Source organism: Lithobates pipiens, unplaced genomic scaffold (assembly GCF_037356315.1).
Source record: "Lithobates pipiens isolate NorthernLeopardFrog02 unplaced genomic scaffold, aLitPip1_a1.2 Scaffold_30, whole genome shotgun sequence".
Taxonomy (NCBI): domain Eukaryota; kingdom Metazoa; phylum Chordata; class Amphibia; order Anura; family Ranidae; genus Lithobates; species Lithobates pipiens.
In genome coordinates this window covers 44,741,297-44,885,475 of record NW_027507791.1, presented here as the reverse complement: position 1 = coordinate 44,885,475, position 144,179 = coordinate 44,741,297, and the positions used below count along the sequence as shown (strand labels likewise).

The 144,179-nt window shown below is 44.8% G+C and overlaps 2 protein-coding genes across 3 annotated transcripts; both read right to left on the bottom strand.

The window, feature by feature from the left end:
• Positions 1 to 20,292: 20,292 nt before the first annotated feature.
• Positions 20,293 to 42,582, bottom strand: CFAP45 (cilia and flagella associated protein 45). 2 transcript variants are annotated; one of them, XM_077464125.1, is made up of 12 exons: positions 42,423 to 42,582; positions 35,993 to 36,112; positions 35,548 to 35,678; positions 33,352 to 33,496; positions 32,661 to 32,831; positions 28,489 to 28,667; positions 25,937 to 26,066; positions 23,473 to 23,619; positions 22,116 to 22,229; positions 21,683 to 21,876; positions 21,375 to 21,599; positions 20,293 to 20,732 (listed from the first exon to the last, which is right to left on the bottom strand). In XM_077464125.1, the coding sequence occupies exons 1-12, from the start codon at positions 42,546 to 42,548 to the stop codon at positions 20,657 to 20,659; spliced, it is 1,758 nt and encodes a 585-aa protein (XP_077320251.1). In that variant the 5' UTR covers positions 42,549 to 42,582; the 3' UTR covers positions 20,293 to 20,656. The 2 variants fall into 2 exon arrangements, with proteins under 2 accessions (XP_077320251.1, XP_077320250.1); XM_077464124.1 differs by having other exon boundaries at positions 35,548 to 35,684; positions 42,423 to 42,580.
• A 17,564-nt stretch (positions 42,583 to 60,146) lies between these two features.
• On the bottom strand, positions 60,147 to 121,082 carry TAGLN2 (transgelin 2). Its single transcript, XM_077464123.1, has 5 exons — positions 120,983 to 121,082; positions 68,173 to 68,381; positions 65,655 to 65,820; positions 62,472 to 62,574; positions 60,147 to 61,005 (listed from the first exon to the last, which is right to left on the bottom strand). The coding sequence occupies exons 2-5, from the start codon at positions 68,353 to 68,355 to the stop codon at positions 60,864 to 60,866; spliced, it is 594 nt and encodes a 197-aa protein (XP_077320249.1). The 5' UTR covers positions 68,356 to 68,381; positions 120,983 to 121,082; the 3' UTR covers positions 60,147 to 60,863.
• Positions 121,083 to 144,179: the final 23,097 nt, after the last annotated feature.

Below are 144,179 nucleotides of genomic sequence, written 5' to 3'. Positions count from 1 at the left end.
CAGTGCCCATCAATGCAGCTCACCAGTGCCCATCAATGGAGCTCACCAGTGCCCATCAATGCAGCCTACCAGTGCCCATCAATGCAGCTCACCAGTGCCCATCAATTTAGCCTACCAGTGCCCATCAATGCAGCTCACCAGTGCCCATCAATGGAGCTCACCAGTGCCCAGCAATGCAGCCTACCAGTGCCCATCAATGCAGCCTACCAGTGCCCATCAATGCAGCCCACCAGTGCCCATCAATAAATGTTTGCTTGCTTCCATTCATTTGGGAGTCGGGACACAAACACAGTCCTCTGTCTCCACTGTGCTTCTGACACTATGTGCGTACAGAGCGGCGGCTGCCCGCTGATGCTGCGACTTAGTTGCTTGCCACAGAGAGAAGAGGGTAGGAACACCAGTTGGCGGGCACCTTAGGCAGCAGTGCACCCTAGGTGGCTTCCTAGTTTTCCTAGTGGTAGCCTGATGGCAGTCTTTCCACAGTTGCATAGGTCCAGCATGAACCCATGTAAGTATGTATGTGCCATACCTGTGGGATCCCCACGTGGGATGAAAATGACTTAAGTAGGCACCATTATTTCTGTGTCATGTGCCAAACAGCTGCCCTGCTGGAGGGCGCTTACTTGGCATAAGCACTATTCAGAGAACGTTTCCCAATGAATACAAAGTGTTCTCTGATTGGACAAGGCAGAGATCACTGCCCCACAGGAGCGGACTGACAACTCATGGGAGATTATGGGGCCACACAGTATACACAAACACACAGTATACACAGACATGTTTCTATTGGCTGAGAAGGTACCGGAGAAGTGGGGCAGTTATAATCTCTGGATTTTTAGACCAAAAGGATGTCGGTAAGGGACATTTCAGAGACAGATGTAAAAAAAAAACACAGATTTTTACATACTGTCCCTGGTTTTACTGAGGCTGGCAACCCTGATGGGGCCCCATAATGGCCCCGGGGCCCTCGGCAGTGCCCGAGTGGCCGAATGGTCAGTCCGCCCCTGCTGCCCCGCCTTTCCACCTCCTCCAATCATAGAAAGTTTTGCATCCATGGAAAAAAATGCAAAGCGTTCTCTGAATGGCGCCCGTGCCGATTGAGCAACCTGCTGTATTCACTATGCAGCAAGGCAGCCGTAGACCCAGAGGCTAGTGGGCGACGACTGTAGTAGCTGTGACTGCTACAGTGTTTTCCAACTTGCATGAGAATCCCACAGGCATGGGGATTCAGCTTTTCATTTTTTATTTTTTTTGCTTATTTTTTTAATCACATTTTTTTTTGGAGTTATGAATACATTTTATTTTAAGGCAATAATGGCCTTGTGTAATTCCTGACTAGGAACAGGCAAAATCGAGAGTTTTGGCTTCAACAAAATTGGACCAAAAAATATGGAGGATCCCAATCTTTTGCCATTTTGGAAAAATGCATTGAAGTCAATGGAAAAGGTAGTTTTTGGTGGTTTTTATGGGTGCAATGGGCAAGTACTACCTTGCCGCAAAAATAATTTTAGCTCATTCTTGCCCGAAGCCCTCTGGCTGGACATGAGTGGGTGTGTTATTGCAAGGAAATCGCTTTCAGTAGAAGACAAATTGTTCAAATTTTTTTTTTTTTTAAGAAAACTGCTTAAAATGAATGATGAAAATGATTTAACTGAGTTATTAGTCATCAGATATTATTCTTAATTATGATAAACATGACACAGGCACAATTCATTTAAACCCGGAGGGGAGACAGTGCATGAAATAATTAATCGGAGATGAGAGATGATCCTTGTTACAATAAATCCTAGTTTTACATCTGGGTTTATAGGATACACATGTGGGTCAATAGAATAAAGCTGCAAAGAGGGGCTAAAGAAATGCAGAAAATGTAATTGCTGTGGACCTTAAAGTGCTTGATCTTCCATTATTGTGTGGAATTTTGATGGGGGTGTCATCAGATAAAAAAAAAAAAAATACCCTATATGGTCAAGTATGTGGACACTCCCCAATAATTATGGCGGCCCCTAAGTCTCCAATATCACCGCTGCCATCAATATGTGATTTTTTTTTTTCAGCCTGCAGGACAACAGTTTAACTTCCAGAAGACTGAGGGTAGCTTGGAGAACTTGGGCGTATGTCGTGACTGCTTCCATGGATGGACTTTGCTATAGTTTCTTGTCTTAATGTGCTAATAACATACACCGGTGATAGGACTGGAGGATGTATGGAATATGCTGTTCACCTGACGTATAGCAGTTTGAAGAAGTGGAAGATATATGACACCCTATGACTTGGATTTGCTCCCAATCCATACTTCTGAGCTCAACACCACTTCACAGCTTACAGTGATATAAGGTATATGAGGTTGAAGGTTATACTGGTGTAAGGCATCTGAGACTGGAGGCTAAATGAAAGGCGGTTTTGGCTGCTTTGTATACCTGGAGTCATTTGACTACTGTCTTTGATACTGCTCTAGGCTTGTTCTCTGGTTGCCATTCCTCTTGCCCCCCCGCCACAATCCAGCAGTCCATGCCGTGGTCTCCAGGCCACCTTTGGATGTTTGTATGAAACTCACCAGTATATGGCATTTTATTCTATAAAGAAATTAGACATGGGCACCGTCAATAAATTCGTTTCGTTCTGTTCCGTTACGATTTGTATTAAAATTAATTCGTACTTTGTATTTCATGTCCGAAATTCCGTTTCGTTTCGTACGAAATACGAATTTCCGTTAGATTTGTTAATTTGTATGAATGACGTTCATTACGATGAATTTAAAGGCAAAAATATACCCTCAATATGACAGTCGATGCTGATGGAAGTTTGGTTTTTATCCGAAATACGAAATTCCGTTGAAGAATTTCCTATCCGAAATACGAAGTTTCATTAGATGAGAAAGAGAGAAGCGGATTGTCTGTCATGCACCGCTGGTCCAGTTTGCGCCTGCTCCTCCTGGGGCTGCTTATTATAAGGGGGTCCCACCATCCCTGTGCTATGCTGACTTCCTCCTGGGGCTGCTTATTATGAGGGGCTCCCACCATCCCTGTGCTATGCTGACATCCTCCTGGGGCTGCTTATTATGAGGGGCTCCCACCATCCCTGTGCTATGCTGACTTCTTTCTGGGGCTGCATATTATGAGGGGCTCCCACCATCCCTGTGCTATGTTGACTTCCTCCTGGGGCTGCTTATTATGAGGGGCTGTACCTCTGCTGTGCTCAGTATGTCAGTACAGCACAGGAATGGTGGAAACCCCTCATAATATGCACAGCAGAGGTACAGCACCCGGAAGAAATCAGCACAGCACAGGGATGGTGGGAGCCCCTCATAATAAGCAGCCCCAGGAGGAAGTCAGCATAGCACAGGGATGGTGGGAGCCCCTCATAATATGCACAGCAGAGGTACAGCCCCAGGAGGAAGTCAGCACAGCACAGGGATGGTGGGAGCCCCTCATAATAAGCAGCCCCAGGAGGAAGCCAGCATAGCACAGGGATGGTGGGAGGCCCTCATAATAAGCAGCCCCAGGAGGAAGTCAGCACAGCACAGGGATGGTGGGAGCCCCTCATAATATGCACAGCAGAAGTACAGCCCCAGGAGAAAGTCAGCACAGCACAGGGATGGTGGGAGCCCCTCATAATAAGCAGCCCCAGGAGGAAGCCAGCATAGCACAGGGATGGTGGGAGCCCCTCATAATAAGCAGCCCCAGGAGTAAGTCAGCACAGCACAGGGATGGTAGGAGCCCCTCATAATGAGCACAGCAGAGGTACAGCCCCAGGAGGAAGTCAGCATAGCACAGGGATGGTGGGAGCCCCTCATAATATGCACAGCAGAGGTACAGCCCCAGGAGGAAGTCAGCACAGCACAGGGATGGTGGGAGCCCCTCATAATAAGCATCCCCAGGAGGAAGCCAGCATAGCACAGGGATGGTGGGAGCCCCTCATAATAAGCAGCCCCAGGAGGAAGTCAGCACAGCTCAGGGATGGTGGGAGCCCCTCATAATATGCACAGCAGAAGTACAGCCCCAGGAGGAAGTCAGCACAGCACAGGGATGGTGGGAGCCCCTCATAATAAGCAGCCCCAGGAGGAAGTCAGCACAGCACAGGGATGGTAGGAGCCCCTCATAATGAGCACAGCAGAGGTACAGCCCCAGGAGGAAGTCAGCATAGCACAGGGATGGTGGGAGCCCCTCATAATAAGCATAATGACTTAATGTCGTTGCGACAACAACTGATCCGAAATTCGTAAACAAAAATTCGTATTGCGTACAGAATTCGGACGCACGGCAATTCGTATTTCGGATCCTCCCGAACGTACGAATTTTGGGAAATTCGTACGAATTTGAGATTCGTACGAAACGAATCGCACATGTCTAAAAGAAATCTGATCTCCTGAAGAAGCAGCATAGGACCCCGAAACGCATTGACATTTTCTAGTGGATTCTTGCCATTATACCTTCTGATTTATATATTGATATGTAATAGTTTAAATTGATGTCATTGTTATTTTTTTTTCATTTAAAGTATTTATTATGGTCTCTAGTATAATACTGTTGGGTCATCCTTAAACACCCCGTTTGTTTATTTATACATTGGTTTTATTCCCTTTTTTGGGGGCGGGTGACCTGCCACTATTTAGGCTGGTATAGCATTAAAGTTATATATATATATATATAGTGGGGAAAGAAAGAAAAAAAAATATTTGATCCCCATACATACATAAATATAAATATATATATATATATATATACAGTATATATATACATACATATATCTACACATATACATATATACATACACACATACATATATACATACACATATATATATATATATATATATATATATATATAGTGGGGAAAGAGGGAAAAAAAATGTTGATCTCCTGCAGATTTTGTAGGTTTGCCCACTTACAAAGAAATGAAGGGTCTATAATTTTTGTAATAGCTATATTTTAAATGATAGAGACGGAATATCAACCAAAAATCAAGAAAAAAAACACATAAAACAAATGCTATAAATTAAGTTCCAGTTCAGTGACTAAAATAAGTACTTGATCCTCAAGCAAAACATGACTTGGTGGTTGGTGGAGAAACCCTTGTTGGAAAGCACAGAGGTCAGACGTTTCTTGTAGGTGGTGACCAGGTTTTCACACATCTCAGGATGGATTTTGGTCCACTCTTCTTTACAGATCTTCTCTAAACCCCTAAAGTTTCTTGGCTGTCTTTTGGCAACTCGGAGTTTCAGCTCCCGCCATAAATTATCTAAAGGGTTACGTTTTGGAGACTGACTAGGCCACTCCATGACCTTATTGTGCTTCTTCTTGAGCCACTCTTTTGTTGCCTTGGCGGTATGTTTTTGGGTCATTGTCATGCTGAAAGACCCATCCATGACCCATATTTAGTGTTCTGGCTGAGGGAAGAAGGTTCTCATCCAAGATTTTACAATACAGTGCCCTTCCCTGGAGACAAGTCAGGTCTTCCCACCCAACATCAGTGCCTGACCTCACAAATGTTCTTTAGGGTCATGAGGGTCTCACCAACTACTACAGCATTTTTTGGCACACTTGTAGGAAAATCAGTACATCTTCATAGTCTAGAACAGCCTTTCTCAACCTTTTCAACACAGAGGAACCCTTGAAATAGTTCTCCGGTCTCGGGGAATCCCCTGCTAAAAATTAGAAATCTACAACTCATGATACATTAGTGTGATGGTCAGTGGGAAGAATGATCCTTACACTTGTGGTCATTGGGAAGAATTACCTCCTTACAGATAGCTAAAAAGATCAATGGTGTCAGTGGGAACCTATCTGAGAGGCAGAAATTGCTCAATGCTGAAGGAACCCCTAGCAACCTTTGAAGGAACCCTAGGGTTCCACGAAACCCTGGTTAAGAATCACTGGTCTAGAATTTATTTCTTGTAAAAAAAATTCTGTTACAGACATTTAAACAATCCATTATATCTGGCCTTCCCAATTTTGTAACATTGCTTTAAAGCAGTGGACTCCAAATGTGGCCCTTTTCTTGCCTTTATCTGACACCAGCAATAGGGCAATAATTCCTGCACTGACATCAACAATGGAGCACTATTCTTCACACTAGACAAACAAGATATTTGGGGGGCACACCCTAAAAAAATGCATAAAGATGGTGCTGCCATAAGACCATACAACAGAACAAAAATATTACAGCGCACACATGCAAAACTAACATTTACCTCCAGCAAGGCTTTTTAAAAACACCTAGACATTTTCAAAAAACATGGGGATTTGGTCACACCATATTGCTATACGGTGCTTAAGCCCACTTACTGCGACAAAGTACCCCATGATTAGTGGGTCCTACACTATCCATAGACTAGGAGATCCTGCTTCTCTGAACCATGGGAGCTATACTCCTCTATATGGGAGAACATGAGGTCTCCACCATGACACAGGTGGTCACTAATGAGAGGTACTTACTGAGGGAGTGGGGTGCTCCACCCAACAGGATTCTTCACACTGACACCAACAATGGGGCTCTATTCCTCCTAGTGACACCAATGATGGAGCACTATTCCTCACACTGACACCAGTGGTGGGATACTATTACTCCCACTGACACCAATGATAGAGCACTATTCCTCCTAGTGACACCAATGATGGGGCACTATTCCTCCTAGTGACACCAATGATGGAGCACTATTCCTCTCACTGATAACAATGATGGGGCACTATTACTCTCACTGACACCAATGATGGAGCACTATTACTCCCACTGACACCAATGATGGGGCACTATTCCTCCTAGTGACACCAATGATGGGGCACTATTCCTCCTAGTGACACCAATGATGGAGCACTATTCCTCTCACTGATAACAATGATGGGGCACTATTACTCCCACTGACACCAATGATGGAGCACTATTACTCCCACTGACACCAATAACGGGGCACCATTCTTCCCACTGAAATCAATGATGGGGCACTATTCCACCCACTGACACCAATGATGGGCCATTATTCCTCCCACTGACACCACTGGTGAGGCACTATTCCTTCCATCGACACCAATGATGCAGCACTAATAATTCCGCTAACATCGAAAGATGGGACATTTTCTATTCCAGCTGGACACCGTCCAGCTCCCCTAAAATCTGAAGGACAGTAAACTGGCCCTTTGTTTAGAAATTTTAGAGACCCCTGCGCTAGAGCAATGTAGAAATTTCTTTTGCTGACATCACAATAAACAGTGGAGACATCAGTTGTTTCCATGCCGTAAATCTCTGACTCTAAAGCAGGAAACTAGCTGAGGCCAGGAGCTCTAGAGCCACCAATTGTAGACAACCGAAGGGCCGGACTTGGCTTTCTATCTGCAGTACATTCACTTTATTGTGTAAGGATTCTTTTCATCAGCCTCACAATAGTTTCCGTAAGATATATAGGTGAAAGTAAAGCCTCCATGGACTTTTGAACCCAGAATCTTTTGTACAGGCTCAAACAGTTTCTCTTTTCTTCAAGCTGCTTAGGAGAGCATGATCCATTGAACGGGGCATGTGAAAAGGTACAGAGTCTCCATTCTGCAGAATGCTCATCACAATACATTGAACTGTTTGTTTAGTTGCATATTGTCTGCTTGAATAGCAGCTATGCATGGTACTTAGAATAGATGGTTTCCTCACCCAGAAAGGTGGCACCTTGCATTTTAAACCCACCATCAATAATCTGTATGAGCATGGGCATAGTGGCTAAAGTACAGTAAGCAATTTGGGCGGCACAGTGGTGTAGTGGTTAGCACTCTCACCTAGCAGTTAGAAGGGTCACTGGTTCAAATCCCAACCATGACACCACCTGCCTGGAGTTTGCATGTTCTCCCTGTGCCTGCGTGGGTTTCCTCTCACACTCCAAAGACATGCAGGTAGGTTAATTGGCTTCTGTCCAAAAATGGCCCTAGTATATGAATGGGGACCTTGGATTGTGGGCTCCTTGAGGGTAGGAATCAATGTGAGTGTACAGGGATAGGGACAATTGTAGACACTCAGGTTGAACTGGATGGACTGGTGTCTTTATTCAACCTTACTAACTATGTAATCAGATTAGGAAAAGCAACACTGATGTATAATGACTATTATGTAGTATAACATCCCTTTCTTTTATACTTACCTACTCTATTGCAACACAGCTCTTAAAGGGCCTTGCTTTCCTGCAGGACATACAGTAAGTCCATTCTGTTCCTGTCTTCATAACAATTTGTTTTTGTCTGTCTTTTGACAACTATTACAACATTTTCATTCCAGGATGGGCTTGTTAGCCGATAAACTCACCAAGCCCATGTCTCCTAAAAGCCAATGTGCTCACCTTTCCAGTGACCCATGTTTGGTAAAAGCCTATACACTCATCTCTCTGGTGGACTTTGTCTCCTTATGCCGCGTACACGCAAGCGGAATGTCCGACAGAAAAAGTCAGACGGGAGCTTTTCATCGTTTATTTCGATCGTGTGTACGGCCCCATCAGACTTTTTACATAGAAAATTCTGACGGACCTAGAAATAGAACATGTTCTAAATATTTCCGAAGGAAACCAATTCCTATCGGGAAAACCGCTCGTCTGTATGCTGTTCCGAAGGACCAAAAACTACGCATGCTCTGAAGCAAGTACTAGACGGAAGCTATTGGCTACTGGCTATTGAACTGCCTTTTTCTAATCCCGTCGTAGGTGTTGTACGTCACCGTGGTCTTGACGGTCGGACTTTGGTGTGATCGTGTGTACGCAAGACAGTTTCAGAGGAATTTCGTCGGAACTCAGTCGGAAAAACCTTCAGAGTTTATTCGATGGGAAAACTGGTCATGTGTACAGGGCATTAGAGTCCATAAATTTACCTCTCCAATGCCTTGTGTCTCCTCAGAGCCAATATTTTCACCTCTTCAGTGGCCCATGTCTGTTAAGAACCAATATGCTCACTTCTCCAGTGGCCCGTGTCTTCTAAGAGCCAATCTACTCACCTCTCTGGTGGTCCATGTCTTCTAAGAGCCAATGTGCTCATCTCTCTGGTGGGCTTTGTCTCCTTAGATCCTATAAACTCACCACTCCAATGGTCCATGTCTCCTAAGAGCCAATGTGCTCATCTCTCCAGTGATCCATGTTTAGTAAGAACCCATATACTACTCATCTCTCTGGTGGGCTTTGTCACCTTAGAGCCTATAAACTCACCTCTCCAGTGGCCCATGTCTTCTAAGAACTAATAGATCACCAGAGAGGTAAGTATATTGGCTCTTGGGAAACATGGACCACTGGAAAGTTGAGTATGTGTCCCTTAAGAGGAATTTTAGGTTGATTCTTTTTATACCTCAGATGCTATAAATACTGTAGCTGTTGACTTTTACAAATCAGGTACTTACCAGTGCCTGGTGTCCAGTGCTGTCTTCCCGCAGCAGGTTTTATTACTGTTTTGGGATGCCAGCACCACCATTTTGGATATGGGAGCCAACTGTGGTTACCCAAGGAGCCACAGCCAGCTTCCTACTGCGCATGTGCGACCTCATGCAGTGCATTTCATTTGGCCCTGTAGCCTCCTGGGACATGTGATGTGTCCCAGGAGGCTGCAGGATTGGGGGAGGCGGAGCAAGGGGCGTCATCTTGGCCTAGGCAAGGATTGCAGAAGTGGGAGCGAGTACAGATAAAAATTGGTACTCAGTTACAGACTGGGTGAAGGGAGCGAACCAGTAGGTCTTCACTTTTTGAGTGAAGTTAAACTTTAAGAGCCAATATAGAGTATTCATTCCTCTGACGAACCCATGTCTCCTAAGAGCCAATATACTCAACTCTCCAGCGGCCCATGTCTTCTAAAGCCCCATACACACTATCAGATTTTCTGCTGATTTTTTCCTTCAGATTTACCAAAACCATATAATATGAGGTCAAACCTTAGGAGTTTCAATGTGTATGCAATCAGGCAGGCCCTTCTACTACATGGTTTTGGTAAATCTGAAGGAAAAAATCAGCAGAGAGTCTGATAGTGTGTATGGGGCTTAAGAAGCTATATACTCACCTCTCCAGTGTCCCATGTCTTCTAACAGCCAATATATCCATCTCTCCAGTGGCCCACATCTTCTAAGAGCCAATATACCCACCTCTCTAGTGGCCCATGTCTTCTAAGAGCCAATATAATCGCCTCCAGTGGCCCATGTCTTCTAAAAGCCAATGTACCCACCTCGCCAGTGGCTCATGTCTTCTAAGAGGCAATATACTCACCTCTCCAGTGACCCATATCTTCTAAGAGCCAATTTTCTCACCTTTCCCATGGCCCATGTCTTCTAAGAGCCAATATACCCACCTTCCCAGTGGCCCATTTCTTCTAAGAGCCAATATACCCACCTCTCCAATGGCTCATGTCTTCTAAGAGCCAATATACTCATCTCGCCAGTGGTCCATGTCTTCCAAGAGACAATATACTCCCCTCTCCAGTGGCCCATCTAATGCCCCGTACACACGATTGAATTTTCCGACAACAAATGTTGGATGTGAGCGTGTGTATACATCATCAAACATTTGTTGTCAGACTTTCTCAAATCTCAGAGGTTCTCAAATTTTCCACCAACAAAACTTTTTTGTCGGAATTTCCGATCATGTGTACACAAGTCCGACACACAAAAGTTCACGGAATCAAGCAGAAGAAGCCACACTGGCTATTGAACTTCCTTTTTCTCGGCTCGTCGTACGTCTTGTACGTCACCACGTTCCCACGTTCGTAATTATTGGCCAACATTTGTGTGACCGCGTGTATGCAAGACAAGTTGAAGCCAACATCCTTCCAACAAAATTCCACGGTTTTGTTGTCGGAGAGTCCGATTGTGTGTACGGGGCATAAGAGTCAATATACAGTAGCCACCTCTCCAGTGGCCCATGTCTGCTAAGAGCAATTATACCCACCTCCCCAGTGGTCCATGCCTTCTAAAAGCCAATGTACCCATCTCTCCAGTGGCCCATGTTTTCTAAGAGCCAATATAACCACCTCTCCAGTGGCCCATGTTTTCTAAGAGCCAATATACCCACCTCTCCAGTGGCCCATGTCTTCTAAGGCCGCGTACACACGGGCGGACTGTATGGCGTACTTAGTCTGCCGAAACACATTTCAGTGGACAGTCCGCTCGAGTGTGGGCTTCAGCGGACTTTTTCAGCGTGCAGTCTGGCGTACTAAGTATTTCGGATTTTTCGAAATTCTGTCCGTCGTACTTTGGTTTCAGCGGACAATCCGCTCATCAGTAGGCTAGTTCAACGGACTAAGAATGGCGCATGCCCAGAAAGGATTTACACGACGGAAGGGTGCTTTGCTGTGTATTGGACTTCCTATTTCTAGTCCAGTCGTACGTGCTGTACACGTCATCGCGCAAGCTATCGACGGACTGTTTGTGCATCCGTGTGTGGTCAAGTCCGTTCAGTCAAAAGTATGACGGACTGTCCGTCGGATTGTATGACGGACTAAGTAGGCCATACAGTCCGCTCGTGTGTACGCGGCATAAGAGCTGATATACTCATCTCTCCAATGGCACATGTTTTCAAGAGCCAATATGACCACCTCTCCAGTAGCCCATGTTTTCTAAGAGTCAATATACCCACCTCTCCAGTGGCCCATGTCTTCTAAGAGCCGATATACTCACCTCTCCAATGGCCCATGTCTTTCAAGAGCCAATACTTACCTCTCTAGTGACCCATGTCTTCTAAGAGTCAATATACTCACCTTTCCATTGGCCCATTTTTCCTAGGAGCCAATATACCCACCTGTCCAGTGGCCGTATCCCCTACTTCTCCTCCGTTCCATAGCTGCTGTGCATTGGCTCCATTCTCCAAGCCCCACATCACTGCTGTATTCTGTATGGACATGGCTTCAGAGGATGGTCACGGGACACTCCAGGAAGTGTCCAACACTAAAGACACAAACAGAGTCTGGATTCAGAGTCAGAGCCAGGTAGGACGTGGGCCATTGAAGAGTTGAGTATACCGTATATACTCGAGTATAGGCCGACCCGAATATAAGCCGAGGCCCCCAATTTACCCCCAAAAAAACTGGCAAACTTATTGACTCGTGTATAAGCCGAGGGTGAGACATGCCTGTCCATCCCTGTGTGTGTGTCCATCCATCCCTGTGTGTCCGTCCATCCCTGTGTGTCCATCCATCCCTGTGTGTCCGTCCATCCCTGTGTGTCCGTCCATCCATCCCTGTGTGTGTGTGTGTCCATCCATCCATCCATCCCTGTGTGTGTGTGTCTCCATCCATCCATCCATCCATCCCTGTGTGTGTGTGTCTCCATCCATCCATCCCTGTGTGTGTGTGTCTCCATCCATCCATCCATCCCTGTGTGTATCCATCCATCCCTGTGTGTGTGTGTGTCTCCATCCGTGTGTGTGTGTGTGTGTGTGTGTGTGTGTGTGTGTGTGTGTGTGTGTGTCCAGCCTACCTGTGTCCCGAGCCTTTGTCCCGAGCCTCCGTCCCGTGCCTTGCCTCCTTGCCTCCGTCCCGTGCCGTGCCTTGCCTCCGTCCCGTGTCGTGCCTTGCCTTGCCTCCGTCCCGTGCCGTGCCTTGCCTTGCCTCCGTCCTGTGCCCTCTTCGTCGGCGCCTCGGCGGCCATTGTAAAATTCAAAAGCCGCGCCTCCGCCTTCGCCTGTGATAGGCGGAACACTGAATTTCCCAGCAGCCTGTGTTCCGCCTATCACGGACATCGTATCATCCTCGTCCGTAGTACGAGGATGAGACGATGTCCGTGATAGGCGGAACACAGGCTGCTGGGAAATTCAGTGTTCCGCCTATCACAGGCGAAGGCGGAGCCGGAGGCGCGGCTTTTGAATTATAGAATGGCCGCTGTCTGTCTGCTCGACACGCTGATCGAGCGGGCAGACAGCGATGACTCGAGTATAAGCCGAGGGGGGCACTTTCAGCCTCAAAAAAGAGGCTGAAAATCTCGGCTTATACTCGAGTATATACGGTAATACCTCTTTTATTGCAGGGAACTTTTTTAGATGGAATTTTAATTAATGTATGTTTTGCTGTATTTTGTAGGATCCAAAAGTGAGAAGTTGAGTAAAGTTACACAACAATGAGGAATTTGTTACAATGAAAACATTATAAAAACTGTTGACAGTGTTATTTTTTTTTTTAATTGTACAAAAATCACCATAAAAGAGTTAGGAGGAAGATTGACTGATATCCTTGTATAGAGGAACGTCAACGCCCATAACTTTGAGACCTGTTTCTGAAGATTAGGCACACCTTGTTTCATGTTCACACCTCAAGTTGTTAAAAAAAGATATAGATTCATATTTATAAATCCACATATGTTTAAACCACCTAATCTAAAACCACGTCTGCCTATTTCTGTATAGGAGTACACCCACATAGATAGGCCCTACCTTGGGATGGGTGGGAAGTCAAAGGAAAAGCCCAGACAAAACAAAAAATATATTCATCTGTACTGCAATTTTTTTACTCTGTAATGATTTTTGTGTTTGGATAGGAAATTGAGCTCCCCTTGGATTCCAGGCAAGAAACACTAGGGAACGATCGTGAGCAATGATCTTCATTGAAAAACAAGCTATAATTCAGACAATGCCCGATTTCGAGTTAAAGGGTCAGTCTACCCAAAAGTGATATTTTAGTTAGAGGAGGAGCCTAGTGGGCCAAGTCAGGCTCTGGCTTCATATATATGTTGGATACTCCAACCAGGGGGTTCTTCCTGACTTTGTTCTTGCCCACCTGAAAGTTTTGGATGTCCCTGTCCACCTTGGTATCTTCCACCTCCTCCTCTTACATTCTACATGATATGAAATACATAAAAAAAATCCAGCAGGGATAATGAGAGCCCCTCATAAAAGGAAAAGCAGGTGTGAAGACCTGAGAACTCCCAGGGATGGTGGGAACCCCTTGTATTGGGCACAGAAGGTGTCCAGACCCAGGAACTCAGTGTTGGTATGGTGGGATCCCCTCAAAATGGGCACAGCAGGTTAGGAGACGCAGGAGCTCAGCACAGGGATGGTGGGACTCTGTTATAATGGGCTCAGCAGGTGTGTAGACCTTGAAACTCAGCACAGGGATGGTGGGACTCCTTAATAATGAGCACAGCAGGTGTACAGACCCAGGAACTCAGCACAGGGATGCCACGAACCCTTCATAATGGGTACAGCAGGTGTCCAGATCCAGGAACTTAGCACAGCTATGGTGGGAACCCGTTATAATGGGCACAGCAGGTGTCCAGACCCAGGAACTCAGCACAGGGATGCCACGAACCCTTCATAATGGGTACAGCAGGTGTCCAGACCCAGGAACTCAGCACAGGGATGATGGGAACCCGTCATAATGGGTACAGCAGGTGTCCAGACCCAGGAACTCAGCACAGGGATGGTGGGAACCCCTCATAATCGGCACAGCAAGGGTGTAGACCTGGGAATTCAGCAAAGAGATGGTGGGAACCCTTTAAAATAGGTACAGCAGGTGTGCAGACTGGGGAACTTAGTGCAGAGACCTCAACATAGGGTCTCCAAAAGATAGAAGGGACAGCCAATATATGACTGAATATATATGACTAGCCAACTATATCCAATTATATATTATATATACAGTAATACATTTTTTTTCAGTTCTCCATTAAGCTATGATGACAACATAGATTTGTATGCAAGATGACAATTCGCCTTGGGGGGGTACATTTAAAAAATAAGAGTTTGATGATCTCCACCCAACATATCATTAGCTCATAACTATGTCAAGAATTGACGGTGCTGGGTCTTTGTTGCAGGGTGGAGAATGCTGGTTATATACACCTAAACTTAGGAGCCAGGACTTTATTCTGCGTTTTCAGTGGGAGAGGAAGGGTAATGCGCCGTACACACGAGCGGACTTTTCAACATCCAAAGTCCGAAGGACCGAGTCCGTCAGACTATCCGATCGTGTGTGGGCTGCAACGGACTTTTGATTCGCCAAAGTCTGACGGACTTTAGAAATGAAGCATGCTTCAAATTTTCCCGAAGGAACTCCGCCGGACCCGGTCCCCTTCGAAAACTCCGCTCGTGTGTATGCTACTCCGACGGACTAAAACCGACACTAGGGCAGCTATTGGCTACTGGCTATGAACTTCCTTATTCGAGTCGGGTCGTACGTCATCACGTTCGAATCCGTCGGAGTTTAGTGTGATCGTGTGTGGCCAAGTCCGTTCGGCCGAAAAGTCTGTCAGAACTCCGTCGGAACTCCGGCGGAACTCCGACGGAACTCCTTTGGAAGTCTGTCGGACATAAGTCCTCTCGTGTGTACGGGGCATTAGAACTCGTGTCAATTTTTTGTTGCTGTCAAAGTCTAGGCTAGTCTTTCCGAACCCTTTCAACACAGAGGAACCCTTGAAATAATTTTCCAGTCTCAGGGAACCCCTGCTAAAAATGACTATATCTACAACTCATGGTACATTAATGTGATGGTCAGTGGATAGAAAGCTCCATATATATATATATATATATATATATATATATATATATATATATATATATATATATATAGGATCAGGTGACTTTGAACGTGGCATGGTTGTTGGTGCCAGACGGATGGTCTGAGCATTTCAAAATCTACTGTGATTTTCATACACAACCATCTCTCGGGTTTACAGAGAATGGTCCGAAAAAGAAAAAATAGCCAGTGAGTGGCAGTTGTGTGGAGGAAAATGCCTTGTTGATGTCAGAGGAGAATGGGCAGACTGGTTTCAGATTATAGAAAGGCAACAGTTGCTCAAATAACCACTCATTACATCCAAGGTATGCAGAATACTATCTCTGAACGTAAAACACATCCAACCTTGAAGCAGAAGACCACACCGGGTGCCACTCCTGTCAGCTAAGAACAAGAAACTGAGGCTACAATTCACACAGGCTCGCCAAAAATTGGACAAGAGAAGATTAGAAAAACGTTGCCAGGTCTGAGAAGTCTCGATTTCAGCTGCGACATTCAGATGGTAGGGTCAGAATTTGGTATAAACAACATGAAAGCATGGATTCAACCAGCCTTGTAGCAACGGTTCAGGCTGGTGGTTGTGATGTAATGGGTTGAGGGATATTTTCTTGGCACACTTTGGGAGCCTTAGTACCAGTTGAGCATCGTTTAGTCACCACGGCCTACCTAAGTATTGTTGCTGACCATGTCAGACATGGTCAGCAACAATACTCAGGTAAGCCGTGGTAACTGAATGATGCTCAATCGGTCACTCCCTTTATGACTACAGTGTACTCATCTTCTGATGGCTCCTTCCAGCAGGATAAAGTTCAAATCATTTCACCACTGGACAATGAGGTCACTGTCCTCCAATGGCCTCCACACTCACCAGATCTCATCCAATGGCCTCCACACTCACCAGATCTTATCCAATGGCCTCCACACTCACCAGATATCATCCAATGGCCTCCACACTCACCAGATATCATCCAATGGCCTCCACACTCACCAGATCTCCATCCAATGGCCTCCACACTCACCAGATCTCCATCCAATAGAGAACCTTTGGGATGTGGTGGAAAGGGAGATCTTCATTATGGATGTTCAGCTGACAAATCTGCAGCAACTGCGTGATGCTTTCATGTCACTATGAACCAAAATCTCTGAGGAATGTTTCCAACACTTTGTTGTATCTGCCATGAAAAGTTAAGGCAGTTCTGAAGGCAAATAAGGGTCCAACCCGGTACTAGCAAGGTGTACCGGTGAGTGTATTAAGGAGGGAAAGCTGCGGTTAAATCAAATTTAAAGAAAGAAATAATAATAATAAAAACATAAATATCACTCTTACTATTCTGTATTACCAACAATGTAATCTATATAATGAATAGGTGCCTCTGCACATATTATAATTATTAGCTGTCCACAACAGTCTGTTCATAAATTATAAATCTAACCAGCAATTATTTTAAGCACATGTATTGCTGCAATGTTTACCCAAGGCATGACTAATAAACTGATCATAGACTCATATTACCATAGTTTTGGTGAATCTAAAGAGATTGTAAAATATTACACAGTGTATGCAGTGCCAGGACAAGGGTGAGGGCACAAGGGTGAGGGCAGGAGGGGCAGCCGCCCTCAAGCAGGGGTGGGATGCAGCTTGTGGGTAGAGTGTAGTGTGGTGTGCCGGCAAAAAAGAATACAATCAGAGGCAGTGGTAGCCCGTGCATTGTGGACGTACGGGCACTGCCCCCCCCCCCCCCCAACACATCCGCTGCCCTCCCTACTCATGTGCCCAGCCCCGTTCTGGACGCCGGACACATGAATTACTATGGCGGGGATAGGTGGGGGGTGTGTATTTTGAAGCACGTGATTAGAGCCAGAGGCTCTAATAGGCTTAAAAATAGGATGGGCTCCAGTTGCAGAGCACTGCGTCCCGATCCCACCCTGTTGTATGGCATAGCAAATTCATTTTCGCTATTTTCACACTAATGTTCCTCTCCGCCAATCAGCAGGCAGGTCAGTGAGACCTGTCTCCCAACTGGCCAAAGCATTAGGCGATTCTATTGGATGCCTAATACTTTGGCGGAAGAGTAGACACGGCGGGGAAAGCCTGAGGAGCCGAGCAGACACAGGAGCCGCAGCTGCTGCTTCCCGCTGAGAAGGAGAGCCGCCAAGGACACTTGTGCCCATCATATGCAGTCACTTGTGCCCATCATATGCAGCCACTTGTGCCCATCATACGCAACGAAATGTCATTCTGTTAGGGTTTACATCAACCAATTAGAGAGGCATTAGGGAGGGTGGGTGTAGTTAGAACCAGCACACACCTACCTATCCAATGTACCAAGAAGATCCTGCGGTATTTTGCTTCCCGGTCACGACTTCGTCTTACGTCAGCCATGTGCAGGAGTGCCGATATAAGTGAAGGACGGCTCATCTTGCGGCAGACCACGCGGCTTAAAGACAGGTTGCAGTCACATGACCTTGTTATAATGGTTGGGTATGTATGTGGTTATTATACCTCCCTTGATCCACCCCTCCTTAGTTCTGTCCTATAAAGCTGGCTTCTACTTTGACCTTTAAAGCTGAGCTCCGGGATAAGAAAATATTTTCGAAATGCATTCTTTATATGTATTCTACTTGAATCTCGGTTTTCTTTGTGTATTTCTTCCATATCTGTGCAGTAATCCAGTCTGAGACTTTTCCTGTAATGAAGACCACTCACTGCTGCTCTCTCTTCTTGTGCAGGGTGACTGGTCTTGTCTCCGCCCCCCTCCTGCAGTTTTCCGTAGTGGGTGGAGCCTGTTGGGCATGTCCTACAGCTCTGCTCATTCTCCATGTGCAAGGTGTCCGGTCCTGTCTCCGCCCCCCCTGTAGTTTACTGTTAAAGGTGGAGCCTGCTAGGCCCCTCCCACCGCTCTTTGCACAGGCTATGTCTAGCACAGTGATGACATCACTGCTCATTTTCACAGCAATAAATGGGGTTTGAAAAGTGCACACAGAGTAGATTTGTATTCATCGTGGTTAGTAAGCATACCTCCCAACAATCCCGGATTTCGAGGGACTGTCCCGGATTTGGAGCAACATCCCTCTGTCCCGCTTTCCTCCTCATTTTGGTCTGAGCTATATACACTTGTATATAAAATGCACTTTTTAACTTTTAAAACGTGTTTCCAGGAGCTAAACCTTTTATATAAATTCTAAATTGCGGCATTTGTCAATTTTAAAAGCCAATATAAAAGGTAAAGTAGTGGTGGTAATAGCACTTTTGGATTTAATTAACCTTTTTTTTTTAAATTATTTCCCCTGTAAGGGGCGTGGCGGGGGGCGTGTCCTATGCCTAGATACGTTTGCTAGTAGGTGTCCCTCATTTTCATCTCAAAATGTTGGGAGGTGTGAGTAAGGAATATACTTATGTCTTTGCCCGAAGTTCAGATCGAATTGCTCTTTTTATAATCAGAGTTCTACTTTAATGCGGGTTTTTTTTTTCCATGACACCTGGTGACAGCGTTGCATATGCCAAGGGGTATTTTTACTGCATTTCTTCACACACTCCAAATCGTGATCTCAGCGGCTCAGACATGCCCTGACCATAATTATGTGTCACGTTGTGATAATGGAAGCTCACGTGTCCAGACCAATAGCAAGGAGGAACATAGCAGGGAGGATTAGAAGCCCTTTAACAGTACATTACAGACACGTGCTATGCTGCCACCTAGTGTCCGAAGTAATTCTAAAGCCTGAACTTTTTTTATTCCCCCCCCATTTTCGGGTTAAAACCCCTAGTTTTTTTTTTCGTGCCATCTATGTCCCATTGGGGAGCTTTCCCTTTACTTTCTATCCTGTAAACACAACAGGAAGAGAGAGAAATCTCTCCGAATTGAGGACAATGACAGTTGTCACAGAACAAGTGTTCCCACTTGAAGATGTCTATTCCTGTTTTGGTGACAATTCAAAACATTTGGGGTTCCCACCATCCCTGTGCTGAGTTCCCGGGTCTGTACACCTGATGTGCTCATTATGAGGGGTTCTCATCATCCTTGTGCTGAATTCCTGGGTCTGTACCCCCTGATGTGCCCATTATGAGGGGTTCCCACCATCCCTATGCTGAGTTCCTGGGTCTGTACACCTGATGTGCCCTTTGTGAGGGGTTCCCACCATCCCTGTGTTGAGTTCCCAGGTCTGTACACCTGCTGTACCCATTATGAAGAGTTCCCACCACCCCTGTGCTGAGTTCCTGGGTCTATACAACTTCTGTGCCCATTATGAGGGGTTTCCACTATCCCTGTGCTGAGTTGCCAGGTGTGTACACCTGATGTACCCATTATGAAGCGTCCCCACCATCTCTGTGCTGAATTCCCAATCTGCATACCTGCTGTGCCCATTATGAGGGGTCCCCACCATCCCTGTGCTGAGTTCCTGGGTCTGTACATCTGCTGTGCCCATTATGAGGGGTCCCCACCATCCCTGTGCTGAGTTCCTGGGTCTGTACATTTGCTGTGCCCATTATGAGGGGTTCTCACCATCCCTGTGTTGAGTTCCCAGGTCTATACAACTTCTGTGCCCATTATGAGGGATTCCCACCATCCCTGTGCTGAGTTCCCGGGTCTGTACACCTGCTGTTCCCATTTAACGGGGCTTCCACTATCCCTGTGCTGAGTTCCCAGGTCTGTACACCTGATGTGCCCATTATGAGGGGTTCCCACCATCCCTGTGCTGAGTTCCCGGGTCTGTACACCTGCTGTGCCCATTATAAGGGGCTTCCACTATCCCTGTGCTGAGTTCCCAGGTCTGTACACCAGCTGTGCCCATTATGAGGACTGACCCTTCAAATTCAGTCACATTAAAGAGAAGAAAAAAGGTACACATAATTTTATACACATTTTTGTTTATTATCCTATTTGTAAGTACAGATAACTTCTAACAAACTCAGACAAATGAAAACAATGGGGGTTATTTACTAAAGGAAAACCCACTTTGCGCTGCACTTCAAAGTATACTAAAAGTGCACTTGGAAGTGCAGTCGCTGTAGATCCGAGGGGGACGTGCAAGAAAAATAAAAAGCAGCATTTTAGCTTGCAGATGATCGGATGATAAAATCAGCAGAGCTTCCCCTCATTTCAGATCTACCCCTTAGATTTAGAGCGACTGCACTTTCAAGTGCACTTGCAGTGCAAAGTGGATTTACCTTTTTGTAAATAACCCCCAATATCTATAATATGGTACATTTTCTTCTTAGGGGACGATGGTTATGGGGACCTCAGCTTTCCGGGCCACCATGGAGCAGTACTTGTCTGGGAGGCCGGCATTTCTGCAAGAGAGAAAATAATTTGATTGGGCATAAAAAAAGGAATTAAAAAATAAAAAATAAAAATAAACACATGCAGCTGAGCTGTGGTTTTACCACCCACCTCACATCCTATAGTAGGGTAGCAATGCTCACTCACTGTACTGTACTGTACTGTACTCTATCTATGGAGGAGCAGCATTGTGACCCCAAGACAAGAAATATGTTAAGACAACAAAAATTTCTCCCCCTCTCATCATCTCCATAACACCCCCTGTTGATTTAGAGCTAGAACTCTCCAATCTGATCGATGCTGTCCCCAGCAAGTAGCAGAGAAGTACCCATTCCCCCTGAGTAGAAGCAGTGGTCTCTCTGCAGAGATCCAACTCGTCGCCTGCTGGGTCGAAGCTAAAACTCTCCAATCTGACCCATGCCAGCTTGCTGCAGAGAAGCATCCCCGGTGCGGACACAGGGGTGTCTCTGCAAAGGTCTAACATGCCCCCCTGAAAAGTCAAGCTAGAACTTTTCATTCTGGTCTGTGCATGCCGCAGAGAAGCAAGGTCCGGCACGTTCACTGCTGAATCAGAGCTAGAACTCCCCAATCAGCAGGGAGCGTGCACTATTTTAACTCTATTTTTTCTGCATGACTCTCGCGGTAGCCCTCACCTTAGTTCTTCAAGCTTCTTCTGTTTCAGGTCATCCAGGCGTGCCCTGCGCTGTCGGGCCTCCTCATCCAGCCTCTTGCCCTCCTCAAAGTGGGAGATGCGGTCCACAACCTGCTTCTGCTCCTGCTCGCGTACCTGTCGCCTCAGTTCGCTGGCATGTCTCCTTAGCTGGTTGGTCTTCTCCTCCTGTTCCTTAAGGTCCTTCTCCACCAGATTCTGTTGGACCCTACGGTGGAAACATGAAGGCGATTATACGACCTGCATCAAATATCTACATTCGACCAGGATGGCGTTCAGTGGTCTCCATACTTTAACACGCGCTCAAATTCCGCTCGGTTTCGTTGAGCCTGCACAGCCAAGAAGTGTTCCTTGTGCGCCACCTGCTCCAGACGCGCTTTCCTCAACATGGCATTCTCCTCCGCCTGCTTTAACGCCTCCTCCTTTTCCTTCTGGCGCCAGGCTCTCTCCATGGCCTCCTGGTTCCTCTTTGCTCGGAGGGCATCCTAAAAAAAAAAAAAAATTGGTAAAAGTTTATGGCAAAGATTCAATTGGCTATTAGACGGCGTAGTTCCACCCTTGTCCTAAAGGTCTGATTAGCTATAGGTTGGTTTTATCTTATGAATCTTCTACAGATTGTTCTAGTGTTCCAAATGCTCTGAGGTTCTGATTGGCCATAGGCCTGGTCTAGCTTTGTGGGTTAACTACTTCTCTATACTTCCGACCTTCTTAAAGATGAACATACCTGCTCTGCTCGGTGGTCATGAGCTCTCTCCTGTAATGCTCGTAGACGAGCAACTTCCATTTCTTTCTCCTTTTTAATCTTTTCCTGTTCTGCTTCGTATTCTGCTTCCCGAGCCTGGCAGCAAAAACAAAGGAAGACCGATCAATGCACATTTCATATATTATTTAAAGTAATTCTGTCATGAGAAGAAGGGGGGGAGTCCAAGCACCTCAGAAGGGGGAGTGGTAGTCCAAGATCCCTGAAGAAGGAAGAGTCCAAGAACCTTAAAGATGGGGAGTCCAAGAATCCAAAAAAAAAAAAAGGGGGGAGTCCAAGAATCCTAAAAACAAAGGGGGAGTTCAAGAGCCCTGAAGAAGGGGGAGTTCAAGAGCCCTGAAGAAGGGGGAGCCCAAGAGCACGGAAGAAGGGGGAGCCCAGGAGCACTGAAGAAGGGGGAGCCCAAGAGCCCTGAAGAAGGGGGAGCCCAAGAGCCCTGAAGAAGGGGGAGCCCAAGAGCACTGAAGAAGGGGGAGCCCAAGAGCACTGAAGAAGGGGGAGCCCAAGAGCACTGAAGAAGGGGGAGCCCAAGAGCACTGAAGAAGGGGGAGCCCAAGAGCACTGAAGAAGGGGGAGCCCAAGAGCACTGAAGAAGGGGGAGCCCAAGAGCACTGAAGAATAACAGCACACACAGCAATCCCTGAGAGATAAGATACTCTATTCTAACAACATAAAGCCCAATTTAATTCACATCTTAGCTTTTTATAGTCCTGTACACCAAATGTTATAAATAGTAAAATTAGTTTTTGCTTGAAAATGCCTTAAAATAAAAAATATAACACTGCTTTTGTCCCCTTCCGGTAATCTATGCAGGCAAAGCTGAATAACAGCCACATTCCTCATCACACGTGTCCTCAAACAGAGTTGTATTGCAGAGAAGCGGAGGGGGTGTGACTGGCCAGGTCTGTTACTTAGTGCTGATTACTGAGAGCACTGGGTCTAACGCTGGTGCCAACTGGACTGCACAGTCATATATAGACACCCTGCACAACTTTTTTTACTCACTGGTTGAAGTCCATTGAGGGACAAAGCTTTATTGACAATAAACAACCAACGGTTATGCCGTAGGTGGCAGTATAACCCATGGTTGCTTATTACCATCAAAGCTGTGTCCCTCACTGGATAATGGGGAAATTTCATCAGAAATTGAGGGGTTTTTTTTACAACTAAAAAGGAACCAGAAAAAGTATGTAAATCCGTGACTTACACATAGACAGAGATATATTCTGCAATTTAATACTTCTAATGTTGAGGATTGTAGAAGGCTCCAATAAAAGGCATATGGCTTGTCCTATTCATTCATCCACAGACACTCGCTTACCATTTTCTGTTTGGTATATTCCAGCACCCGCAGGTCTGCCAGCTTCTCCTGCTCCTTCCGCTCAATCTTCTTCCTCTCGTTCTCAATATTGATATGTTTTATCTCGGCCTGGATTTCCAGCTGTTCCTTTCTTCTCTTCTCCATATCCTGGTGGGAAAAGACCAAACAGGTTTCTAAATTCCAATGTCCTTTTACACCTATACTATATGGCCAACAGTTTAACCATCATGCCTACACTATGGGGGAAGAGTATTGGACACCTCCTCTAAATGGTTGGCTTCAGGCGTTTTCAGTGAAACGTTCTGGCAATTCTACAGAATATAAAATTTTTTAGACAATTGCCCTCTTCCAACCTTGTGGTAGCAGTTTGGTGAAGGCCCTTTTCTCTTCCCCTCATGGCTGCACCCCTGTATACAAAGCCATAAAGACATGGTTTGACCAGTTTGGTGTGGAGAAACTGGAGCGTCCTAAACTCAGCTCTACTGAACACCTTTAGGATGAACTGAGCCCCCAACTGTGAGCCAGCTCTTCTCATCCAACAGTACCCGACCTCATAAATGGTGGCCAACTACATAAAGACATGGTTTGAGCAGTATGATGTGGAGGAACTCAAGTGTCCTGCACAGAGCCCTGACCTCAACCCTACTTAACACCTTTGGGATGAACTGAAACCCCCAACTGTGAGCCAGCTGTTCTCATCCAACAGTACCCGACCTCATAAATGGTGGCCAACTACATAAAGAAATGGTTTGAGCAGTATGATGTGGAGGAACTCAAGTGTCCTGCACAGAGCCCTGAGCTCAATCCTACTTAACACCTTTGGGATGAACTGAAACCCCCAATTGTGAGCCAGGTCTTCTCATCCAACATTGGTACCTGACCTCATAAATGGTGGCATACTACATAAAAGACATGGTTTGATCCGTTTGACATGGAGGAACTGAAACCACAATTTTAAGCCAGATCTTCTCATCCAACAGTACCTGACCTCATAAATAGTGGCCAACTACAAAAAGGCATGGATTGACCAGTTTGGTAGGGAAGACATTGAGTGTCCTGCACAGAGCCCTGACCTCAATCCTGCTGAACGCCTTTGGGATGAACTAGAAAACCAACTGCAAGCCAAGTCTTGTTGTCTACCATCAGAGGAATATCCAACAAGCTCATTAGTTCATGACCATTTTAAGTAACCATATTACGAGAGTAATACAGGGGCTAAAGCTGGCCACACACATTATAGTCTGACTGTATGATCTGTGTACAATTTCCTTTAGATTTAGCTATGATATAAGGTGGAACATGCATACGGTAGGTAGAACATTTATACTATATTGCCAAAAGTATTGGGTCACCTGCCTTTACACGCACATGAACTTAAACGGCATCCCAGTCTTAGTCCGTAGGGTTCAATATTGTGTTGGCCCACCCTTTGCAGTTGTAACAGCTTCAACTCCTCTGGGAAGGCCGTCCACAAGGTTTAGGATTGTGTCTTTGGTAATGTTCTACCATTCCTCCAGAAGCGCATTTGTGAGGTCAGGCACTGATCTGGACAAGAAGGCCTGGCTCGCATTCTCCGCTCTAATTCACCCCGAAAGGTGTTCTATCGGCTTGAGGTCAGGACTCGCTCATCCATGCCTTTATGGACCTTGCTGGGTGCACTGGTGCATAGTCATGTTGCAACAGGAAGGAGCCGTCCCCAAACTGTTCATGAAATTGTCCAAAATGTCTTGGTATGCTGACGCCTTAAGACTTCCCTTCACTGGAACTAAGTGGCCAAGCCCAACCCCTGAAAAACAACCCAACACCATAATCCCTCTCCACCAAATGATTTGGACCAGTGCACAAAGCAAGGTCCATAAAGACATGGATGAGCGAGTTTGGGGTGGAGGAACTTGACAGTCCTGACCTCAACTCTATAGAACACCTTTGGGATGAATTAGAGCAGAGACTGCGAGCCAGGCCTTTTCGTCCACATCAGTGCCTGACCTTACAAATGTGCTTTTGGAAGAATGGTCAAACATTCCCATAGATAAACTCCTAAACTTTGTGGATGGCCTTCCCAGAAGAGTTGAAGCTGTTATAGCGGCAAAGGGTGGGCCAACTCAACATTGAACCCTACGGACTAAGACTGGGATGCCGTTAAGATTCACGTGCGTGTAAAGGCAGGTGTCCCAATACTTTTGGTAATATAGTTTTATAGATGTTCTACCCATCATATACAAGGCAGAACAAACATATATAAGGTAGGAAGAACATATATAAAAGGTAGAACATCTATATGGTAGGTAGAACATCTATAAAAAAGGTAGACCATACAGTATATGGAATCCTGATATTTATACCCCCATTGGGGGAATTTCCCACTACTTCCTTTCCTGGTGACACAACAAGAAGTACAGGGAAATACTGAGGAGACTGGTGTAATAAGTAAGCCTAAAACTGTCTCTCTTCTCCATCCACTCACCTTATAATCTTCCATCTGAAGCTCTTCCAGATACTGAAGCATCTGCTGGGCTTCTTGCTCCCTTTGCTCCTCCTGGAGAAGTCTGGCCTCCTCGTTTTCAGTCATCTGCTCGACGATGTGGAGCTTCCCTCTGTGGAGAAAGAGAAGTCAGCTGTGGTTACTGGACAGAACGGGACAAAATGTTTTGGGCCAATTAAAAGGAAGCCTGCCATAAACTATATACTGTATATATGCTGCCAATGTTGACCTTCTGAAGGCGTAAACTGCCTGACTCTCCCGAAGGTCAGTACTCTCTGATGCAAGCAAAAGAGAAAGAGTGGTCCAAAAATGAGACACACATTCTCACAAAAGCCTGTGTGATAGGTAAGAGCAGCCTCAGCCCAGGCCACGCCCCCCTCAATGCGTTTCAGCAGACCCATGAGACTTAGTTATGGAGCTCCAGAACCCATCATCTTTCTATGGGATTGCATTCAGTACTCTGAGTTACTGACGCAGTGCATTTTTGCTTTTCCCCAGCTCAGACTCTGTTTAGGCCCCACCCCACACCCATGCATTTCGACCCACCCACAAGGCCACCGGCCCAGACTCCATCCAGGACACACACACACCCCCCCGACACGTTTCAACCTGCCCACAAGACTTAGTCAGTCATGGAACTCCATGACCCATGTTGACCTCCATCTGAAGGCGTAGAAATTAACTGACTCTCTCTAACTTCAGTACTCTCTGATGCAAGCGAGGGGGAAAAAAGCGGTCCCAAGTGCCACACATTCTCACAAAAGCCTTTGTGAATGGTATGAGCAGCCTCAGCCCAGACTCTGTCCAGGCCATGCCCCCTCAACGTGTTTCGACTCACACACTAGACTTAGTCATGGAGCTCCACGACCCATCATCTTTAAATGGGTTTGCATTTAGTACGCTCTAAGTTTCGTATGCATTTTGGTGCATTTTTGCTTTTCCACGGCCCAGACTCCGTCCAGGCCACACACACCTCTGTAATTTTTCGACCCATCCATGAGACTTAGTCATGGAGCTCCATGACCCATCATCTTTCTATGGGTTTGCATTTAGTAGTCTCCAAGTTTCGTATGTGGTGCATTTTTGCTTTTCCCCCCCGGTCCAGACTCCATCCAGGCCACACACCTCTGTCATTTTTCGAACCATTCACACGACTTAGTTATGGAACTCCATGACCCATCATCTTTGTATGGGTTTGCATCCAGTACTCTCTGAGTTACTAATGGTCTTAAAATGAGCCAATAACCGGTTTAACCACTTGGTACCCGCGCTATAGCCGAATGACGGCTACAGCGCGGATCTCCTTTTCCGGGACTACGTCTATTGACATAGTCCCGTGCACGGCGGCCTGCGCACCCCCTGAGGGGTGCGCGCGGCGCGCTTTGTGATCGGCGAGTCTATGAGACTCGCCTGATCACCGATCCGTGCAAGGGGTCGATCCCGACCCCTTATCACGTGATCAGCTGTCAGCCAATGACAGCTGATCATGTGATATAACGGAGCCGGTAATCGGCTATTATTCCTGTCAGCGCGAGGAGAAAAAAAAAAAAAGCCGATCACCGGCGGCCGTGATCGGGACATCAGTCCCGATCACGGCCAGCCCTGCCAGTGCCCACCTGCCCCCTGCCAGTGCCATCCTGCCCCCTCATCAATAAAGATGATAAAAAAATAAGTGCCCCCCGTCAGTGCCACCCAGCAGTGCCCACAGTGCCACCCAGCAGAGCCCACAATCTGCCTCAACAAAGGTGCTGCACCCCAGTGCCACATATCCGTGCCCATCAGTGTCATCTACCAGTGCCCAGCAGTGCCGCCCAGCACCCAGCAGTGCCACCTATCAGAGCCACCTACCAGTGCCACCTATCAGTGCCCATCAGTCCCATCTATCAGTGGTACCTATCAGTGCCCCTTAGTGCCACCCATCCGTGCCACCCATCCGTGCCATCTTATCTGTGCCCATCTTTGCCCATCAGTGCCGCTTTATCTGTGCCCATCGGTGCCGCCTTATCTGTGCCTATTAGAGCCGCCTTATCTGTGCCTATCAGTGCCCACCAGTGCAGCCTATCAGTGCCCACCAGTGCAGCCTATCAGTGCCCACCAGTGCAGCCTATCAGTGCCCACCAGTGCAGCCTATCAGTGCCCACCAGTGCAGCCTATCAGTGCCGCCTCATCAGCGCACTTCCATGAAGGAGAAAAATGACCTGTTTGCTAAATTTTATAACAAACTATTAAACATGATTTTTTTTTTTTTGCATCTTTTTTTTGTTTGTTTAGCAAAAAATAAAACTCCCAGCTGTGATTAAATACCACCAAAAGAAAGCTCTATTTGTGGGAAAAAAATGATAAAAATTTCATTTGGGTACAGTGTTGTATGACCGCGCAATTGTCATTCAAAGTGCATCAGCGCTGAAAGCTGAAAATTGGTCTGAGACTGAGGGGGGGTTTAAGTGCCCAGTAAGCAAGTGGTTAATGAAGAGTTCCTCAAAAGCAGAATGGCGGCGTTTAGGATTTAGGGTTCAATAAATGATGTGGCCTACCTGATCCTTTCCTGTTTCCTCAACTCATCGATCTCCTCCTGCATCTTAATTGCCTTCTGGCGTTCCACCTCCATCATCTGGTCCAGACGCTTGGACTCCTCCTCCAGCTCTTTGGTGATCACTTTCCTCTCTACCGTCTGAGCATCGCGGATGGCGTGGCACTTGGCGTTCAGGATCATCTGTTGGAGGTACAAAAGAGGGGGTTGGAGGTATATTTCTGAAGAATTCATGGATGCTCTGGATCCATCCAACAACATCGGGGTGTCAGTGGGAGGAATAGCACCCCCCCACCAAGGGTTAGATATAGGCAAGCAGAGGTCCATGGGCTGAAGTATGGAGAGCACGGTCATAGGGTAAGCCATCATGTCTTTATAATTTAGGGTTTAGATACACTATACACTAGATACAAAGTATATCTTTTCACCTTGGATTCAGTAGGGAAGGGTTAGAACCCCTGTCTGGTTTTTAATTTGCCAAATCCAGAATCAGAGAAAGAACCAGTAGTGCAAGATCGCTGAATGTCAAAAAAAATATTATTCTGAGGCCCAATGGCCCTGGTGAGGCTGCTCTGGTCAGACCCACAGAGTATCTACAGTCAGACTCCAAAAAAATAGAAAGATGGCATGAAGGCCACCAAACCACAAATGAGTCCAGAACAAAATAAAAAACTTTCATCATTCAGCATATATTCAAAACAGTCAACGCGTTTCGGACGTCTGAACACTCCACCTTGCTGAGGCTACAGGGTCATGGAGTGCTCTCTTTAGAATAGGTCAACACGTATGCAATACGGTGTTTAAATAATTACAATAAAAGCAATCTTTCATTTATATGGAATCTTTAAATAAAACAACCGACACGTTTCGGCGGTCTAAAAACTCTATGATTTATATGGAGTCATTTGTGCCTAATAAATAAAGTGCCACCTTTTTGGGGGTCTGAACACTCCTCCTTCATTGGGGTTACAAGGTCAAGGAGGGGTCTCTTTAGACTAAGCCAACACAATTCATATGCAATGCTATGTTTAAATAATTACAATAAAGAAAACATTATATGGAGTCATTAACTAAAACAATATATGCGTTTCGGGTGTCTTAATACTTCCTCATCATTGAGGCTACAGGGTCAAGGAGGGCTCTCTTTAGAATATGTCAGCACAATTTGTATGCAATGCTGTTTAAATAATTACAATAAAGCAATCTTTATTTATATGGAATTTATATGTTCTATTAATTTATATGGAGTCATTCACTAGAACCACTGACGCATTTCAGGGATCTGAAAACTCCCATTTCATTGGGGCTACAAGGTCAAGAAGCTACAAGGTCATTGAATTTTTTTCAATATGTCAACATAATTGGTATGTAATGCTGTTTAAATAATTACAATAAAGCAATCTTTAATTAATGTGGAGTCATTAAATAAAACAACCAACGTGTTTCGGGGTTCTGAAAACTCCCCCCTTCATTGGGGTTATAAAGGTCAAGAAGTGTTCTTTTTTTGAATAGGTCAACATAATTTGTATGCAATGCTATGTTTAAATAATTACAATAAAGCAATCTTTCATTTATATGGAGTCATTAAATAAAACAACGGACGCGCTTCGGCGGTCTGAACACTCTATAATTGATATGGAGCAATTAAATAAAACCACCAACATGTTTCGGGGGTCTGAACACTCCCGTTTCATTGGGGGCGTTGGTCAAACAGCAGTCTCTTTAGAATATGTCAACACAATTCACATGCGATGCTATGTTTAAATAATTACAGCCGTCTTTAATTTATGTGGAGTCATTAAATAAAACAAACCGACTCGTTTCAGGGGGTCTGAAAACTCCCCCTTCACTGGGGCTACAAGATCAAGAAGCTCTCTTTTTTTGAATAGGACAACATAATTTGTATGCAATGCTATGTTTAAATAATTACAATAAAGCAATCTTTAATTAATGTGGAGTCATGAAATAAAAAACAACCGACGTGTTTCGGGCTTCTGAAAACCCCCCCCTTCATTGGGGTCATAAGGTCATGGAGGGCTCTCTTTAGAATATGTCAACACGATTTAAAAAGCATTAGTTACAATTAGACATGTGCAATTATTTTTGTTCCGAATTCATTTTTTAACCAATTTCGGCAAATTCATTAATTTGGAAATATCCAAATTAACGAAAACCCATTTAACGAATATTCGCAAATTCCAATATTTAAAAATTCATAAAATTTGAATATATGAAATTTCAGAAATTCGAAAAAGAGTGAAAATCCAAAAATTCGAAAATCCAAAATAATAATAACTATTAACTTATAGGTATCGGAGTTTCCTTTCAAATTTGGCTGTTAGTGAATGCAAATTTATCGAAACAAATGGAAGGTAACAAATTAATAATAATAAACAATAATAATAATATTTCTTATTTTTATTATTATTATTATTATTATTATTATTAATAATAATAATTAATTTAGTTACATTTGTTTAGATGCGGAATTCGTTATTTCAGATAAATAAAATAACTTTAGATAAATTCATATTTGTTACGTTCACTAACAGTCAAATTTGAAAGGAACTTCCAATACCTAGAATTTAATAGTGAACTAATAATAAGTATTAAATTATAGGTATTGGAATTTCCTTTCAAATTTATGAATTGTGTTGCCTATTCTAAAGACACTACTTTTTTGACTTTGTTGCCTATTCTAAAGACACTACTTTTTTGACTTTGTAACCCCCCCCAATGTAAAAAGAGGAGTGTTCAGACCCCCGAAACTTTTATGTAATGATTCCATCGAAAATAAAGATTGCTTTATTGAAACTAGACATGTGCACTGCTGAAAAATGTGTTTGTTTTTTTTTTTGTTTTTTTTTCGTTTTTTGGGTCAAAATTGGAAAATTAGAAAGAAAATCAAAAAATTTGAAAGAACGAAAAGCCGAAAATTCTAAATAATAATTAATAATAATAACTATTAAATTATAGGTATTGGAATTTCCTTTCAAATTTGGCTGTTAGTGAACATAACGAATACGAATTTATCCGAAATTACGAATTATCCGAAATAACGAATGCTGCATCTAAAACGGATGGAACGTAACAAATTAACAATAATAATAATAAATAAATAACAATAATAATAATTTTAAAATATTTATTATATTATTATTATTATTATTATTATTATTATTAATAATAATAATACATTTCCGTTCCATTTGTTTAGAAGCAGCATTCATTATTTCGGATAATTCGTAACTTCGGATAAATCTGTATTCGTTATGTTCACTAACAGCCAAATTTGAAAGGAAATTCCAATACCTATAATTTAATAGTTAGTTATTATTTAGAATTTTCGGCTTTTCGTTCTTTTGAATTTTTGGATTTTCTTTCTAATTTTCCAATTTTGACCCAAAAAACGAAAAAAAAAAAAAAAGCGAACACATTTTTCGGCAGTGCACATGTCTAGTTTCAATAAAGCAATCTTTATTTTTGATGGAATACATAAAAGTTTCGGGGGTCTGAACACTCCTCTTTTTTCATTGGGGGGGGGGGGGCTACAAAGTAAAAAAAGCAGTGTCTTTAGAATAGGCAACACAATTCATATGCAGACGCTATGTTTAAATAATTACAGCAATCTTTCATTTATGTGGAGTCATTAAAATAAAACAACCGACATGTTTCGGAGGTCTGAAAATTTCCACTTCGTCAGGGTTATAAAAGGTCAAGAAGTGGTCTCTTTAGAATACATCAGTGTTTCTCAACTCCAGTCCTTAAGGCGCCCCAACAGGTCATGTTTTCAGGATTTCCATCAGATGAAACAGCTGTGGTAAGAACGAAGGCAGTGAAACTGATTAAATCGCCTGTGCAAAACAATGGAAAGCCAAAAAACATGACCTGTTGGGGTGCCTTGAGGACTGGAGTTGAAAAACACTGGAATATATCAACCGCAATTTGTATGCAATACTGTGTTTAAACAATTACAAAAAAGCAATCGTTAATTTATATGGAGCCATTAAACAACCAACGCGTTTCGGCGGTCCGGACACTATCATTTATATGTAGAGTCGTATGTGACTAATAAATAAAAGTCAATAACATGAATTTAACTAAATTGCTACAAAATTAAAAATCCACTAAGTCATTGGCAGAATGAGCCTTTCAGTATATTATAGCTCCTCCCACCTCGTTGAGTTTTTTTATCTCGTCTTCTTGCTCCATGCGCATGGCGTTGGCTCTCTGCAGGAGATACTGCGCCCTCTGCTGGGCCTCCTCCTCCAGGTCGCTCAGCTTCTCGTTCTTCCTGCGAAGCATCTCCTTCTGCTTCATATAGTTCTTGCGCTCATTAACGGCCTCCTGCAAAAAGGCAACACATACACCCATCAACACGTTCCAGTGTATCTGCAGCCAGCGATTTTTTTAGGTTGGTGTTGGATTAGATCCCCTGTTGGGTTTTTATTGCCGTTTGTGTCCCCCTGGGGAGAGTCACCCTCTTTATTTGTCCTGGTGTCACTGGCACAAATCCCCAACTACGTTCCATAAAATCCCGGCGGACATCGCATCGCTGATTGGCTCCCCCCTCAGGCCAATCAGTGTGCGCACCTCCAGAGGTGCCCCCCCCCTCCCCGCTGTCTACAGGTACGTCATTTCGCACAATAGAGCCGACCTGCTGCAGTATATCTGCGGTAGGCAGTCGGCAAGTGGCTATGCCATGTAGGTAGATCATGGCTAGTGGGAGGGGCCAGCAGGGGGCAGTACATGGCTTCCTGAACACATTGCAGCCCCCCTAGCCTCAGAGCTCCTCTCAGGGATCCTCGGCCCTGATGCAAGCAGTGGGAGGAGTTATGCAAATATCATACTGAAAAGAGGTCCTTACGATGGCCGCGTCCTTCTCCTCCTTGTAGGCTTGTAGCGCCATCTCTCGTTCCGCCTTGGTGAGGACTCGAGATGAAGACTTGATGCGATGGAAGTCATAAGGGGACATGATGATGGATAACCCAGAGGGGTCCTCAGAGGGAACCCTGCAAACATTAAAGTGGAGACCTGACATCAGATTTTTCACCTTAAGGGCCCGTTCACATCTGCTTGAATCTCAAAAACACTGAAGATCTAAACAAGTTCTGGAGCTTCTTCTGGTCTCTTGTATTGGGCATATTTGGGCGATTTTGGCAAGTTTTCCCATAGAAATTAATGAAAACGCTCCATTTGCATGTTTTTGTGTGATTTTCTGCTCAAATGTTAAAAATAAAATAGTAATATTATATGAATAAATACACAAATAACTAAAAATCATCATAAATAAGTAATATAAATGAATAATATGTAATAATGCATTAATAAATAATAATTAACCTCTAACCTAAAAAAATATTAAATACATTATTATTATTATTAAAAATAATAATAATAATAATAATAACAACACTCAAATGCAAACAAAAAAAATACATTAATAATAGTCTTTTTTTGGGGGGTGTTAGGGTGTTTAGTTAATCATTATTCATTTTAATTTTTAAGGGGTAGTAGTTGAAGTTAAGGGCAATTATTTATTTATTGCTACTTAGTATTAATTTATTGAATTTATTTTTTATTTATTTGTGTATTTATTTATCCATTTATTATTATTTGTATAATAATAATAATAATAACAACGATAAAATATAATAATAAATAACCCTAACCCCAACTCCTAATCCTAACCAAACCTATACTGAATAATATGAATAAATATGTAATAATACCTTTATAAATAATAATAATTAACCTCTAGCTTTTAAAGATATTAAATATTATTATTATTAATAATAATAATAATAATAATAATAATAATAATAATAATAATAATAATAATGTAACAACACCCAAACAGGGAAAAAAAAATACATTATTAATAATATATTTATATTGTGTTAGGGTGTTATTTATTATTATTTTTTAAGGGGTAGTGGTTAAAGTTAAGGGTTAATTATTTATTTAATGCTACTTAGTATTAATTTATTGAATTTATGTTTGATATTTATTTGTGTGTTTGACATTTATGTATATACACATATATATATATATATATATATATATATATATATATATATATATAAATAAAATAATAAGTAACAATAACCCCAACTCCTAATCCTAACCTAAACGGAATAATATGTGAATAATATGTAACACATTAAAACCTTAAAAAAAATATTAAATACATTAATAATAATAATATAACAGCACCCAAACACGAACAAAAAAATACATTATTATAATTATTATTTTTTAAGGGGTAAGGGTTAATTATTTATTTATTGTTACTTAGTATTTATTGAATTTCTTTTTTATTTATGGTTTTTATTTGTGTATTTAATTTGCATGTATTTATTCATTTATTATTCCTATAATATAAATAATAAATAAAATCAAAAATAAAATTACATAATAACAACCCGAACCCCTTACCCTAACGAAAAAACATTATAATAAATGAATAATAATAAAAGAAGAAATAAAAGCTAAAAATGGAAAAGCTAAAAAAGCTGAAATACCCAGCAACAAATGATGCAACAGATAATAATTTTCCCTATTGGCTAATATAAAAAACGCCAAAGTCCAAAAATGCTGCATAAAAGCACGCCAAAAACACCCAAAAAAAAAAAAACAACGCTACGCTCAGGGGTGAATGCAGCCCAAGTCCAGTCTGCTACATAATAATATTTTTTTTGTGTTAGGGTGTTATTTATTATTTTTTAAGGGGTAAGGGTTAATTATCTATTTATTGTTACTTAGTATTCATTTATTGAATTTATTTATTTTTTATTTATTTGTGTATTTATTTTACATTTATTCATTTATTATTATTCCTATAATATTAATAATAAATAAAACAAAATAAAAATAAATAAAATAATAATAAATAACCCTAACCCCAACCCCAACTCCTAATCCTAACCTAACCTGAACTCGAATCCCTTTTTACCCAAATGAAAAAACATTATTAAAAAAATGAATAAAAAAAGAAGGCATAAAAGCTAAATGGAAAAGCGATATGTCAGTGACTGGAGCGGAACGGCGGTTCGGCACTTACACCAGATCTCGGATCAGGTCGCTGGTGATGATTTGGATGGTCTCGGGCTTGCGGCCCCTCGTCGGCGCCGACACAGTTTTGCGCTGTCGGTTCTCTGCCGTCTGCACAATCGGGGTGTCGTCTTTGGCAGGCTGTTGCTTAAATAAAAACAGAAGCATTAAAACCTTTCACTCCAAACCTTGATTTAGACCCGATGACTGGGTCTCTGCACTTCCCTATGCAGTGCAGGCAGATCATAGCTGGTGGGAGGGGCCTGTGCAGAGCCTCGGTACTCGTCTCAAGAGCCCCCAACTCTGATGCAAGCAGGGGGAGGAGTTATGCAAATGTAAAAAAAAAAAAGCCTTATGGGGTGAGGGTCAGTCTGGAGGGGAACATGGCCGTGACCCCAAACTCCTCCCCCACTTGAGATCGCCAGACCAGAGAGGAGGACCATCTCTAGGCTCACCTTTGTGCCAAACAAACTCTCATCGATTTCCGAGCTCAGCGCCTTCGTCCGGTACTTCCGGGCCTTCGATCGGTGCGATGCATGGGAGCCGGAACTGACCGAGCCCACAACGCTTTCAGGCTGAGGAGGAAGGACAACATGGAGGTGACGACACCAACTGGGAGGACAAGGAGGTCTTCTACTGACCATCATCCCCCCCCCCCCCCATGTATGGGCCACAGTGAGGTGACCACACACCATACAATCTGATTGTACAATCTCCTACAGATCCCCCATCATAGAGAGAGAGAGAGAGAGAGAGAGAGATAGATGGATGGATGGATGGATAGATAGATAGATAGATGAAATAAGAGGAGGAGAGAAACATCAGAAGGAAGAAAGAAAAGAAGAAAGATAGAGTTGGAGTAGAAAAGAAAAAAAGAAAGAAAGAAGGTAAAGGAAAATACAACGGTGAGGAATGAAGGAAGGGAGGGAAGGAGGAAGGGAACGAAGGAGGAAGGGAAAGAAGGAAGGAAGGAGGGAGGGAAAGAAGGAAGGAAGGAGGGAGGGAAAGAAGGAAGGAAGGAGGGAGGGAAAGAAGGAAGGAAGGAGGGAGGGAAAGAAGGAAGGAAGGAGGAAGGGAAAGAAGGAGCAAGGGAAAGGAGCAAGGGAAGGAAGGAGCAAGGGAAGGAAGGAGCAAGGGAAGGAAGGAGCAAGGGAAGGAAGGAGCAAGGGAAGGAAGGAGCAAGGGAAAGAAGGAGCAAGGGAAGGAAGGAGCAAGGGAAGGAAGGAGCAAGGGAAAGAAGGAGCAAGGGAAAGAAGGAGCAAGGGAAAGAAGGAGCAAGGGAAGGAAGAAGGAAGGCAGGAGGAAGGGAAGAAAGGAGGAGGAAAGGAAGGTAGGAAGGGAGGGAAGGAGGAAGGGAATGGATGAGGAAGGGAAAGAGGAAAGGAAGGTAGGAAGGGAGGGAAGGAGGAAGGGAATGGATGAGGAAGGGAAAGAGGAAGGGAAGGAAGGAAGGAAGGGAAAGAGGAAGGGAGGAAGGGAGGGAGGGGAGGAAGGGAGGGAGGGAAGGAAGGAGCAAGGGAAAGAAGGAGCAAGGGAAGGAAGAAGGAAGGCAGGAGGAAGGGAAGAAAGGAGGAGGAAAGGAAGGTAGGAAGGGAGGGAAGGAGGAAGGGAATGGATGAGGAAGGGAAAGAGGAAAGGAAGGTAGGAAGGGAGGGAAGGAGGAAGGGAATGGATGAGGAAGGGAAAGAGGAAGGGAAGGAAGGAAGGAAGGGAAAGAGGAAGGGAGGAAGGGAGGGAGGGAGGAAGGGAGGGAGGGGAGGAAGGGAGGGAGGGAAGGAAGGTAGAGAAGGAGCAAGGGAGAGAAGGAAAGTAAAGAGGAGGGGAAGGAAGTAGATAAAGGGAAGGAGAATGGTGAATGAAAATAATAAAGGAAAGATAAGGAAAAGGACTGAGATGAAAGAAGAGAAGGAAGATAGAGTTGAAGGAAAAAATGCATGTCCAGGGATCAGAATGAGGAGAGGTATATATAATGTATACCCACTTTCAGACCGGACCATTTTGCTGGTAAATGACCAGAGGTCTTTTTACACTTTGGCACTGCGCTGCTTTAACTGGTAATTGCGCGGTCATGCAATGTTGTACCCAAACAAAATTTGCGTCCTTTTCTTCCCACAAATAGAGCTTTCTTTTGATGGTATTTGATTGCCTCTGCGATTTTTATTTTTTGCGATATAAACGTAAAAAGACCGCAAATTTTGAAAAAAAATGATATTTTCTACTTTTTGTTATTAGAAAAATCCAATAAACTCAATTTTAGTCATACATTTAGGCCAAAATGTATTCAGCCACATGTCTTTGGTAAAAAAAAAGTCAATAATTGTATATTTATTGGTTTGCGCAAAAGTTGTCACATCTACAAACTAAGGTACGTTTTCTGGAATTTACGCAGCTTTTAGTTTACGACTGCCTATCTCATTTCTTGAGGTGCTAAAATGACAGGGCAGTACAAAACCCCCCCAAATGACCCCATTTTGGAAAGTAGACCCCCTAAGGAAATTGATAAGAGGCATGTTGAGCCCATTGAATATTTTATTTTTTTGCCTCAAGCGATTGAATAATGACAAAAAAAAAATTTTTTTTTTTTTTTTACACAAAGTTGTCACTAAATGATATATTGCTCACACATGCTATGGGCGTATGTGAAATGACACCCCAAAATAAATTCTGCTGCTTCTCCTGAGTACGGGGATACCACATATGTGGGACTTTTTGGGAGCCTAGCCGCGTACAGGGCCCCGAAAACCAAGCACCGCCTTCAGGCTTTCTAAGGGCGTAAATTTTTGATTTCACGCCTCACTACCTATTACAGTTTTGAAGGCCATAAAATGCCAAGATGGCACAAAACCCCCACAAATGACCCCATTTTAGAAAGTAGACACCCCAAGCTATTTGCTGAGAGGCATGTTGAGTCCATGGAATATTTTATATTTTGCCACAAGTTGCGGGAAAATTACAAACTTTTTTTTTTTTTTTTTTTTTTTCACAAAGTTGTCACTAAATGATATATTGCTCATGCATGCCATGGGCATATGTGAAATGACACCCCAAAATAAATTCTGCTGCTTCTCCTGAGTACGGGGATACCACATATGTGGGACTTTTTGGGAGCCTAGCCGCGTACGGGGCCCCGAAATCCAAGCACCGCCTTCAGGCTTTCTAAGGGCGTAATTTTTTGAGTTCACTTCTCACTACCTATTACAGTTTTGAAGGCCATAAAATGCCAAGATGGCACAAAACCCCCACAAATGACCCCATTTTAGAAAGTAGACACCCCAAGCTATTTGCTGAGAGGCATGTTGAGTCCATGGAATATTTTATATTTTGCCACAAGTTGCGGGAAAATTACAAACTTTTTTTTTTTTTCACAAAGTTGTCACTAAATGATATATTGCTCACGCATGCCATGGGCATATGTGAAATGACACCCCAAAATAAATTCTGCTGCTTCTCCTGAGTACGGGGATACCACATATGTGGGACTTTTTGGGAGCCTAGCCGCGTACGGGGCCCCAAAAACCAAGCACCGCCTTCAGGCTTTCTAAGGGCGTTACAGTTTTGAAGGCCATAAAATGCCAAGATGGCACAAACCCCCCCCCCCAAATGACCCCATTTTAGAAAGTAGACACCCCTAAATTTAGGGGTACACTAGTGAGACTAGGTAATAAATGGCGGGTGCCCTGAAACTATAAAAAAATAACTAACCAACCAGCGTCACCTGTAACAGTTATATGGTGATCACTGGTGAAAGGGTTAACTAGGGGGCAATCAGGGGGCTTTATGCGGTAGTATATGGGGGTCCCTGGCGCTATAAAAAGCTGCGGCGAACCTAAATACCTACCTGCCTAACTAGCGTCACCTGTGACACTAATACAGCGATCAGAAAAACGATCGCTTATTAGGCTGGGTTCACACTGGAGCGATGCGGGAACGCCACGAATGCGCGGCGGGTTCCCGCATCGCATGCCTCCCGGCGGCAGTTCACACTGCCCTATGCGAACTGCTGGGAGTGTCAGTGAAATGTTAATGACACCCCCAGATCAGTTCGCATATCGCAGTGCGATCTGCAAACTTGGATCGCATGGTGTGAACACCCATGCGATCCGATTCTGCTGCGGACCAAAAAAAGGGTCCCGTGCGAGTTTGCGGCGGGTGCGACACGAATTCAGCCATACTATCTGTATAGCTGAACTCGAATCGCACAGAGATCGGATGTGATTTGCACTGCAGTGCGGTGCGAATCACATCCGTTCTCATAAACCGCTGCAATGTGAACCCAGCCTTAGTGACACTGGCGACGGGGGGTGATCACGGGGTTAAACCTTTATTGGGGGGGTTAGGGGGGTACCTTAGAACTAAAGGGGGCTAACCCTAACTGCCCTAACAGTTATTAGTCACAAATGACACCTGCCGGGTGATCAGGGGGTTAAACCTTTATTAGGTAATAAATGGCGGGTGCCCTGAAACTATAAAAAAATAACTAACCAACCAGCGTCACCTGTAACAGTTATATGGTGATCACTGGTGAAAGGGTTAACTAGGGGGCAATCAGGGGGCTTTATGCGGTAGTATATGGGGGTCCCTAGCGCTATAAAAAGCTGCGGCGAACCTAAATACCTACCTGCCTAACTAGCGTCACCTGTGACACTAATACGGCGATCAGAAAAATGATCGCTTATTAGGCTGGGTTCACACTGGAGCGATGCGGAAACGCCGCGAATCCGCGGCGGGTTCCCGCATCGCATGCCTCCCGGCGGCAGTTCACACTGCCCTATGCGAACTGCTGGGAGTGTCAGTGAAATGTTACTGACACCCCCAGATCAGTTCGCATATCGCAGTGCGATCTGCAAACTCGGATCGCATGGTGTGAACACCCATGCGATCCGATTCTGCTGCGGGCCAAAAAAAGGGTCCCGTGCGAATTTGCGGCGGGTGCGGCGGGTGTGGCGGGTGCGGCGGGTGCGGCGAATGGCTGAACTCGAATCGCACAGAGATCGGATGTGATTTGCACTGCAGTGTGGTGCGAATCACATTCGTTCTCATAAACCGCTGCAATGTGAACCCAGCCTTAGTGACACTGGCGACGGGGGGTGATCACGGGGTTAAACCTTTATTGGGGGGGTTAGGGGGGTACATTAGAACTAAAGGGGGCTAACCCTAACTGCCCTAACAGTTATTACAGTCACAAATGACACCAATGCAAAAAAAAAAAAAAAAAAAAAAAAAATGACATTGGTGTCACTGTGACTGGGGGGGCAGGGGTAATTGGGGGGGTGATCGGGGGGTAAAGGGGGGGTGTGAGTGTGCCTGGCATGTTCTACTGTGTGTGGGATGTGTTGGTGCAACTCACTGATCCGCTCTCCTCCGTGTCGGAACGAAAAATACCGACACGGAGGAGAGAATACATCACTTCCTCTCCTGTGTTTACATTACAGGAGAGGAAGTGATGTCACCGGGGATTTCCATTCGTCGGGAGCGATCGCGAGGGGGTGGCCATGAATGAATGGCCGTCCCCTCGTCCGGGATCGCTCCCGAACGAAAACCGACCGCCGCAGGCACCGGGCGGGGGCCCGATCGGGCCCCCGACCCGCGGGAGGCAAATCACGTACATGTACGTGCTTATGCCTGCCCGTGCCATTCTGCCGACGTACATCGGCGTGAGGCGGTCGGCAAGTGGATACAGAGCTGTCCTCTCTCAATATACAGAGGGATGATGATGATGGGAAGGGGGTGTAGGGATCAGGAGGGGTATATATAATGTATACAGTGATGTCCTCTTTCCATGTACAGAAGGATGATGATGATGGGGGAGGGGAGTGTAGGGATCAGAAGAGCTATATATAATGTATACAGCTGTGTCCTCTCTCCATGTGCAGAGGGATGATGTTGGGGGGGGGGGGGGGCGATAGGGATCAGGAGAGGTATATATAATGTATACAGATATGTCCTCCCTCCATGTACAGAGGGATGATGATGATAGGGGGGGGTGTAGGGATCAGGAGAGGTATATATAATGTATACAGAGGTGTCCTCTCTCCATGTGCAGAGGGATGATGATGATGATGATGGGGGAGGGGGGGTAGGGATCAGGAGCGGTATATATAATGTATACAGAGGTGTCCTCCCTCCATGTACAGAGGGATGATGATGGGGTCAGGGGGGGTGTAGGGATCAGGAGGGGTATATATAATGTATACAGAGGTGTCCTCTCTCCATGTACAGAGGGATGATGATGGGGGTGTAGGGATCAGGAGAGGTATATATAATGTATACAGCTGTGTCCTCTCTCCATGTGCAGAGGGATGATGATGATGGGGGGGTAGGGATCAGGAGCAGTATATATAATGTATACAGCTGTGTCCTCTCTCCATGTACAGAGGGATGATGATGGGGGAGGTGGGGGGGGAGGGATCAGGAGCGGTATATATAATGTATACAGAGGTGTCCTCCCTCCATGTGCAGAGGGATGATGATGGGGGAGGGGGGGTGTAGGGATCAGGAGGGATATATATATATATATATAATGTATACAGAGGTGTCCTCCCTCCATGTACAGAGGGATGATGATGATGGGGGGGGGTAGGGATCTGGAGAGGTGTATATATAATGTATACAGAGGTGTCCTCTTACCATGTACAGAGGGATGATGATGGGGGGGGGGGGGGGGTGTAGGGATCAGGAGAGGTATATATAATGTATACAGGATTGTCCTCTCCCCATGTACAGAGGGATGATGATGATGATGATGGGGGTGTAGGGATCAGGAGAGGTGTGTATATATACTGTATACTGCGGTGTCCTCTCTCCATGTACAGAGGGATGATGATGGGGGAGGGGGTGTAGGGATCAGGAGGTGTATATATAATGTATACAGGGTTGTCCTCTCACCATATTAGCTGTGTTCCAGGCTCCAGTCTGATCTGACTTCTCTTGTTTACTGATTGTCACAGCAACTGCAAACTTCCCTTCTCTCCATGGAGACCTGACTTCAACAGGAAATTCCATCGCCTCCATTTTCTCAGAGCCCTCAGAGCGCCATTTTGTTGTAGTCTATTCAGCCAGCAGGTATGGTGCTGCAGAGGAGCCAATAGGAATGCAGTATAGAGGGAGTGGGCGGTGCTGTGGGGTCCTTCCTGTTGGTAACTTCCTGGTTAGGCTGCACTGTCTCCATGGTGACCACGTGATCATGAAATTGTAACATTAAAATAGTTATAAATGATAGAAATGAATAATAACAATAATGATAATAAAAATAAAAACATAATAATGATAACAATAAAAGTAATAACATATAATTATAACAAGTGTTACTTAAATGTATTAAAATTGAGAACTTTCTTGTCCCAGTAACAACCTTTCCCCTAATGCTTATTCTGGTGTCACAGGGGCAGGAAGTGGAGGAATATCTTCCCAATGGGGGTCACAGAAACCCAAAAAAGCATGACAGAGCTTTCTAATTCTTCACTAAAACACATAATCTTTTTTGACACAGTGGAGAGGAATTAGAAACCCTGTCAGGTTTTTATTGCTGTCTGTGCCCCCCTTAGGAAGATTCACCCTCTCGATTTGTCCTGGTGTCACCAAAAGGGAAAGAAAATATCTAATTTTGGGTTGTCCCCAGAACAGTAATAGATGGGAAATCTTCCAATGGGTGATAACCAGGGGATTCCTTCACTTTGGAGAGATTTCCTCTCACTTCCTGTTTGGCTATGGGGCAGGAAGTGAAGGGAAATCTCCTCAATTTGTCACAGATCACACAAAAAAAACAGACAGAGGTTATAACCCTCTCTTAGGCTAGGTTCACACCTATGCATGTGTGGTTGATGCATTTTTCAGCCCGTCCTGCTTTTTTTCATGTGCTTTTTTTCATGTGCTTTTTTTTTTATGTGCGTTTTTAATGCATTTCGCGTTTTTGATATTGCTAGGAGGAGGTGTCTGTTGTCATGCAGGAAAATGCACCAAAATTGCATGTTTATGTGTTTTTGATGTGATTCCATTAAAGTCTACAGAGCCAAAAAATGCTGCGTATAAAAAAAAAAGTCCCTGCGCCTTTCCAAAAAAAAAAAGAAAACGCACGGCAGGGAAACTACATAGATATGAATGGGACCCAATGTTAACAATTTTTATACTGGGCCATTTCTGTCACTCCTCTCCTACAGGTAAAAATCTAAATTTTTATTGCTAGAAAATTATTTAGAGCCCCCCAAACATTTTATTTTTTTTTTTTTTTTTTTTAGCAGAGACCCTAGAGAATAAAATGGCGGTTGTTGCAACTTTTTATGTCCCACGGTATTAGCGCAGCAATTTTTCAAACTTGTTTCATGAATTAAAAGAAATAAAAAAACACTAAAATGAGCCTCATTCTTTTATATAACCCTTTCATGCCCAAGCCTTTTTTTTTTTTTTTTTTTTTTAGCAGAGACCCTAGAGAATAAAATGGCAGTCGTTGCAACTTTTTATGTCACACTGTATTTGCGCAGCAATTTTTCAAACTTGTTTCATGAATTAAAAAAACAAACAAAAAAAAACACTAAAATTTGCATTTTTTTTGGTATAACCCTTTCATGCCTAAGCCTATTTTTTTAAATTTTTTTATTTAGCAGAGACACTAGAGAATAAAATGGCGGTCGTTGCAACTTTGCATGTCACACTGTATTTGCGCAGCAATTTTTCAAATGCATTTATGAATTCAAAAAAACAAAAAAACACTAAAATGACCCCCATTTTTTTGTATAACCCTTTCATGCCTACACCTTTTTTTTTTTTTTTTTTTAGCAGAGACTCTAGAGAATAAAATGGCGGCCGTTGCAACTTTTTATGTCACACTGTATTTGCGCAGCAATTTTTCAAACGCGTTTCATGAATTTAAAAAAAAAACGAAAAAACACTCAAATTAGCCTAATTTTTTTGTATAACCCTTTCATGCCTAAGCCTATTTCTGACATTGGCGGTCGTTGCAATATTTTATGTCACACGGTATTTGGGCAGCGGTCTTTCAAATTATATTTTTTCGGGGGAAAAAGACACTTTCAGGAATTTAAAAAATTAAAACGAAACAGTAAAGGGGCCGGACGTGACGTCATAGCGTCGCGCACCGTCCTCCGAAGGTCATAGAGACTGCCGGGGACCATGCAGTCCACGGTATTCTCTATGGTGTGGTATTCTCTATGGTGAACTTCCGCCGCTGCCAGATTACTTCTCCGGCTCTCCCGTGTGAATCATCCGAAAATAACGAATGCTGTATCTAAAAAAAAATGGAACAGAATGAATTAATAATAATAAATAACAATAATAAAAAAATTACTTTTTATTATTATTATCACTATTTATTAATAATTCGCTGCGTTCCATTTGTTTAGATGCGGCCATTCGTTTATTTCGGATAATTTTGTAACTTCGGATAAATTCGTAATTCGTTACGTTCGCTAACAGCCAAATTTGAAAGGAAATTCCAATTTCTATAATTTTTAATAGTTATTATTAGTTAGTTATTCTTTTCGAATTTTAGATTTTCTTTCTTATTTTCGGATTTTCAAATGTTCAAATTTTATGAATTGCGATCATAACAAATGACCTGGAAAAAAAAACAAAAAAACGAATGAAACGAAAACGAACGAATTTTTCGGCAGTGCGCATGTCTATGCCCACGTATAGATCTAAAGGGGTCCTAAAATTGTATCCGTTATGAATTTGGTTCATTGGCCCTTTAACAGTAGACTGCTGATTATTGGAACAGCTGATTGGCTATGGATCAGTCACCTGATCAATCACCTGATCAGCCTCGGATTAGTCACCTGATCAATCACCTGTCCTACTTGGTGTTCATCAGCAAGACCTCAGAATAAGTAAGAAACCCTTTTTTGTTTTATTTATTGTTTATTTGATTATATTATCGTTTTTGTTCATTCATTTTTATTATTACATTTATTAGTGTTTTGTTTATTTATTTACATTTGTTTATTGATTTATTATGTTCCTTTTTGTTCATTCTCGTGATTGCAATTATTGTTGCTTTTGTTTATCGTTATACGTTTATTACATAAGGCGCCATTCACACTCGTGTGATTTCCGTTGTGACTTTAGACAAGTGCAACGTTTGGCTTTGACCATGTGACTGCGTTTGCGCTGCAAAGTCGCACGTATGTCATTCAGGTGCGACTTTTGAAGTCTACGGCCCTCACACCGCAGGAAAGTCGGAAATTAAAGTGCATTTGAAGTTGCTGCAGCTTTATGTAGCACAGATATGAATGGCGCTCGTTGGAAAAAGGTGGGGGTACGACTTGTCATGCGACTTTGGGGACCAAAGTCGTATGCCTGGGAATGGGGTTTTGTTGATCATTTTCTATGTGTTTTATTGATTTATTATATTCATTTTCAGTATTACATTTATTGTTGTTTTGTTTATTATTATACATTTTCTATGCGTATATTGATTTTATTCCTTATTATCTTTGTCCATTTACTGTTGTTTTTGCTTTTTGTTATACATTTTGGTTTGTTGTGATTTGATTGATATATACACGCTTTTTTTTTTTTGGGTAAAAAAATACTTTTGTGACTTTTTTTTATTTTCTTATTGTTCCTGGCTGTAATTATTAGCAGTGGTGCTTTGTTGGGATGAAGTTTAAATGAGGTGATTGGCTGAGAGTCCTGATCCCTTTTTCATGTGCCCCCTTGTGACGCCCAATCCAGATATAGGCTTTATACTGGGGTGGGCTGGCAACGGTTGGCAGGTTTTGATCCTTTCCATGGGCCGTGCTGTGATGCCCAATCCGATACGGGCTCAATACACATGTGGGTGGGCAGTGGCTAGCAGTTCTGTCCCCCCTCCTTTTGATCCCAGGCTTATGACCACCTACACCAGTGATGGCGAACCTTGGCACCCCAGATGTTTTGGAACTACATTTCCCATGATGCTCATGCACTCTGCAGTGTAGTTGAGCATCATGGGAAATGTAGTTCCAAAACATCTGGGGTGCCAAGGTTCGCCATCACTGACCTACACCATGACGCCCAATCAGATACAGGCTCGGTCCCTGGGGGTGGGCAATGGTTGAGATACTGTACCCATCCACATGCCCAACACCTCTCCCCACCCCCATGATGCCCAATCATAAACAGGCTCAGCACACATGTGAGAGGGCAGCGGTAGGAAGTTCTGATCCCATCCATATGTCCACCGCCTCTCATGACGCCCAATCGGATACAGGCTCGATCCTTGGGGGTGGGCTGTCTTTGATGTCCCTTTACTCATCCACATGCCCAACACCCCCTTCCCATGATGCCCAATCAGATACAAGCTCATCACACATGTGAGAGAGCAGTGGTAAGAAAGTTCTGATCCCATCCATATGTCCACCTCCTCCCATGATGCCCAATCATATACAGGCTTGATCCTTGGGGGTTGGCTGTCTTTGATATCCCTTTTACTCATCCACATGCCCTGTACCCATCCACGTGCCCAACACCCCCTTCCCATGATGCCCAATCAGATACAGGCTCATCACACATGTGAGCAATGGTTGGTAGTTCTGATCCCATCTATATGACCATCTACTTCATGACACCGAATCAGATACAGGCACAGTCCTTGGGGGCAGGCAGTCATTGAGGTCCTGTTCCCATCCACATGCCCAACATCTAGGGTTGCCACCTGTCCAGGATTCACCCGGACAGTTCGGGGTTTGGAATCGTGTGTCCAGGTTTCAGACAGCCTGAAACCCGGACACATTATTTAGACTGAACTATGGCCTCCAAGCAGGGTTGCTGGCTGCAGTTGTCTAAGCTGAGAGTGTCTGTTACACATTTTCACTATGCCCAAAGCTAGCACTAACAATCCCCCCCCCCCCAAACACACACACAGAAGGGAGAGGAGAGAGGGTTGATCTGCACCTCTTTCCCCCACCCCCACCCCTCTGTGTCTGCCCACACTCCAATCCCTGGCGCTGTGCCTCAGAAAAGGAAAGTTGGGGCCTGGAAATTTGAAGTCCAGCAGCCTCAAATACATCTGGATTGAGAAGAGCTGACTGCCAGGGGGTGAGTGAGCTCACCATCCATCCCTGTCTGTAACTGAAGTCTCCCCCCCCCCCCCCCCCCCTTCTCTCTCCTGCCTCTAAGTGAGTACACCAAGGTAAATCAGAGTTCTCACAGCACCCCTTACATCAGAGTTCCCCTTTACACCAGAGGCTACAGTGTTCCCCTACATCAGAGTCCTCAGTGTCCCCCCCCCCCCTTAGATCAGGGTTCCAAGAGCATCCTTTATGTTAGAGGCCCCAAAGTTCTCCCTTACATCAGAGTCTGCAGAGTCCCCCCCTTACAGTGAAAGGGAACTCTGCAAGTTCAAATGTAAAAGGGGAACTCTGTGGACCCTGATGTAAAGGGGGACTCTTGTTATTAACGTCATATGATTATGATTCAATAGCAAAATATATGTATCGTTTATACTATAAAAAAAATTGCAGTGCGCCGCTAAAGTGTTCGGGTTTGATTTGAACAAAAGGTGGCAACCCTACCAACATCCCCTCCCCCAATGACACCCAATCTGATACCGGCTCAGCACACATGTGGTAGGGGAAGGTTTGGCAGTTCTGATCCCATCCACATGATCACCACCCCCGCCCCATGGCGTCCAATCAGATACAGGCTCAGTACAGTATGTGTGGGCAAGTGGTGTCTTGCAGCCCAGAGGCTGGAGTATTGTTGGCCACGTTGAGGTTGCAGCTGCCTGTTTGTAATGCTCCACCCTGTGGGCCCCTCTCAGCCAGGAAAGAGGTCCAACAGCAGGCGGGACCCCCCCCCAACCCCCCACCCACAACCATGGGCAGCCATAGCCTATGCTCGGCACCTATACAACGTTGTATATTCCTACCTGCAACAGGTTCTCTTCAATGGGCAAATCCTCAGGACTGCATCCAGAGGCGTAACTAGAACCTTTAGGGCCCTGCTGCAAAAAACTATAGAGGACCTGCCCCGAAATCCCATGTGGCAACCCTTAAGGTGGGTGGGAAATGGATCAGCGAAAGCGGTGGGGATGGGATCAGTGGCAGTGGTGGTGGTGAGGGGGGTGGGATCAATCCACTGATGGTGGCGGGGATGGGATCAGTGGCAGGGTGTTGGGGAGAAGGGGGGGTAATCGGTGGAGGTGGTAGTTGTGGGGATAGGGATGACGTCAGTGGCAGTTGTGGGGATAGGGATGACATCAGTGGCGGTGCTAATGGAGGGATAGGGATGACATCGTGGTGGTAATGAAGGGATAGGGGTGACATCAGTGGCGGGGGTGAGGATAGGGATGACGGTGGTATTAATGGAGGGATAGGGATGACATCAGTGGAGGTGGTGGGGGATTAGAATGACATCAGGAGAGGTGGGATAGGGATGAGATCAGTGGAGGTGGTGATGGAGATCACATCGGTGGCAGTGGTAAGAATAGGATTGACATCGGTGGTGGGATGGGAATGATATTAGTGGCAGTGGTGAGGATAGGGATGACATTGATGGTGGGATAGGGATTACATTAGTGGCAGTGGTGGAGAATTGAGATGACATCAGTGGCAGTGGTGAAGTTAGAAATGTCATTAGTGGCAGTGGTGAGGATAGGGAGGACATTGGTGGCAATGGAGGGGATAGGGATGACGGTGGTAGTAATGTAGGGATGATATCAGTAGAGGTGGTGGGGATGAGGATGACATTGGTGGTGGTAATGGTGGGATAGGGATGATATCAGTGGAGGTGGTGGTGGGGATGACATCTGTGGCAGTGGTGGAAATCGGGATGACATTGGGGGGGATGAGGATGACATTGGTGGTGGTAATAGAGGGATAGGGATGACATTGGTGGCAGTGGTGGGATAGGAATGACACCGATGGTGGGATAGGGATGACACCGATGGTGGGATAGGGATGACACCGATGGTGGGATAGGGATGACATTGGTGGTAGTGGTGGGATAGGGATGACACCGATGGTGGGATAGGGATGACATTGGTGGTAGTGGTGGGATAGGGATGACATTGGTGGTAGTGGTGGGATAGGGATAACATTGGTGGTAGTGGTGGGATAGGGATGACATTGGTGGCAGTGGTGGGATAGGGATGACATTGGTGGCAGTGGTGGGATAGGGATGACATTGGTGGTAGTGGTGGGATAGGGATGACACGGGTGGTGGGATAGGGATGACATTGGTGGTAGTGGTGGGATAGGGATGACACCAATGGTGGGATAGGGATGACATTGGTGGCAGTGGTGAGGATAGGGATGACACAGGTGGTGGGATAGGGATGACATTGGTGGCAGTGGGGGGATAGGGATGACACGGGTGGTGGGATAGGGATGACATTGGTGGTAGTGGTGGGATAGGGATGACATTGGTGGCAGTGGTGGGATAGGAATGACACCGATGGTGGGATAGGGATGACATTGGTGGCAGTGGTGGGATAGGGATGACATTGGTGGGATAGGGATGACACGGGTGGTGGGATAGGGATGACATTGGTGGTAGTGGTGGGATAGGGATGACACCGATGGTGGGATAGGGATGACATTGGTGGCAGTGGTGAGGATAGGGATGACACAGGTGGTGAGATAGGGATGACATTGGTGGCAGTGGTGGGATAGGGATGACACGGGTGGTGGGATAGGGATGACATTGGTGGTAGTGGTGGGATAGGGATGACATTGGTGGCAGTGGTGGGATAGGGATGACACCGATGGTGGGATAGGGATGACATTGGTGGCAGTGGTGGGATAGGGATGACATTGGTGGGATAGGGATGACACGGGTGGTGGGATAGGGATGACATTGGTGGTAGTGGTGGGATAGGGATGACACCGATGGTGGGATAGGGATGACATTGGTGGCAGTGGTGAGGATAGGGATGACACAGGTGGTGAGATAGGGATGACATTGGTGGCAGTGGTGGGATAGGGATGACACGGGTGGTGGGATAGGGATGACATTGGTGGTAGTGGTGGGATAGGGATGACATTGGTGGCAGTGGTGGGATAGGGATGACATTGGTGGCAGTGGTGGGATAGGAATGACACCGATGGTGGGATAGGGATGACACCGATGGTGGGATAGGGATGACACCGATGGTGGGATAGGGATGACATTGGTGGTAGTGGTGGGATAGGGATGACACCGATGGTGGGATAGGGATGACATTGGTGGTAGTGGTGGGATAGGGATGACATTGGTGGTAGTGGTGGGATAGGGATAACATTGGTGGTAGTGGTGGGATAGGGATGACATTGGTGGTAGTGGTGGGATAGGGATGACATTGGTGGGATAGGGATGACACAGGTGGTGGGATAGGGATGACATTGGTGGTAGTGGTAGGATAGGGATGGCACGGGTGGTGGGATAGGGATGACATTGGTGGGATAGGGATGACACCGATGGTGGGATAGGGATGACATTGGTGTCAGTGGTGAGGATAGGGATGACACAGGTGGTGGGATAGGGATGACATTGGTGGCAGTGGTGGGATAGGGATGACATTGGTGGCAGTGGTGGGATAGGGATGACGCGGGTGGTGAGATAGGGATGACATTGGTGGTAGTGGTGGGATAGGGATGACACGGGTGGTGGGATAGGGATGACATTGGTGGTAGTGGTGGGATAGGGATGACATTGGTGGTAGTGGTGGGATAGGGATGACACCGATGGTGGGATAGGGATGACATTGGTGGCAGTGGTGAGGATAGGGATGACATCGGTGGTGGGGATCGGCATGACATCGGTGGCAGTGGTGGGAATCGGTATGACATCGTGGCAGTGGTAATGGAGGGGTGCCCCTGATGGGGGGGGGACGCAGTGACACCTGCTCTCTGTGTCTCTGCTCCCTGCACATGCCCCCAGTGACGTCTTTCCTGACATGGGGGCTCCTTATAGAGCGGAGAGCTCCCCCCTTCACTCTATTGACCGTCAACTTGCCGCAGACTGTAGCAGTAGCGTACACGTGGGTTCATTGCGGACGGGCCCTCTGACCTCCAGGGGCCCCAGAGACGTTGTACCACCCACCCCCCGCACCCACCAGCAGATCTCCACAGCTTTGCTTCTATTTGGTCCTCAGGAAAACAAACTATGAGCTGTTGTGTGAACCCTGCAGTTATAACATTTCTCCAGCAGAGGGAGACAAAGTACCACAAAAGGGAAAGTGTCACCAAATAAAGTTCACAGGGAACATCCTATGTATAAAACCTCACTGTTGCTGTTGGAGAGTTTTCCTCACTTCCTGTCTGGTAAAATGTTGTCACCAGGACAGGAAGTGCATTGAAATCTCTCTCTAATGGAGCTCTGGATGCAAGTAAAAACCTTGCAGGGGTTCTAACCCTTCATCATTCTTTACAACCTATAGAAAAACAGTTTTGGCTGGTCATACGCTTTAAGCACAAACGCAGTGATCTTTGAGTGGGCACTGACTACTTAGGGGTGGGTTCAAAGGAGGAACTCATTTGTATAATAGCCGGCAATGTTAGAGACAACGGCAGAACTCCAGAAAAAACATTTTTATTTTGGCAGGTGTAAAGGCTGATTAGAACCTCTGTCAGGTTTTAATTGCTAACTTCTGTTCCAGTGACAACGTAGTAAAGGAAATCTTCTATTCCCCCCCCCCTCCCCCATGCCTTTTAATTACAAAAAAATTGTGTTCAATACATACTTTATTTTAGATTTGAGTGATGTCAATACTGGGTCTCTGTGCTTCTCTATGCAATATAGGCAGATCATGGCTGGTTGGTGGGGTGGGCGGCAGGGTACTGTAAAGAGCTTCCTTAGAAAACAGCCCTGAACAGTGGGAGGACTTATATACCTGGATTGGTGAGTGTCAGTTTGAAGGAGTGGGCGATCCCAGGCTGGCTGTATCTGGATACAGGGCCAGGGAAGGGGCGCTCCAGGGACAGTCAGGCTGGAAAGGCACAGTCCAGGGACAGTCAGGCTGGAAAGGCACAGTTCAGGGATAGTCAGGCTTTGAAGGGGCAGTCCAGGGACAGTCGGGCTGGGAAGGGGCGCTCCAGGGACAGTCGGGCTGGGAAGGGGAGCTCCAGGGACAGTCGGGCTGGGAAGGCGAGCTCCAGGGACAGTCGGGCTGGGAAGGCGAGCTCCAGGGACAGTCGGGCTGGGAAAGCGAGCTCCAAGGACAGTCCGGCTGGGAAGGGGGCAGTCCAGGGACAGTCGGGCTGGGAAGGGGGCAGTCCAGGGACAGTCGGGCTGGGAAGGGGGCAGTCCAGGGACAGTCGGGCTGGGAAGGGGGCAGTCCAGGGACAGTCGGGCTAGTAAGGGGCGTGGTCCAGGCACTGTTGGGCTGGGAAGGGGCGCTCCAGGTACAGTCGGGCTGGGAAGGGGGCAGTCCAGTGACAGTTGGGCTGGGAAGGGGCACTCCAGGGACAGTTGGGCTGGAAAGGCACGGGCCAGGGACAGTTGGGCTGGGAAGGGGGCGATCCAGGGACAGTTGGGCTGGGAATTGGGCGGTCCAGGGACAGTCGGGCAAGAAAGGGGGCAGGCCAGGCCCAGTCGGGCTGGGAACGGGCGGTCCAGGCCCAGTCGGGCTGGGAACGGGCGGTCCAGGCCCAGTCGGGCTGAGGAGGAAGGCACTAGATGATGCTGGACGTCCTTCAGCCAGGAAATGAGGTGGGAGTCCATCTAACATGCTGCAGCTTCTAATGCACATGGTGAGAAGCTCACAGTGTGCAGTGACATCAGAGTCCAGGGGAGGATCCGGTGCTACTGTGCACGACTGCAGTGAAAGCTGGAGTTCCGCTTTAGGGTTAATCAATCTTTCCATTACAGACTATAAGGTTCTGTTTGGAGCGGAGTTCCTCTTTCTCAAGGATCCTTCTTTTTCTTTCTTTTTTTTTTTTCTCCCAAACTCCAGCTGTGCCTAGTAACCCCCCCTAGTAACCAGCTGCCTCCATCTGTCCCAGCCCCCCTCAACACCTCTGGCCTCTGTGCAGTCCTCCGGCTGGCTCGCCAATTATTCTGCTTGTATTTGTCTCTATGGCAAAATGTAAAAACAATTGTAAATATCTGGGATTGTGCCGGAATTTTTCTCGGGATTAGAATCCTCTTCCTCGCTCTCTCCGTGTGTTTATTCATAAATATTTAGTTTTTCCCACAGGGACTTTGTGAAGCAGTAATGGGCAGCTCTTGGAACGTGTGAGCTTAGGGGATGCTACCCCCCCCCCCCCCCCAGCAGTCATCTGCCTTGTGTCAGAATGAGCTCAGTGGCGCCCCATACAGTAAACCGCAGGGCAGCCATCTCTCCTGCCCACCCCTTGTCCCGGGCCCCGGTGGGCCAGAGTGAGTGTTGAAAAGGGCTTCTTGTAGTCTCCAATCGGAAGCCTGTGTGACAGGGTGACAACACAGGATCATAATTGGGAGACAGGGACAGAGTGTTGTCACCCTATAAGAGGAAGAACCTTTATGGCAGGATCACTGGGGATCATTTTAATGTAAACTGCAGATTTACAAATATTAACCTGTTAGAGTTTTTATATGACATTTTAGTTAACTGCAGCAAGGAGGTGGACCTGCTGCCAAATATATACAGGAATGATTCCGACCACAGATGTATACCGCACTGGCAAACCTATTCATAATAGATGCAGTGCAGGATAACATCATGTGCCATAATGTGCATTGCTCCTGTGTATTACTGCACCACAGTGCAAAGCTTAAATGTTGATGGGTTCACAATGGTAATTCTCTGCATTGCAACAAAATATACGCCTACATCATTTTATTGTGTCGCACCATTGCACCCCGCTAGAGTGGACAGACCTGGCCCTATGCCATGCAAAGCTTTGCTTTGGGACTGTTTGGACTTTTTCTTGGAACTGCATTGGTATTTTACGATGGGACTGTGTGTTGGGACTGTGTGTTGGGACTGTGTGTTGGGACTGTGTGTTTGGACTGTGTGTTGGGACTGTGTGTTGGGACTGTGTGTTGGGACTTTGTGTTGGGACTTTGTGTTGGGACTGTGTGTTTGGACTGTGTGTTTGGACTGTGTGTTTGGACTGTGTGTTTGGACTTTGTGTTTGGACTTTGTGTTTGGACTGTGTGTTGGGACTGTGTGTTGGGACTGTGTGTTGGGACTGTGTGTTGGGACTGTGTGTTGGGACTGTGTGTTGGGACTTTGTGTTGGGACTGTGTGTTGGGACTGTGTGTTTGGACTGTGTGTTTGGACTGTGTGTTTGGACTGTGTGTTTGGACTGTGTGTTTGGACTGTGTGTTTGGACTTTGTGTTTGGACTTTGTGTTTGGACTTTGTGTTTGGACTTTGTGTTTGGACTTTGTGTTGGGACTGTGTGTTGGGACTGTGTGTTGGGACTGTGTGTTGGGACTGTGTGTTGGGACTGTGTGTGTTGGGACTGTGTGTGTTGGGACTGTGTGTGTTGGGACTGTGTGTTGGGACTGTGTGTTGGGACTGTGTTTGGACTTTGTGTTGGGACTGTGTTTGGACTTTGTGTTGGGACTTTGTGTTGGGACTGTGTTTGGACTTTGTGTTGGGACTGTGTTGGGACTGTGTTTGGACTTTGTGTTGGGACTGTGTTTGGACTTTGTGTTTGGACTGTGTGTTGGGACTGTGTTTGGACTTTGTGTTGGGACTGTGTTGGGACTGTGTTGGGACTGTGTTGGGACTGTGTTTGGACTTTGTGTTGGGACTGCGTTTGGACTTTGCGTTGGGACTGCGTTTGGACTTTGCGTTGGGACTGCGTTTGGACTTTGCGTTGGGACTGCGTTTGGACTTTGCGTTGGGACTGCGTTTGGACTTTGCGTTGGGACTGCTTTTGGACTTTGCGTTGGGACTGCGTTTGGACTTTGCGTTTGCACCTGTGTTTGGGCTTTGCGTTTTGCACCTGTGTTTGGACTTTGCACTTGGACCTGTGTTTGGGCTTTGCGTTGGGACGGCGTCTGGGCTTTGCGTTGGGACGGCGTCTGGGCTTTGCGTTGGGACGGCGCCTGGGCTTTGCGTTGGGACGGCTTCTGGACTTTGCGTTGGGACTGCGCCTGGACTTTGCGTTGGGACTGCGCCTGCACTTTGGGACTGTTTTTGGACTGCATTTGGACTTTGTGTTGGTACTGCGTCTGCACTTTGGTTTGGACTGTTTTTTTTTTTGGACTGCGTCTGCACTCTTAGTTGGGACTGCGTCTGGACTTTGCACTTTGGTTTGGACTGTGTTTTGGACCGCGTCTGGACTTTTGTTTGGGACTGTGTTTGTTTGAAATTTGGTTGGGACTGTTTGGACTGCGTCTGAACTTTGGGACTGTGGTTGGACTGCATCTGGACTTTGCGTTTGGACTGCATCTGCACTTTGGGCTGGGCAACCAGCCAGTCTGGTATGAATGAGCCCTGAACATCTATAACACAACTCTGCCTTGTGCCAAGGGTCGTACAGTTTTTTTTCCTGCCCTCATGATAAGGAGACCCAGATAAGGCCTATCTTCTGAATGGGCCATGTATTTCAGCGTGTGTTCCTCATCAGGCATCGATGGGGTGAAGGAGAACAGGCCTCTTCTCAGAATCGGTTTTCTCAGGAACAGCCGGCTGAAGGAAAACATCCATTCTTTATTCACTTACAAAAGAAAACATGAGAGGCCGAGGAGGAGGGATGGAATACACAGGGAGAGGGGTCAGCCAAGAGAGAGAAGGGTTTTCGTATGCCCCCTGCGTTTTGTTTAAAGAGACCCTGTCATCTTAACCCAATAAGCACGGTGTTATTAATTTTGAACTGCTTTCGAGCATTTGGACAGCCAATCGCCATGTGGAAGAAAAAGGAGTGGATGTACAGAAAATGTTAAATCCATTTTGTAGATAAAACCGCTCCCATATATGTATTTCATCTACGTATTTACCTGTTTCCCTGGAATTTACCTTCAATTACTACTACAATTTGCCCTACAATTGTTGGGACGGCTCCCAATGTTAGGAAAAGGATTTTCCACACCAAAACAATCCCTGGTTTTTGTTATAATACTCTCCAGGCCGGCCGCTCGTGGTGCGCAGTAACTGATCCTCTTTGTCGTACACGACCCCCACCGATCCGTCTCCCCCCATGTATACATTGGCAGCTTGCTACATAAAATATTTAGGTTTGCCTGAGCAGCTTTGGAGGATTGAGGCAAAGTTCCTGCTTTTGGCTTCATCTTGATGGATGCAAATTCAGAGCTTTTTGGTCTTTCCTAAGCTGGGTTGTAGTTTTAAAGGGGGTTCAGTTTGTCAAAAAGTGATATTTTGGTTTTGGTGGAAATACCTGGACTTCTATATCCAAGTCAACTTTCTAATCTGCATGCCAGGTGAATGAATGAATGAATGAAATACTTGTATAGCGCACAATGCGAACTGAATCGTCTCTAGCCACGTGGGTGGCTCCAAGTATCCAAGCCAGAGAGAGCCAGGAAAACAGTATTTTCAGTTCAGTAATGGGAGCCCCAATATTTGTCTCTGTACAGCAGGCCTATCAAACTCCATTAAAAAAGTGGGCCAACCTCGATGGAATAAGTCTTTAAGGGGGGCCTACATTACGACTACTGAGGAACACACCTACTTGAAGTCCAAATTTATTAATTTTTTTTGATTTTTGGATAGCGTAGGAAGTTGTTAGAACCCATGTTAGGTTTCTTTTGTTATCTGTGTCCAAGTTGAGATGATCTGACCTCGATATTTGTCCTGGAGGCTACTGTCACAAGGAACAGAAGCAAAGGGAACCCTACATGTTATGGTTCTCGTTGGAAAAGGGATAGGGTAGACTCTTCCACTGGGGTCAACTGTCTAAAAGGGAATTTTCTTTCACTTTGGAGAGATTTCCTCTTGTTTCCCATTGGGTCTCCGGGACTATTACACAAGGAAGTGTAGCTTTTATCATTGGGAGAACATCTGGAGGACCCAGTCACTTTACCCACTTGGTGAAAAGTATTTTGCTAGGCTACCTCTCGACCCATGTATCATTTTTGATAAAGCCATCGGAAATGCCTCCTTTCATAATACAGTGCTCTGGTATGAGTGGCCACTTGCCAAGATCTCCACATGAGGAGGAAGCCCTCAAGCTTGTGTAAGCTCAACTCCAGCACCATCTAAGGTATAGCTTCTAGAGGTTTGACATTCAGAGGACTAGCCTGACTGGGAAGAATGGTGGGAGGGGTGTATGGGTGGGCAAGGCTGGATTAGAATTCAGGGCAAAGCTTCAGAGTCTCCTTTAAAGTCTTAAACCTCCGTTCATATTACAGTGCTTTGATTTAGTCTACCCTCAACCCACTCATCTTTGCCTCCTCCCATGCTCCTCCTTTGCTCCATTCCTCCAATTGTCTAACCTCCCATGTAAGCTCCGTGTTGGAGCTTATGGAAGGTTAATGATGTCTTCCTTACATGGTAATTGGCTGGTCATGCTAAAGCATTGTATCATGGAAGGTGTTTTTTGGGTCAAGTGTGGCCTTTTTACCCCCTTCCTTATGGCCTTTGGTGGCTTTAAAGAGACTTCATTGGGTTGTCCTAATAGCTAGTCCACCCTCAACCTATGCCTCCTCACCATGATCCCTAGTCATCCCATTACATAACTGTCAAACCTTGTATAGGCTCCATGTTGGATGGAGTGGTTAGTTGCATGAGGTGAATGTCCTCAACCTTATGTAAGGTCTGACACCATCCAACATGGAGCTTACACTAGTTCAACAGTCTGAGGAATGGATTGACTGGAGAGCATGGGGGGGAAGGTAAATATGAGTGGGTTGAGGGGGGAATAGCATTCAGGGCAAAGCTACAGAGCAGTTTCACTTCTCAAACCAGTGAGGGTTGCAGGGATGGGGCAAAAGGGTCACACATGACCCAAAAATACCTTCCATGATACAGTGCGAGCAAATAGCCAATGTTCAAGATCACCATGTGAAGTGGACATCCTCAACCTTGTCTAGGCTCCAACACCATCCAATAAGGAGCTCATGCAGGGTCGATCCATTCCTCTGATTTTCCAGCCTTGCATAAACTCCATGTTGGATGGTGTCAGACCATACACAAGGTTGGATGACCTTTTCCTCATGTGGCGATCCTGGTGATTAGCCACTACATCCAACATGGAGCTTACACAAGGTTTGACAGCTGAAGGAATGGAGTGACTGGGGAGTATGGGGGGGGGGGAGTGAGTCTGGGTAGGTTGAGGGTGGACTAGCTGTTAGGACAAAGCAACAAAGTATCTTTAGATTGTTAAACCACCGAAGGCCACAAGGAAGGGGACAAAAGGACCATGCATGACCCCAAAAACACCTTCCATGATGCAATGCTCTAGCATGAGCAGCCAATTGCCATGTGCGGATGTATTAAACTTGTGTAAGCTCCATCACCATCCAACATAGAGCTTACACAAGGTTAAACAACTGAAGGAATGCAGCAACTGAGGACCATGGGAGCAGGTAAGGTGTTTTTGAGTCTCACATGTGGCCCCTTTGCCTCCATTCTTGCAACCTTCAGTGGCTGCAGAATTTAAAACTACTGTGTAGCTTAGCCCTGAATGCTAGTACACCCTCAACCCACTCAAACTTGCCTTTCCCCATGCCCCCCAGTCAATCCATCCCTCAGACTGTCAAACCTTGTGTAGGCTCCATGTTGGATAGAGTGGCAAATCACCATATGAGGAAAATGTGATCCACCTTGTGTATGGTCTGACGCCATCCAACTACACAAGGTGGATCACATTTTCCTCATATGGTGATTTGCCACTCCATCCAACATGGAGCTTACACAAGGTTTGACAGTTGGAGGTATGGAGTGACTGGGGTCTGGGGAGCATGGGGGAAGGTGAGTATGGGTAGGTTGAGGGTTCACTAGCTATTAGGACAAAGCAACAGAGTCTCTTTAAGCCACCGAAGGCCACAAGGAGGGGGGGGCAAAAGGGCCACGTGTGACCAAAAAAACACCCTCCGCAATGAGCAGCCAATGTGAGGAGGATGCCAGTAACCTTGTGTAAGCTCCAATGCCATCCAACAAACAAATGCTTACACAAACGTGGACAGATGGAGTGAATGAGGAGTATGGAAGGTGTTGCGTAAGCCCTTGTACACACGGTTGGAGATTCCGTCGGAATGTGTCCTATCGGACCGTTTTGTCGGATATTCCGACTGTGTGTGGTATGCATCTGACTGTTTCTGTCGGAATATCCGTCGGACCAAATTTTCCAACTTGCTGGAAATATTTTCCGACAAACTGCTCCGATCGGACATACTCCGATCATGTGTAGAGATTTCCGATCGGACAAAGTGCCACGCATGCTCAGATCAAATTACGAGACCAAAGCTATTGGCTACTAGCCTGAACGTAGTCCCATCGTAACGAAATTACGTCATCACGTTCCGAAAGAAATCGGATTTTCCCGACAACTTTATCCGACCGTGTGTATGCAACAGTTTCGGACAAGATTTGGTTGTCAGAATGTCCGACCGCGTGTACAAGGGCTATGAGTGGGTTGAGGGTGAAGTAAAATCTCCGTCCAAGATAGGTGTTCCAGCATGAGTGGCTGGTCATCAGGATTACCATATGAGGAGGACCATCACCATCTCTTAGAAATTCAAGGGCTGCAAGGACCCCCCCAAAAAAAAAAAATAACCCCGCCCATGGCAACACTCACAATTTATAAACATAGATTGGTCTTTATTCAGGTCAGAAATATATTTTTCAGTATCGGATCTGGAGATCAGAGAGCAGAGCCAAAAAGATGCAAAGGTCCCACCCCAGTCCTTTATCAAGAATGAATCTACAGCTAAAACTCTTGTTCCCTTCTTTTTTTTTTTTCTTTTATTTGTGCCGATGCTGGTTTAATCACCAGCAACCGCAATAAGCTTGTAAAGCAGCATGGGAAATATCACCAGCCACAGAATCAGAAACCAAACAAAACCGTAAAAAAAAAACAAAAAAAACACAACTTTATCGTAAGGCTTAATTTGGTCACAAGACTATAAAAAAAAAGTAGCAGGCACATGTGGAATGTTAAGGCATTGCTGAACACCCAAAAAACTTTTTTAAAAAAAATTCCTACACCCCCCCAATTAAATAATTTTCTTCCCCCTGATGGACATAACAAAAACAAAATATAACCGGCTTCTTTTTTTTTGATCCTGGTCTGAACAATCACATGCAATGGAGGACAACCGATGAGAAAGTATTGGACGCTTCCGTCTTGCCGATCACTTTGAGCAGGGGTCTAGACGCTGTCCTTGATGATTTCTGGGTACCGAGGACCAGGGAGGATAAGAGAAGAGAGCAGAGAAAGGAGACAGCTAGGAGATGAGTGCTTGACGTGTCCCGATTCTGGCCAGGGGGGGCGGGGGGTTCTAGTGGTTTTGGCGTTCAGAGGATTTGCCTGGGCATGCCGTAACCGGTCATTCCGGACTGGGAGGCGCCCTTGTTGGTGCCCATCTGTAGACCGATGACGCTTTGCCCTTCTTTTAGTTTGTCTTGAGTGAATCCGCGTCTGTTCTCCATGGATTTCCTAAAGTGGTAGAGAAAAATGTTATTTTTTTTTTTTTTTAGCTGCGTCCTTTTTCACTCACCTTTTTTGTATGCCCCAGTTACCCCTGTTACGTTTCTCATAACTGGCACAGCAGATGTGCAAACCCAGGAACTCCGCACAAGGATGGTGAGAGCCCCTCATAATGGGCATGGCAGGTTGTACAGACCTGGGCACTTAAAAATGGTGGGAATTTGTTACAATGGGCACAGCAAGTGTGCACATCCAGGAACTTAGCACAGGGTTAGTGGGACCCAACCATAGTGGGCACGGCAGGTGTGTAAGACTGGGGACTCAGCATAGAGTTTGTGGGAACCCCACAGCAGATGTACAAACCCGGAAACTCTGTGCGGGGATGGTGGGGACCCCTCATATAGGGCTTAGCAGGTGTACAGACCTGAGATTCAGCACAAGAATGGTGGGAACCTCCTTACAATGGGCACAGCAGGTGTACAGACCCCGGAACTCAGCACAGTTATTGGTGGGATCCTGTTTAAAATGGGCACAGATTGAGGAACTCAGCACAGGCATGGTGAGAACCCCTCATATTGGGCACAACGGCTGCACAGACCCAGGAACTCAGCACAGGGCTGGTGGGAACCCTTCATAATGGGCACAACAGGTGTACAGACCCAGGAACTCAGCACAGTAATGGTGGGATCCTGTTACAATGGGCACAGCAGGTGCACAGACTGAGGAACTCAGCACAGGGATGGTAGGAACTCCTCATAATGGGCACAACAGGTGCACGGACCCAGGAACTCAGCACAGGGCTGGTGGGATCCTGTTACAATGGACACAGCAAGTGCACAGACTGAGGAGCTCAGCACAGGGATGGTGAGAACCCCACATAATGGGCACAACGGGTGCACAGACCCAGGAATTCGGCACAGGGCTGGTGGGAACCTCTCATAATGGGCATAGCAGGTATAGAGACCGTGGAACTCTGCACAGGGATGATGGGAACCCCTCATAATGGGCACGACGGGTGCACAGACTGAGGAGCTCAGCACAGGGATGGTGGGAACCCCTCATAATGGGCACAGCAGGTGTACAGACCCAGAAACTCAGCACATGGCTGGTGGGAACCCCTCATAATGGGCACAACAGGTGTACAGACCCAAGAACTCAGCACAGGGCTGGTGGAAACTTCTCATAATGGGCACAACAGGTGCACAGACTGAGGAACTCGGCACAGGGATGGTGGGAACCCTTCATGATGGGCACAACAGGTATACAGACCCGGGAACTCAGTTCAGGGATCTATAATCCCCAAGAAATAGAAGCTATCAGGGACTTTAACTCTCCAGGATTCCCCAAACATTAAAACGTCAAGTCAAAATTCCAGTCACACGGTAGGAATAAAGAAACTTGTTTTAAAAAATATATATTATTTGAACTTCCTTTTTGGTTTTATATGTGAAAGGTAAGTCTGTGGAATAACTTACTTGGGGAACCAGTTGGGGTCTCCTTTGAAATGTCCATCGCCCTTTGTAACGGCTAAACTGCCCAAGTTCATCAAAGTCCGCTGGACGCTGGCCATGTCTTTTCCTGTGAAAGAAATAAATGTTCAGTTTTGTAATTTTATCAATCAACTTGTTGCATTTGACTGTCAAAAACAAAAAGAAAAAAAATTAAAATCTTCACTCGATAAGACTACTAAAAAGTGATATTTAATTTTTTTTTTTTTTCTTTCTTTTCGTTTTTGGTAGGAGTGGAGGAAGTGAGGAACCTGGGGCTGTTTTTCTGGGTCCTTATAGGGGAGATTTTCTCCCTCGTTTCCCGTTTTGCCCCGTCCCACCTTCACACACAGGGTGTCATTGGAACAGGGAGTGACGGGAAATTTCTCCAGTGGGTAACAAAAACTGACAGAAGTTCTAAACCTTCCTTGTTCATTTCCCTCTATTTTTTTATTATATATATATATATATATATAATAAAATATATAAAATATAATATATATATATATATATATATATATATATATATATAATAAAATATATAAAATATAATATATATATATATATATATATATATATATATATATATATATATATATATATATATATATATATATATATATATAATAAAATATATAAAATATAATATATATATATATATATATATATATATGTGTGTGTATGTATATATAAAAATAATATATATATATATATATATATATATATATATATATATATATATATATATAATAAAATATATAAAATATAATATTATATATATATATATATAATAAAATATATAAAATATAATATATATATATATATATATATATATAATAATATATATATATATATATATATATATACACTTTTTTTATTATTTTTTTTTTCTCACATCCAGTTGCATGTCTGGGGTAAAAAATGAGGGGCAGTCTCCCGAAAGGGCCCCTCATTTTTAACCTCTCATGAGCTCTAAACCTTCACTACACCATCCAACCTAAACACGTTTTAGCTATTCATATCCTTTGGCGTCTGTCTTTAAAAAAAAATCCCTTTAAATATGTCCTTTCTGTAGGCCCACTATTCTCATAAACTGACTAATCTGTTTATAACCTATGAGTGTCAGCTCCATATAGTGGCCATAATATGGTATTTTCCTGATTTGAGGTTTTGCAGGAAAATACAGCATTATGGCCACTAGGTGGAGCTTAGGAGGAAATAATCATTATTAGACAAAATACGGAGATTGGTGAAAGCTGTGTGAATGCTTGAGATATTAGCACAGAAGATTTCTTTTTTTTTTTTTTATAAAGAAGTGGGCTTCGGACATGTGCGGTTTGTTTCGCTCCCCATCTGACAAAATTTTCTTTTCGGAGATTCAGATGTACCCGAATTTCCAAATGACATTCGTAATGAATTTAAACGAATTCCGAAATAATGAAACAAAATTTCGTCAGAAGAGCTAATTAACCGAATTGGTTTCAAATTAGATTCAAATAAGAAATTTGAAATTGTAAAGCATATTGCTGATTTCCTTCAAAGACTCTGTGTGTTAGACTACAGCCGACTTCCAAAATTCAAAAAGAATAGAATAAAACAGAAAATAAAATGAAAGAATAGAAGAGCATAGAATAGAAAAAAAAAATTTATAGAAAAAAAAAAAAAAAGAACAGAAAAAAATAGAATAAAACAGAATATAGCTGTCTTTCGAAAATTCCAATTTCTTAATTCGAATTTAGGATAGAATAAAATAGAATATGACTGTCTTCCAAAATTCGGAAAGAATAGAATAAAACAGACTAGAACAGAATAGAAAAAAATATAGAATATAGCCGTTTTTCGAACAGAATAAAATAGAATAATATAGCTGTTTTTTGAATAGAATAAAATAGAATATAGCTGTTTTTCAAATAGAATAAAATAGAATATAGCCGTCTTCTGAAATTTTAATTCTGAAAAGAATAAAGTAGAAAAGAATAGAACATAAAGGAATAGATCAGGAAAAAAAATAGAATAAAATAGAATATAGCCCTCGTCTGAAATTTGAATTCTGAAAAGAATAAAGTAAAAAAGAATAGAACATAAAGGAATAGATCAGGAAAAAAATAGAATAAAATAGAATATAGCCCTCTTCTGAAAAGAATAAAGTAAAAAAGAATAGAACATAAAGGAATAGATCAGGAAAAAAAATAGAATAAAATAGAATATAGCTCTCTTCTGAAATGTGAATTCTGAAAAGAATAAAGTAAAAAAGAATAGAAAATTAAAGGAATAAATCCATAAAAAAAATGAATAAAAAAAAAATAGATTATAGCTGTTTTTCGAATAGAATAAAATAGAATATAGCTGTCTTCCGAAATTTGAAAAGAATAAATTAGAAAAGAATAGAAAATAAAGGAATAGATCAGAAAAAATAGAATAAAAAAAATAGAATATAGCCCTCTTCTGAAATTTGAATTATGAAAAGAATAAAGTATAAAAGGAATAGAAAATAAAGGAATAGATCAGAAAAAAATAGAATTAAAAAAAAAATTGAATAAAATAGAATATAGCCCTCTTCCGAAATTTTAATTATGAAAAGAATAAAGTATAAAAGGAATAGAAAATAAAGAAATAGATCAGAAAAAAATAGAATAAAAAAATAAATAAATAGAATACAGCCCTTTTCCGAAATTTGAAAATAATTACAGAATACAATAGAAAAGAATAGAGTAAAACAACAGAATAGAAAATTAAAGGAATAGATAAAAAAAATAGAACAAAATAAAATATAGCCGTCTTCTGAAATTTGGATTTTAAAAATAATAAAGTAGAATAAAACAGAATAGAAAAAAATAGAGTAAAACAATAGAATAGAAAATAAAGGAATAGATCAGAAAAAAATAGAATATAGCCGTCTTCCGAAATTTGAATTTCGAAGTTTTGAATTGAATGAAATAGAAAGAATATAGCCGTCTTCTGAAATTTCGAATTTGAAATAGAATAGAACCAGCTATTCTTCCCAACGCATTTGGATGGATTCAATATTTTCTATTCCAATTCGATTTGAATCCAGTCAAAAACCAAACAAAATTAAATGGCACGAATTTCATTACGAATGCAACAAAACAAAATTAGTAACTTAACAAATCGACTCGAAAACAAACTTGGACATTATTTTATGGTTCTCACCTTCCCACAAGTCGACGGTCTGGAATAGGTCGGCAGGCGCTATTCCATATTTCTCGCAGGCCTTCAGGAACTGGGACACCTGCTCCATCTGTTTGAAGGCCATAGTGGAGGACTGGATTTTGGCAACTGAACCCGGAGCAAGGGAGTTGATCAGATGACACACAATCTGTAGAAGAAGAAGAAGGGAAGTTGGTGAGGTTCACCAACACTCTGTACAGGCTAACTAACGTTTGCCTCTTCGTCTTCTTCTGCTGACCTGCCTAACGACTGCGTTTCTCAAGGTGCAAGTTCACCTGTTAAACTTTCTACTCTTTATAAATCTCACCACTGAGCCGTTGTGCTTTAATGAACATCATGGTTGGGTTTTTTGGTCTTCTTGGTAATAGGTTACGTAAACCTCTAATAACCAATGGATTCCATAAAGTCAACCTGTCATGTACTTTATGTCAAAGACTACCCTTACCGTTGAATGTACAGCTTCAAGTTCTGACATTTCCCCCGAAGTCCCGTTATCCAATGACAGACCTTAAAGGCCAATTAAGAGGTGCCCCACTGGAAAAGGAGCGGCAGGTTTGGACCAAGGCTCCTGGAAGTTGCAATAGGCAAAGGAAGTCGCAAAAGGCAAAGGCCTTGGTTGGGTGGCTAAGTTCTGGAGATTCAGGGCTTCAAATGGGCTGATCTGGGCATAAATAATGGTATAGCTAAGTACAAGCTGACATTGTCGCTAACCTGTGCCATGTAAGGCAAGGCAACATCTTCAGTTGCCCCGGAACATAGAGAAATACCTGGTATGGAAGAAGCATGTAACTCTTTCCCCTTTCTTCCATGTTATAGCCCTGAATAGCCAATCACTACGCCCAACTACAGTCAATTGGGAGTTGGGTTAGGCCAGCCTTTCTCAACCTTTTTTTCCCCAGGGGAACCCTTAAAATAATTTTCAGGTCTCAGGGAACCCCTGATAAAACCAATTCATTGGGGGTCAGTGTGAACAATGCCCCTTGCTTTGGTGGTCAGTGAAAAGAATGCAGTTTTTTACAGTGAGGGTAAGAATGACCCTCTTACAGAAAGCTATAAAGATCATACCGCTGGCTCCTCCAAGTGACATTGGCTCAGAAGTATGTAGGCACCATCAAACAAGAAGTAAGCCACAGCTCAAGGAACCCCTAGCCATCTCTGGAGGAACCCTTGGGTTCCATGGAACCATTGGTGTCATACCACTGGCTCCTCCAAGTGACATTGGCTCAGAAGTATATAGGCACCATCAAACAAGAGGTAAGCCACAGCTCAAGGAACCCCTAGCCATCTCTGGAGGAACCCTTGGGTTCCACGGAACCATTGGTGTCATACCACTGGCTCCTCCAAGTGACATTGGCTCAGAAGTATATAGGCACCATCAAACAAGAGGTAAGCCACAGCTCAAGGAACCCCTAGCCATCTCTGGAGGAACCCTTGGGTTCCACGGAACCATTGGTGTCATACCACTGGCTCCTCCAAGTGACATTGGCTCAGAAGTATATAGGCACCATCAAACAAGAGGTAAGCCACAGCTCAAGGAACCCCTAGCCATCTCTGGAGGAACCCTTGGGTTCCACGGAACCATTGGTGTCATACCACTGGCTCCTCCAAGTGACATTGGCTCAGAAGTATATAGGCACCATCAAACAAGAGGTAAGCCACAGCTCAAGGAACCCCTAGCCATCTCTGGAGGAACCCTTGGGTTCCACGGAACCATTGGTGTCATACCACTGGCTTCTCCAAGTGACATTGGCTCAGAAGTATGTAGGCACCATCAAACAAGAAGTAAGCCACAATTCAAGGAACCCCTAGCCATCTCTGGAGGAACCCTGGTTGAGAATGGCTGGGTTAGGCATTAAACCTGTGTAAACTCCAACCAGATTGACTTTATAGCAATGTAAGTTTGGTCAAGCAACTATTTCAATTATGACTATAGACGACCTTAGATGAGAGTATCCTAGTTCAGCCAATTTCAAGCAGATCATGAGATGATCTAAAGGTTATGGGGCACTGAAGGAGACCACCAGCCAAGTCTGGCCAGGAAGGGGAAATCTGGATCGTCAGGTTGGGAAAGCCTTGTCTTATCCCCTTTGAGAGGGATGATGCCCCATCATTGGTGTCAGTGGGAGGAATGGTGCCCCATCATTGATGTCAGTGGGAGGAATGCTCCTTGCAGTTCCGGATAAAGGCAAGCAAAGAGCCACATCCAGGCTGCAGGCCGCAGTTTGGAGACTACTGGTCTATGGCAACAATGCATGATTTGGCTTTAGAAGCAGGAGAAAACTTTTTAATCCACTATTAATTCTATACCCATAATACCCATTGGAAAGTCAAGTCCTCCCACTACAATAGTTGTGGAGCCATGGTCTAACTTCTGTCCCAGTCTGTATTCCAAGAGTCTCACCAAAAGGATGCTGCTGATTACTTTTGGTTCTATCAAAATTCCAATGCCCTCCCTACCCAAAGACAGGTAAGTGGCCCATCATCGATCTAGTCTACTCACCACGCCATCCTTCAACCACTTCTGAAAGCCAATTTTCCCAGCCTCCTCCGGTTCGCCGACCTTATTGCCGCACTGAACGCTAATCCATTGCACCAGGATGTTCTCCAGCTCCGGGTCGTACTTCAGGTCAATCTTCAACTGGACTTCTCTGCTCAGTCCGTAGGATGGTCCTTTGTTTGCCATTTTGTAAGTGTTGGTAGTTGGGGTTTCTGCAAGAAAAAAAACATTGAAGCACATATTACCGGAAATATTACTACAATTCGATGATCACATAACAGGCTTCTTAAAGTAGACTTTTCCACCCTTCCACAAGCCAGCAGGAACATTGTCCTCCTTATTAAATCCAATTATTTTAAGTAAAAAAAGTCCAAAAGAAATTCTGCCGTTGAGCTCCCCCACACATTCAAAACCCCTGAAAATAAAGGGAAGCATAGTTATTCGGTTCTGGGACTGTAGTGCTTGATAAGTCTGCAAGGAAGCCACCATGTTGGTCCCACCCAAGAATCAGAAGACTTCAGATCCAAAGTATATTTTCCTGATACTCCTAGAGATGCCCCTTCTTTTCTTATGTTTTGAGCTCCCCCACATGACCTAATGCCTAGGCACAGATCACATGACCCTAATAATAAACTGCCACAAATAAGCGTCTCTTTATTCTATTCTGGGGTGTACTCCATTGGCATCCCCAGTACTGTGACCAAGCTGTCGTGGACAGCTCAACTACCAAGAAACTGGATCCCGGGACTGAGCCAAAAGCTGGACAGCTTACTAAAAAGCGGGACTATCCCGGCAAATCCGGGACGGTTGGCAAGTATGTGTGTATTCATCCAAGCAGTCCAATGTTCGCTTGTTTGTGGGCAATCGAGGGCAGTAAATATGTGGCTCTACTGCCCCCTGGTGGTGGTGGCTCGTGCGAAAGGAGCTTTCATAATGTCGTAGAAGACTGGAAAGAGTCTTTTTGCTTTCAACTTCAACTGGTTGACTTGTGATGAGATCAGAGGACCAACAAGACGCAACTGTTGTGCGGTACTGCTAAGGAGGAAGCGGAGCCTGAATATATAATGAACAAATATGGCTGCTCCTCTGCCCGCATATAATTTACACACTGTACGTGGAAACTAGGCTTTAAATACGCGATACAGCAATCTTACAGCATAATGATCTCTTTCACGTGTTTATCACAAAGACCTTTAATAGAACGATCGTTCCCCTTTAAATCACAACACCCCCCACCCCCCCCCCCCCCCATATTCCTATATTTCCTGCTCAATTCCACTTTCAGATCGTCTTCTCTAAGCTCCGCCTTTTTAAAGCTCGTTGTCGTAATGACCTCTTTTTTACCTTTTTTGAAGCTTCAACTCTGAGGGACCCGGAAACCGGGGGGCCCGCAGGAGCTTCCTTGCCACGTCCTATTTGTGTTTTAGAGGAAGTGGGTATTCTCCGATATTCTCCTGGGGTGCCCCTAGGGGCACGCCTTTGATCTACTTAACCCTTCAGTCACAACCTGTTCCCAGAACACCCATCTACTGTATAACAAAAATAGGGGGTGAGCTTTAACTGATTTTTATTTTTTATTTTTTTTTACATCTGTGTTGCTGATCCCTTGCAGCTTCTTTGCAGCCACTTCCCGGCTGCATGTACTCCAGTGATGATGGCTGCATGGTATTTCCTGACAGCGGTGGATCAAGTCGATGCAATGTGTATTGAAATGGTCAACTGTGGTACCCAATGGGAAGCCCGGGGTGGCAACCCAGGAGCACAGCTGGGAGACTGTGACAAAGCGTTGTCACCCTATAACAGGAAGTGCCTGAGCGAGGCGGGATCACCAGGGATTACTTTAATGAAAGTTGCAAATTTTAAAAAAAATATTGAAAATTTACTTTTTTGGAAGTAACATGAACATGTTAAAATTTATAAGATTTTTACTATTTTAGTGGGTTTATGGCTACTTTAGTCATTTAAATCAATTAACTGGTTCTTTTTTAGTCTTGCGTGTGTTCTTACAGCATGACAGGATATAGATTGTGGAGCAGATGTTGCTCATTATTATATTTTCTTTTTTTTTTTACATCCTACAAACAAAGGAGTTTTTCCGAAAACAGCCCCCGGGGTACATTTGTCGCTAGGACGCGAGGCACGGATTGTGTGATATTTCTTATGTTAGCACAGCTGTGGAGGGGCGCTCCCTGGCCTACATGCTGGGGAACAGGGAGGGACATTGTGACCACAGAGATGGGGGCATTCAATGAATACATGATTTCATATTTTATTTTATTGTATTTTATCGTCTTTTTTATTGTATTTTAAAGTATTTTATTTTATCATATTTTTTTTTTATTGTATTTTATTTTATCGTATTTTATTTTATCGTATTTTATTTTATCGTATTTTATTTTATCGTATTTTATTCTATCATATTTTAATTTATTGTATTTTATTTTATCATACTTCATATGATAAAATAAAATCCGATAAAGTAAAATACAATGCAATAAAATAAAAATCTGATGCAATAAAATATGACACAATAAAAAAATACAATAAAATAGAATACAATAAAATACGATAAAATAAAATATTTTATTCTATCATATTTTATTGTATTGTATCGCAATGTATTTTATTGTATTGTATCATATTTTATTTATTTTTATTTTTTTATTGTGCCATATTTTATTGTATCAGATTTTTATTTTATTGCATTGTATTTTACTTTATTGGATTTTATGTCATCGTAATTTATCTTCTTGTATTTTACATTATCAAATTTATTGTATATTTTACTTTATTGTACTTAATCGAATTTTATTTTATTTATTTTTTGGTGTGGTGTTTTATTGTATTTTATTTTATAATATTGTATTGTAAATTTTATCCTGTATGTTTTTACACTTAAAATTATATATGATGTACCCTTCCTACTGAAAAATGCTTTTTTTGCTTTTTACATTTTTAATACAAATAAGATGTCCTCTGCCTTTCAAGCTTGTTAAATGACTGCTGAGATGAGATCAATTGGACAATTAAGGGTATTTATATAATAAAAATAAAAAAACATAGCTGCTCCCCCATTGAAACTGTGTGTCAATTTTCTTCTGTGCAAATAGGGCAAAGTCGAACGTTCTCAGACTATGTTCTTTGCGGATCAAATGTAAGTGGATAAAATACCACATTATGGCCATTAGATGGAGCGCAGGAGCATTCTTCTGTCCTATGATATACAGCCTTCTAGTGGCCATAATGCAGTATTGTTCCTCCGCGTCATCTAGTAGCCATAATGCAGTATAGTTCCCCAGCTCCATCTAGTGGCCATAATGCAGTATTGTTCCCACACTTCATCTAGTGGCCATAATGCAGTATTGTTCCCCTGCGTCATCTAGTGGACATAATACAGTATAGTTCCCCGACTCCATCTAGTGGCCATAATACAGTATTGTTCCCAGCTCCATCTAGTGGCCATAATGCAGTATTGTTCCCCTGCGTCATCTAGTGGACATAATACAGTATAGTTCCCCGACTCCATCTAGTGGCCATAATGCAGTATTGTTCCCCTGTGCCATCTAGTGGCCATAATACAGTATTTATTGTTTCCCTGTGCCATCTAGTGGCTATAATGCAGTATTGTTCCCCCTGCTCGATCTAGTGGCCATTATGCAATATTGCTCCTCCGCCCCATCTAGTGGCCATTACGCAGTATTGCTCCTCAGCTCCATCTAGTGGCCATAACACAGTATTGCACCTCGGCTCCATCTAGTGGCCATAATGCAGTATTGTTCCTCCGCTTCATCTAGTGGCCATAATACAGTATTGTTCCCAGCTCCATCTAGTGGCCATAATACATTATTGTTCCCTGGCTCCATCTAGTGGCCATAATACATTATTGTTCCCTGGCTCCATCTAGTGGCCATAATACATTATTGTTCCCTGGCTCCATCTAGTGGCCATAATGCAGTATTGTTCCTCCGCTTCATCTAGTGGCCATAATACAGTATTGTTCCCCTGCACCATCTAGTGGCCATAATACAGTATTGTTCCCCTGCACCATCTAGTGGCCATAATACAATATTGTTCCCCTGCACCATCTAGTGGCCATAATACAGTATTGTTCCCCGACTCCATCTAGTGGCCATAATGCAGTATTGTTCCCCGACTCCATCTAGTGGCCATAATACAGTATTGTTCCCCGACTCCATCTAGTGGCCATAATACAGTATTGTTCCCCGGCTCCATCTAGCGGCCATAATACAGTATTTTCCCCATTCACACATTCAAGCTGTTGAGAGTATAGCCTGAGAACATTCGATTTCAAACATTTTACAGTTGCCACCAATGCTGGAATAAAGGGGACATCTTCCAATGGGGGACACCTGTTTAAGTGTTCTGATTTCCTCCTTTTTTTTATTTATTTTTTTGGATATCTTTCCACACTTCCTGTTGTGTCACTAGAACAGGAAGTGAGGGGATTTTTTCTCAACGGAGTCACAGATAGCAGAAAGAAATCTGAAAGCACATTCAACCTTATCATACTCCTATCTATAACTAAAACAGGTTTTGGCCTTTAGATACGATCCTTTTTTTTTTTTTCTACGATCCCTAATGACAAATGATGAGTAATTGTAAGAAATTTGCAGTGCTGTACGAGATTTGACCTCTTCATTAGAGCAAAGGGATTAGAGGGCTGTCAGAGTTCATTCGGTAAGAGATTCACCATCTGTATGCACGCCACATCCTTACTGTGTTATCCGCTGAGCTCACCACTTCCTCTGATGTTCTCTGTTACAGGAACCCCGCACGTTTCATAAACCATATGAAGTCATTTTAAAGTGGAACCCCGAAAAAAAAACAGGTAAGAGGAGCATGTCTATTACACACAGCCCTATGGATGATGCACTGCAATGGTCTGTAACTGAGCACCTAATTGCCACACCCAGACTATTATCACATGGGAGAGGAGAAGGCGTGTCCTGCTCTGAGCGCCTAATAGTCACACCCATACTATTGAGCCTAATGTCCCCACCCAAGGCATGGGGGCCCGATGGCCGCACCCAAGGCATGGGGGCCCGATGGCCGCACCCAAGGCATGGGGGCCCGATGGCCGCACCCAAGGCATGGGGGCCCGATGGCCGCACCCAAGGCATGGGGGCCCGATGGCCGCACCCAAGGCATGGGGGCCCGATGGCCGCACCCAAGGCATGGGGGTCCGATGGCCGCACCCAAGGCATGGGGGCCCCATTGCCGCACCCAAGGCATAGGTGCCCGTTGGCTGCACCCAACTACATGGGAGGGCACATTGGCCGCACCCAAGGCATGGGGGCCCGATGGCCGCACCCAAGGCATGGGGGCCCGATGGCCGCACCCAAGGCATGGGGGCCCCATTGCCGCACCCAAGGTATGGGGGCCCCATTGCCGCACCCAAGGCATGGGGGTCCGATGGCTGAACCCAAGGTATGGGGGCCCCATTGCCGCACACCCAAGGCATAGGTGCCCGTTGGCTGCACCCAACGACATGGGGGGGCACATTGGCCGCACCCAACGGCATGGGGACCCGATGGCCGCACCCAACGGCATGGGGACCCGATGGCCGCACCCAACGGCATGGGGACCCGATGGCCGCACCCAAGGCAAGGAAACACGATGGCCGCACCCAAGGCATGGGGGCCTGATGGCCCCACCCAATGGCATGGGGGGCCCTGTTGGCCACATTCAATATTAAATGGCCATTACCAACACATAAAAGCTCAAAAGGCATGCCTTGATCTAAGCGCCTAATAGCTTCACCCAATCTCTTGCCACATGAGAGATTAGAAGGCGTGTCTTGCACTATGCACATACCGACTTTCAGAAAGTCAGCATTTGCATAGGTTCTGGCCCGCTAGAAGCAGATTGGGGCATCCAAAGGTGAAGGTAAGAGCTTACTACCAAGATACCGCATTACATTGATCAGTATGGGGACCTTTTAGGGAATGTCACACTCAAAAAATATTCCTATAAAACAATTCTAATGCCAGTTGCTTCTGTAATATCTTCCCCTTTGTCTGCACGGCCGGTTTTGCTGCTGTTGGCGTGCCCCGTACTATAGGATCGCTCTGTCCTAAAGGCGGAGACACCAATTTCTAAAGCTGGAATGTTTTGGTGGTATTGTCCCGCCCCCGATGTATATGATAAGAATTGCATATCTAGGGAAGGGATACAGGCCATTACATGTGGCAAAGTATGAAATCATTTTAGGAATTCAATGAAAAAAAAAAAAAGTGCAATGTATGGATTAAGTGAAAGTTTCCTTTGGCATGGTGTTCCCCTTTTAGTGCCCCTTTAAATATATAATTAAATATATATAATTAAATATAATATGTGTAATTTTCTAGCAAAAAATAAATGATGATTTTTTACATGTAGGGGAGGAGTGCCAGATTTGGCCCGGCATGGAAGTGGTTAATAAGATTATTTAGGCTAATAAAAAATAAAAATAAACCCTAGGACAAAGTGTTCCCGGTAACAATGGGAATGGATGTTATACTTTAGCTATTCATCACCTGGCCGGTCAGCTGCGTACAATGTGGCGGGCGTGTCACACACCAGGCAGGAAGGTTGGCACAGGTTGGGTAATCAGTTCCTCTGTATATTCTTTGGGCACGGCCGTGTTTGCCATTGACAGGCGTGATGGGCCGGCTTCACACCACGCTGAGGGGAGCCGCTACCAAACTGATTTTAGACGCCTTTGTCTAATCATCGGGTGGAGTAATGTTTGAAAAGGTGGGGATTTCCTTTTTTCTTTTTAAGATATTGATTTACTGTCCCAAGTACGACATTGGCTGTGTCTATGTAGGGCTCATTCACACCACAACATATGCGTGTTGCATTTTTCGGGAATGTGAACGCATTGCGCTGAAGGAAGTGGCGCATGCTGTACTTTTTTCAGGGCCGGGCAAATGCAACGCGCTGGTGTGCACTTTGTTTATAAGGAACCTTTATTTTTATTTTTTCCTTAGAACCACCTGCAGGTCACATGGGGCAGATTTATCTTAACTTCCTGTCCCAGAGACGCAACACAAAGTTAGTTGTTAGTGGAACAGGTATCCCCCCCCCCCCCAATGGATGGTTTCCCCCAGGGCCATCTTTAATATTGATAGGACCCTGGGCCCTCCTAAATCTGCTTATCAACTATGTGTGGGCTCAAGGGGCAGCTGCCTTGGGTCCCACAACAAGCTGTCCCTTTTGCCCTGTGTTAAAGACGGCCCTGCCATGGCTATCTTTAATATTGATTGGACTCTGGGCAAACATTTTTCTTGGGGTCCTCCTAAATCTGCTTATCAACTATGTGTGGGGCTCAAGGGGCAGCTACCTTGGGTCCCAAAATAATGACTGGGCCTGGGGCAGCTGTCCCTTTTGCCCTGTGTTAAAGACGGCCCTGCCAGGGCCGTCTTTAATATTGATTGGACTCTGGGAAAACATTTTCTTGGGGCCCTCCTAAACCTGCTAATCAACTATGTGTGGGGCTCAAGGGGCAGCTACCTTGGGTCCCACAACAATGACTGGGCCTGGGGCAGCTGTCCCTTTTGCCCTGGTGTTAGACAGCCCTGCATGTGGGTGTTCCCTATGCAAATGCACCCTGCCTAGGAACACCCACTCTTCCAAGATGACAACCACTTACCCAAAACATTTTTGATATTTGCATAACTCCTCCCACTGCTTGCATCAGGGCTGGGAGCTCCAGAGAGGAGTACTGGTGAGGTTTTTTTTTTTTCAGGTATATGCAAACTATGGCCCTCCAGCTTTTGCAGAACTACAAGTCCCATGAGGCATAGCAAGACTCTGACAGCCACAAGCATGACACCAAGAGGCAAAGGCATGATGGGACGTGTAGTTTTCCAACAGTTGGAGGTCCATAGTTTGCATGTCCCTGAGCCTTTTCCTCCCCAGCTTGACGGTCCCTGACCCGCCCCTTGATTTAGGTTCTGTCAATCATGGAGGGTTGGCGTCACATGTGGGTGGTCTGTGTCCAGATCCAGCCAGCCCAGGAACACCCACCCATTAAGGGCATTTTGATATGCACTGTTTGCATCAGGGTTGAGGGTTCTTAAGTGGAGTACTGAGGCCGGGTGCTGTGATGTTTTCAGGAAGTTATGTACAGAATCCTGCCAGCCCCTCCCACCAGCCATGATCTGCCTGCCATGACATACAGAATGGAAATACCTGGAATGAAAGTGAGGGAAATTCCAATATTTTGAGTGGTCACCAGAACAAGAATAGAGCGGAAACCAGGGCCACCCTTAACACGGGACAAAAGGGGCAGCTGCCCCAGGCCCAGTCATTATTGTGGAGCCCAAAGCAGCTGCTCCTTGAGCCTCGCACTACCTGCAAATCGTTTAAAAGCTGAATTTAGGAGGGCCCAAGAAAATGTTCGCCCAGGGTCCAATCAATATTAAAGATGGCCCTGCCCACGTGATGCTGAGCCTTCGTGATTGGAAGAACTGAAATCCAATGAATGAACAGGGCGGGCCAGGGACAGTCAGGCTGAAGAGGAAAGTCCTAATGCAAGCAATGGGAGGGGTTATGTAAATATTAAAATGCCTTAAAGCGGGAGTTCCGCCGTTTTTATTTTTTTTATTTTTTTAAAAGCCAGCAGCTACAAATACTGCAGCTGCTGACTTTTAAAATAAGGACACTTACCCGCCCAGCGCACCCGCGATGTCGGCACCCCAAAGCCGATCTCTCGATCGTCTCTCGGGTGCTGCCGCCGCCATCTTGGCTATGGGAATCAGGAAGTGGAGCCTTGCGGCTTCATTTCCCGGTTCCCTACTGCGCATGCGCGAGTCGCGCTGCGCAATAAGGATGGTCCCCGCTGTCTCTGGGATCCGTGTGTTTCCGAGCAGACAGCGGGGGACCTGCGGAACGGGGCATAGATTCTGCGGAAAAGGGGCGTAGATTCTGCAGATATCTATGCTGGAAGTGGGTGCAGATACCTGTACTGTACAGGTACCTGCACCCCTTCCCCCCTGAAAGGTGCCAATTGTGGCGCCGGAGGGGGGGAGGGTTCCAATGAGCGGAAGCTCCACTTTAGGGTGGAGCTCCGCTTTAATGGGGGGGGGGGGGGAGGATGCCAGCCTGGAGGAGTGAGCGTTCCTAGGCTGCATTGCTAACGCCCACATGTGATGCTGAACCTTTATGATTGGGGAAAAACTGGAATCTAATGAAAGGGGCGGGCCAGGGCCAGGGTCCGGTCAGGCTGAGGAGGAAAGGGCTAGAATGATGCCAGATGTCCTCCAGCCAGGAAATGAGCCAGGCTCTATCTGACTTGGTGCAGCTTCTAATGCACATTGTAAGAAGCTCACAGTGTGCAGTGAAAGCGGAGTAAGCCCTTTAAGTCCAGGAGATGAGCCGGTACAACTGGAGGTCAGATTTAATATGGAAGCTGATAACTCTATCAAATGCGTTCGTCATCACAACATTACTGGTATGCGTTTCACCGCTGTGTACGGGTGCACAGATTTGTATTTTAGCTCATTGGTTGGTACTTTGCTGTTGTCGGTGGGCACGCGCAGTCACACCATAAACAGGAGGAGAAAAGTGCGTACAGGCTGCAGCCCTTTGTCTTAGCAACCGTCTGGCTGGTTATGGCCTGTACATGACGAGATCTTGGCTGATTTCCGGACAAGTGGTGGAAAAGTACTGAGGCAGCTCAATGCGGGGACCTTGGCTCTGACTCGGCTGTGTTTGTTTTGCAGTTGAGAAACAGAAGTTGGTATGTGAGCGAGATGAGGACTTTCAAAGAAAACTCAACATGTGCTTCCACCAGTAAATACTTCAAGATTTTCTTAAAGGGAAAGGAACATCTCCTCCTCACCAGCATACAGTGTATTTACTGTATACTATACAGACGAAGATCTGTGAACATCTGGCCTTCAAATCCTACGAGTTTGTTGGGCATATCATTCCAAGCCCCCTTTGTAGCTCTACCAGCCTCTCTGCTCTTCTAGGAAGGCCTTCCGCAAAACTTTGGAGGGTGTCTGGAAATTCGTGCCCACTGAGCCTAAAGATTGGTGAGGTCAGGTACTGATGTTGGATAAGACCTGGCTCGCATTCAGCATTCCAATTCGTCCCAAAGGTGGTCCGTAGGGTTGAGGTCAGGGCTCTGTGAAGACATACAATTTCCTCTGCACCCAACTGTCAAACCACATCTGTATGTAGTTGGTCACCATTTATGAGCTCACAATTGGGGCTTCAGTTCATCCCAAAGGTGTTCAGTAGGGTTGAGGTCAGGGCTCTGTGAAGGACACTCAAGCTTATGCACACCAAACTGGTCAAACCGTGTCTTTATGTAGTTGGCCACCATTTATGAGGTCAGGTACTGTTGGATGAGAAGCCCTGGCTCACAATTAGGGCTTCAGTTCATCCTAAAGGTGTTCAATAGGGTTGAGGTCAGGGCTTAGTGCAGGACACTCAAGTTCCTTTACACCCACCTGGCCAGACCATGTCTTTATAGAGCAAGCCACCATTTATGAGGTCCGGTATTGTTGGATGAGAAGACCTTGGTCACAATTGGGGTTTCAGTTCATACCAAAGGTGTTCAGTAGGGTTGAGGACAGGGCTCTGTGAAGGCCACTCAAGTTCCTTAACATTAAACTGGTCAAATCATGTCTTTATGGCTTTGTACGAAGGGGTACAGTCATGGTGGAAGAGAAAAGGGCCTTCACCAAACTGTTACCAAAAGGTTGGAAGAGGACAATTGTCTAAAAATGTCTTAAAGTAGTTGTACACCCTGTACAACCACTTTTACCTACAGGTAAGCCTATATTAAGGGTTTAAGAGATATTTACAATAAAGCCGTGCACTGATGTCTACGGCGCATGCGCACTTTAGAAAGGGAAGATCGTGCCGTTTCTAAAGGGGGTCATGCCATGACTGGCGGCTCCCGCGACTCCGGGCAGTCACAGAGCTGGAGTTTGCGGCCTCGGAAGGAAGAGGGGTGAAGATGGACGCCCGCCGCTAGTGGGGACAGCAGTGACATCGCAGGCTTCATTTTCAGGTAAGTGGCACATAATGGGCTACTATGCGGTGCATAGTCAGGGCTCTGTGAAGGACACTCTAGCTTATGCACACCAAACTGGTCAAACCGTGTCTTTATGTAGTTGGCCACCTTTGCAGAGAAATAAAGTTCTCTTACCTTTGCAGAGAAATAAAGGGGAAGTAAAACCCATCAGGGTTTACTTCCTCTTTAATATTCTATAGAATTAACAGAACTGGAAACACCTGAACTCAATAATGTCGAGGTTGTGTCCACACTCAAGTTTCTTCACACCAAACTGGTCAAACCATGTCTTTGCGGAGCTGGCCACCATTTATGATTGCAGGTACTGATGTTGGATGGGAAGACCTGGCTTGCAATCAACGTTCCAATTCATTCTAAAGGGGTGGTCAGTAGGATTGAGGTCAGGGCTCTGTGCAGGATGCTCAAGGTCCTCCACATCAAACTGGTCAAACCACGTCTTTTATGGATCTGACCACCATTTTGTGAAGTCAGGTACTGATGTATGAGAAGACCTGATCATGTTGCATAAGAAGATCTGGCTTGTAATTAATATTCCAATTCATCCTAAAAGTGTTCAGTACGGTTGAGGTCAGGGATCTGTGCAGGCCACTCAAGTTCCTCCACAATAAGCTAGTCAAACCATGTCTTTTATGGAGCTGGCCACCATTTATGAGGACAGGTACAGATGTTGTATGAAAAGACTTGGCTTGCAACCATAGTTCCAATTAATTCTAAAGGTGTTCAGTAGGTTTGACATCAGGGATCTGTGCAGGACACTCGACTTCCTCCACACCATCCTGGTCATACCATATCTTTTATGGAACTGGCTTTGTGTCATGCTGGAACAGAAGAGGATCTTTCCTAAGCTGTTCCCACAAAGTTGGAAGTGCACAACTTGTATAAAATGTCTTTTTATGATGTAGTATTAACTGTACCTTTCACTGGAAACGTCTGAACTGAGTGGGCTGTCTACATAAAGGTTGAATTTGCCTGCCGGGTTTCTTGACTTGTATGGAAGGGCTTTATCAGCCAAGGTATATTTAAGTTGTTAAAGGTTTGAGGCTTTTATTTTTCGACTGCACATTAGAAATAAGATCTGTAATTCAAAACCTTCAGTGGATTCGCCTATACGGCAAGTTCAGACAGACTCTGTATCCTGAACACACTGAAAAAAAAGGTCATTGTATCTGAGTGGACCTCTAGTCGAGATTTTTTTTTTAATGGAAAAGCTTAGAACTTTCGGGTCGAAAGGTTGTGCAAACCTTACCATCCTACCTAGGTGAACTTGTTGGCCATCCTATTTCAAAACCACGACCATGAAAATGGAGTTGCACCCCTACTAAGGATATAACATCCCCCACTCTTCTGGAAAGGCTTTCCACAAGATATTGGAGGGTGTCTTGAGGAATTTGTGCCCATTGAGTCAAATAAACATTCATGAGATGAGGTACTGATGTTGGAGGAGAAGACATGGCTCGCCAATGGGACTAATTCTAGATGGAGCACTAGCCTACGTCTGAAGGGAAGAATCAAGTCTGTGATCAAAGTTAATCCCTTAACCACGACTGGAATGTCATAGCGTAATATATGTAAATAAACTGTTAATTTGTGTATAAAGCCGAAACCCGCTGTAGCATAGACCGGGACTGAACGCAATCAATATGTTTAGGTTTCTTTAAAATTGGATGTACATCAAGCTCTACATTTGTTCCCCATTTACTGTCCTTCATTCTTCCTATAAAACATATGGAGTGTGTTTTCTGAACCTGGATGCAGCACGTTGATGTGTAGTATGAAAGGAATCCACTTTTCAAGAGGTCCCTCATACTGAAGGCAGAATTCAATCTGAGCCGAAAAAAAAAAAACGGACACAACCAAAAATATTTGAGCTATGTGGCTGCCCCCATAGGGTTTACCTATTGTGCCCATAGTATGGCTTTACCGCGACACGTTATAAGTTGACATGTGCAATTCAATGCAATTGCCTAGGTGACTCTGTGCCCCCCCTAGACCATTCTGCACCATTTCCCCAGTAATGCCGCGTACACACGGTCGGAGAATCCGTCGGAATGCGTCTTATCGGACTGTGTCGTCAGATAATCCGACTGTGTGTGGTATGCATCGAACTAATTCCGTCCGAATCTCCGCCCGTCCCAATTTTCCAACATGTTGGAATTCCCGACCAACTGGGCCGGTCGGACGTAATCCGATGATGTGTAGAGAATTTTGATCGGACCAAGTGCCACGCATGCTCAGATCAAATTCCTACATCAAAGCTATTGGCTACTAGCCTGAATGTAGTCCCATCGTAACGAAATTACGTCATCACGTTCTGAGCGATCGGATTTTTCGACAACTTAGTCCGACCGTGTGTATGCAACAGTTTCAGACACAATCCGTCAGACTAAATCTGACGGACAAAATCCGACGGATTTGGTTGTGGAAATCTCCGACCGTGTGTACAAGGGCTTAGAGGACCTAGAGCAGTGATGGCGAACCTTGGCACCCCAGATGTTTTGGAACTACATTTCCCATGATGCACTGGCACTCTGCAGTGTAGTGGAACATCATGGGAAATGTAGTTCCAAAACATCTGGGGTGCCAAGGTTCACCATCACTGACCTAGAGCTATCCAATTCTCTGAGGATTAGCAGACAGAAACAATAGGTGACTCAATTGACAATGGGAATTCACACCTAGGAGGCACACAACGGGGAAATGATACCATGAGAGAAGGACATCTTTAGTAAACAGATTATAGCAGGTGACCGCAGCGTCAGGTTGTTCTGAGCTGATTATATTAACATCTGATTTGAGTCTCACAGTCTAGAAAGGCGTGACCCAGTCATTGCTGGTTTGGGCAAAAAGGTCCAAAATCTGTATCCAGGTCCTAGGTTCCCAGAGTTTGTGTGTTTCGGGGGGCCACATGCAGTCACATGCAGACATGAAACTTAGAGCTTTTCTCTATTGGTTCATGAGGTATTTCTTTTTTTTCCTTATTCCTCATCATCCAAGATCACCCTCTACTTCGGGACTGAGATACCAGCTCAGAGTTGACACAATCATGTAAATCCTGGTGCTTGGGGAGAGAAGATTGATGACATCAACCAACTGATGACATCATCTCAACCTAGGCAGGGTCACCAGACTTGAGGATAAGGATAGCCTTTTATTGATAAAAGGTGGAGCTTCTCTGAAACATTATACTGGCATCGTACAGAGGGACGTTTTAGGAATTGTAAAGTTCCACCTTAAATAAGGACAGCAGAGAGAGGCATTCAAGTAAGGCTCCTTGGCGTCTTTGGTACAGACCGAATACTTAAGCTCGCAATATCTTGGCAGAGCCAACTAGCAGGATGTCTGGGAATTTTCAAGATAGAAGGATAGAGTTACCAGTTTTATGAATTATGAAAATGTGTCGTTGCCAAGACAGCTAGATGGAACGGCGGTTCCGCTCCCAGGCCTGGCAGCAGCACTCCGCCGTTCCATTCATTAATGTAAGATGACGGATGAACCCACGGGAGTCTTCCTCAACCATTTTATCTTTTGTGTTTGTCAAGAGCTCAGCCATTAGCTCACACTAATTTATTAAGATTATGCATTTGGGTCTCCATAGTTGTATGTTCAGCCGTGGAAGAGACTTTGTTCCTTCAGCCATAAGCTGTCGGTGGAAGAGGAAACGGTGCCTCCAGGACACTTGAAATCACAAGGCCCTATTTTTGCCTGTTGTGGGCTCACTATATTCTACGACCCTGATTCATTAAGCTGCAATAGATTATAAGACATACTAAAGGGACACATGATAATACTGAGGCCACTTTAGCATGCCTTAAAGGCAGAGTCCGCCTTTTCCAACTATTTAATAAATGCACCCCATTGATATAATAACGTTTTTATCGTCATCCAAATATTCGTAAGGGTGCAGTCTACTGATTCTCCAAGGAACCTTTTACCTTGGTGAAGTCAGACATTTTGTTGTTCTGAAAATTTAACTGCTCAAAAAGAACTACCGCATCACCAAGACGTTGCGAAGACATCAGTTTGCTGGTCTTGAGGTCAAAATTTTGGATAGGATACAGAATAGTTAACACACCATCTCTGACACATCAGAAAGTAAGATGAATACTCTCCAATTGAGGGGAAGTCCCTGCTTAGAAACTGGTCCATTGGCAGGGGCGTAACTATAGGGGGTGCAGCAGTCGGGCCCTGTGATGCAGGGGGCCCATGCAGCCCCCTCTACATATGGCTGGCAGAAGCATAGGCAGCTAGGGGTACCAGTGCACCATGCACACGGGTGGCTGGAGGTGGAGGGTGACTAGCAGAGCTCCATGCTGTACTATCGCACTGGCTGCTCTTTAGTTGTGCATTCCCCGCATGACCTGTGTCCTCGGCTGGCTCCTCAGAGTACCCCTCTACTGCTCCATGCATTGCCGCTCAGTCCGATGTCTGTTCTCCCCAGCCAGAGTTTCCGCCCCCCGAGTCCGGCCCACACTGCACTGCATACTGCTCCCGGGTAAACAAACTTTAAGCACACAGATGCAGTGCAGCCCTATGAGAGCCCCCCGGAGGACACTGCAGGCTTGTCTGCGAGCCCCCCTCCTCCCCCGTCATACACAGATGATGAAAGGTCTTTCTGGGAGATATGCTGATTGCCCGTCCAGCACCCTGGATGGAGCCCAGGCCAACATGGATGAGTGCGCGGCCTACAGCTTGGTCATGGTGAGTGAGAGGACCCCATCCCCCACCCACTATTACATACCCCCTCCATCTCCCCCTGGGGACAGGGACCCCTTCTCACCTGGGGGCAGTACCTTCATCTGCCCTGGAGAAAAGGACCTCATCTCTTCTGGGGACGGGGACCCCATCCTGCCTAGGGACAGTCCCCCAATGGGGCACCTAAAAATGTAAAAAATAAAAAAAACTACTGATACCAGTGGTGGAACTACAGGGCTCACAAAGGTCATACCTGTGACCACGCCCTGGAGTTCCATCGCCGGACTCGGAAGGAAGGGCCCTGGCTGGGGTTCAGGGGGGCCCTTCATGGTTTCTTGCATCGGGGGGCCCTGAAGGTTCTAGTTACGCCACTGTCCATTGGGATATTTCCCTTCCGTTCTGGGGGGAAATCATAAAGTTTGAATTTCCCGTGACTTCCACACCTACTGAGGACCAAGAACATGAAGGAGGAATAATATCTTTAAAAAAAACCTCTCCGCATCTTGAGATCTATTGATTTAGGCCTACCAAGTAGCCTCCTAAGCCAAGTTTTCGCTCAACAGAAGAAGTTTTCGCCACTATCGGAAGAATACCGTTACTACTTGTTATGGAGATAACCGTAAAATTTCCAATTCCTCATAGCTTCTATGCCTACCGAGGGCCCGAAATATCCTAGATTAATAATATCTTAAAAAAAGACTTCTTTGCACCTTTGATTATATTGATCATCTTCCAAAAGACTACTTAGCACCTTGGAAGCTATTGAATTGGCCTACAAAGTAACCTCCTAAGCAGAGCCTTCCCTTCCATTCTGGGGACAATCCTAAAGTTTGAATTCCCCGTGACTTCCACACCTACTGAGGACCAAGAACATGAAGGAGGAATAAAATCTTTAAAAAAAAACCTCTCCGCATCTTGAGATCTATTGATTTAGGCCTACCAAGTAGCCTCCTAAGCCAAGTTTTCCCTCAACAGAAGGAGTCTCCCGCCACTATTGGAAGAATACCGTTACTACTTGTTATGGAGACAACCGTAAAATTTCCAATTCCTCATAGCTTCTATGCCTACCGAGGCCCCGAAATATCCTAGATTAATAATATCTTAAAAAAAGACTTCTCTGCACCTTTGATTATATTGATCATCTTCCAAAAGACTACTTAGCACCTTGGAAGCTATTGAGTTGGCCTACAAAGTAACCTCCTAAAGCAGAGCCTTCCCCTCGCCAGAATGACTTTCCCACCCACTTGCACCTGCGACCTCTCACCATGGCAACCCGTACAAAACACAAACAAATATGAGGAGGAAGCTGTAAATGCAGCAACTGAATTGGCCCTCGCCGTAGCAACCAAAGTAAACAGGCACTCCCAGGAAGTCAATTGTGGCCATTGTGACACAAACCACACCAGCGGAATCTCGTAAAAGCAAGCAACCGTCTTAGAATAGGTTCAAGATAAAAGAAAAAAAAAAAAAGCTGTTGCAAAATTTGTTAAGAAAATCAATGTAGCGGCATAAAAACATTGTTTTGGAACGTGGAAGGCTAAAAACGACCCTTTTGTAGTCGTACTTTGTACCTTTGTACCGAGAGATGGTCCTGACATTCCAGAGGAGAAGAGAGGAACAAGAAAAACACGACTAACGTCACGCAGCAGCTCAAAGTAGAACTTGTCACCTTGTCCCCGGTCAAAGAGATGTTGTCTCTGGAACGGGCATTCCCTGACCTCCTTAAGGTTCCATTCACACCAGCCTGGGCCCCTGTGGGGCAGCGACTAGAATTAAGTCAGCCCATTGATTTGAATGGGCCACCCAATGTATCACCAAAGGCCAAAGACGGTGCATGTAGCGTTTTAGGCTGTAAGGCACATCAGCTGGCAAGGTGCATTGGAGATGGAATTCAGAACTCGGGTTGCCCCAGGGACGCCCATTTCACCTACCCATCAAAACATTTTGATATTTGCATAACTCCTCCCAAGAACCAACCCGCTGTTTCCATCAGGGCTGAGAGGAGTACTGAGACCAGGGAACTCAGCACAGGGATGGTGGGAACCCCTCATAATGGGCACAGCATGTGTACAGACCTGGGAACTCAGCATGGGGATGGTGGGAACCCCTCATAATGGGCACAGCATGTGTACAGACCTGGGAATTCAGCATGGGGATGGTGGGAGCCCATCATATTATGCACAGCGGGTATACAGACCCAGGAACTCAGCACAGGGATGGTGGGAACCCCTCATAATGGGCACAGCAGGTGTACAGATCTGGGAACTCAGCACAGGGATGGTGGGAACCCCTCATAATGGGCGCAGCAGGTATACAGACCCTAGAACTCAGCACAGGGATGATGGGAACCCCACATAATGGGCACAACAGGTGTACAGACCTGGGAACTCAGCACAGAGATCATGGGAGCCACTCATAATGGGCACAGCAGATGTACAGACCTTAGAACTCAGCACAGGGAAGGTGGGAACCACTCATAATGGGCACAGTAGGTATGAAGACCCAGAAACTCAGAGCAAGGATGGTGGTATCCCCTCATAATGGGCACAGTAGGTATGCAGACCCGGGAACTCAGAGCAAGGATGGTGGGAACCCCTCATGATGGGCACAGTCAATATTTGAACCCAAGAACTTGGTGCAGAGATGTCCCCAATAGAGCCTCCAAGAGACATAAGGATCTCTCCAGTGTCCACCAAACACCGAAACACCAGTTGTGGGTGGACTGGTCCTCTCCTGGTCCTCTCCTGGTCCTTTCCTGCTCCTCTCCTGCTCCTCTCCTGAAGCGGCTCCTCTCACCGCTTCGATCTTTGCTGCCTCGTCAGAAGTCCGGCTCGGCTCATTGTATGTTAAACACGAGAGGCTGCCGCTGCTGCCAGAACAGCTGTGGTCGGCGTTTTCTTTGGAAGCCTTCGGTGGTTTGGGGCCCCAGTAGAGGGGAGAAGAGATTTTCGCCATGAAACTGTAACTCTTCTGGATCTGACATCTCTAAGAATAAAACCTTTTTTTCTAAGTCTTTCTGGCGGGGTCCCGGAGGAGACTTGGATCTCGCTATTAATAGAGATGGATCGGGCGAACGCAACTGGATTTCGACGTTCGCCGGGTCCTGAGGGGCCGGCGGCGCAGACAGTATGAAATCTATACTAAGACGTGGGAAGTGCAGCCTAGGACAGAGAGCAGTAGGGAAAGAATGGAGAACTTGTTCTTGTAGAGCCTTTCGTCGGTCAACATTCCTGGTGGGAGGAGCCAATGAGGCGCCATGTTGGGTACTTTGTAGCCCCTATGCGGCCATAGTGCCCGCCTGACCTAAAATAATGCAACTCTGTCATCTTTACTGCATCGTTCATTGCTGTAAACGTTTAAATGCGAGCAGTGAACGTATCGCAATCTGACTAGGTACCAGTCCCTGTACAGCAGAGCTCAAACTGGGGAGTGAGAAGCAGCACAAGGCGCCAATCAGTTCATGTGCTGGCAAGAAGCACGCAGGAGGAGAGAGCAGAGTGACGGAGCAATGAGCTCGTTACTATGCTGCTTTCCCCGTCGCAGGCTGCGGGCGGGTCAACCTGGGCTCAGGGGAAGTCAGTTTAATGATGCTGGCCCTCAGACTGAGGACATCTAGTGGCAGAAAAAAAAAAATGCAGGGGACATCTCTGGATTAAAGGTGAATATTGCTGGCCAAGAGACTGAGGACATCTAGTGGCTGAAAAATGTACTTCAGGGGACATCTCTGGATTGAAGGTGAATATTGCTGGGCATCAAACTGAGGACATCTAGTGGCTCAAAAAAGTACTGTAGGGGGCATCTCTAGGTTGCAGGTAAATATTACTGGCCAACAGACTGAGGGCATCTAATAGCAGAAAAAAGAACTGCAATTGGCTATCTCTGTATTGAAGGTGAATATTTCTGAGGACATCTAGTGGCAGAATAAAGGTACTACATGGGACATCTCTGGATTGAAGGTGAATATTGCTGGCCATCAGACTAAGGACATCTATTGGCTGAAAAAAGTACTGTAGGGGACATCTCTGGATTAAAGGTGAATATTGCTGAGCTTCAAACTGAGGACATCTAGTGGCTGAAAAAAGTACTGCAAGGGACATCTCTGGATTGCAGGTAAATTTTGCTGGCCACCAGACTGGGGACATCTAGTGGCTGAATAAAATTACTGCAGGGGACATCTCTGGATTGAAGGTGAAAATTGCTGGCCATCAGACTGAGGGCATCTAGTGGCAGAAAAAAGAACTGCAATTGGACATCTCTGGATTGAAGGTGAATATTTCTGAGGACATCTAGTGGCAGAATAAAATTACTGCAGGGGACATCTCTGGATTGAAGGTGAATCCAGACTGAGGGCATCTTGTGGCAGAATAAAAGTAGTCCAGAGGACATCTCTGGATTGAAGGTGAATAGTGCTGGGAATCAAACTGAGGACATCTAGTGGCTGAAAAAAGTACTGCAGGGGACATCTCTGGATTGAAGGTGAAAAGTGCCACCCATCAGACTGAGGACATCTAGTGGCAGAATAAAATTACTGCAGGGGACATCTCTTGATTGAAGGTGAATATTGCTGGCCACCAGACTGAGGACATCTATTGTCTGAAAAATGTACTGCAGGGGACATCTCTGGACTAAGGTGAATATTGCTGGGCATCAAACTGAGGACATCTAGTGGCTGAAAAAAGTAGTGCAGGGGACATCTCTGGATTGAAGGTGAATATTGCTGGGCATCAAACTGGGCATCAAACTAAGAGCTGAGGACATCTATTGGCCACCAGACTAAGGGGTATCTAGTGGCAGAACAAAGGTACTGCATGGGATATCTCTGGATTGAAGGTGAATATTGCTGGGCATCAAACTGAGGACATCTAGTGGCTGAAAAAGTAGTGCAGGGGACATCTCTGGATTGAAGGGGAATATTGCTGGGCATCAAACTGGGCATCAAACTGAGAGCTGAGGACATCTATTGGCCACCAGACTAAGGGGTATCTAGTGGCAGAACAAAAGTACTACAGGGAACATCTCTGGATTGAAGGTGAATATCGCAGCAAATGCGGATTTTTATCTTTTACAAACTATTCATTTTTGGCTGGAAATTTATCTGCGCCCCCCCCCCCCCCCCCAATGCAGCTGCATATGCTCTACTGGAGTAAAGGGAGATCCCAGGTACTGGGAGCACATGACTAGCCACACTTCCTCGCTTGTGGCAACGCTGGTGATTGGCCGTTCAGCCACCCCAGTGCTGTCACATGGGGGGTAGGGAGAGATCCCGCACCATCGTCATCACCTTATTACAAGAAGCTGCGGAGTCTACCCTGAAATATTTGACAGGAGCCATCGGGAACAATGGGCTCCGGAGAGGAGGGGGCAGTAATTCCACGTGTAAAATCGCGCCGAGGCTCTGGGCGTTTTTTGACTGAGGTGGTTGCCTTTAGGGTCACCCGTATGAATAACGCTCGGGCGTGAACAAGTGTAAAAATAAACCCGTAAGACCGCGGCTCTCACTTTTCGCCAACCGCCATCAATCTGGATGCATTAGCTCATGTCAACGGCACGTGACGCGGCGGCTCAACTGCAGAATTGGCCTCAAATCCCTCAAATTAGCGCACGGCGAGGATCGTGTCGCTCGCAAATTCTTCCATTTTTTTTGGGGAGAAAGTTCAGCCCACCGTATTTTTTATATATTTTTTCCCTCCATGTAAATGGTATTATTCGGAGGCTAGACCGCCACCCCTCCCCGCCCCCGCACGTAATTGAAAGGTCCAGGCCTGGCAAACGCCAAAATGAATCAGCGCCGACCCGGCGAGGTGAGAAGAAGATTATCACGTTGGCTCTGTGAAAGATGGAGGTTGTCGGGTCGGGGGGTATGAGTCACCGTGGTTAGTCACCAGAGCGCCCGCTCTCATCTGCGTCTTTTTGGCACAGGAGGGGGGAGGGGATGGCGAGGAGACACAGGAGCCATTGTTAGCATCCCTGTAACGTGCCGGGCCCACATCTGGCCGCTCGATTAGTAATCTGGAATAAGGTCAGCCAAAATCTTTTGATGGTTTTTAATCGGAAAACAGGCCCAGTCCAAAGGGAGATAATCCCCCCCCCCCCCCCGTGAGCTACGTTTTGGGGGCTCACTGCTCCTCCTGTTGTTTTAACCCTTGGAAGGCCGCAGAACCATGTACATTTTTGTTCCATGCGAATGGGGGCAAACCCGAATGTTATTAGACTACTTTCTCGCCAGGTCAGATGTTATTCATTGATAGAACGCAGCAAAAAAATGCTGCATTATGGCCACTAGATGGAGCTGATGATCCTGTAACTACTTATTTGCTTTGATCGCTGGCTCCATCTAGTGGCCATAATGCAAACAGAGGGTCAACAAAGGTCTGCGATTGGTTTTAGTTGTTTAGGTTTAGATGGTTAGTTGGAACAGGCCCCATCCGAGGAAGTATAACTCCCCGGGGCCGTGTTTAGGGCTCGCCACATCTCTAAAAAGCCCCAGGGACATCTGTTTTATTCCTTGAATGCCTGCAGCACCATGTGCATTATGGCCGCTCCCCTTGAATGGGCCACATTTGATGGTGGTACTGAACGCCCGTGGTATCATTTTTTTTTTTTTGGTCTGAGGTCTTTAGGGGTCTATTTATAAAAAATGTCAGAGCTGGTCATCCTGTGGAACTGCATGTACATTCATTCTGTTCAAATGGTGACAAAATGCAATGTTATCGGGCTATGTTCTCTGCAGGTTGAACGTTATTCATTCATACAGAAAAAGCTGAATCAGGAAAATACTGTTTTATGGCCACTAGATGGCGATAGTGATCATAGTAAATACTTTTTTTTTTTTAAGTCTTATTATTATTATTATTTTACAGTATTTATATTTTTATTATTATTATACAGTATTTATATTTGTATCATTATTATACAGGATTTATATTTTTATTATTATTATTCAGGATTTATATTTTTATTATTATTATTCAGGATTTATATTTTTATTATTATACAGGATTTATATTTTTATTATTATTCAGGATTTATATTTTTATTATTATTATTATTATTATTATTATTATTATTATTATACAGGATTTATATTATTATTATTATTATTATTAATATTATTATTATTATACAGGATTTATATTTTTATTTTATTATACAGAATTTATATTTTTATTATTATTATTATTATTATTATTATTATTATTAATAATATTTTTATACAGGATTTATATTTATCATTATCGGCTCCATCTAGTGGCAGCATTTTCCTACTTCACTCTATTCTTCATCTATAGTATATCTAGATATCTCTATTTTTGAATAACATTCGACCTGGAGAGGAAAATGGTCTAATAACACTCACACAGAACAAATGTACATGTGGTTTTGCTAGAACAGCTCTGCAAATTTTTTTTTCCCCCTTAATATACCCCTATTGTGTATTTATTTGGGTAGAGGTCTATACCTCAGACCAAAAATTAGACCACCGGTACCACGCCTGAACGTGGCCTATTCAAGTGAAAAGAGGCGCACCACAACTGAGTATGATGGATGGTGCTGCAGCCTCTCAAGGGTTGAAACAGAAGTGCCTGAGGCTTTTCAGCGGATGCGCCCTGTGGAATTATCCCCTTTGTTGGACAGGAGCTGTTCCGATTGAAAACTTTATTTGCGTTATGGCCACTTTTCTCTCCAGGTCGAATGTTATTCATTGATCAAGTGTAGCATGAAAAATAAAGCATTATGGCCACTAGATGGAGCTGGCAATCATAGTAAATAAGGTGTTATATCCTCATTGGCTCCGTCTAGTGGCCATAATGCTTTTTTCATGCTACACTTGATCAATGAATAACATTCGACATGGAGAGAAACTAGTCTAATAACATTCGATTTTTGCCCTCATTCACAGAGAACAAATGTGCATGCAGTTTTTTACTAGGTAATTTTTTATAAATACACCCCATAGGGAACTGACAAAATTGTTAGACTGTCCTAAAACTCTTATACAACCCCTGCAGTAATAATAATGAATATTCATTTATTCTTCATGCTCCATGTCTGTGTGCTGGGGGTGGGTCCCTTTCCTACAAAAAAAATTGTTCTAAAGGTGTCCCTCCATATTGGAAAGTTGTGGCCCCGAGAAAGGGCCCCCCGGGGATGGGGGGGGGCTGGTAGAGGCCTCCTTATCCACCCCCCTGCAGGCTGATGGGTCAGGATTCTTGCCTCTGCCAGGAGGACTCTTCTGCTCCTCACGCGATGTCCATTACTGAGGATTGAGAAATTCTTCTGCCGGAATTTGGGAGAATTTCCATGGCAGCTGGACGCGCTCCAGACTCTGCTTCCCAACCAAGAGGGCCTGTCGTCATCAATTTTATTTATTTTTTTATTTCCACATATTTCTGTGAACTGGACAAACGCGTGGGCGAGAGATCGCAGTCATCAATTCTGAGATTTACTTTGACTGCCTGAATTTCTAGAAAGCCAGAGAAATATGACTGAGCTGTGCTTACACTTTTTTTTTTATTATATATATATATATATTATATATTTTTTTTTACATCTTATTTTACATTTTTTCCCCTACTTTTTTTTAAAATATTTTTTTATTTTATGTTACATTTTCTTTTTATTTTTTTTATCTAATTTTTTTTTTACATAATTTTATTTTTTTTATCTCGTGTTACTTTTTCTTTTTACATTTTTTACATCTTATTTTAATTTTTATTTTACATCTTATTTCACATATTTTTTGTTCCTACATTCTTTTTTTATTTTTTATTTTTTTTTAACATCTTTTTTTTTATCTTATGTGACTTTTCTTTTTACATCTTATTTTACTTCTATTATTCAATTTTTTTTTCTTTTTTACAGCTCATTTTACACTTTTTTTTTTTTTCTACTGTCACTGGTGCATGAAATTGCATAGATGTCGTATGCCGGCGTTGGGGCTACCATTCAAAATTGAATAACATTTAGTTGCATGCATCTCCTAAGGTGCGTTGTATTAAACATTGTGTTATTGCAATGCATCAGTGTGATCAAAAACATTGTCACTGGATCGCGAAATTGCATAAATGTCGTATGCTGGCGTTGGGGCTGCCATTCAAAATATATGGCATTTAGTTACGTGTGTTTTTAAGGTGCGTTGTAATAAACCATATGTTACTGCAACGCATCAGTGTGATCAAAAACATTGTTCCTGCAACTCATTGTCACAGGTGCACAAAATTGCATAAATGTTGTATGCCGGCGTTGGGGCTGACATTCAAAATGAATGGTATTTAGTTGCATGCGTTTTTAAGGAGCGTTGTATTAAACAGCATATTAGTGCAACGCATCAGTGTGATCAAAAAACACTGTCGCAGGATCGCGGATTTGCATAAATGTATGCCGGCGTTGGGGCTGACATTCAAAATGAATGGTATTTAGTTGCATGCGTTTTTAAGGAGCGTTGTATTAAACAGCGTATTACTGCAACGCATCAGTGTGATAAAAAAACACTGTCGCAGGATCGTGGATTTTCATAAATGTATGCCGGCGTTGGGGCTGACGTTCAAAATTAAATGGCATTTAGTTGTGTGCCTCTTTAAGGTGCGTGTATTAAACCTTGTGTTACCGCAACGCATCAGTGTAATCAAAAACATTGTCGCTGGATCACGAAATTGCATAAATATGGTATGCCGGCATTGAGGCTGCCATTCAAAATGAATGTCATTTAGTTGTGTATGCTTTTAAAGTGTGTTGTAATAAACTGTGTGTTACTGCAATGCATCAGTGTGATCAAAAGCATTGTTACTGCAACTCATTGTCACAGGTGCACAAAATTGCATAAATGTTGTATGCCGGCGTTGGGGCTGCCATTTTGAAATTAATGGCATTTAGTTGTGTCCGTTTTTAAGGAGCGTTGTATTCAACAGCGTATTACTGCAACGCATCAGTGTGATCAAAAACATTGTCGTTGGATCACAAAATTGCATAAATGTTGTATGCCGGCGTTGGGGCTGCCATTCAAAATTGAATGACATTTTAGTTGCATGCATTTTTAAGGTGCGTTGTATTAAACGGTGTGTTTTTGCGATGCATCATCAGTGTGATCAAAAACTTTGTCACAGGTGCACGAAATTGCATCAATGTATGCCGGCGTTGGGGCTGCCATTCAAAATGAATGGCATTTTAGTTGCGTGCGTTTTTTTAAGGTGCGTTTTATTAAACAGCGTGCTACTTTTACGTATCGATGCGATCAAAAACCTTGCTACTGCAACGCATCAGTGTGATCAAAAACATTGTCACGGGTGCACGAAATTGCATCAGTGTATGCCGGCATTGAGGCTGCCATTCAAAATGAATGGCATTTAGTTGCGTATGCTTTTTAAGGTGCGTTGTAATAAACCGCATGTTACAGAAACGCATCAGTGTGATCAAAAACATTGTTACTGCAACTCATTGTCACAGGTGCACAAAATTGCGTAAATGTTGTATGCCGGCGTTGGGGCTGCCATTGAAAATGAATGGCGTTTAGTTGCGTGCGTTTTTAAGGTGCGTTGTATTAAGCAGCGTGTAACTGCAACACATCAGTTTGATAAAAAAAAAAAAAAAAAACTTGTTACTGCAACACATCAGTGTGATCAAAAAACATTATCACGGGTGCATGAAATTGCATCAATGTATGCCGGCGTTGGGGCTGCCATTCAAAATGAATGGCGTTTAGTTGCGTGCGTTTTTAAGGTGCGTTGTATTAAGCAGCGTGTTACTGCAACACATCAGTTTGATTAAAAAAAAAAAACCTTGTTACTGCAACATATCATGGTGATCAAAAACATTGTCATTGGTGCACGAAATTGCATAAATGTGGTATGCCGGCGTTGGGGCTGCCATTTAAAATGAATGGCAATGCAAAGTGCACTGTACTTGGTTGTGTGCGTTTTTTACGGTGTAAAAAATGCGCCACTGCAACGCATCAGTTTGATCAAAAAAATGTCGAAGTTATCAGACATTCCTCTTTTAATGGTGATGTTTCTTATTCAGCCCTTGGGACCCCCTCCCCCAGCTATTTACCCAATTGCACATCTTTTGTTGGAAGGGTGTCCAGATCTGGCCAAGAATTCCCTTTTAAGCTTTCTTTCTTTGTCAATCACAGGCTGAAGGGCCGAGTTAATTATTTACTCCACACTAGATGGTTATCTGTGTCGGATTACCACCCATCCTGTCCCCGAGGGGGGTCTTCCCCAGGAATTTGGGCCTCTTGGCCATCCCCTGTCAATGGCCGTCAACACAAACACTGCAATTTCCTCTGCCAAACACCAGCAGGATGAGTCCTCCTTACAGAGGAGGATAAATAAACTGGACAGTCCTGTATAGACCAGGATGAGCTGGCCCATTGTTGGCAAAATTTGTTCTATCTCAATGTTAACACATTGTGCAAAATCGACATAAATCTTAAAATTTTGGAAAATAAAATTTTGGAAAATTTGGTAGATGTTTCGCTTTTATTTTTGTGCTATTTTAGGCTATGTTTTTTTAATTCAATGTGTTTGATTTTTTTGTTTACTTTTTGTGTGTCGTGTAGTTTCTAGAACAGGAATTGAGGGCACCACCCCCCAACCCCCCCCCCCAATGGGATCACAAACCAATAAAAACTAAAAATGAACTTGAGCGTCCTTCAAAATCCTCGACTCTAGCCAAACTTACGCTCTCTTTTTGCTCCAGGCCCGGTCATTTCCACCCCTTTGTTTAGTGAGCGTTGAGGAGAGAAGGACCTAACATGTAGATCGGTGGAGTAAAAAAGAGGGAGAGTTTGGCTAGAAATTCGTTTTGGTGTCCAATTGCGTCCAATTTTTTGGACTTGGGATATAAAGTAAACTGTACTTCGTATTTCTCTCTGGTCTCCATTGCCAACGTTGATTGTTCTTTGTTGGTTTTTAATAGTTTTGAAAGCAAATGTTATTGATCTTTTATTGTTGTGTGAATGGCCAGCGGCTTATACAGTACAGTTGGCCCCCCAACAAGAACATGCTGGGCCACCAACTGGTAAGCCATGTCCCCAGACCCAATGCAGAACTGATATGTATGGCCATTCTCTTATACAGCTGGTCCCCAATGAGGGCATGCCGGGCCACCAAAAATTAAGCCATATCCCCAGAAGCAATTCATAATTGATTTGTAAGGCTGGTCCCTTATATGGCTGATCACCCAATGGGGAAGTGCGGGGGCCACCAACAGTTAAGCCACACCCCCCAAAGAATATTTAGAATTGATTTGTATAGGCAGTCCCTGGAGACAGCTGGTCCCCCAATGGTAAGCTGAGTCCCCAGAGCCAATTTGTTTGGCCAGTCCCTTTTTATGTGGCTGATCACCCAATGAAGACATGCTGGGTCCACCAACTGGTAAGTCGTGTCCTCTAAGTCAATTCAGAATTGATCTGTATGACCAGTCCCTTATATGGCTGAACACCCAACAGGGACATGCCGGGTTCTCTAGAGTAAATTCAGAATTGATCTGTATGACCAGTCCCTTATATGGCTGATCACCCAACGGGGACATGCCGCGTTCTCTAGAGTGAATTCAGAATTGATCTGTATGGCCAGTCCCTTTTATACTGTATGGCCGATTATCCAACGGGGACATGCTGGGTCCCCAGAGTCAACTCAGAATTGATTTGTGTGGCCAATCCCTTATACAGCTGGTCACCCAACGGGGACATGCTGGGGCTACCAACTGGTAAGCGTGGTCCCCAGAATTAATTCAGAATTGATTTTATATGGTCCGTCTCTTATACAGCTGGTCACCCAACAGGGATATACTGGGGCCACCAACAATTAAGTCGTGTCTCTAGAGTCAATTCAGAAATTAATTGTATGGCTAGTCCTTTATATGGCTGATCAACCAACGAGGACATGCCAGGTTCTATAGAGTCAATGCAGAATTAATTTGTATGGCCAGTCCCTCTTACAGCTGGTCATCCAATGGGGAAATGCCATGCCACCAACTGGTAAGCCATGTCCTCTAAGTCAATTCAGAATTGATCTGTAAGGCCAGTCCCTTATTTGGCTGGTCACCCAACGAGGACATGCCGGGTTCTCTAGAATAAATTCAGAATTGACCTGTAAGGCCAGTCCCTTATTTGGCTGGTCACCTGAGGACATGCCGGGTTCTCTAGAGTAAATTCAGAATTGATCTGTAAGGCCAGTCCCTTTATATGGCTGGTTACCCAACAAGGACATGCCGGGTTCTCTAGAATAAATTCAGAATTGATCTGTAAGGCCAGTCCCTTTTATATGGCTGGTCACCCAACAAGGACATGCCGGGTTCTCTAGAATAAATTCAGAATTGATCTGTAAGGCCAGTCCCTTTTTATATGGCTGGTTACCAAATGGGGACATGTCAGGTTCTCTCGAGTAAATTCAGAATTGATCTGTATGGCCAGTATCTTACTATATATGGCTGAACACTCAATGAGGATATGTTGGGGCCACCAACTGGTAAGCCATGTCCTCTGAGACAATTCAGAATTGATCTATATGGCCAGTCTCTTATATAGCTGGTCACCCAACGATAAGAAGCGTCCCCAGAGTCCATTTTTAGAATTGATTTGAATGGTAATTTCAATATACTTTAGTGATCACAAGCTATGAAATTTGATGGATGTCAGAGCCGGCGCCGGATGAACGGTCTTTGAGATCATGGAAAATGATGCAGAATACGGATCTGTCCCTGCAGGGCTGTAATCGGCACATGAAAAAATTATTAGCGCCACAAAGAGCCGAGGGGATTAGCAGCAATCGCGCCCGCCACCGCCCCTGTAAACCACTTTTGTTTGGTGTTTGCGGCTGGCGGATAAGACAGGACGCGTTCCAAGCAGACGGGTGACCTCATGCGTCTCTCACGCCCACGCTACGATCTATCTACGTTCTATTCAAATATTCACTGTCACTGCTTACTGTCACTTAAAGGAGGTTTCCACTTGCACAGGCTTGTTCACACCCCGCTGAAACTATGAATTAATTTTTTCTTTCTTTCTTTCTTTTACATGAAAATGTGTTTTTAAACCCCAAAAACGAATCAAATTTGTAAAAAATAAAATGATTGCAGTTGCAATTTTTTATACTATATTTTATCATATAGTTTAAGTAAAAAAATACAGTTAAAGTAATTTTACTGCATGCAAACACCATATAATACCCAGTTTTTTTTTTGTAATATATAAAAGATGAGGTTGCGCCGAGTAAATAGAAGCCAAAAATTTCAAGCCTCAAAATTATGAAATGTTAAATATATATTTTTTCTAATGATTTTAATCTTTATATATGATATATATTTATATATTTTTTATATTGTATATCTTTTTAATATATATATATATATATATATATATATATATATATATATATATATATATATATATATATATATATATATATATATATATATATATATATATATATATATATATATATATAATATTTTTTATTTTTTTTGTATATAGATCTATATATATATATATATATATATATATATATAATCCCTAGATCTATATATAAAAAATTAAATAAAAAGCTATATAAAAAAATATAAATATATATATATATATATATATATATATATATATATATATATATATATATATATATATATATATATATATATATATATATATATATATATATATATATATATTTTTTTATATATAGCTTTTTATTACATTTTTTATATATAGATCTAGGGATTATATATATTAAAAAGATATACAATATAAATATATATCATATATAAAGATTAAAATCATTAGAAAAAATATATATTTAACATTTCATATTTTTTTTTTTATTATACTAGCCTTTATTGATCACAATTGGACTGATTCTACAAGAACCAGAAGTTTTATAATCATTCTTCCACTACTAAGAAAAGAAGAAAAGTGACCCCCTCTCCCCCCACTGGGAAGATTTTCCCTCACTTCCTGTCCCTGTGACACCAGTACAAGAAATAGGACGTGCAGTTTTTACTGGGAGGGGAAAACATGGATGAAAAATATAAATTCTAGTCAAATAAAAATCAAATACTTGTTGCTTTTTTTTTTTTTCCTTTTATCCTTTGTTGCATTTGAGCGCTGCTGATCTATCACAGCCTCTTTCCAGCCAGTTCCCTCCAGCAATAGCTGCCTGGTCTTCCTGTTGGTGACCACAGTGGTGACCGCATGTGTGTTAAAACGGAAGCCCATGTGACAGGGGCACAGTTGGGAGACACAGACAGAGCGTTGTCACCCCATAACAGGAAGTACCTAAACAAGGACCTTCATGGCGGGATCAGCAGGGATTTTTTTTTTTTTAAGGAACGCTTCAGATTTAAAAAGACTGAAAATGGTTCCTGAAATGATCTTTAGATTCTAGTGAATGTCCGGTTTGTGAATTCTAGGAATGTGAGACGGCGTGACCGATGACGCATCCCGCGAACAGCAGTAGGAAGTTTTTACTTCCACTAAACTGAAGGTTACTTAGGTTTGATATTCAGCGAAGTCCTCAGCAGCCAATCACAAAACAGTTCTCATTTCTCATAAATGATACATTGTAACGTTTATTTCACTATATAAAACATGTGTATGACGACTTTTATAGCTCAATAAATGTTGGAAGCGGAATCCTGCCCAGGTGGTGGAATTAGCGCCAGGCGGGGGTCCTGATCCATTTTTTTTTTCTTTTTTAAAGGCTGTTTCAAATCGAATCTCGTTAAGCGCGAGAGAGCGTATTCCCAGACGGCCGTGAACCGCGGCTCAACCTATTTTATTGAAATTCCTCTTGAGAAAACTAAAAACGATTTAATAATATTTATTTGGAGGTATACCCGATTTGTTAAGGGATCAAATCTGCTTGGTCCACACCTACGGGTGCGAAGAAGCGCGGGCGCCTCACATGCAAGGCGGCCGGCCCATTTATTTAAAAGGGTTGCGCAACGTGCAAAAAACACGGAAAGAAAGTCCCTGGCTCTTTTCCAAAAAAAAAATGTGTCGCACCAGCGTGGTGCTACGGCACGGTGCGGTTTGGCGCATGTGTTTTGCAGATGCATTGGGGCGCCATTAACAATTAAACTGCAGTGCGCTTCTCTGCATGTTGGGAAACCACGTGACTTTGCCTATTTTGCCGACACGCAAAGGTCTGAACCTATTGTTGGATTTTTGAGTTGTGGTAACGTACTGTACATCGGTGCACGTTACACATGTTGCGTCGCCACTCATTTTAAATCGCATCCTAATGCACTAGGGGCTTGCTTACACTTGAGCTGCCCTCTAATGAGCCATCCATGGTGGACGGCTCACCAGAGGGCAGTTGAACGGCGACTGAGAGGACATCTTTGGAGCATGCCAAGCCCTGAACCTAGCATTGGATTTGTGACTTGCCATAAAGCACATCAGTAGATGTTACGCATGTTGCGCCACCACTCATTTTGAATCGCACCCCAATGTAATAAGGGTTTGCTTACACTTGCGTTGTCCTCTAATGAGCCATCCATGGTGGCCAAGAACATCTTTGGAGCACGCCAAGCCCTGAACCTAGCATTGAATTTGTGACTTGCCATAAAGCACATCAGTAGACGTTACGTATGTTGCGTCACCACTCATTTTGAATTGCATCCCAATGCACCAAGGGCTTGCTTACTCTTGCGTTGCCCTCTGATGAGCCATCCATGGTGGTTCGTTTGGACGGGTGGGAGGCAATAGTTTGAGAACATTTTTGGAGCACGCCAAGCTCCGAACCTTGGATTTGTAAGCTGCGGTTACGCACATCAGTGTACGTTACACACGTTGCTTCACCTCTCATTTTTAATTGCACCCCAATGCACCAAGAGCTTGCTTACTCTTGCATTGCCCTCTGATGAGCCATCCATGGTGGTTCGTTTGGACGGCTGGGAGGCAATAGTTTGAGAACATTTTTGGAGCACGCCAAGCTCCGAACCTTGGATTTGTAAGATGCGGTTACGCACATCAGTGTACGTTACACACGTTGCGTCACCTCTCATTTTTAATTGCACCCCAATGTACTAAGGGCTTGCTTACACTTGCATTTCCCTCTGGATAGCGATTCATGGTGGATTGTTCATCAGAGGGCAATTGGACAGCGGCAGGGAGGCAATAGGTCGAGAACATTTTTGGAGCACGCCAAGCTCTGAATCTAGCATTTAATTTGTGAGTTGCAGCAACGCTCAACAGTGCTCGTTACACGCGTTGCGTCACCACTCATTTTGAATTGCACACCAATGCACTTAAAGGCTTGCTTACAGTTGTGTTGCCCTCTGCAGAACAGTTGAACAGCAGCTGGGAAGCGATAGATCAAGCACATTTTTGGAGGCCACCATGTGGGCACAGAAAATGCTCGGCAATGGGCAGAAGGTGAAAAAGTGGACGGGTCCAGCAGTATACATCAAAGGAAAGCATCTTAAAGCGACGGTGCTTTGATAGTGTGGAAAGGAAGACAAACCGTAGCCATGTAACCCTCGGAGAGCATTAATGAGGTGTGAATAAGTTCTTAACTTAAATTGGGGGGGGGGGGGGGGAGTGGACACACCCATTGACGTCAGCAGTGCCTATTTCCCATTGTTAGCGAGCGGTACATATTGTAGAAAGCGGATTGCAGGATTAAAAGTCGTATTTGCCCGCCGGGCGTCTTGGCACATATGAAAGGGCTCAGGCAGTCAAGGTGTATTAGGGCTTAAGATTTCATTCTTGTAATAGGAGGCTGTTAATGCTCATTAGTAATGAAATCTGTAATTTAAGGTCGTTAGTGGATGTAACTATACATTGTGCAGCAAGTTCAGACAGATTCTAATACCTCAGCGACCGAATAAAAGTCATTGGGTTTAAGTCAACTTTATCTCTTATAGAGTATGGGCAGCTTAGATCTGTATGGGCAAAAGTCAGTGGACTTGTGACATTCACACCTAGGCGAGATTGTTGGCCTTCCATATCCAAACCCATGGCTATTAATATGGAGTTGGCCCCCTTTTGCGGGTTTAACATCTTTAACTTTCTAGAAGGCTTTCTAGGAGATTCTAGAGGGTGTGCCAAAGGAACATTTATGAGGTCAGATGCTGATGTTGGATGAGAAGTCCTGGCTCACAATTGGGGTCCCAGTTTATAGCAAGCTGATCTGCTTGAGGACAAGAAAAGATGGGGCTTATTGAAAAGCAATACACATGCTAGTACTCTAATCAAAAAGTAGATTGTTTATTGAGATTATATATATATAATATATATATATATATATATATATATATATAAGCTCTAACGAGCAGGGCCCTCTGATCCCTCCTGTATTGATTTGTATTGTAAGTGTACTGTCTGCCCTCATATTGTAAAGCGCTGCGCAAACTGTTGGCGCTATATAAATCCTGAATAATAATAATATATATATATATATAAAACATGTGGGTATATGGATAAAAACCAGACATTTGACTAATCCTGGTACAAAATGGCCAACTAGTCCAGATGGGCTAGTCAATGGCAACCACAGACAAGGGGGGACAAAACAACATAAAAAGAGTAACAAACAGCGTCCGGACGCAAAGGAAATTGGTGTCGGCTTTGCCGTTCACAGATAAGAAGTATCCAGCAAGGGGGCCCCCAAAATCCATACCAGTCCCTTAACTGAGCGCACAGCCCGGCAAGTGAGAAATGGGGGTGGGGACTAGCAAGAGCCTCCCTCCTGAACTGTACGAGGTCGCATGCCCTCCAATATGGGGGGGGGGGTGAGTGCTTTGGGGCAAGCGGGCCCTGCTCCCCCCCCCACCCCAAAGCACCTTGTCCCCATGTTGATGAGGACAAGGGCCTCTAACCGACAATCCTGGCCGTTGGTTGTCGGGGTCTGCAAGCGGGGGGCTTATCGGAATCTGGAAGCCCCTTTTAACAAGGGGGGACCCCCAGATCCCGGCCCCCACCCTATGTGAATGAGTATGGGATAAATTGTACCCCTACCCATTCACCTAAAAAAAAAAAAAAAAAAGTGTAAAAAAAATAAAACGCAGTACACAGGTTTTTAAAGTAATTTTATTAAGGCAGCTTCTCCCCTCTCCTGGTCTTCTCCGCTGATGTCTTCTAGTGCTCTCCGGTTCTCCTACCCCGTCTGCTGTCTTCTGCCTCTGCCAGGTCTTCTCCAATGTCTTCTCACTCTTTTGCTGAGTCTTGTCCACTGTCTTCTCCTTCTGTTCTCTCTCTGGTCACCGGAGGCCCCACCCCTTATGATGTCACCGCCCAGGGCATGATGGGGCGGTGATGTCATAAGGGGTGGGCCTCCGATGACCCCGCCCCATGCCAATCTAAGTAGTGGCACACCGCGTACCCAGCATTAGAGCAGGAGAGAGTGTCGAGTCAACATCGGGAGAAGAACAGAGGGAGAAGATTGCAGAGAAGACAAGGCAAAAGAGCAAGAAGATAGCAGAGAAGACCCGGGAAAAGAGCGAGAAGATAGCAGAGAAGACTCAGCAGAGGCTGAAGACAGCGGACAGAGGGAGAAGACCCGAGGAGGGCTAGAAGACATCAGTGGAGAGCGGAGAAGACCCGGAGAGGGAATAAGAACCAGCAGAGGCAGAAATCCTCAGTGGAGGAGGCAGAAGAGCCGGAAAGGGGAAAAGAGATCGGAAGAGACGACGGAGCTGCCTTAATAAATTACTTTATAAACATGTGTAATGTATTTTATTTTTGATGCTTTTTTTTTTTTTAGGTGAATGGGTAAGGGTACAATGTACCCCATACTCATTTACATAAGGTGTGGGGCCGGAATCTGGGGGCCCACCTTGTTAAAGGGGGCTTCCAGATTCCGATAAGCTCCCTACCAACAGACCCCGACAACCAAAGGCCAGGGTTATCGGGAAGAGGCCCTTGTCCTCATCATCATGGGGACAAGGTGCCCCCAAAGCCCCCACCCCCCCATGTTGAGGCCATGTCGGACTTCAAGTGGCAGGGCAAAGTCGGTTCTAAAGTGGTACGACTGTCGTGTCCTACCAGTGTGAACCCGGCCTAAATCCTTAGTTGCATTCACTGGGCTGTAAATTCTCCCCCAGTGGTTGGGGGTTAAACATTTTTTCTACCTTGTTACCCAGCCTTTGTGAAATCTTCGTATTGTAGGAAAGATGAGGGGGTGGCCACTCAAGAGTCAGGCTAACCTTTTTTTTTTTTTTCCGTGCTTATCCAATTTTAACCGAGGGCGGCCAGGGAAAACAATTTGCAAAGATCTTAATTATCGTGCGGAGATGGAAAACAGGCGGCCTCGGCTAATCCAGACACGAACGGGCCTGCTGCTCTCTCCTCAGAGCTTTGGCTTCTGCTTATTGTTCTTTAGGAAAAACAATAGGGACGGCAAGAGAAAGGGCTTCCTGGAAAGACAAGTGAAATTATCGCTCATCACCTACATAACAATACCCTCGGGGCATCGCTGGCGGAGGTGTGGCGGCTTGGCAGCTCTTCGAAATTGCAGCCTTGCAGAGCCAAAGGCTTCGCTTCAATTCCCACAATCCCCGCTGCATGCCGTTTTTGTGTATCCTATTTAAATGGACCTCTCCGTAACTATACAAATGTGCATAAATAAATACTAACAAGCCACTATATATAGCAACGTCAGGTTGAGGTCAGGTCTCTGTGCAGGCCAGTCAAGTTCCTCCACTCCAAACTCGCTCACCCATGTCTTTATGGACCTTGCTTCGTGCACAGGAAGAGGCCACCCCCCGAACTGTTCCCACAAAGTTGGAAGCATTAAATTGTCCAAAATGTCTTGGTATGCTGACGCCTTAAGAGTTCCCTTCACTGGAACTAAGGGGCCAAGCCCAACCCCTGAAGAACAACCCCGCACCATAACCCCCCCCCCCCCCCCCTCCACCAAATGATGATGATCAATGGCCAAAGCAAGGTCCATAGAGACATGGATGAAGTGAGTTTGGGGCAGAGGAACTTGACTGTCCTGACCTCAACCTGACCTTTTGGATGAATTAGAGCGGATTGCAAGCCAGGGCTTCTCGTCCAACATCAGCGCCTGACCTCACAAATGCGCTTCTGGAAGAATGGTCAGACATTCCCATAGACACACTCCTAAACCTTGTGGACGGCCTTCCCAGAAGAGTTGAAGCTGTTATAGCTGCAAAGGGTGGGCCAACTCAATGTTGAACCCTATGGACTAAGACTGGGATGCCATTAAAATTTGTGTGTGTGTGTGTAAAGGCAGGGGTCCCAATACTTTAGGTAATGTAGTGTAGTGCAGGCTTGTGGTCCTACAACACCGTGGGAGGCATCTTACAAAGGTATCGGTGCAAATACATCCGGTCATTAATGTGTGGTCACCCGGGGATGATAGTCTAGTGACTGCCCATGTACACAGGTATTTTCTATGTGTGAAAAACACACACCCAACCAGGATATGGCACCGCACAATTGGCACACATCCTGCCGCTCAAAGATTTCACCCAACGTCTACGTTCTTCTTCTGCTGCTTGATACGTGATTGAGCAATCTTCCAGATTCCCCCTCGAAGTGCCCCCGTCCACATCTTCTATTCAGTGTACACAAAGCGCTGACATAACCGTTTACTGTCTGTGTCTCTGCGGGCCTTGTGCACAGCAAGGACTGAGCGACAAGTTGGCAAACGAGTTTTGATTACTATTCTTTCACTCTGTGATAAATGGCTGTGATAAGCGTCTCCTCTGACCCCATAGTTTTCTTTTTTTTTTACAGCAATAAACACAATGAATGCTTGGGTTGAGCTGGACCCAGCAACCAAGGGTGATACCTGCAGGAAGACTAACCTTGCCCCCATTCTTAAATCTTTGAGGTCCCAGAACAATGTTGTAACACTTGGGGGGGGGGGGGGGGTCCCAGAAGAATGACACACTGGCAACTTGGTGGTTCAAGTGAAATGACACAATGGCACTTGGGGGTCCAGAACAATGACGCACTGCCACTTGGGAGTCCAGAACATTGACACACTGACGCTCGGGAGTCCAGAACAATGACGCACTGACACTTGGGGGTCCCAGAATAATGACACACTGGCACTTGGGGGTCCCAGAACAATGATGCACTGACACTTGGGAGTCCAGAACAATGACGCACTGATACTTGGGGGTCTAGGACAATGGTGCACTGACACTTGAGGGTCCCAGAACAAGGACGCACTGACACTTGGGGGTCCAGAACAATGACACACTGACACTTGGGGGTCTAGAACAATGACACACTGATACTTGGGGGTCCCAGAACAATGACGCACTGATACTTGGGGGTCCCAGAACAAGGATGCACTAACACTTGGGGGTCGTAAAACAAGGACACACTGACACTTAGGGTCCGAGCCCCAACACAGCCAAGATTGCAGACCCAAGATTGACCAGTTTGGCATAGAATTCCATTAATCCGCCAGTATTTTCGGGAAAGCAGACCGGTAAAAAAAATCTGTACACAAAGCTACCTGGTTACAATCAAAGTTATTCTTCCTCTCTTTCCCACAACCCCGTCCTTGTCAATTCTACTTTGCTAAAGTCTTGCAGTCCTAACATGCACAGTGTGTCGATTCTTGGCTTTACTACAGAGGGAAGGAAGGGGGGGGGGGGGCAGACAGGTCTGCTTTAAAACCATGGATAATCAAATGTCATACTTACTCAATTGCCCTCCTCTTGACATAACCCATGCATCCTCCTTCAGTTCAACAGACAATGCATGTGACCGTGTGAAGAGAAGACCTCTGGGCTTGTGCTGTCAAGATTCATTCTCCGAGCAGCAAAGAGCCTGCTGTAGACTAAATACATCCATGACCGCTATTGCAGAGGTTTAATAAATGGCCGTGTATTGTGGGGTTAAAGGATATCTCCAGCAAAAACCGACCATTTCATTTTTTTATGTATCTCTGGAACTTGTGAATTGAGGCCACCACAAAGCCAAAGGCTGGCGTCATGCTCCCGGTCAAGACCCCTTCATTGACTTGGTAGGAAACACAACTTTAAAGCTGAACTCTGGGGAAAGCAAAAAGTCCTCCACTGCAAGGGTTACCTGCTTGTTATGTCTAGAGGGCAGGAAAAGCACTTTCACTTACCTGGTCCTTCGTTCTCCCTGACAGATGGTGCTTCCCTACACTCCGGACTCTGGACTGTCCCTTGATGTCCCAATGTCCATTGCAGGGCTATGGGTTCTGCTTTGGTATTAATGAAGTCAGAGAACCCCAGACCCCTGAATCGCAGGGGAGAAGAGGCTGCAGGGACCGGTCTATCAGCATAAAGGAGCCTGTGGGAGCAGGGGATCAGGTAAAACTTCTATACCCAGCCCCCTAGACACGAATGAGCAGTTGACCAAGACTTTTAGTTTTCCTGGAGTTCAGCTTTAAATTGAGCGTGTAGGCTTGTTTTGGATAGAATGTGGAAAGGTTTTTATTGCTACTTAACGGAAATATTGATACCAACTGGGAATATTATGCAATATATCCATGTGCCTGGTCACTCAACGCTCGCAAACACTTTGAAACCGCGCCTAGTGTTTAAGTGTTCGCAACAGGTCTTTGAACATGTGTCACCATCCATGCGTTCGGGAAGTTGGAAGGTTGCCCCGTGCTGCACTTGGGTGAGAGGGAAGGAGTGCCCAATGTTTTTCCTCCCACCCAAGTCTCCTCCATGGCACAACCATAAGGTTGCACCAGAAAGGCAGAAGCCCACAGCCACAACCCACCATTGTGCTTAGGGCCTGGACAAGGGGTAGGCGGGAGTGGCGGCTGCCCTGTGGGCAAGCACAACAAAAAGAAGAACCCGCTCCAGGTGTCCACTTCCTAATCTGTTCCCTCTCCAGGCATGGGTGCGGCTCAATATGCAACCATATGCAATAATCGAACAAAAAGGTCCAGATGGCCTCGTTCCAAAAATTTCTTTCTTGTTCTAATAAATCTTTGCAGCAAGGATAAAACCACTTAGTGGTTAAAGAAATCGTTTTCATTGGAGTGCGGCCATCCGGACCAGTTTGTTAAATTTTTGCCCTCGGGGCAATGTTTAACTGTAGGGATGGGGGTGCCTCCCTTCTGTTACAATGCTGACAGGAGTAGTGATATAACGGCAGTGATTTTCACAAGCGAGTGAGTACTGGGCGTGGAATCTCCTAAGCTTGCACATCATGAATAAGGTGGGGGAACAGTTTGGCATTTTTGCCCTGGGCACTAGATAACCTTGTCCCGGCACCGATTGGACTCACCCCACTGGCTGTAATTTCCTCTTCATTGTCCACCTACCTACGACTAGATACTGATCCAGTCAGTCCAGCACGGTCTCCAGCCCTAACCATGGTGCACTCGGCTTGTTTTTTTTTTGAGGTGTCGTAACATTGCCACGTACTGTGTCTATGAATTGCATTGTCATGGTTGTACAATGCAGTTTTGGGGCATTTCAGGGACAGAAAAGACCCCTAAAATCTGCTCTGTTTGCAGCCAGTGAAGACAAGCCCTCAGAGAAAAATATGATACAAAAAAACTCTACCTCCCTTCTAAAAGCTGAGCCTCTATTTCTATCCTGGCGCATTCGCCATTCTAGTTTTGGCAACTCATTTGCCATCCTGGCTTGGCAAATTATGATGCAGGCTATGTGTTTTTAAACAGACAAAAGATTCATTCTTGAATCTTCTGCAAATCCAAGACCCACTCCTCTATAAATGGACCCCTTCATGATTTCAGCAGTCACTTTTTATAAGCGACATGGCTTTTTGAATTAGACTGCAGCCTAGCTGGATCGTACGCTTATCGTATGCGCGTTGGCCGACGAGGGAAGATAATCCAGCGCTGGCATAGCTGTAGATGGAAAGATGGTTGTGTCGGAAACGCTCAAAGGAACTTTCCTGCCGCACCCTGGAGATGGAGCCTTGTAAAGAATGTCGACTGCTATTTCCTGACCGTCATAAATGATCTACCATTGAGACAGGCAAATACAAGGAATTTGAATACCTAGCATTTAAAACCAGTTCTTCTGAAAGTGTTATCTGTGCTCTGGCAGTACTTTAGGAAAAAGCCACATCGCAGGCAAAGTCAATCGTTTTTAATGGGAAATACTTACACTGACCAGCCTTCAAAAAAAATCATCAATGGCACCTGTCTAAAAAAAAAATTTTGGCAAATTTTCATACCTGAGGTCACCTTTTTTTGAATAATGTTATTCAGGGCTGGTTCTGTGGAGTGCTTTTTGGTTCCTTTTTAGTTTTTTTCTCACAATAAACCACTGGGTTACACTTTTTATCATTGGTCCCCAAGCCCTGGTCCTAAAAGCCAAGGCTGCCAATAGGGTGATACAGGCAATACTCCACTACCATGCCCAGGTCCCATTGGGTCAACAGGGGGTCACGGGGCTGGCAAGGGCTGACTGGGGGTGCCCTCCCTGCTGCTAAATACCTTTTCTTTTGCCACGCCTCATCTTCTTATTGCAATCAAGGAGCTAAGGTTTTTTTTGTTTTGTGTAACCCACAAAGGTGGTGTGAGGAACAAGACATGTAAAGACCTTCTGTACTAGGAAGGTTCTACTGTGCTAGGCATTGATTTTGTAGAGGGCTTTTTGGTTCCTTTTTTAAATCCTTCTTACAATAGACATCTGGGTTATACTTTCTCATTGGTCCTTAAGCCCCATGCCTAAAAGCCAAGATAGAGTGGTACAGGTAGTAGTCTAGTACAGAACCCAGGCCCTATCGGGTCAACAGGGGAGGCAGGGTCCACTACCTGTGGGTGTCCTACCAGCTACCAACAGTCAGTCTACTAGACTCTACAAGGCCCAGGCCTCATTAGGTCAGTAGGGGGGCCTGGACCCAGCAGGGGCTGCCGCTGGGCATCCTCCCTGCTGCTAAATGCTAAATTGCAAGCAACGAGCAGATGTTCTTCATTTGGGGTAACCCACAACGAGACATGTGAATACCTTCTGTTCTAGGAAGCCTCTACTGTGCTACACAATGGTTCAGAGGAGGGCTTTGTGGTTCCTTCTCATAATAAACTTCTGGATTATGCGTTCTTATTGGTCCCTAAGCCCCACTCCTAAAAGCCAAGACTGCTGATAGGTAGGTACAGGCAGTACTCCTCTACTAGGCCCCATCCGGTCAACGGGGTGGGGGAAGGTAGGTTCAGCAAGGGCCTCCTGGGGGTGTCCTCCCTGCTGTTAAATGCCTTTTTCTTTTTGCCACGCCTCACCTTCTTATTCCAGGAAAACACAAGAGCAAATGTCCTATGTAACCCACAACGAAACCTGAAAATACTCTCAGTTCTAGGGAGGCTCTACTGTGCTATGCAATGGTTCAGTGGAGGGCTTTTTGGTTCCTTAGTTGCTTCTTGCAATAAAGTTCTGGGTTACACTTTCACGCTGGTCCCTAAGCACCGGTGCTAAAAGCCAGGGCTACCAATAGGGTGGAACAGGCAGTACTCCAGTAAAAAAAAAACACAGGCCCTATCAGGTCAACGGGAGGAGGCAGGGTCCTGCAGGAGCTACCTTTTTGGTGGTTCCACCTGCTACCAACAGTCAGTCTAATAGACTCTATGCGGCTGATTTACTAAAACTGGAGAGTGCAAAATCCAGGGGCAGCTGTGCCTGGTAGCCAATCGGCTTCCAACTTCAGCTTGTTTAGTTAAGCTTTGGCAATTAAAACCTGGAAGCTGATTGGTTTCTATGCAGAGCTACACCAGATTTTGCACTCCCAGTTTTAGTATATCGACCCCTATGTGATTAATCCTTCCTGTAAGCACTATGCAGGAGTCAGAAGCACAGAATAGCCGATTGGGACAATGGTGTTGCCATGGCTGATGACCTTATCACCTCGCGCCCACACCAATGTCGCTAATGTTGCTTCTACATCCTGCACATTGCACATGCTGGCACCTCCCGTCACACAAAGCACTGGAGGGGGGCCTTGTTGGGTAGGCTGTACAGGGCCCTGTGATTTCTAATGGCAGCCTTGCTAAAAGCTATTGATTTTCTGCCACCGTATGTGCCGGAAAAACAAAAAATTGTGGTAAAATGTTCCTCACCACCGACCGTCATTCTTGTTTAAAGTGGTCTTCCCATGCAGGCAAAGCAACAGGTTAACTTTTAATGTTGGCTTCTTATACTTCCCTTCGCTCTGCGTTTTGTGTACCCCATTCTTATGGGTATTGTGGGAGTAAAGTGACCTACCCCATTCTTCTGGGTATGGGGGGAGTATGTAGTGACTACTTTTTCTCCAACGTGGCAGCATTGGTACAGTGACCTACCCCATTCTTCTGGGTATGGGAGAAGTAAAGTGACCTACCCCATTCTTCAGGGTATGGGGGGGGAGTAAAGTGACCTACCCCATTCTTCTGGGTATGGGGGGAGGAAAGTGACCTACCCCATTCTTCTGGGTATGGGGGGAGTAAAGTGACCTACCCCATTCTTCTGGGTATGGGGGGGAGTAAAGTGACCTACCCCATTCTTCTGGGTATGGGGGGAGTATGTAGTGACTACTTTTTCTCCAACGTGGCAGCATTGGTACAGTGACCTACCCCATTCTTCTGGGTATGGGGGGGAGTAAAGTGACCTACCCCATTCTTCTGGGTATGGGGGGAGTAAAGTGACCTACCCCATTCTTCTGGGTATGGGGGGAGTAAAGTGACCTACCCCATTCTTCTGGGTATGGGGGGGAGTATGTAGCGACTACCTTTTCTCCAACGTGGCAGCATTGGTACTTGGTAAATGACTGTTTGGACTAAATAAAGTGATGTCATTGGAGTGGGCCAATTTGTCCTTTGGAGATGGCTTTCCATCACTGTTGGATGGGGGCAGAAAAAAGAATAGTCAGCCCATGTGCCTTCTAATTCCAATTTGGAGCTTGCACTGGGCTTCTTTTCCTGAAGGCAACTGGAATAAGAAGCTCCAGGACTCTCGATAAAGTGAGCCTGTTGCCTTGCCTTTTCATTGTAAAACCACTTTAGGCTGCCATTTTTTTTCCCCCCATCTTTAGATTATCGAACAATCTTACATAATACGTAGACGATTTCCTTTCCTTGTTTCTTAAGAATTGTTCTTGCACAACTCTGTGCAAACTAAAGAATTTGCTACAAATCTGACGAGCTGGGTTTAGGTAGCCAACTCCAACTAGGGAGCAGAGAAGGCCAAAGGTTTGGCTTTGCTATTGGACAATAAGACCTGTAGTATAGCTGCTAGGTAGCTTTAATATTTGTCCTGCGTGTAATCACAGCCTGGAAGAAAGGAAATTTGACAGGCAGAGACGAATTCCTGCGGAGATTGTGAAATATATCCCATGGTTGTCTGCACGCCCTGATTACATCATTATCTGCAACACCAATCACACATGTCAGCCCGACCTTAAAGGAACACTACGCTCCAGAATGTTTTCCTGCCTTTGTTGTGTCCAGCACATAAGAATGTGTCCTCTGTGTAGGGTTGGGGGTTTTAGTTGTACAGGGATTAGAGAAAACCTTGGAATGGAGCCATCTTTTTCTCTCCTTTTTGTTGACAACCCGTATCTTCTGACCACACCCACATCTATCTCTATTATGCCTTATTGTATTCTTTATCACACTGCCACACCCATAAGCTTACCTTCCCAATTGGCCTTGCCATGCACTGCAAGAATTTTAACTAGTAATGATCAAGATGATTGCAGGGAATAGTTCATGAAGGTTCATAGTTCATCAGATTTTTAAGCACAAACAGAAGTTCTGGTAGTTTTAACTCTTCTTTAGTTGGCCACATGTTTGAAAAATGTTCCTTTTAGGAATGTTCATTTGTTTTTTTTTGTTTTTTTAAGGGTAAGTGACGAGCAAGTTTGAAGGAGCAAGATGGATTTCTTTTCTCATATGAATAAAATTCGAACTGCTAATGTGGTTTTCGTTCGGTGACAATCATACAATGTCGTAAGGCACAAAATTAACCTGCTTTATACGTCTGGGATCCCATTCAAGTAGCAGGTCTGGGCAAAATGTTAAAGGCTTTCAAACAAAATTAGTTGACTGAAGGCAAGGTTGAACGCTCTAAAGAAGCTTTTCTCAACCTTTTTACCCCAGAGAAACCCTTGAAATAATTTTCAGAAATCAGGGAACCCCTGATAAAACCAATTCATTGGGGTCTCTGAGAAGATGTCCCTACTTTGGACAGCTAATATGGTTTCATAGTTTCATAGTTAGTAAGGTTGTATAAAGACACCAGTCCATCCAGTTCAGAGTGAGTGTCTTCTATTGTCCCTATCCCTGTACATTGCACACTCACATTGGTGCCTACCCTCAAGGAGCCCACAATCCAAGGTCCCCATTCATATACTAGGGCCAATTTTGGACAGAAGCCAATTACGGTAACCTACCTGCATGTCTTTGGATTGTGGGAGGAAACCCACGCAGGCACAGGGAGAACATGCAAACTCCAGGCAGGTAGTGTCATGGTTGGGATTTGAACCAGCGACCCTTCTTACTGCTAGGTGAGAGTGCTAACCACTACACCACTGTGCCGCCCCATGGGTCACTGGGTTAATGCAGCTGGCACTTCCAAGTGGCATTGGCCCTGTAACTATACCAGCCCCCAAAAATGGGAGGGTCCATCGGGAAGCCACATCTCACGTAATCCCCTAGAAACAACAGGAGGAACCCTAGGGTTCTAGGTGAAGAATGCCCCTTGTAATAGTGGCCAGTAGGAAGAATGGCCTCCTTACAGGGGTGGTCACAATGCAACCCTTACAGGCAGCCAAAAAGGATCACTGATGTCATGCTGCTTGCCAAGTGGATCTGGGCCCAGAACTTTGCAGGTGCTATCAGATGGGAGGTCAATAAACCATGGCTCAAGGAGCCCCTAGCAATCTCTGGAGGCAACCCCTTGCACTAGCCAGTAGGAAGAATGGTTCCCTTACAGGGGTGGCTACAATTACCACCCTTATGCCGCGTACACATGACTGGACTTTTCAATGGACTTGGTCCGGAGGACAATCCAACGGACTTTGCAGCTGAGGTCTGCCGGACTTTCAAACGAACGGACTTGGCCACACACGATCACTCCAAAAGTCAGACGGATTTGAACGTGATGACATAGAATAAGGAAGTTCATAGCCAGTAGCCAATAGCTGCCCTAGCGTCGGTTTTAATCCGTCGGACTAGCACACAGACGAACGGATTGTCCGCTAAAAGCTGGGTCCGGCAGACAAATTTGAAGCCAGTCTTATTTCTAGGTCCGCCGGACTTTTGGGTAGAAATAGTCCACTGGAGCCCATACACGATCAAATTGTCCAACGGACTCTGGTCCGTCGGACAGTCCGATCATGTGTACGCGGCATTATAATCAGTTAAAAAGACCACTGGGGTCATGCTGCTGGCCTTGTCAAGGGGAATCGGACCCAGAACTATGCAAGTACGATCAGATGGGAGGTCAGTCAGCCATGACTCAAGGAACCCCTAGCAATCTCTGGAGGAACCCCAGAGTTACAACTTATTATAATGTTATTATTGTACAGGATTTATATAGCGCCAACAGTTTACGCAGCGCTTTACAATGTTAGATCACCCTAACTGAGAATAGCTGCTCTAAAGACCAGTTTTTTTTTTCTTAGGATTTTGGGTAGAATGTTGGAAAGAAAATCTACTGGCCAACTTCAGTCAATGACCTTGATTGAATGCTGCAATTAAAAATACATTTAATGATGTATGAATGAATACAGGCCTACATTCATTTGTGTCTTTATATCTGCCAGGATTTCAGCTTTAAATTATTAATCACGCTGCTTAAAGGAGGGGATCATGTCCTGCCTTGGGAGGGAGGAAGAATAACCGCGGTCCAGTCACATACCAAAAATGCTTTGCTCAACCCAAAAATATGTCAGGGGACCTATGGATAGCTCAGCGCCTGAGAATTTTCTTACTGAAACTTTCACATAAAAAGAAAAAAATGCAGGCACGTCAGTTCCTAAAGCACAGAAGCCGGACAGGGAAACCACAACAACTAGACTCCAGATAGAGACTGTCCCTAAAGCAGCCAGGGGGCCAGATAACGATTTGAATTACATATGCCTCCAGAGATAGTTAAACATCGTTTTTTGAGTAATATCCGGTTCATATGTACAAAAAAAAAGGTTAATTCCTTTACTTGTACACAGTAGAATTTTGCCCTACGCCACAATGGCTTGAAGTGTACCTGACTTGTGAAAGCTATAGATGGGGTGACCTTTGACCAACATTGAAACAATCTGTCCTATCTTTACCCGTTGGCTTGACATGTACCTGTTGGTCATACAGTCAAGAAGCTGCCAATTAGTGGTCTTGGAAAGCTATAGATTGGTGTGATCATTGACCAAACCGAAGCAATAGGTCCTATCCATATTCATTGGCTTAAAGTGTGCCTGTCTTATGTATAGTCAATAAGCTGACTTTTAGTGGCCTTGGGAATCTATAGATGGGCATGGCCATCGACTACCATTAAAGCAGTCTGTCCTTTCCATGCCGGCTGACGTGATATGTACCTGTCTTGCGTACAGTCAAGAAACTGACATTTAGTGGTCTTGGGAATCTATAGATAGCCATGACCATTGACTACTCTGTTCTACCAATAAAGTATACCTGTCTGACCTGTGGTGGAAGCCTCTATTGAGTTGTCTTGGGAAGCCTGAGCCCTTGTACACACGGTTGGAGATTCCGACGGAATGTGTCCTATCGGACCGTTTTGTCAGATAATCCGACTGTGTGTGGTCTCCATCGGACTGTTTCCGTCGGAGTATCCGACGGACCAAGTTTTCCAACTTGTCCGTAAAATTTTCCGATTTTCCAAAATGCTCCGATCAGACATACTCCGATCATGTGTAGCCTACTCCGACGGACAAAGTGCCACGCATACTCAGATCAAATTCCTAGACCAAAGCTATTGGCTACTAGCCTGAACATAGTCCCGTCGTAACGAAATAACGTCATCGCGTTATGTACAATCGGATTTTCCGACGACTTTGTCCGACCGTGTGTATGCAACAGTTTCGAGACACAATCCGTCAGACAAAATCCAACGGATTTGGTTGTCAGAATGTCCGACCGTGTGTACAAGGGCTTAGATGGGCGTAATCATTGACCACAATTGAAACGATGACTCCTATCCACACCCTCTGGGTCTAAAGCATATTAAGAAGCTGCCAATTAGTGTTTTTTGGTAGCTACAGATGGGCGTGACTATTGACCACCATTGAAACTATCTGTCCTATCAGTACCTATTGTCCTAAAGCATATCTGTCTTTCCTTCAGTCAAAAAGCTTCCATTTAGTGGTCTTGGGAAGCTATAGATGAGCTCGACCATTGGCCACCTTTTCGACAATCTGTCCTATCAGTATCTTCTGTCTTAGCCCCTGTACACACGGTCGGAGATTTCGACAACCAAATCCGTCGGATTTTGTCCGTCGGATCTTGTCCGAAACTGTTGTATACACACGGTCGGACTAAGTTGTCGAAAAATCCGATCTTTCAGAACGTGATGACGTAATTTCGTTACGATGGGACTACATTCAGGCTAGTAGCCAATAGCTTTGGTGTAGGAATTTGATCTGAGCATGCGTGGCACTTTGTCCAATCGGAATTCTCTACACATGATCGGTGTATGTCCGATCGAACCAGTTGGTCGGGAAATATTTCCAACAAGTTGGAAAATTGGGTCCGACGGATATTTTTCGACGGAATCAGTCCGATGCATACCACACACAGTCGGATTATCCCACAACACGGTCCGATAGGACACATTCCGACGGATTCTCCGACTGTGTGTACAAGGCTTCAAGGTGTATCCGTCTGTTCTACAGTCAAGCAGCTGCCATTTGGTAGTCTTGGAAAGCTGTAGATGGACACCCTCATTGACCATTGTCGAAACAATCAGTCCTTGTCCCCCCTATCATTCTAACGTTGCATTCAGCTTCGGCACAGTAAAGTATCAACGACTAATTCTTGACTACAGTATTTACTTTTATACTATGCTATATACTATTTACTTTGATTAGGCCAAATGCAACATCAGAACAAGTCAGGAACAGCAAATGATGTTGCTAGACAATTTTCATATTCAATTCGCCCCTAGTGGCGAATTGCTTTGTGAACATCACATATGGGCGTGTTCAAGAAAAGTCAGTAAATTCGCAAGCCAGACACAATCGGACCATTAGGTCTCTGATGACAATTATTGCCCTCAGTAAAATTATCCTTTAAATTCAGACTTTTTCCACAATTGCCAACTATTCCTAATTTCCAGGGAATGATCCAGGATTTTTCCACTTTGTCCCCGGAGACCTCCCCTAGTTTTCCATTATGACCAGTGGTCTAATAAAGTCCCCCTTTTCCTGTATGTTACAATCTGTTCAGAGCAGAATTTCTCAAAAGGCAACATAGACAGTGGCCTAGGGCATCATAGCCTTCAGAGGCAACACCCGTTTATTTGAGCATCGTGCCATGGACAGAAAGTGATGCATCCTTGGGTGTAATAAAAGGTTCCTGCTTGCTGCCCTGCCCATCATCATCTGGACACATTTTCAACAATGCTACCCCCAGTAGACCTACCCTTCTCAAATAATTGCACGCAAAGCCGAAAAAAAACAGGTTTATGCATGAATAATTTATGTTTGGATGGCCCACCCCCTCCCCCAGATCCCCCCCCCCCCCCACAACTGACCTTTAAAAAAACAAGCGGGGGGGGGGGGGGGGGATCACAGAACAATCAATTGTGTGGGTGGGGGAAGGGATGACACAGTTGGTTTAGGGCAGCAGAAAGTACAGATAGGCAATGATATATTTTTTGGGCTTTTTTTGTAGTATCCTTGGGGCTTTTAAAGTAGTAATTATCCAAGATGAGTGTTCTCAATACACAACCGTACTCTATAATCCAGTGGAAGAGGTGCCAGAAATGGTTGAGCAACAAACTATCCTTGATACTTATTTTAAAAGGATAGCAACCAAGTAATGTAGGCAATTCTCTTGGAAATCTAAATTGAAGGAGGCTTTTATTGTCCAGGAAAATTTGATTACTTGAGTACACAAGTGTATTTGAGGACTATGTGATCATCGGCGTTGGAAGGTCCACCAGGGGACTATGTGATAATCAGCGTTGGAAGGCCCACCAGAGGACTATGTGATAATCTGCATTGGAAGGTCCACCAGAGGACTATGTGATAATCTGCATTGGAAGGTCCACCAGAGGACTATGTGATAATCGGCGTTGGAAGGCCCACCAGAGGACTATGTGATAATCTGCATTGGAAGGCCCACCAGAGGACTATGTGATAATCAGTATTGAAATGTTCACCTTCGTTAATGATACCCAATTTCCAAAGGCCATGAAGGAACTCGTAGTTCCTCAAGACCACAAAATCTGTAAGCTTTCTTGTCCACGGTAGATATGATGGTTCCACCATGGTAAGCCATAACTGATTGTATCATTCTCAAACAGGTGGCTGCACACGGAGATAGGTAGAACACCAGATGCCAGGCAAGTTATGGTAAAACATATGGTTCCACATGAGCCAGCAAACCAAGGTTCCTCAAGAATGCTGATCTTAGCCCTTGTACACACGATCGGAGATTCCCACAACCAAATCCATCTGAGTAATTCCGACAGATTAATTCCGGAAGAGGTCCGGAAGTGATGTTGCATACACACGGTCGGACTAAGTTGTCGGAAAATCCGATTGTACATAACGTGATGACGTTATTTCGTTACGACGGGACTACGTTCAGGCTAGTAGCCAATAGCTTTGGTCTAGGAATTTGATCTGAGCATGCGTGGCACTTTGTCCGCCGGAGTAGGCTACGCATGATCGGAGTATGTCCGATCGGAGCATTTTGTCGGAAAATTTTACCGGCAAGTTGGTCCGTCGGATATTCTAACGGAAATAGTCCGATGGAGACCACACACACAGTTGGAATATCCGATAAAACGGTCCAATAGGACACATTCCGTCTGAATCTCAGACCGTGTGTACAAGGGCTTAGTCATTGCTGGCCAAGATAGTCAAGGCTTAGATAATGCATGCCGATGGTTGTTTAAAGATTAACAACCAGGGAACTAGAAATTATCCCAACTACACGTGCTAAGAACATGCTGTTTCTTTTAGATTTATAAGCACTAGTAGACTACAAGGGCATACAACTCTAGCTGCTGATACATGTAGTTCAATAAGAAGTAGACAACCATGAAGACCCTGTGAGCTGTAGGCCACCTTGTCTATGGTGGATCTGATGGTTCCACCATGGTAAGCCATACTGGAACGTATTGTTCTCTAACAGATAGCAGCACACTGAGATAACTTGTGGTTCCACACGAGCAAGAAAACCAAGGTTCCTCAAGAATGCCGGGACTTAGTCTCACAAGATCTTGGTGATTGTTGGACAAGATAGTCAAGGCTTAGATAATGCATGCTGATGATCATGGTTGAATAACAACCAGGGAACTAGAAATAATGCCGTCTACACGTGCTGAGAACATACTGTTTCTTTTAGTTCTATAAGCACTAGATTACTACAAGGGCATACAACTCTAGCTCTGGCAGCTCGGCAATGCTGATACTTGTAGTTCAGTAAGAAGTAGACATCCATGAATTAACAAAGCTCTATAGCATCTTGATGCCCAGAGATGGTCACAGCTGGCCATCTTAAATTCCACAGAGCATGCTGAGACTTCTGTAACGCAGCGCCCCTAACATATGCAGCCAGCTCCCAGTAGGCCATGCTGGTAGTCGTAGGGCAAATGGATGACTCAGCCAGTGATCCAGAAGCTTGAGAAATTTGGTGTTACGCCTAGTTCACCAGAGCCAGACAGCCACCAACTGAGATTGTTGCGGTAGTCATACAATAATTGGAAGACCACCAGATGACTGGAGATCCAAAAGCCTGAAATATTTGCTGTTAGTCATCTTTAAACCAGAGCCAGACAGCCACCAATTATGAAGGATTTTGCTAAAGTAGATGGATAAGGCTTGCTGGGACCTCTAGTCCCACAACTAGTAGGTCAGCATTCCCGAAACGTCAGAACCCAGTAGAGTAACCCATACTTCTACAAAACCCATAAAACCACCAGGAACCTTGGCAGAGCTGAAAAGGCATGCTGATTCTTGTAGTTCTTCAGCAGCTCAGTGACCACAAGTGGTCACCGTAGGAGCTTCAGGAGCCTACAAGACAATGCTGACACTTATTTCAGTAGGACATCCAAGCTCCCAGTTGGGTAGACCAGCAAAAGCCATCTGATGCTTGTAGTTCATCAGAGGCTCAGCAACCACAAGTGCTCACCTCTGAGGCTTCAAGAGCCTACAAGATGATGCTGATACCTGTAGTTGAGAAGAACTTCCAAGCCCTTGGTTGGGTTTACCAGCTAGGGAATTCTGATGCTTGTAGTTCACCAGAAGCTCAGCAACCACAAGTGGCTGGCTCTGGAGCCTCAGAAGCCTATCGGAAAATGCTGATACTTGCAGTTTAGACGAACTTCTGAGCCCCCAGATGGGCTTGTAGTTCAGTAGCAGCTCGGCAACCACGAGTGGTCAGCTCTGGAGCTTCAGGAACCTACAGGGCAGTGTCCCAGAGGAACTTCCATGCCCCCCGCTTTGTAAAGCAGCAAAGGCATTCTGATACTTGTAGTATATCAGAAGCTCAGCAACCACAAGTGGTCAACTCTGGAGCTTCAGGAGGCTACAAAACAATGCTGATACTTGTAGTTCAGAAGAACTTGAAACTTGATAGATACTCAAAATCCAACAGTTTATTGGGATAAAATCTGACATTTTCCCACCCCCATGCCATTCAACACTCTATTCCATCCAACCTGAAACTGTGGTTACGTCACCGCCCCATCTATTGGATCGTCACATCATTAAAAAAAAAAAAGACCGTAACACACAGTTTTAGATGGCATGCTGATACTTGTGGTGGTAGACCCCAGAAAGCTTGTCCTAATAAATTTATCTGTTAGTGCAGATAAAAAAAAAAGTATTACAGACAGTACTCGACTGTGTTGTTGCAAGTGGACTAATGGGGCTACAATAAGGGACAAGCTAATAAAGCACCCCTGGGGCAATCTATACACGACACAAGTCTACATTGTTGGCCTGCGTACAACGACATCTGCGACAACACGCCTTACCTTGACTCGATCCCAGGCAGCAGGAAACAGCACTGGAGTGACTGTGTGTCTGAGTCTCTCTCTAGAGCTCAGCCCTGCCCCAAAAAAAAAAAAAAAAAAAAAAAAAAAAAGAAAGCAATGACATCAGCCCTAATCAAAGAAAAAAGGGTGTGTGTGTGTAGAGAATGAGTACTGTACTACAACCCTGCCTGTGATTCCAAGGCTTCTGCATGAATCACTAAATGTCATGCAACCTGATAAAATAATCAATGTCGAACGTGTCACGGCGAGAGGCCATTCGCACATCTGTCTGCGAAAACTGCATGCAGATTGAGGATGCGCGCTTTTTTTATTTTTATTTTTGTGGTTTTCTCTTTGTCGGGAGGGAGTTGGATTTTTTTTTTTAAACCACTTTTTTTTTTTTTTTTTAATAACGTTATACAATTTTGTCATTCACAGCTTTTGGAGGCAACCATTAAAGTATAAAGCTAAAACTTTATTTGCTTTATTTATTTATTTTTTTTTGGATACAGAGTAGATAATTAACGCTGAACTCTAGACTGATCTAAAACACATAAATCTATTTTAAATATTTTTGTTTTGGTTTTGTTTTTTTCTTTTAAGGGGGATTTTTTTATAACTTTATACAATTTTGTCATTAGCAGCTTTTGGATGCAACCGTTAAAGTATATCTAAAGCTAAAACTTTATTTCCTTTTTTTATTTTTATTTTTTATTTTGGATAAAGTAAATAATGGTTAAAAATGGCTGAACTCTAGACTGATCTAAAACACACAAATTTGTTGTTTTATGTTTTTTGTTTTTGTTTTGTTTTTTTTTCTTTTAAGTGGGATTTTTTTTTAAACAACTTTATATATATATATATATATATATATATATATATATATATATATATATATATATATATATATATATATATATATATATATATATTTTATTTATTTATTTTCTTTAGAACGTTATAAAATCCTGGTCATTAGCAGCTTAGGGATGAAACCCTTAAAGTGTACCTAAAGCTAAAACTTTTTTTTTTTGTTTTCAATTATTTTAGTTTTTTTTTTGGGGGGGGGGGTTGGATATTCTTAAAACAACTTTTGATTATTATTATTATTATTATTATTATTTTTATAAAATCTTGTCATTAACAGCTTTTGGATGGAACCGTTAAAGTATACCTACAGCTAAAACTTTATTTTAGCTTTAGGTATAGATTATATTGTTCCATCCAAAAGCTGCTAATGACAAGATTTTATAATGTTATAAAAAAAAAAAAAAAAAAAAGAATTATCAAAAGTTGTTTTAAAAATATCCAACCCCCCCAAAAAATGAAAAAAAAATTCTTTAGCTGTAGGTATAGATTTAATTATAGATTATATAGATAGGTATAGATTTAAGTATAGATTTAATTTCTGCATCCAAAAGCTGCTAATGACAAGATTTTATAATCTTATTTAAAAAATAAAAAAATAAAAAAAATAATAATCAAAAGTTGTATCCAACCCCCCAAAAAACTAAAATAATTGAAAAAAAAAAGTTTTAGCTTTAGGTACACTTTAAGGGTTTCATTCAAAAGCTGTCAATGACCAGGATTTTATAAGGTTTTAAAGAGAAATAAAAAAAAAAATATATATATTATTAATATTATATTATATTATATTAGAAATTGTTAAAAAAAATCCCCCTTAAAAGAAAAAAAAGAAAAACAAAACAAAAAAAGTTAAATAAATTTGTGTGTTTTAGATCAGTCAGCGTTAACTATTATCTACTGTATCCAAAATGGAAAGAAAAGAAAAAAGAAAATAAAGTTTTCGCTTTAGGTATACTTTAAGGGTCTCATCCAAAAGCTGCTAATGACCAGGATTTTATAATGTTCTAAAGAAAAATAAATTTTATATTTATTTTTATATATATATATATATATATATATATATATATATATATATATATATATAAAATAAAAAGTTGTTTAAAAAAATCCCCCTTAAAAGAAAAAAATCAAAACCAAAAAACGTAAAATAAATGTGTCCTTTAGATCAGTCTAGAGTTCAGCATTAACGATTATCTACCGTATCCAAAATAAGAAAAAAAAATAGAAACTTTTTTTGTCTTTTTTTTTTGTTTGTTTTTTTAGAGGGGGGATTTTTTTTTAAACAACTTTTTTTTTTGTATATATATATATATATATATATATATATATTTTTTGTACAATGTTATAAAATCTTATATTGGCAGCTTTTGGATGCAACCGTTAAAGTATACCTAAATCTAAAAACATTTTTTTCCGTTTTGTTTACAGTAGGTAATGTTTAAAGCTAGGCAGATATAAAAGACACAAATTAATGCAACCTAATTAAATAATTAAAACAATACATTAAACAAATTACATTAAAATAAAAATCCTTTAAAATTATATTTGTTTTAATTATTTTAATCATTATTACATTGTTAAGTACAAGCGTATTATGTGTGTGTTTGTGTGTGTATATATAATATAATATAATATAATATAATATAATAAATATATATATATATATATATATATATAAGCGTATACATCTGTAAGTACCTGAATGTGACCTGGTATCTGCCTCTTGTAGTCCCTGTGGAAAAGGGCTGGAGTGAGAGAGAAAGAAGCAACAGGCTGAGTCAATTATTTCATGTAGTGACAAGGAACATGCTGATAGGAGGAGAGAGCAGTGTGACACAGATGAGCTCTTCATTGTACTGCTTCTCTTTTCACTCTCCAATCACAGGCTGGGTTGGGAGGAAGTGGGTTGAATGATACTGGCCATCAAAATGAGGACCTCTAGTGGCAGAAAAAATACTGTGGAGAAAGTCATCACACTGCCGCTTCTCCAGTTGCTGTCCTGTCTCAGGGGAAGAGGGTTAAATGATGCTGGCCATCAGAAGGAGGACATCTACTGGCAGAAAACAAGTACTGCAGGGGAAAATCTCTAGAATGAAGGTGAATACTGCTGCAAATGCTGGTTTATTTTATCTTATCTAAGATATATATCGAACTGATCTTTAGTATGAGACCAATATTTGAGGACACCTGCCTAGCAAACCTACAGTATATGAGCTTGTCAGACGTCCCATTCAAAAACCATTGGCTTGGAGTTGACCTCCCTATAACATCCTCCACTTTTCTATAACATCCTCCACTTTTCTGGTAAGGTTTTTCACAAGATTTGAGGATGCCGTCTGGGGGAATTTGAGTCCATTTAGCCAAAAGAACATTTTGTGAGGTCAGGTATTGTGTGTTGGACGAGAAGAAGTGGCTCACCATCAGCGCTCCAATTCATCCCAAAGGTGTTCAGTAGGGTTGAGGTCTCTGTCGAAGGCCACTTGAGTTCCTCCACACCAAAATGGTCGAACCATGTTTTTATGGAGCTGGCCACCATTTATGAGGCCAGGTACTGATGTTGGATGAAAAGACCTGGCTTGCATTGAGGTCAGGGCTTTGTGCAGGACACTCGAGTTCCTCCACACCAAGCTGGTCCCACCATGTCTTTATGGAGCTTCCCACCATTTACAAGGTCAGGTATTAATGTTGGATGAGTAGACTTCTCTCACAATCGATGTTCCAATTCTTCCCAATGGTGTTCATTAGGGTGGAGGTCAGGGCTCTATACAGACCAGTTGAGTTCCTTCACATCAAATTGGTCAAAGATGCTCAGTAGGGTTGAGGTCAGGGAGTGGCTGATTAGGGGCGCCCGGGCGCCGCCCCCTCTCTCCAGGCCACCCCTATATGCAATGCATAGGATGAATCTATCCATGGCAATGGCCACCCCTTGTTCGTGCATCCTGCCCCTTTCAGGGCACCGGGCACATGAATTACAGTGGGCAGGGTTTTTTCTGAAGCCCCTGATTAGAGGCAGAAGCTCTAATAGGCTTCAAAATAGGGTGGGCTTGGGTCTCAGCGAGTCCGGCTTATGGCCCACCCAGGTGTGTTGCAACAGTGAATGACTATTCACTGTTGCAACCCTGATCCTCCTCCTGGCCAATCGGGAAGTGGCTCTGATACCCGTCACCTGATTGGCTGAAGGGACAGGTGATCCTATTTGATGCCTAGGAGGAGGGGAGGAGACACACGGCGGAAGCAAGGAGAAGAGCCGCCGATGCCTGGTCCCTGCCGCCACACCACGGATGCCAGGTCCCCGCCTCTCCACAGATGCCTAATCCCCGCCACTGCCTAAATGGGGTAAGTGCTGTCCGGCAGACAGCGGGGGTGTTTGAGTTGCCATGGGGGGGGTTTCGGTTGCTGCCCCCAAACAAAAAAACACCAGCCGCCACTGGTTGAGGTCAGGGCTCTGTGTAGGCCATTCTAGTTCCTCCCCATTAAATTGGTCAAACCATGTCTTTTTGGAGCTGGCCACCATTTACAAGGTCAAGTACTGATGTTGGAGGAGAAGACCTGTCTTGCAATCAGTGTTCCAATTCACCCCAAAGATATTGAGTAGGGTTGAGGTCAGGGCCCTGTGAAAGACACTCAATTTCCTCCACACCAGACTGGTCAAACCATGTCTTTTATGGAGCCGCCAACATTCATGAGGTCAGGAATTGATGTTGGCTGAGAAGACCAGGCTTGCAACTCTGTTCCCATTCACCCCAAATGCAATGAGTAGAGTTGAAGTCAGTACTCCATGCAGACCAGTTGACGTCCTCCATACCAAACTGATCAAAGATGCTCAGTAGGGTTCTGTGTAGGCCATTTCAGTTCCTCCACACTAAACTGGTCAAACCATGTCTTTATGGAGCTGGCCAACGTTTGCGAAGTAAATTATTGATGTTGGGTGAGAGGATCTGTCTTGTAATCCATGTTCCAATTCACCTCAAAGGCGTTGAGTAGGGTTGAGGTCAGGGTTTTCTGCAAGACACTCAAGTTCCTCCGCACTAAACTGGCCAAACCACATCTTTTATTGAGCCGGACAAATTTATGAGGTCAAGTATTGATGTTGGATGAGAAGAACTGTCTCGCAACCAATGTTCTAATTCATACCAAAGGTGTTCAGTAGCATTGAGGTCAGGGCGCTATACAGACCAGTTGAGTTCCTCCACACCAAACTGGTCAAAGGTGTTCACTAGGGTTGAGGTCAGGGCTCTGTGTAGGCCATTCCAGTTCCTCCAAACCAAACTGGTAAAACCATATCTTTTTATGGAGCCGTCTAACATTTATGAGGTCAAGTACTGATTATGGATGAGAAGACCTGGCTTGCGGTCAATGTTCCAATTCACCCCAAAGGCTTTGAGTAGGATTGAGGTCAGGGTTTTGTGCAGGACACTCAAGTTCCTCCACATCAAACTGGTCAAACCTTGTCTTTTATGGAGCTGGCCAACATTTATGAGGTCAGGAATTGATGTTGGCTGAGAAGACCAGGCTTGCAACTCTGTTCCCATTCACCCCAAATGCATTGAGTAGAGTTGAGGTCAGTGCTCTATGCAGACCAGTTGAGTTCCTCCATACCAAACTGATCAAAGATGCTCAGTAGGGTTCTGTGTAGGTCAGGGTTTTGTGCAGGACACTCAAGTTCCTCCACACCAAACTGGTCAAACCTTGTCTTTTATGGAGCTGGCCACTACTTTACAAGGTCAGGTACTGATGTTTGAGGAGATGCTACAGGCAGGAGGAAGCATGTCCTCAGTCTCCTCTTCCCCACTGAAGCAGGGGGTGAACTACATCCAGATACTGCGATCTCTGTGAGGACTCAAGTAATAAATACTTGGAACTATTGAAACATTACTTAGCATGGATGTAGAAAAAATATATTCGATGATAGGTCCACTTTAAGCCCATGTACAAACGGTCGGAGAATCCGTCAGAATGTGTCCTATCGGACCGTGTTGTCGGATAATCCGACTGTGTGTGGTATGCATCGGACTGTTTCTGTCGGAATATCCGTCGGACCCAATTTTCCAACATGTTGGAAATATTTCCCGACCAACTGGGCCGGTCGGACATACTCCGATCATGTGTAGAGAATTTTGACCTGACCAAGTGCCACGCATGCTCAGATCAAATTCCTACATCAAAGCTATTGGCTACTAGCCTGAACGTAGTCCCATCGTAACGAAATTACGTCATCACGTTCTGAAAGATCAGATTTTTCGCCAACTTTGTCCGACCGTGTGTATGCAACAGTTTCGGTCAAGATCCGACGGACAAAATCCGACGGGCAAAATCCGATGGATTTGGTTGTGGAAATCTCCGACCGTGTGTACAGGGGCTAAGAGTTCTAGGGTTAAGGTTAGGGTGAGGGTCTTGGGGTCAGTGTTTCCTCTCTATTTGGGGGCTACAGTGGGGAAGGGGAGCAAAACCAAGGACTGGTCCAAACATGGAAAAGCACAGGTACACTTTAGGATGAATTGAGCAGACAGAGCTACGGGGGCGGACTGACCATTCAGGCACTCGGCACTGCCCGAGGGCCCCATCAGGGTTGCCAGACTCAATAAAGGGTCAAGCTCTATAAGTTCTGTGATAGGGCAACAGGCTATGTATGGAGCTTTATGGTTTATGAGGGAAAAGATAGTCATGTAGAGCCGGAGAACTGCCCAGATTACATGGGGAGCGCTGGCAAGATAGTGTGGAAAGACCCCAGGGACAGTATGTAAAAATCTGTGTTTTTAAAAAAAATCTATCTATTGCCTGGGGGCCTCATAATCTCCTATTGCCTGGGGGCCCCATAATCTCCTATTGCCCAGGGGCCCCATCATTTCCTATTGCTCGGGGACCCCATCATTTCCTATTGCCCAGGGGTCCCATAATCTCCTGTTGCCTGGGGGCCCCATAATCTCCTATTGCCTGGGGGCCCCATAATCTCCTATTGCCCGGGGCCCCATAATCTCCTATTGCCTGGGGACCCCATAATCTCCTATTGCCCAGGGGCCCCATAATCTCCTATTGCCTGGGGGCCCCATAATCTCCTATTGCCCAGGGGGCCCCATAATCTCCTATTGCCCGGGGACCCCATAATCTCCTATTGCCTGGGGGCCCCATAATCTCCTATTGCCCGGGGGCCCATGAGTTGTCAATCCGCCCCCTATGACCTGCCGGGAGGGGAACGAACAAACCAGACAGATCTTCTAAATACCCTTTTATGAAATCCACTTGTGCTGCTGGTTGGCTCTGTCTTGCTGCGCTACAACGGTTATAAATCTCCCCTCCCCCAGGATCCAGAGAGAGTCATTACTTGCATACAGGCCATTTCCGTTACATAACAAAAAGGTAACTTACTTCCCCTTTCTTATGAAAAACATTCAACGCATTTCATGACTTCATTCAGAAAGCTATAAATCCTCTAAAAAATTATTTTTTGAACCTCCATGCCTCTATCTACTCCGTGTTAGAATTGAAGTACTGCTGGGTAGTAACCTATCCTAGCTGTGTAGTCCAAAAAATAATCGTCACGTGAGCTTCCATGATGTTACCGGATCTCAGTATGATGCAATGGAGGGGGGGGCGGGGCAGGGACACATCGTTCGTGAGGATATCAAGCACTAGTTTGGAAGGTTGAATTCCGCAATCATGGACAAGGACAAAGGTTTACTTGCATTTCGTTGTGTGTGTGTGTGTAGTTCCTCCATGTTAGGACACTCTTCTGCTCCTTTATTTTGTGAGACCGGTGTCCTCCTTTAACTATCTGCTGATCCGAAAATCTGTGTGGTCTGGCGAGACGAGGAATCTAAATACACATTGTTCCAGAATGAAAGAAGACTTGGATGGGGTCCAGATATACACGGAGAACAGAATCCATACCTTGTCCAAAAAGAACAAAGGGGATTTATAATAATCCCCTTCTTGTTATACACAAGACGTTTCAAAGAGATGGTTTAAAGAGGACCTGTCACCGGGGGGCTAAAGCTGGTCCTATGGTGGTAGGATTTCCTTCAACATTCTTCCTTTTTAAGGTTTGTTTGGTTTTTCTAAATGTGTGTGGTATCAAATCAACATCTACACACATTTGTTCAAAAAAATCTAATGGTGTATGGCCAGCGTAAATCAAGCCATGGATTAATCCATTAATCGTCTTTTCTTCCACCACCGGTACATTGGTAATCATAGAGGAAATACCCCCCTTTCCTTGGTAGTTAGTGGAGAAGTACGCCTTTCCTTGGTGGTTAGTGGAGAAGTACCCCCTTTCCTCCCCCTTTCCTTGGTGGTTAGTGGAGAAGTACCCCCTTTCCTCCCCCTTTCCTTGGTGGTTAGTGGAGAAGTACCCCCTTTCCTTGGTAGTTAGTGGAGAAGTACCCCCTTTCCTTGGTAGTTAGTGAAGTACCCCCTTTCCTTGGTAGTTAGTGAAGTACCCCCTTTCCTTGGTAGTTAGTGAAGTACCCCCTTTCCTTGGTAGTTAGTGAAGTACCCCCTTTCCTTGGTGGTTAGTGGAGAAGTACCCCCTTTCCTTGGTAGTTAGTGAAGTACCCCCTTTCCTTGGTAGTTAGTGAAGTACCCCCTTTCCTTGGTAGTTAGTGAAGTACCCCCTTTCCTTGGTAGTTAGTGAAGTACCCCCTTTCCTTGGTGGTTAGTGGAGAAGTACCCCCTTTCCTTGGTAGTTAGTGAAGTACCCCCTTTCCTTGGTGGTTAGTGGAGAAGTACCCCCTTTCCTTGGTGGTTAGTGGAGAAGTACCCCCTTACCTTGGTAGTTAGTGAAGTACCCCCTTTTTCTTGGTAGTTAGTGAAGTACCCCCTTTCCTTGGTGGTTAGTGGAGAAGTACCCCCTTTCCTTGGTGGTAAGTGGAGAAGTACCCCCTTTCCTTGGTGGTAAGTGGAGAAGTACCTCCTTTCCTTGGTGGTTAGTTGAGAAGTTCCCCCTTACATTGGAGGTCGGTAAATAAATTTCCCCTTACATTGGTGATCAATGGAAAAATACCACCTTACTTTGATGACCAGAGGTGAAATACCCCCCTTACATTGGTGGTCATTAAATAAATGCCCCCTTTCCTTGGCGGTCAGTGGAGAAATACGCCCTTTACATCTGTGGTGGTCAATGGAGAGATTCCACCTTTTTCCTTGGTTGTCAGCAGAGAAATTCCTCCTTATACCCTCAACCCTCCTTGGTGATCAGCGTAGAGGCGATTCAGTTCGCATTGTGCGCTATACAAGTATTTCATTCATTCATTCATCGGAGGGAAAATCCCCCCTTATATTGGGGGTCAGTGAGGAAATACCTACTTACATTGGTGGTCAGTGGGAAAATACCCCCTAACATTGATCGTCAGCGGATAAATTACCCTTTTCCTTGGTGGTCAGTGGAGAAGTTCCACCTTATTGATGGTCAACAGAGAAGCTCCTCCTTTCCTTGGTGATCAGTGGATAGATGCCCTCTTACACTGGCGGTCAGTGGAGAAGTTCCCTCTTACATTGGAAACCAGTGAAGAATTGCCCCCTTGCATTGGAAGTCATTTGTAGAGGGGGGGGGGGGGGGGTTAAGGAACACCCAGTAACCTGCAGAGGAACCCTAGTGATTCACAGAACCCTGGTTGAGAAAGCCTCGTCTAAATATATACTGTATATATAGTCGTAGATCTGCTTCTAGCCAACCAGAAACAATTAGCCGTCTCCTACTAATACAATCCATGGCCTATAACTCAATTTATAGACGGTAAGTCAATTACAGCGTCGTCTTGCTTCTACTAGGGAGCCAAGCCGAGTTCTTTGTGCAATTATCTAATGGCGGAGACTCTGTGGTCTTCTTACGTTGTATTGATCTCTAGATGTACATTTCCATTACTCTTACAAAACAAAACCTCATTGACTTTGATAGGTTGTACTTGTCTATGGAGATCGGGATAAACCATTTGCTCATTACATTAGCAGGATCTGCTTCCTTCTTAGTGGTGCTGCCCGGTTAAAGTTACAGTAGATCTCAAGTCTCCATTCGCACCAGTGAGACGTGTCTTGCTAGTGAGACTTTGGACACATAAAAGTCGCATGACAAGTCGCAGGCCCATTGATTTCAATGGCACCCCGTTCCAATCGATTGCGACTTACAGTCGCAGCGGCTTTGAAAAGATTCCTGCTCTATGATTGGCACTTTCTTGCGACTTGAGTGCTACAGAGTGTAAAGTCGCATGAAATTTGCGCAACTTTGGAGTCGCCCTAGTGGGAATGGAGCCTTAGTGATTAGCACTTCTGTTGTTCAGCGCTGTCCACAGTTTGGATCCTGATCAGGACACAATCTGCATGGAGTTTGCAGGTTCTCCCTGTGCCTCGATCATCGCGCAGCAAAACAGTAGTAGCGTAAAAAAAAAAAAAAAGGGTGGGCTCCGGGCACAGGCCCCACCCAGTTGTGTGACAATAGCGAATTAATATTCGCTGTCCTCTTCCAGATTCTCCTCCCGGTCAACCAGGAAGCGGGTCCTGAGACCCGATTGGCCAGGGAGTCTTAGGAGCAGCAGCCGTGCTCCGGATCCTTGCCATCTCCCTCTTAAGGAAAGGAGACCTTCTCCCGTCCGTCTCCTGGTGGGGTGATCCCCGCCTTCTCGTCCGTATCCTGGGGGGGTGATCCCCGCCTTCCCGTCCATCTCCTGGGGGGAGGTCCCCGCCTTCCCGTCCATCTCCTGGGGGGTGATCCCAGCCTTCCCGTCCATCTCCTTGGGGGTGGTCCCCGCCTTCCCGTCCATCTCCTGGGGGGGTGGTCCCGGCCTTCCCGTCCATCTCCTGGGGGGGTGGTCCCCCCCTTCCCGTCCATCTCCTGGGGGGTGGTCCCCGATTTCCCATCAGTCTCCTGGGGGGGGGGGGTCCCCATCTTCCTGTCCGTCTCCTGGTGGGGTGATCCCCGCCTTCCCGTTCGTCTCCTGGTGGGGTGATCCCGCCTTCCCGTCCGTCTCCTGGGGGGGGTCCCCGCCTTCCCGTCTGTCTCCTGGGAGGGTGGTCCCCGCCTTCCCGTCTATCTCCTCGGGGGGTTGTCCCCCCTTCCCGTTTGTCTCCTGGGGGGGTGGTCTCTGCCTTTGCATCCATCTCCTGGAGGGTGGTCCCCGATTTCACATCCGTCTCCTGGGGGGGTGGTCCCCGATTTCCCATCCGTCTCCTGCTGGGATGGTCCCCGCCTTCCCATCTGTCTCCTGGTGGGGTGGTCCCCACCTTCCCGTCCGTCTCCTGGTGGGGTGGTCCCCACCTTCCCTTCCGTCTCCTGGTGGGGTGGTCCCCACCTTCCTGTCCGTCTCCTGGTGGGGTAGTCCCCCACCTACCCGTCCGTCTCTCGCAGGGGGTGGGGTTGGCATTGGTTTGCCCCCCCCTCCGCCAAAAAAAATATTGAGCACCAGCCGCCACTGATGTACAGTATGATGAGTGCTTCATAAATTGCTGGCTCTATATCAATACTTGTAATAAAGAAATAGCGCCCAATGGCCCTTTAGCTCTGCAAAGCTCAAGATCCTTGGTAATTTGGCTATCTCTAGTTATGACTCAGCCAGGGGTGGGTGTATGTGACCTCTGCAGAGAGACCGCTGCTTCCCTGTAAAGGAAGGGGTTCTTTACAGTAAGAGCTGTCAAAGTCCTCTAAAACGGTTCTTCTATGCAGCATGCTGGCAGGAGACAGGCTTTTCTACTATGCTGTGGCTGTTTTAAAAAAAAAAAAAAAGTTTTAAAGGACTTTGACAGCTCTTACTGTAAAGAATCCCTTCCGTTTACAAATGTAAATTCTTTTTGCCCCTTGCCCCTGTCCCGTTCTCCTTTTTTGTTCAGTCCTTGAGATAAAACGTCCCCTTTTTTTAAATACTAGTTGGAGATGAGCCGGGCGCTTGTCTTTTTTTTTTCTGGCTGCTGATAAGCTGAAGATTCGTCTCTCTGGCTACGACATTTCCCTGCGGATTCTGGGATAGGACTTTTTTAGAATATAAAGGCAGGAAGACGGAGGATGTGTGCCGGAGGGAGATAACCGCCGGGCCCGGGGTTAATTTAGGAACACGGCTGAGTGAGAAGTTTACTGGTATAAACAATTGTTATCGCTTTCCACCCCGCGCTTGGGGGAGACATCAAACCGGCCATGGATGATACGGGAGCGCGTTCCTGTTCTCGTTCCGACCGACGCATAAAAAAAAGGTCCGTCCACCCCAAGGAAGACAATTGGACTGTAAGTGGAAGCAATGGGCTAGGTCAGCCGGGGCTTAATATTTCTTGAATACATCGTCTGCAAAAATCTCCCCCTTCAGATCTGGATTCTGCATGTAAATCCAGCCCAGGACAACGTCTGCATGGAGTTTGTACTCTGGGTAGTCCTTTTTGGTGCCTCTGAAGAGCCCCTAGTCATAATGCCGTAGCTCCCAACTGTCCCCGATTTCGAGGGACTGTCCCTGATTTCGAGGGACTGTCCCTGATTTGCCGCAATGTCCCTCTGCCCCTCATCCCTCCTCATTTGTCCCTCATTTTGGTCTGATCCGTATAGCTGTATATAAAATGCACTTTTTATCTATCAAAAAGTGTTTCCCAGCGCTAAACCTTTTATCCGAATTATAAATTGCTGCATTTGTAAATTTTTCTAAGCCAATATAAAGGAATAGTAGTGGTAAAGAAAGTCCCTTGTGGACTTAACTAACCTTTTTTTTGGGGTTAATTCTCCTTTAAGGGGGCGTGGCAGGGGGCGTGTCCTATGCCTACCTATGTTTTGCTAGTAGGTGTCCCTCATGCCCATCTCAAAATTTTGGGAGGTATGCATAATGCAAGCATAAGTTTACAAGGGTTCAAACCCTTCCTTCTTCCATCGAAAACGAAACTTCAGCCTTAAAGAGGAAGTAAACCCTGATGGGTGTTACTTCCTCTTTATTCTCCCCTGCAAGCTAAAAGCATAATGGGTTAGCACGCATCACATTCTAGCCCATTATGTGCCAAATAGCGGCCAAACGAAGCCCGCGATGTCCCCGCTGCAGGAAGCATCCATCTTCACCCCTCTTCCTTCCGGGGGCCGGGGATTCCGGCTCAGCGACTGGCCGGGGACGCATGACGTCACTGATGTGCGCGGGAGGCGACGCATGCACGCAAGAGACGACAGTCACGGCACAGGCCCTATAGAAACGCCACGACCGCGCCCTTTCTATAGTGTACACCTCCCAACTTTTTGAGATGGGAACAAGAGACACCTATCAGCAAAAGTATACAGGCATAGGACACGCCCCCTGGTCACGCCCCCCTTAAAGGAGAATTGTACAAAAAACAAGATTGGTTAAAACCACGCGTGCTTTTTATTTTTTTATTTTTATTTTTTTTACCACTAACCACTTGGAATTTACAAATGCAGCCATTTAGAAATCAGATGAAAGGTTTAGTGCTGGAAAACACTTTTTGATAAAAAAGTGAATTTTATATATATCTATATGGATCAGACCAAAATGAGGGACAAATGAGGAGGAATGAGGGGCAGAGGGACATTGCTTCAAATCAGGGACAGTCCCTCAAAATCAGAGACAGTTGGGAGCTATGATAGTGGGCATGTGCCAATGACGTTGGCACAAGTGTATATGGTAAATATTTTCTAAACCATGCAGGTTTAGGAGATGTTTCCAGTACCTACTGGTAAGCCTTATTATTTGCCTGTAGGCAGGGGCGTTGCTAGGTCTACAAAATATCTGGGGCTAGAGCACATAGCAGCTTAGTAAAGAAAGTCATAAGCTTGGGCGGGCATACACATGTATATACAGTAATATATGTGTGTGTGTATATATCCCCAGAGAGCCCCTCACATCAGGGTCCCCAGAGAGCCCCTCACTTACATCAGGGTCCCCAGAGAGCCTCTCCCTTACATCAGGGTCCCCAGAGAGCCTTTCCCTTGCGTCAGGGTCCCCAGACAGCCCCTCCTTACATCAGGGTCCCCAGACAGCCCCTCCTTACATCAGGGTCCCCAGAGAGCCTCCTCCTTACATCAGGGTCCCTAGAGAGCCTCCTCCTTACATCAGGGTCCCCAGAGAGCCTCCTCTTTGCATCAGGGTCCCCAAAGAGCCTCTCCCTTGCATCAGGGTCCCCAGAGAGCTCTCCACTTACATCAGGGTCCCCAGACAGCCCCTCCTTACATCAGGGTCCCCAGACAGCCCCTCCTTACATCAGGGTCCCCAGAGAGCCTCCTCCTTACATCAGGATCCCCAGAGAGCCTCCTCCTTACATCAGGGTCCCCAGAGAGCCTCCTCCTTACATCAGGGTCCCCAGAGAGCCTCCTCCTTACATCAGGGTCCCCAGAGAGCCTCCTCCTTACATCAGGGTCCCCAGAGAGCCTCCTCCTTGCATCAGGGTCCCCAGACAGCCCCTCCTTACATCAGGGTCCCCAGACAGCCCCTCCTTACATCAGGGTCCCCAGACAGCCCCTCCTTACATCAGGGTCCCCAGAGAGCCTCCTCCTTACATCAGGATCCCTAGAGAGCCTCCTCCTTACATCAGGGTCCCCAGAGAGCCTCCTCTTTGCATCAGGGTCCCCAGAGAGCCTCTCCCTTGCATCAGGGTCCCCAGAGAGCCCTCCACTTACATCAGGGTCCCCAGACAGCCCCTCCTTACATCAGGGTCCCCAGACAGCCCCTCCTTACATCAGGGTCCCCAGAGAGCCTCCTCCTTACATCAGGATCCCCAGAGAGCCTCCTCCTTACATCAGGGTCCCCAGACAGCCCCTCCTTACATCAGGGTCCCCAGAGAGCCTCCTCCTTACATCAGGATCCCCAGAGAGCCTCCTCCTTACATCAGGGTCCCCAGAGAGCCTCCTCCTTACATCAGGGTCCCCAGAGAGCCTCCTCCTTACATCAGGGTCCCCAGAGAGCCTCCTCCTTACATCAGGGTCCCCAGAGAGCCTCCCCCTTAAATCAGGGTCCCCAGAGAGCCCCTCCTTGCATCATGGTCCCCAGACAGCCCCTCCTTGCACCAGGGTCCCCAGAGAGCCTCTCCCTTGCATCAGGGTCCCCAGAGAGCCCCCCACTTACATCAGGGTCCCCAGAGTGCGTCCCCTCCCCTTGGGGACCCCTGCAGAGACTCGGGGCTATGGACCCCAGATTCAGGGCTCTAGCCCTAAAAGCCACCCCCTAACGACGCCACTGCCTGTAGGCAAAAGTGGTGTGCAAATTTTATTCTGCTTGTATTTTACCTTCTCTGGTTTTTAGATCCAGTGACGTACCTTATTTTAGACTCGGTGAAACCATCACTGGGTCTCTGTGCTTCTCTATGCAGCGTGGGCAGATCATGGCTGGTGGGAGGGACCAGCAGTGGTGGCTGTACATAGCTTCCTGAAACCATCACAGCAGCCCCCCTGCCTAAGCACTCCCTCCAGCCCAAGCAGTGGGAGGAGTTATGCAAATATCAGAATGCCCTGATGGGTGGGTGTCAGTTTGGAGGAGTGGGCGTTCCTAGGCAGGCTGCATTTCCATAGGTACCGTCCATGTGTGATGCTGAGCCTCCATGATTAAAAATAAATGGATTCCAGGGGGTGGGGGTCAAGGGACAGTCAGGCTGGGGAGGTAAGTGCTAGATCAGGGATATGCAATTAGCGGACCTCCAGCTGTTGCAGAACTACAAGTCCCATGAGGCATAGCGAGGCTCTGACAGCCACAAGCATGACTCCCCAGAGGCAGAGGCATGATGGGACTTGTAGTTTTGCAACAGCTTGAGGTCCGCTAAATGCATATCCCTGTGCTAGATGATGCTGGATGTCTTCCAGCCAGGAAGTGAGGCTCTATCTGACTTGCTGCAGCTTCTAATGCACATTGCGAGAAGCTCGCAGTGTGCGGTGAAAACCAGAGTAAGCCGTTTCGGTATAGGAGAGGAGCCGCTACAACTGTGCAAGACTGGAGTTGCACATTACCAGAGTAGACCCCTTCACCCCTCCCCCACCCCCTGCGCTATGTCTTTTGTTCGTATTAACAGACCTCGTTTTATTTTATTGGCAAGATCAACTCGTTACACCTGAGAATACACCACTGATCTGTGTGAAGCTCACCCTGCGATTGGCCTCCCGATGGATGGATGGGGGGGGGGGGGGGATGTGGAAGTCCTCCGGCACTCTTTTTATTCTGCCAAGAACATTTTGGAAGTGCAGCCAAAATCTCGTGTTCTTCTACGATCCCACGGAGCCGCTCTTCAACCTGTGTCTTCCCTCTAATCCAAGACGATCGTTTGTTTCCAATTATAATTTACAGGAACCTTCGTCCAAAAAAGCTCGGCAATTATTTAATGCGTGAGAAAAAAAAATGTGGAGGAGATGCTCAGAATTCCTGTGTGGGGGCTCGTTCCGGGATGGGGATTTAAGGGCAAATCCAGGTGATGCCTCGGGATCGGTAGATCGCTAATATTGCAGAGGAAGCTTTCCCTGTGCCCCTAAAATCAGAAAAATCAGGAGGATAGCTGGCACAACCCCTGGGAATCCTCGCGTTCGGTCGGCGGTCCGGTTTCTGATAAGAGTGGTCTCTGCGGCAGATTCGCCGCGAGTTCACTTTTATCGCTGGTGCCGTGCTCCGGTGTGCTTCGGCGCTTACCGGATCCATGGGCGGAGGCGATCGGATCTTCTCCCTGGCTGGGCATGGAGACGTGTGAGGGGGAAGATGGCCGCCACCCGTCTCCATAACAATGCAGGGCGGAAGCGACGTCAAAACTTGACTTTCGCCCACAGCTTTTAAAGGGCCATTTTTTTTTAAATTACTTTTTAAAACGACAAATTTTTTTTTAATTGCATTTTAGTGTAAATATGAGGTCTTTTTGACCCCCAGATCTCATATTTAAGAGGACCTGTCATGCTTTTTTTCTATTACAAGGGATATTTGCATTCCTTGTAATAGGAATAAAAGTGACACAATTTTTTATTTTTTTTTAAATAAAAAATAATAGGTAAAATAAATAAGAAAATATATATTTTTTTTAACCACTTACAGACCGGACCATTTTGCTGGTGAAAGACCACTTTTTGCGATTCGGCACTGACAATTACGCGATCGTGCGACGCGGCTCCCAAACAAAATTGACGTCCTTTTTTTCCCCACAAATAGAGCTTTCTTTTGGTGGTATTTCATCACCCCTGCGGTTTTTATTTTTTGCGCTATAAATAAAAATAGAGCGACAATTTTGAAAAAAACACATTCTTTTTTACTTTTTGTTATAATAAATATCCCCCAAAAATATATAAAAAAAACATTTTCTCTCATTTTTCCCTGAGTTTAGGCCGATACGTATTTTTCTACATATTTTTGGTAAAAAAAATCGCAATAAGCGATTATTGATTGGTTTGCGCAAAAGTTATAGCGTTTACAAAATAGGGGATAGTTTTATGGCATTTTTATTAATAATTTTTTTTTTTTACTAGTAATGGCGGCGATCAGCGATTTTTATTGTGACTGCGACATTATGGCGGACACATCGGACATTTTTGACGCATTTTTGGGACCATCGTCATTTATACAGCAATCACTGCTATATAAATGCAGTGATTCCTGTGTAAATGACACTGGCAGTGAAGGGGTTAACCAGGGGGTGGCAGTGTAGGGGTTAAGTGTTCCTAGGGGCGTGTTACTAACAGTTGGGGGATGGGCTTTCATTTAGTTAACACTGATCTCTGCTCCAATCACATGGAGCAGAGATCAGCGTCACTAGTTGCTAGGCAGAATGGGGAAATGCTGTTTACAACTGCATTTCTCCATTCAGCCGCCCCGTGAGACGATCGCGGGTATGCCAGCGGCGATCGAGTCCGCGGGACCCGCGACCGGACTCACGGGGGTCCCGACCGATGGCAGGGGCGGCAAATTTAAAGGGACGTACAGGTACGCCCATTTGCCTGCCCGTGCCATTCTGCCAACGTACATCGGCGCACGCTGGTCGGGAACCGGTTAAACGTGCCCGTCCCACCAAGCTCGTGTGCAGAAGCGAACGCATACGTGAGTAGCGCCCGCATATGAAAACGGTGGTCAAACCACACATGTGAGGTATCGCTGCGATCGGTAGAGCGAGAGCAATAATTCTAGCCCTAGACCTCCTCTGTAGCTTAAAATAGGCAACCTGTAAAAAAAATTTAAACGTCGCCTATGGAGATTTTTAAGGATAAAAGTTTGTCGCCATTCCACGAACGGGCGCAATTTTGAAGCGTGACGTGTTGGGTATCAATTTAATCGGCGTAACATCATCTTTCACCATATATAAAAAAAAAATTTGGGCTAGCTTTACTGTTGTCTTATTTTTTTTAATTCAAAATTTTTTATTTTTTTCCCAAAAAAGTGTGCTTGTAAGACCGCTGCGCAAATACGGTGTGACAGAGTATTACAACGGCCGCCATTTTCTTCTCTAGGGTGTTAGGAAAACAATGTATGTTTGGGGGTTCTAAGTAATTTTCGAGCAAAAAAAAAAACAGTTTTTAACTTGTAAACAACACATCTCAAAAAGAGGCTCGGTCCTTAAGTGGTTAAGGCACGTTTTGCTGCGATTTCCGCACTTGACCACTGCAGAAAATCGCTATGAAGGTTGCGGTTGATGCACTTTCCCAGAGCATTATGTGTTTTTTTTTTTTTGTTTTTTTTTACAAGCGTTTTGGATGTGTTTTTAATGTGTTTTTGGAAAGTGTCTGTCTTGCAGGAGAAACCAGCAGAAAGGCATAAAAAACGCAAGCACTGCGTTTTTTGCTGCATTTCTATTGAAGTTTGTGGAATCAAAAGCGCAACCTGATGCGGTGGGGGGAAAAAATTTCAATGACCCTTTCCAAAAAAGAAATGCACCGGTGGAACATGCACAAATGTGAACGTGACCCATAGGAAACAGGTTAAATGGACTGAAGTGCGTTCCTGCAAAACTGAAAAATGCACTGGGTTGGGAAGGTTTTGAAAATCGCATGCATTCCCGAGTCGCAGGCAAAAACACACCAGCAAACACCACACGTTTATAAACACGCCAAATCTACTTCATGCAGTGCGATTTAAAGAAAAAAAAAAGTGAAACCGCATTCACACTGGCCGATTTGGAATTGCCAGCAAATTCACCCCCGATTTTACCCGCGATTCCAAATTTAAGCATTTGGGTGCAGTTCATTTGTAATGGCACCCAAAACGCGGTGAGATTTTGCCATGTGGAAATCATGGCAAAATGCACCTTTTAAAAAAAAATCACACACAGCTCATCAACCAGAAAAGAGCAGGAGCTTCTCTTGGGCGACAAACACAAGATATTTTGGGGCCCGTCCTATGCGTGACACGCGGGAACACTTGTAAATTGCCCCTAAAAAAAACTGCACGCGGGAACGATCTTGTGTGCCGTCAAGACCTGGTTGGCTTATTAACTACTAACCTGGCACGCTAGATTTCGTACCGTGCATTAGTGAGATCTTGTACCGTGCTTTTGCCAGATCTTTTACTGTGCTTTCACCAGATACAAGCTCCTGCAGATTATGTATGGCACATGCGCCAAATCTTGTACAGCACATGCGCTGAAAGATCTGACATGGCTCGTTCTTCAATAACTAGCTGGCCTGATCTTATATGGCGCACGCACGAGATCATGAACGATGTCATCAATAGGCCATGAATAGATGAAATGACCGCTGGCTCACCCAACAGCATCAAGTGGATTTTTTGTTTGCCACCATAGAAGCTTCTCTGGTTAGCGAACAAAAGATTGATTGATGTTGATGGTGTGCCGGTCATTACTTTACCTAAGTAGCCAAGTTTAGCTGGGTGAGAATTTTCACACGACTGTAAGGTAATGGTTTGGACTGCAGTCATAAGAGCTGGACTAGTCATGTAATCCATCTAAGAGGTGTCGGTGCAGCCAACGCTTGGGGAGTGTGGACAGTACCACTGGTTCTGGTCAGGAACAGGTAGAGGCCTAGTAGAGGAGTGTCCACCTGCTTGGCAGGGATAGGAAAAGTTTCCCTGAGTGCATATGCCTTTTAAACTGGGCCCCTATGTCTCATGGGCCTTGGGTAGTCCCCCTGAGAACTAGGGTTGGAACCACTGAAAAACGTGAGGCCTCTCGTAAAATGTGTAAATGCATGATTCCCAAAATGGCCCTAGGGGCAGAAAGTTTGAGGAACCTAACAAATGGAATAAACCAGAAGGTTGCTTACTGGGGTCTCAGAGCTGAAACACCAGAATTTAACTAACTGTAGGCTATGGTGCAGGAAAGGGCTTAACCATCCCACAGCAAGACACTTATCCCCCAACCATAATGCTTATCCCCCCCAACCATAACTCTTATCCCCCCCAACCATAACCCTTATCCCCCAACCATAACTCTTATCCCCCAACCATAACTCTTATCCCCCAACCATAACTCTTATCCCCCCCAACCATAACTCTTATCTCCCCCAACCATAACCCTTATCCCCCAACCATAACTCTTATCCCCCAACCATAACTCTTATCCCCCAACCATAACTCTTATCCCCCCCAACCATAACCCTTATCCCCCAACCATAACCCTTATCCCCCAACCATAACTCTTATCCCTCAACTATAACTCTTATCCCTCAACTATAACTCTTATCCCTCAACTATAACTCTTATCCCCCAACCATAACTCTTATCCCTCAATCATAACTCTTATCCCCCAACCATAACTCTTATCCCCCAACCATAACCCTAATCCCCAAACTATAACTCTTATCCCCCAACCATAACTCTTATCCCCCAACCATAACTCTTATCCCTCAATCATAACTCTTATCCCCCAACCATAACTCTTATCCCCCAACCATAACTCTTATCCCCCAACCATAACCCTAATCCCCAAACTATAACTCTTCTCCCCCAACCATGGGCATTATTCCTAAACCATAAACCTTATCCCCAACCCCCAGCATGGGGCTAGGGGCAGGGTGCGTGTGGAGCCTAGCAAATGTTTCAAACCAGAGGGTTGCTTATAGGGTCTCAGACCTGAAACACCAGAATTTAATTGTACGCTATGGTGCAGGAATGGGCTTAACCATCCCACAGCAAGAGTGTGCTACAAAGCTGGTGGTCAGTTTGGGAAAGGTCCTTTCTTGCCCTAGCATGATGGCACCTATTTACCAAGCTAGCTCCATAAAGACATAGTTGGACCAGTCTGCTGTAGAGGGACTCAAGTGGCCTGTACAGTGCCCTGATTGCATCCTTACTGAACACCTTTGGGATGATTTGGAATGCCGATGTCGAGCCAGCTCTTCTCATCCAACATTAGTACTTGACCTTGTTAATGGTGGCCAGCTCCATAAAGATATGCTTTGACCAGTTTGGTGTGGTGAAACTCATGTCCTGCACAGAGCCCTGACCTCAACCCTACTGAACACCTTTTGGGATGAATTGGAGCACTCATCATGGTCCAGGTCCTCTCATTCAACATCAGTACATGACCCCATAAAGACATGGGTTTGTTGAGTTTGGTGTGGAGGACCTCAAGTGGCCTGCATAGAGCCCTGTCCTCAACCCTACTGAACACCTTTGGGATGAATTGGAACTCTCATTGTGATCCAGGTCTTCTCATCCAACAATCAGTACCTGACCTCGTAAATGGTGGACAGCTCCATAAAGACATGGTTTGATGAGTTTGGTGTGGAGGATCTTCAGTGGCCTGCATAAAGCCCTGACGTCAAACCCACTGAACACCTTTGGAATGAATTGGAACACCAATTGTGTGCCAAGTCTTCTCAGCCTACATCAGGACCCGACCTCACAAATGTTCTTTTGGCTGATGAGGCACAAATTCCCACAGACACCCTCCAAAGTTTAATGGGAAGCCTTCCCATAGAAGTGGAAGATTTTATAAGGGAGCCCTATAGTAGAGATCAGCTTGCTATGAATCTTTACAGATGTGCAGTTGTTTAAAAAAAAAAAAAGTATAGTTTTTTTAATTATATATGTACATGGAGCAGCCATATTTGTTCAATACATACCAACGTACCGTAAGCCCTTGTACACGCGGTCGGACATTCCGACGGAAAATGTCCGATCGGACCATGTTGTCGGATAATCTGACCGTGTGTGGGCTCCATTGGACTGTTTCAGTCAGAATATTTGACCGACAAAGTTTTAGAGCTGGGCTATAAAATTTTCCGACAACATGATCCGATCAGACTTTGTCCGATCGTTTGTAGAGAATTCCGATCGGACAAAGTGCCACGCATGCTCAGATCAAATTCCTAGACCAAAGCTATTGGCTACTGGCCTGAACGTAGTCCCCGTTGTAACAAAATAACGTCATCACGTTACGAACGATCGGATTTTCCGACAACTTTGTCCGACCGTGTGTATGCAACACCAGTTTCGGACAAAATCCGACGGATTTTGTTGTCGGAATGTCCGACCGTGTGTACAAGGGCTTAGACTATGTATGTTGAATATCTCTTGTAACCGGTTCCCTTGATCGTTTTCTTCTCCATATTAGGGCAGACATTATTTATCACCATCTGTCGGTTGTTAGAGTCTTTATTTTTTGTGTTTCCAAACCTCCATTCATTCATATTTTGACTGATTTCATAAAGCTACTAGTTTTATTGCCTTAAAAATAATCCGAATCCTGGCATTATTTTGGGCATTCAATTGTAGGGTTTTCCATATAAGCACACAGTGCAAACATATCATTTTTATTGTACAAACTGGAATCTGTAGAAAGAAAAAGGAAAATACAATTTATTTCACAGGGTTTGATGCCAAGGATCATTTCCTGTCCTGTTATTTGCATCTAATCGTGCCAACGTACAGCCCTGAGCAGCTGGATGCTGGCATTGGCACTGGGACATATTTAGCAGTGTCTCAGGAAAGAGTCAATGTCTGTGTTGCCTTTTGTGACCAACCATTTTCTCTTTTTTTTATGCTACTTTTTTAGGCAACACAGACAGGTCTGATCTCCACACCCCAGGTCCCAACAGGAGCCTTTAGCCCTCTACTCAAGCACTTCAGGAGTTTCCAAACCCAAGGTGAGGGCACACTGGCACGGAGGCCTGAGAGTTCCTGAATTTAAATCTTGAGGCTAGTTTACTTTTATGGAAAAGGGTCAGTCGACCCACGACTGATCTCGGTATTTAGGCTGTCCAAAGGAAATTAAACCTCCAGACGGTTTCTCACATTTCTCTGGGACTTCATAAAATCTCAGCACTGAGTTCCCGGGTCTACACCCCCACCATGCCCATTATGAAGAGTTCCCACCATCCCTGCACTGAGTTCATGGGTCTGTACACCTGCTGTGCCCATTATGTAGAGTTCCCAATATTCTTGTACTGATTTCCCTGGTCTTTGCACCTGCTGTACTTATTTTGAGGGGTTCCTGCCATCCCTGTGCTAAGTTTCTG

Bases quoted from the DNA above. Each gene is read 5' to 3' on its own strand.
- CFAP45 (XM_077464124.1), bottom strand. From the start codon at position 42,548: ATGGAGGCGATGGAATTTCCTGTTGAAGTCAGGTCTCCATGGAGAGAA. The intron at 28,668-32,660 runs GTGGGAGGAGCT...TACCTCCAACAG, and splicing joins AGATAAAAAAACTCAACGAG to ATGATCCTGAACGCCAAGTG. The intron at 23,620-25,936 runs GTGAGTGGATGG...TTTTCCCACCAG, and splicing joins TTCAGATGGAAGATTATAAG to GATATGGAGAAGAGAAGAAA.
- TAGLN2 (XM_077464123.1), bottom strand. From the start codon at position 68,355: ATGGCAAACAAAGGACCATCCTACGGACTGAGCAGAGAAGTCCAGTTG. The intron at 62,575-65,654 runs GTGAGAACCATA...TTTCTTTCACAG, and splicing joins GACCGTCGACTTGTGGGAAG to GAAAAGACATGGCCAGCGTC. The intron at 61,006-62,471 runs GTAAGTTATTCC...CTACCACTTTAG, and splicing joins GACCCCAACTGGTTCCCCAA to GAAATCCATGGAGAACAGAC.